A 143346-nucleotide genomic window follows, 5' to 3' on the forward strand; every position below is an offset into this window, starting at 1 on the left:
TTCCATTCACTGCTCATCCCTTCCCCCGAGTATGTTCTGATCACAGCCTCCCCATGTGGCTTCCCCATGGCCTCCAGTCTTGCTATCTCCATCTGCATTGCTAGCTTTCTCTCAGGCTCCTCCCTGTCCCCACGGGAGCTCAAGGATCCAGGAGGTGCCTCTGTCACGAAGCTACAAATTTTTTCTCCTTCTTCCTTGATCCCCACGTGGACCACCATCCCAATTCCTTCCCTGGCCTGGCCATTGGTTCTCTTCCCTCCCTACCTTCTCTAAGTGCCCAATAATGCCCACTGCAAACCCCGGGCACAGCATAGGTGCTTGCTGTGCATCCCTGGGCCCTGTATGGCCACGAAGCACCACAGGCTTGCACAGTTCCTGATGTGCACTGGTCCACTAAGGCTCTCCCATGTGTTACATGCGTAGGGAAACCTCTCCAACAAACCTAAGGCAGGGTCTTGACATTCAGACCCATTTTGGGAAACATTTTGGACTAAAATATATTTAGATATTCCCCCACGTCTTATGCTGTCTGTAATGGAGTCAGACCAAGGTGAGGAGTTGGGGATCAAAGGAGTTTTTGTTTGTTTGTTTTTAAAAAGAATTATTAACTTACCCCTACATTTTCTACCCACCCAGTTTTCTTGGAAGCAAGAGTCTTCATTAGGTTACGCAATCACTAGTCCCCAGATTACCTCACTGAGGTTCCAGCTGTGAGACAAACCCTCTCCCACTTAAGGAAGTGAGGGGTGGTGGCTCTTTCTGTCATTTAAGGGGCCCTGAATATGCTCTGCTTCCAGCTGGATGCCTTGTCCTTGACACCTTGACCTTGGGCACTGGTTGACCATCTAGGCTCCTTCTGGGCCTGGACAACATGCCCCTCCCCAGCCAGATGATCAAGGCTGGTCCAGAGAGCAGGGAAAGGCTGATGGCATGGTATTGCATTTTTTTTTTATCCTTTTTCCCCCCGTTTTGAGACAGGGACTTGTGGCTTTTAACTCCTGAACCTTCTGCTTCAGACTGTCAAACGCTATGACCACAGGTGTGCACAATACCCTGTTTATTTCATGCTAAGGATCAAACCCAGGGCTTCCTGCATGCTAGGGAAGGACTATACCAACTATATCACACCCCCAACCCTGCATATTTTATGTGCATTGGTGTTTTGCCTGCTCATATGTCTGTGTGAGGGTGCTGGGTTCACTGGAACTGGAGATACAGACAGTTGGGAGCTGCCATGTGGGTGCTGGGAATTGAACCTGGGTCCTCTGGAAGAGCAGTCAGTGCTCGTAACCACTGAGCCGTCTCTCCAGCCTCACATTTTATTTTTTAAAAGGTCAGATTCACCAAAAATTTTAACTACTCTACAAAGAACTTTATCCCCAGAAGCCAGTTTTGAACAAGTGGTTCACCTGGGCTCCCTAAAGGCGAGAACATGCTCTACATTGTTGGAGCTGGGGTAGAAACAGGAGCTCTACCATGGGTGCCTTACATCCCATCGGTTGTCAACTATGTCCTCTCTTGTCTAAGGGTCCAGTCCAGTTTTTGGTGTTGAATTGTGTGTTCATCTCCTTCAGTCTGATGCTGATGCTTGTGCAATGGCTCTCAATCTACAGAATCCCCAAACACTGCTGGGCTCACACCATAGGCAGCTCTCTCAGGCGAGCTGTACCCCACTGATGGGTCCACAGCATTCTTTAAGTATTTTGCTTCCGCTGGGCGGTGGTGGCGCACGCCTTTAATCCCAGCACTCGGGAGGCAGAGACAGGTGGATCTCTGTGAGTTCGAGGCCAGCCTGATCTACAAGAGCTAGTTCCAGGACAGGAACCAAAAGCTACGGAGAAACCCTGTCTCGAAAAATCAAAAAAAAAAAAAAAAAAAAAAGTATTTTGCTTCCAAGCGGTGTGACACATTTGGGTTCATTTCCTGCCCCTCGGGTAGAATGCTGCATTCTGCACTTTCGTGCCAAGAGGCCTTGCACCTCCAAGGCCGCTCCAGGGACAGCTGGGAAACAGATGTGTCTGCGTGCTTATGTTAACTACACATCTGGATTTCTCTGAATGTGCTCATGTTCACAGGGGCTTGTTGGGAGCTCTGCTTTTAGCCATATACTGCAGGGTTCAGCAACTTCCTCTTTCTATGTGTTCATAAATCCCTTCTCTGAAAAGAAGCCTAGATCCCACTGTTGTTAGTAGGGTCTGCGTACGTCATCCGTGTCCCCACGGTCTCTGCTCACACAGTTCTCCCTCCCAGTGCTTGGGCTCTCACACTGGCAGTACCTCCCTCCATCCTGCGGAGCTTTGATGTCCTTTGCTGCACATCCAGGGGACACTGCCCCTGCTCCCTCTCTGACACTGCTACTCCAAGGCCCTCTGGTTCCTTTCTCTGCTCTGGTCCCCTCTTTTGCTCTGTCCCTCTTATGACTTCAGGACAGATTTTTGAGGGGAAAAATGTGAGGGAAGGAAGGTCTATCTTGAATTATTTTTTAATGAAAAGAAGTAACAAAATTACAAAATAATCACAAGCATTCTGTACCAGTAAGGCTGCTAGCCTGGTCACTGTCCCTTAGTGGCTGAGTAGTTTGTAGACACTCTTTTTTTTTTTTTAATATTTATTTATTATTTATACAGTATTCTGTCTCATTGTATGCCTGAAGGCCAGAAGAGGGCACCAGACTTCATTACAGATGGTTGTGAGCCACCATGTGGTTGCTGGGAATTGAACTCAGGACTTTTGGAAGAGCAGACAGTGCTCTTAACCACTGAGCCATCTCTCCAGCCCAAAGTTTTTTTTTTTTTTTTTGGTTTTTTTGAGACAGGGTTTCTCTGTGGCTTTTGGTGCCTGTCCCGGAACTAGCTCTTGTAGACCAGGCTGGCCTCGAACTCCCAGAGATCCACCTGCCTCTGCCTCCCGGGTGCTGGGATTAAAGGCGTGTGCCACCACCGCCCTGTAGACACTCTTTACCCCACTGAGCCTCAGTTTCCCCCAAAAAATGGGAAAGGATATTTCTGTGGGTACAGAGACTCATTGAGCCAATGTCAGGCCCAAATAATCACTGGATGATTGAGCAATGACAGCTATTGGCTGTCTATTAGAATCTCCTGAAACGCTGACTTTCCGGGAGGCCAGCCAAGCTGCTGGGTGGTGGTCCTCAGCAGTGTAGCTATGGCTCCCAAGCCTTTCTCCTTTGGCAGGCTTGCATCACTTTTTTTTTCTTTCCTGTTTTGTGTGTCCTCAGCCAAGTTTTCGGAGGGTTTCCAAGACAGAGGTCCTTGTTTCCACAGCCTTAAGACGTGCAGCCCAGGCTGCAGTGACCACTGCTTTCCGACCCAGGCGTTGCAGCCAGAAGCAGCAGTATGGGATTTTGGAGCACCTACCTGCTTTTCTGCCTCTTCTCCATCTTGTCCCAGGTCACTGCAGAGTCACCCACCCCCAAGACCAAGAAAGCCACAAATGTCAAGAAAGGTAAGAAGGGGGCAGCTGCCCCTCCCTACCCTCTAGAGGCAGCCCTTCCTTCATCTTCAGGGGGAGCAGTCACCCTTCCAGACACTCTAGGGGCAGCTGCCCTGCTTTCGTTAACTCCTGTTCCTTCCCTTCATGTCTGATTCTGATGAGTCTTCCTGGGACTTTGGTGAAAGAATCTTGTGGTTAGGGTGTTCTTGCAGCAGAGATGGTTGTCAGAACTGCAAGAGTCCCCGACTCTTAGGATGGAGAAGAATCTTATAGATTTTCTAAACTGACATCTGCTCCCCCTCTAACACCCGATATGTCAAAGAAATCGAACCTCCAGCCTGGAGCTGGTTAGTTCCCATCAGGGAGCACCAGCCTGGGTTTTCTCAACTATGAGCCCAAGAGGGGTAGAATTTGCTCAAAGACTTGCAGCCAACGTTTAATAATGGAAAATGTAGAAAGCCCCCCTGGACAAACCTTTGCTTGGCACACACAGGAGAAATGGAGGACAAGTGGACTCTTTCATCCCAGAGTGAGCTCAGAGCATCTCTGCTGTCCTCTGAAATGCTGAGGGTGAGGTCATCCTGGGAGGGGTGGAGATGAAACTGCAGAGTGTTATGGTAATGGCTGAGGTTGTCACCCCTACAGGACGGGGAGGGTGACAGGAGGAAGAGCTAGAGATGGAGACTCAGGAACGACTAGAGCCCAGTCAAAGGAAAGGGTGTGGAGAATATACAAGCCCTCTGTACCTGGATAGTGAAACACAAAAACCAGCACCTCAGAGCACAAGGCTACAGCAAAGAACATGCAAAACTCGGTTGATAGGGTGCTTGCCTAGCGTCTGCAAGGACAGAACCCAGAGTGGTGGTTCACACTAACCCCAGCACTAGGAAGTGAATGAAGGAGGGTTATAAATTCAAGGTTTCTTCAATTGTATAGCAAATTTGAAGCCAGCCAAAATTACAGAACCCCTGACTCAAAAAACAACAAAACTCCAGGAGTTAGAGTTAACAGCTTCCTGTGTGAGTGTTTGCCTAGAATGTGTGACGTCTGGGTTCCATCTTCAGCACTTCAAACAAACAAACAAACAAACAAACAAACAAGCAAACAAGAACAAACAAAACTGGGGGTGGTGTTGCATGTCTTAAATCTTAGTACTTTGGAGGCAGAGGCAGGTGGATCTCTGAGTCTGAGGCCAGCCTGGTCTACAGAGTGAGTTCCAGGCCAGACAAGAATGCACAGGGAGACCCTGTCTCAAAAACAACCAAAAGCTAAGTTTACAATATAAACAAAATTCAAAACAGAACGGATACTTTATTAACATCACTTTGACAGATCTATCACAAGGCATATGTATATGGAGATGAACCCCACGAACCTGAGCAATTAACATGTCAATAATTATTTGGAAAATTTGAATGGACTGAGCTAAAAGTAAATAAATATCTGTTGACTATGTATAGTCCAGAAAAATTTTTCCAGAAAAATCTACAAAGATTGCAGAGTGCTCCTGGAAGGAAAAGCAGGGAGCAGTCTGGATTGGGAAGATTATTTTTTGGATGGTTCTGATTTCTTCAATCAGATCAATATATAATAACTGTCTACAAAGTGTTCATGTTAAAGCAGGGGACTGACTACCTCACATGGTTCTGTCCTTGAGCACCGCCAACAATGCCGCCAAGGCATGTGGTGTGAGGGATGTAGATCAAAGACAAGCAGGATTTCTGAATATGGAAAATGATTGCTAGTTTCTCAGGTTTTTCCCGGTCTTGTAAATCATGTTGTGGGAAAGAAGAGGATCCGAGTAGGGCTGCTCCTGATTTCAGTAATGACCACACTCAAGCTCTGGCCATAGATGGCTCCCACGAGAGCTCAAACACCCTGGTTCAGTTTCCAACTCATGTTACCCACATGGTGCCCTGTGCTGATGTTTCGTATGATTGCTCACAGTGTCTGTGAACCCAGAGGTTGAGGCAGAGATACGGAGTGACCCTGGCTCCAACTCTGTCTGCTGTGCTCTTGTTCCGCTGGATGTTATTTTCCCCACACTTGATAAGTTGTATCACCAATTTTTGTACATGCAAGTCCATGTCTTTTGTTTGTTTGTTCATTAATTGGTTTGTTTTCAAGACAGGTTTCTCTGTGTAGCCCTGGCTGTCCTGGAGCTCCCTCTGTAGACTCCCTATCCTTTGCCTCAAGCCTAGCAGAGCTTTCCAAGTCCCAGCTCTCAGCTGACACACACGGTGTCCCTCACCTACACCTGCTGGTGCACATGTCAATCACCCACGCGGGCAGTCCCTATCAGGGATGTCATGTACCACGGAGCAGACGGGAAGAGCATGGCTCTATGGCTCAGGCCAGCTGCTCTACCATCCTAGGCAGGTCATTTAAATCTGGCCTTGGTTTCCTTGTGAAATGGTGAGTACCCAGGATGATTCTTGCCCGTGCCTTAGAGCTGGCTATGAGCATGGCTGAGGAGGTGCACAGCAAGCCCAAGTCCTTCTGCAGGAGAGCTCTACCAGAAATGGCTCCTCTGCTCTCCCTCAGCCGCACACAACCCACCCTGTGCTGTGCCATTTCCCCTGAGCTTCCTCAGTCATTCCAGGGTGCTGTTTTCCTCTCACACTGTGTGTGTGATGAGGTGGAGCTGTGCTGGTGAACGTGTGTCCCTGTCACCCTCAGCTCAGACTAGGGCTCTGTCCACATCCTGGGGGAACTGACCTCTGTGATTTTATGGCCCATAAATGGAGCTGGTAAAGCGGCTGTTTCCCCGACCCCTGCTAATGCCACCCTGACAAATGCAGCATAGGGAAGCCTGGAGAGGAACCAGGAACAGGCAAAAAGAGCCCACTGGAGTTCCTTAGGCAGGAGGCAAAGATGGAAGGAAAACCAAGCAGTCTAGGCTGGGAGAAGTAATTTCCCCTTGCCTCTTCGGGGCTGGCAGAAGAGAAGGGAGCCTGGCAGAAGCACCTCAGGTTTTCATGCCCTCATGCCTCTCTGTCCTAGATGTGGTGAGCCCAAAGATGTTTGAGGAGCTCAAGAACAGGCTGGACAGTCTGGCCCAGGAGGTGGCCCTGTTGAAGGAGCAGCAGGCCTTACAGACTGGTAAGTGTGGTATGACTGTGTAGAGGGACACACCCAAGAAGGGGCCAGGCTGGTAATGGGCAGAAGCGGGGAAGAAGGCTCAGTTTCCAGCCAGTGCCAAGCTCAGGAGCCTGTTTTCACATGGTTCCTTGGCGGAGGCTGCCTGACTTACATCCGTACGACCCAGCCAGTCAGGCACAGCTGGGTCTGGTCACAGCTAGAGGGAGTGGAGGGTCAGTGCTGCAGAGGCCAGGAGGTACCTCCCAACAGGAAATGACCACTGCTCAGTGAAAGTGTGAGCTCTGGATCGGGTCCAGGAATTATAGTGCGGCCTAGGCCAGCCACAGGGAAACTGTATTTAGTGGTGTCACTGCCCTGGGGCACATGGCTCCCCTCCCCTGTACCCACCCTTCCTGTGTGTCTGTGCTTTACAGATGGCCTCTGAATCACAGTAACCAGGCCAGCATTTGTCAGTCCCAATGTTAAACTATGTCAGCTGATGGGGGCTGGAGAGATGGCACGGTAATTAAGAATGCTATTGCTTCCGTAGAGGACAGAGTTTGATTCCCAGCACCCCGTCTGGTGTCTCACAACTGCCTGTAACCCCAGTTCCAAAGGATATAATGCTTCTTGTCCTCCATGGGCACTGCACTCTTGTGCATCCCCCCCACACACATAAAAAATAAAAATAAAGCCAGGCATGGTGGCATACACCTTTAATCCAACCACTTGGTAGGCCAGCCTGGTCTACAGAGTGAGTTTCAGGCTAGTCAGGGTCATACAGTGAGACTCTGTCTCAAAGACAAAACAAATAATAATATGATAAATAAAATCTTGGAGCTGGAGAGATGACTCAGTCATTAAGAGACCTAGCTGCTCTTCCAGAGAGCCTGGGTTCAGTCCCTGCACCCACATGGCGACTGTATAATTCCAGCTCCAGGGGATCCAATGCCTTCTTCTGCCCTGAGAGTAACCCCACACAGACATGGTGCACACTCACACAGACATACACATAACATGCACATATAAAAATCTTTAATGAAAATAAGTATTTTTTAAAAAATAAAAGATGGGCTAACTAAGGCAGAGGAAGGCCCACAGTCACCCTACGGGGCACTCCAAAGGCCAGGAGAGCCAGCCTTTGTTTTCAGACTGGCTAACTGCACAGAGCTTTGGGACCAGGCTGGTCCTTCAAGTTGGTTGTCCCTCTCCACCATGGTCTTCATGCAGTGTCTCTACTCTCACTCCCCCTGTGACCTTGCCTCAGACCCGTGGTGTGTAGTGAGCATACTGTGTATGCACTTGCCTTGATCTAGGTGTACGATGTACCCGAGAGTGTGATGGGTGTGCTACAAGTCTATGAATACACACTTCCGTGAGGCTGACTTGTCAAATCCCTCCGAGATGTGGGGATGCTCATCCTGACTACCACTGAGTGGAAGGGCTAAGTGCTGGGGTAGGGGCCAATATGTACTCCTGATGTATGTGACCTCACAAGTGACGCATACCCCATCTGCCTGATGGTTGTTAGAAATCGAGCTACGTCGGGTAGTGGTGGTGCATGCCTTTTATCCCAGTACGTGGGAGGCAGGGATTTTTGTCTCAAAAAACAAATAAACGAGAGAGAGAGAGAGAGAGAGAGAGAGAGAGAGAGAGAGAGAGAGAGAGGAAGAAGGGAGGGAGGGAGGGAGGGAGGGAGGGAGGGAGGGAGGGAGGGAGGAAGGAAGGAAGGAAGGAAGGAAGGAAGGAAGGAAGGAAGGAAGGAAGGAAGGAAGGAAGGAAGTCAAGTTAAACACAAACTGCTACACCAAGCTCACCTCCTAACCTGGGAGACCAGTGTTCCACTAAGCACTAGTTCAGAATGCCATTCGGAAAAGTCTGCCTTCCCTTACTTGGGACCTGGCCTGGGCAGAGGTCCCCTCTGTGGATCCCCTGTGGTAGGTAATGCTTGCTAGCCCTCAGACTGAGGTGGTAAGTACTAAGTATCTGGACTGTGGTCTCCATTTCAAGTAGGCAGATGCCTGGCACTGTGAACTAGCTAGTGGCTTGATCCTAGAGAGGAGCCCGCTGATGGAGCACAGCGTGGGAGGCTCTGGCTAGTTGGGGAAACTGAGGTCGCAGCCTGGGGAGGGTGAGGAAGGAAGCAGACCCAAGAGAAGTTAAGCTCAGAATAAGCCTGAAGCCAGCCTCTGTGGCCCTGGGTAGAGACCAAGTGGCTTTTGCACTCCGTCTCTGGAAGTCAGTGACCCTGGCTAAGGAGCCCTTTGTAGCAGAGGGGTGGTCATTCCCGGACCAGGGCACCAGTTCCTCGTGGACAGTAATCTGGCTTCTTCAGTGCCTGCCACGGCAGGGTCCTGAAGCGGAAGCAAGCAGGTTTCAAGCGATGGATGGGATGGGATGGAGGCTGGGGACAGTCTGGCCTGGGGCGTCCGAAACTCATGACGGCTATTTCTCCTTTCAGTATGCCTAAAGGGCACCAAAGTAAACCTGAAGTGCTTCCTGGCCTTCCCCCAGCCGAAGACCTTCCATGAGGCCAGCGAGGACTGCATCTCCCGTGGGGGCACGCTGGGCACGCCGCAGTCGGGGCTGGAGAACGAGGCTCTGTTCGAGTACGCGCGCCAGAGCGTAGGCAGCGAGGTGGAGATCTGGATGGGCCTCAACGACATGGCCGCGGAAGGCGCCTGGGTGGACATGACCGGCGGCCTCCTGGCCTTCAAGAACTGGGAGACGGAGATCACGGCGCAGCCCGACGGCGGCAAAGCCGAGAACTGCGCCGCCCTGGCCGTAGCGGCCAACGGCAAGTGGTTCGACAAGCGATGCCGCGACCAATTGCCTTACGTCTGCCAGTTCGCCATTGTGTAGCCTGACCCCTGCGCTAAGAGGCGCGGCCTGGGCCGGGGAGGGGTGAGGACCACAAAGAGGCGCGTGCTGCTGGTGGGTGGGGCTTGTGGGTTGCTAAGGGGCGGGGCGTAGGTGGGCGGAGTCGAGCTCCAGAAAACGGGCGTGCGAAGTGGTTCCTGGTGAGAGAAAAGCAGATGCAGGGTTCTGAGAGGGGCGGGAGAGACCTTTCTGTCTTGGGTTCCTCCTTGTCTGTTTTTTTTTTGTTTTGTTTTGTTTTGTTTTGTTTTGCAAATAAAGCTGGTTCAGAATCCCTGAAGTTGGCTGGTCGCCATGTCAGGGTGGGGCGAAGATTCCCGGAGCCTGGCCCCAAACCCAAGAGAGCCTTAGTTACATTTCCAGCCTGCTTTTTTGCGGCGGCCACTCCCCTCTGTTAGAATAGGACACACACTCCAATTCTGGCGGGTATGTTGGGGGCACTATTCTTTCTCTTGTTGGGGATCCATCTGGAGATGCCTGGCATGCAGACATCTGCTGTGAGGTAAGGGATGAATGGTTGCCAAGGCTTCCCAGGGAGATCTGTCTCTATCCTCATCACAGGAGGCTAGTCCAGGAGCCAAACACCACAGTTACTAGCACTGTCTGGGCCGGCCAGCCAACCAGGGGTTCTGTATGGCTCCAGATCAGCACAGAACATCACTGAGCCCACCATAGTTCAGGGACTTTAAATATATAGTCTGGTTTAGTTTTATCCACCCAGGACAATATGTGTTACTGTGTCTTACAATAAGGAAGCGCCAGCATAGGGAAGCTCAGTGGCTCTGGCTGATGAGAGCCTAGTGATTGCGTTTCTCCTGATTGCCTTAGCACAGCCATCCGTGCACTGGAGGGGGCTTTCCCAGCACCTTCTGCTTCTGGACAGGCCCACAGTTCCTCGTCAGCCATCAGTCCCACACTGAGGACAGCGCGATTTGATTGGCTGGAACGGGAGGCCGCTTGCAGTGACTATACTCCACTGCCAGGCTGCCTATCGTTGTCACTCATTGTATGGAATACAGAGTCATGGCAGGGTGGTGAGAGCCATAGCTGTCGGTGTGAGAACATTCAAGGGTGAGGCCTGTACTCAGCATGGTCAGCCATCAGGGCAGCTGACCCCTCATAGTCCTGCTCAGATTTCCCGAGAAGTCGTGGGTCTGGGCAGGCAATAAACATTACCGCCTTCCACCAGAAGATGGCAGTGTGGGAAACAGGATGACTTCCTATTTGTCATCTGCCTGGAATGGTCCTAGGTTTAGAGCGCCTACACACTGCAAACTCCATCCGCCTGTCCTCCCAGCTCTGTGTGCTCTTTAGAAAAAAAAAATCTTATTGTCTTATCCAGGTGGACTTTGAGCTCCAGGGTTCATTCACGAAATCCTCCTGCCTCAAAAGGCCAACTCTTTACCACATCCTGATCTTCCCATGCATAGGGTATAAAAAGTGCTAGGATGGAAATCAGAGGGATGCTTTGAACTAGGGGTTTGTTAATGACAGACTCACTCTGATTCATTTTGCTAGCTTAGTGCTTTTTTGTTTTGTTTGGTTTTGGTTTTTCAAGACAGGGTTTCTCTGTGTAGCCTGGAACTTGCTCTGTAGACCAGGCTGTCCTAGAACTCACAGAGATCTGCCTGCCTCCCGAATGCTGGGATTAAAGGCATGAGCCACTGCCTCCCAGTGAATTCTTTGTGTGTGTATGTGTTCTGATGAAGCTTAAACCCAAATCTTACGCATGCTAAGCAATCATTACTGAACTACATCCCCAGCAAATATGATATTCTCAATCAGATGAAGGGGTAGGGGATTCTTGGTAGGATTTTTGAGGCCTTTTGTTGTTGTATTTGTTTGAGACCTTCTCACAGCGGATCTCTGTGAGTTCAAGGCCAACCTGGTCTATAAGAGCTAGTTCTAGGACAGGTTCCAAAACTACAGAGAAACCCTGTCTCGAAAAAACCAAAGCAAATAAGTGAATAAATAAAAAAAATTCAAAAGGGGGTGACAGTACTTGGTGCTGGCATGTGTTTGTGATTGAGAGTACATAACTGTGTAAAAACACCATTCCATTCAGAGTGTTTAGGGTTATTTCTGATGCCTGAAGTCAGATCCCTCCTCACCCGCTTTTTATGAGCCAGTGACTCACGCAAGAGCATGGTTTGTCAATTAATTAAAGTGGAAATCCTGGCCCCACTCTCTGAACACTCCCCTTCTCCAGTAAAAAGCACTGTTGTTTCAGGCACTGTGAACGCAATCTTCAATGAAGTTGCCACAGCGGAGATCAAGCTAAGGTCTCACCGCTAGCTGGAGATGAACTGCGACAGTTTCTGTTCCCTGTAGAAAGCAGCTGGTGCAAAGAGCTAAGCTGGACTAGAGAGATGCCTCAGTGGTTAAGAGCACTGCCTGTTCTTCCTAAGGTCCTGAGTTCAATTCTCAGCATCCACATTACTGCTCACAACTGTCTACAACTGTAGCCCCATGGGATCTGATGACCTCTTTGGGTGTTCAGATGTAGGTGCAAAAAAGACCACTCATATACATAAATAAATTTTTTTTTTTTTTTTAAAAAAGATGAGCTGGTTAGTAAGAAAGTGATCTTTGGATCATGACAGGTTTAAACAACAGGTCATTAGCAAGGGAAATTTGGGTCAGCTCTAAATGTGAGAGTTTTATTTTTTCTTTCTTTTGTAATTTAAATTAAAATTTATTTTTGGGTTTTTCAAGACAGGGTTTTTTACCCCTGACTGTCCTGTAACTTGCTCTGTAGATCAGGCTGGCCTCGTGTTGGGACCATTTGGAGTCCTGGCCTCCAGCTGCTCTTCCCTGACAGAGATCTTTACTTTCCTTCTGATTTGAGTTACTAAAGGCTGTGTCAAAGTTGTTTACCAGCTCTGCTTCACGAGCACGTTTTGCCTTGACCTTGAGGATCAGAGGATAAGGTTTTCACCTGTTGGTCCATCTGACTGTGTTGGGTATGTAAGCCTCCATGGTGCTATTTGAATAAGGGGCTTCTTACCAGTGATTAGAGGTTCATGTCTCTGTCTCTGTCCTTGTGTGTTTCAATCTCCAGCCCCTTGCCTGAAGCTCATGAACTGTATGGTAGCGCATAGAGCGCAGACAGGTGTTGTGCGCTGCAGCCTTAAACTCACAGAGATCCACCTATCTCTGCCTCCTGAGTACCAGGATTAAAGGTGTGTGCCACCACTGAGGGGCTCTAGAGTTTTCTTTTTCTTCTTTAAGATTTATTTATTGTTATGTATGCAGTGTTCTGCCTGAATGTATCGCTGAAGGCCAGAAGAGGGCACCAAATCTCATTACAGATGCTTGTGAGCCACCATGTGGGTACTGGCAGTCAAACTCAGGACCTCTGGAAGAGCAGCCAGTGCTCTTAACCTCTGGTCCATCTCCCCAGCCCCACTAGAATTTTCTTTTTTTGTTAAAAGATTTATTTATTTATTTATTTATTTATTTATTTATTTATTTATTTATTTATTTATGTGTTCATTCATTCATTCAGTCAGTCAAGTGTCCTGCCTGTAGGCCAGAAGAGGGCACCAGATCTCATTATAGGTGGTTGTGAGCCACCATGTGATTGCTGGGAATTGAACTCAGGACCTCTGGAAGAGCAGTCAGTGCTCTTAACCACTGAGCCATCTCTCCAGCCCCACTAGAATTTTCTTAACGGGGTAAACAATGAACCAGATTTTCAGTTACTCCACAGTAGTTGCCCTGGGTAGGAAAGAACTCTTGACTTAGAGTCCAGCTGGACAACTTTCTCTCCCTAGTGCTGTGGCCTTGGGGGGGACAGCCACAAAACTGTGGTTTGTTTCTTGTGCAGCATTTGCAGTAAAACACTGGCCGCTAGGGTCGCGCTCAAAGGTGGGGCCAGCCAAAGTGAAAAGATTGTCCTCTGGCCTCTACACAGGCACGGAGTGGCCAGAGGGCAGAAAGACCAGGTGGAGATGGCACCACTGGGGCTGTGGAGTGGACCCACATGTGGGATACATCTGAGTGCAGAACCACAACCACAGAATATACCAGACGGGGGGGGGGGGCGGGGAGAGAAGGACATCTTCCCAACACCTGTGTCCACCCGCCCTTGTGATCTACCCCGACCTCACAGGAGATCCAGGCAATGCTGTCTCTGCCTGGGCAGTCTTCTGCATGTCGGATACCATCTGAGGACCAAGTGGACAGAGTTGGAATCCAGGTTTCCTCTGTCCGTGTAAGGTTCTGACGTTCACAGTGTCCCCAGTTCTTTGAGAGCTGATGCTCTTGTGGACTGGGACACAACACACAAGAGTCGGAGGTGGCAGAGGTGGAGGTGCTGGGGGAGACAGGGAAGCAAACAAGGCTTTTTCATCCTGGTCCCCAAAGTGTTTTGCTGTTTAAACATCAAATATATAATTTTTAATATATATATATATATATATATATTTTTTTTTTTTTCCTGGAACTCGTTTTGTAGACCAAGCTGGCCTCAGACTCACAGAGATCTGCCTGCCCCTGCCTCCTGGGTGTGATTAATGGTGTGTGTATCACTGCCTGGCCAACCGTGCTTTTTAAATGTCTCCAGATCATACTTTAAAGGTAGAACGATTTTGTACTGTTAATACCCTAGAATGTTTTCTCAGTAGTTACGAGGAACATTTCTACTGACAGTTGGCAAAACTCAGAAGGTTCTAAGCAAAGCAAGTTCAGGTCACATTCTGAACTCAGCTGACAGGGCGGCAGGACCGACGTGGGCCGTGTGGGCAAAGTATTTTGCTTCGTGTCAGGGCTCAGAGTACAGTCCTTTTGACAAGTGTTCCTGTGACTTTGCAAGGTGTGTGTTGGGGGTGGGGAGTGGGAGCTTGTCATTTAATAGAAAGAGGTTGTGATTCTGCAGGCACCAAGACTTCCCGGTTTTGACAAAACTCAGAAGTTGTTGCTCTTGAGGAAGCCTGACTCCAACTGCCCTGTGTTAGGTCAGGGCTGTCTGAGCTCTGCCACGCTGGACTGGCTCAGCGTGTCTCTCTGTGGGAGCGCATACGCAGAGTTCATACCCAGCAGGTCTGTCTAGAATGTTCCTCACTTTTTCCACTGCCCACTCAAGAAGCCTGTACCACTGGCTTCCTTGCGAGAGGTCCTAGAAATTGAACAGGGAAGAGCTTCCTAGGATAACCAATCAGCACCCGTTGTCTGCTGAGTGGACACTTAGACATGGGTCATCCTATGTGTTGAAGGCTGTCGGCAGACTCCCCGACCTCTGTCCGCCCAAGCCATCGGTTCCCACTCCGGTTGGGACAGCTATATTGTTTGAAAACATGGCCAATGTGTCCCTATGATCCCGAATCTCCCCTAATGAGAGCCACTGAGGTTGAAGGTCTGGCGGCATCACACAGACATACATGCTGGCAAAACACCAATGCAAATAATAAATAAGGTATTATTATAAATAAATAAAGAAACTTGCACCAGGATCAGCAAGATCCGCAGCTTAAGGCACTTGCTGCGGAGCCTGTGATTTGAGGACGATCCCTGGAACACACATAGTGGACAAAGAGAATTGAGACTAAAAGTTTGTCTTCTAATCTTCACATAGGTGCTGCGGTGCATGCTTACAGCCTCACACCTTCACACAAATTAATGATAAATTAAAAAAAATTAAATTGATTAAAAAATAAAAACTTGTACCACTGACTCCAGAAACATAAGTCCTTTTAGATTTCTTTGATGGCACCTAACACCTAGGCTGCCACCTCCAGGGCAGTGGAATATCTTTGGGTTGCTTTGGGGCAGGGATTGCGTACAGAAAGAAGGTTGACGTGGCCCTTCCTGCCAGTGATCCAACTACTTCTGTAGTTGATCAGATCAGGGGTCACCTGATCAGAGCGGTTATCTGAGCCCATCTTAGTCTCCCACTACCCGTACCCCTACACTTCTGTAATCCTAGCACATGGGACGTGGAGGAAGTGGAGGAAAAAGAAGCAGAAGTTCAAGACCATTTGTGAGTATTGCTAAATTCCAGGTCAGCTTGAGCTTTACGAAACCTTGTCTCAGGAAAAGAATTCAGCTAAGAGCCCTCATAACATTTTACAACTGTTCCTGCAACCACAGTCCCTATTCAGTTCCTTCCTCTGGAGTTAAGGTGGCCTCAGTGTTACCGGTAGCAGGACACAGGGCTCAGTGTGAATGGCTGTACTGCCCAATTGTTTTCAGAGATCTCCACCTAGGTGAAGCTGTGGTCTTTACTGACACAGATAAAAGTGTTTCAGGAGGCACTGGTATCAAGCAAAGCTGGGACTTACTAAGCCAACCTTGAGTTTGCTGAGGGAAAACATCGTGGGGTCTACAAAGAAAAGCACATCCAAATTTAGGCCCAGGAGTTGCTGAAGGACTGCCTCAGAAAAGGACAGCCGCACACACCCGAGGTAAGGGGAGGGAGTGGGCTTCTTCAGAGACTGCAGTCTTGAGCTTCTGGATAGCGAAACTGTGCAACACGGACGGGGTATTATTATTTACATGTTGAAGTGGGGAAGAAGTGAGGAATTCTGGGAGGAGGATTTTCCCAGAAGAGGGTTTCCTCAACTTTTCTGTATTACGAGGTTTTCTGGATGCATCCAGGCATCAGATGCAGGATGGGAATAGGTGGTTCAGCCAGACTACTGGTGTGGAGATCGTTATAAAGCAAAGAGCAGTGGTTGTGGCGGTTCCAATAAGAATGGCCCCTAAGAGCCGGGCGGCGGTGGCGCACGCCTTTAATCCCAGCACTCGGGAGGCAGAGGCAGGCGGATCTCTGTGAGTTCGAGGCCAGCCTGGTCTACAACAGCTAGTTCCAGGATAGGAACCAAAAGCTATGGAGAAACCCTGTCTCGAAGAAAAAAAAAATCCAAAAAAAAAAAAAGAATGGCCCCTAAGGGCTCATATATCTGAAAGCTTAGTCACCAGGGAGTGGCACTACTCAGAAGGATTAGGAGGTGTGGCCTTGCTGGAGGCTGTGTGTCACTGAGAGTGGGCTTGGCCCAGTGGCTCTCTCTTCCTGCTGCCTATGTATACAGATGTAGAACTTTCAGCTGTCTCTCCAGTACTGCGTCCACCTGCTAACAATAAACTAAACCTCTGAAACAATAAGCAAGTTCCAGTTAAAGCCTTTCTTTTGTGAGAGCCGCCATGGTCATGGTGGCTCTTCACAGCCATAGAACACTGACTAAGGCTAAGACCGTGGTCTTCTGAGTGAACTACATTGGGATGGTCTTTCTGTAACACGACTCTAACATTGCACAACCTGTTATACCAGGGCTGTAGCCCAGTTGGTAAAGTGTTTGCCAGGCTTTTATGAGGCTCTGGGTTCTCCCCACAGCCCTGCAAAAACAAAACAAACAATGTTGATTGCTTCTTGTTCCTTATCAACCTCATTAACAGCTCAAGGAAAGTAGTTAGTGGAATGTAATCAGCCTTACCTGTGGGTCATTCTTGGCAAGTGCATGAGTAATTGTTACTACCTTGCTGGCAGTTCCCCTTCTGCCCACCCTGCGCCTGTGTGCTTCCTCCACATCATGTTATATGGCAACTTCTCTGTCACTAGCCTATAGCTTGGGGGGCTGCACACCATGGGTATTCAAGAAGAGTGACTGTAAATGACTGGATAGAATCCGATGCCTAGAAGAAAAATGTCCCTTGCTTTATTGCTACTAACAATAAAGCTCTTCAGGCAAACCAAAGCAGCTGCGATGCCGTGTTCAATTATGGCTCAGGCCTTGGCAAGGAGCTGAAGGTAAAGTTTGCTCAGGAAATCCACGCTGGCAGCAATTGTAGCAAAAGTGCAATTTTTCATCTTAAAAATCAATGTCCTTGGCTTGGAGGATGTAAATAAAACTTTTTTTTCTTTAAACACAAAAAAAACAAAGGCTTTATTATCTCAGGGAGACTTTGTTATCGATCGATATCTAGGTTATTTAAAGTAACCTAATTGAATACTAGAAGGGATTGGACTCTAGAGGCATAGGACAGTTTTATCTTCATTATTGGGAATTTCTGTTTGGCCATGTTTGTCAAAGAGGTGGTAATTACACAGTGTTACTGAGTTGCCATTGGAGCAGATGTGAGGAGATTGGGAAGAATCTCCTCTACAGAGCGCGCTTCCCAGCTCTTTCCCCTTCAGCAGGGCCTGAGAGACCATCAGTAAAACGGACAATTTGGTCATGAGATAAATATTTAACATGGCTTTTGACTTTAGATGTTTACTCTTCCTTAAGCACATAAAATTAAGAGTAATGTTAGCTAATAGCAAAATTTGTGTTGTTTATTTTGTTTTATTTATTTATTTATTGGTTTTTCGAAACAGGGTTTCTTTGTAGCTTTGGAGCCTGTCCTGGAACTAGCTCTTGTGGACCAGGCTGACCTTGAACTCAGAGACATCCACCTACCTCTACCTCCTGAATGCTGGAATTAAAAGCATGCACCACCACCGCCCGGCTTTTTTCTTTCTTTAAGATTTTATTTTAAACCATGCATATATGTGTCTGTCTTTGATGGGTTTGAGCATGTGGGTGCAGATGCTTGTGGAGGCCAGGAGAGGGCACCAGATCCCCTGGATTCCCAGGCAGTTGTGAGCCACCCGACCAGGTGCTTCCAAAAACAGCTCTGGTCTTCTGCAAAGCAGCTGGTGCTCTTAACCACAGAGCCATCTCTCCCCACCCTTTGTTTATTAACTGGGGGCTGAACGTAGAACTTGGCGTGTGGAAGGCAAGTGCTTTACCTCTAAGCTATGAGTCATGCTTTTGCTTTGAATTTGTGATCCTCCTGCCTCATTTTACACACAAGTACCTGGGATTACAGACCTGTAGCAACAGGCCTGGCTACTGTTGGTATGCTTTTTGTTGCTTGTTTGTTTGATTTTTTTGTGGGGGAGGGGATATGTTCCAGATTGGCCTGGAATGTTCTATGTAGCCCAAGCTGGTCTTGAACTTTTAATGATCCTTTTGCCTCAGCCTCTCAAGTGCTGTGCACTTACAGATGTGAGCCACCAGAGTTGGTATTTGGTGCTTTTTAATTTTTTGGCCATCTGTGTATTCTCACAGTGAGATGTCTGTTCTTATTTCTTATTTTTTATTTACTTACTTACTTTTGCCAACTTTTGCTATTTATTTTGAGGAATAGGGACCTCCTGTGTAATCCAAGCTGGCCTGGAACTCTCTATGTGTCCTAGGCTGGAATTTACAATCCTCTGTGTTAGATTCAAGAATGCTACCTCTTTTCTACCGAGCTGAGCCCAGCCCTCCTGCTTTTTTGTTTTCCTCTCACGGTGTACTGTGATTCTTGGCTCTCGGTAATCCGGGTTTGTTCCCTAGGGAACTGGATGCCATGCAGGTTTATTTGATTACCATTCCTCAGAGAGATTTTCCCAACTTTTCTCTCACCCCAGCTTCTTCTTTACAGCACTTACATAATACATTGCATTACCTATCAATTTGCTTTTTGTTACTGCTTCTTCCAATTTTCAGCTCTACCAGAAGCCTGAAGCAAGCTTACTGCTCTATCTCCAGGGCCCAGTTAGCACTCGGTAAATAATTCACTGCCTGACAGGATGAAGGGATGAATAACTGTAAGCTAAATGAGAAATTTACTTCTTGGTCAGGAGCTTGTTCTGACTTTGAACGCCCCCTCTTGGGAAGTCAAATTTGTTCAGGAACAAAGGTCATAAATCAAAACCTTAGGATGGCAAAAAAGATAGTGGCCACGAAGAGACTGAAGAAACCAGTGGAGGTGGTGAAATACTGGAAAACTTCTCCCTGGAACATGAGCTTCCTGTGATTTCTGTGGATTAGGGGAAAGAAATAATTTGCTCCTCATCCTTGTGAGTTCTTCCTTTTTTTTTTTAAATGGGGTTTTATATAACCTGACTGTATTTGAACTCCTGCCCTAACTCCCAAATCCTGGAACGACTGTTATGTACAACCTTACCTGGCTTCCCCGTGAGTTCTTCAATATCCACACAGCCACAGCACTTACCCTCAGCAAGGTCTGGATACCTTACAGCTCAGTAAAGTTAAGACAAAATTAGCCATCTTAACAGTTTACCAGTTGTCTTCAAATGAACATCTACTCAGGGGCCCAAGCGAGAAGTTAGTCAGCTGTCATTCTGTTTGCAGCTCTCTGGTGTCTGGAGTGGAAATGAATTCTTACTTTTCTTTCTCCTTTTTTTTTTTTGTGGTTTTTAGAGATGGGGTTTCTCTGCATAGCCCTGGCTGTCCTGGAACTCACTCTGTAGACCAGGCTGGCCTCGAGCTCACAGAGATCCACCTGCCTCTGCCTCCCGAGTCCTGGGATCAAAGACGTGTGTCTCCACATCTGGCCGCGTCATATTTCTTTGACAACTTTATATTTTGCTTTGAACCCAGTAGTATTATGTATAGTAAGCCACACGAGCAAAAGAAATAGAGCAGGTCAGCTCTCAGTTTCATGGCTCTTGTTTCTAAGGCATCTGCTTGGCTCCACAGCTCTCAGAACTGAGGCCTCCAGGAGTTCTGAGTTACTGGGGTTGAGAGACAGGCAGTGCCGAAATGCTTTCTCACGGTACCTTGTAGTGATGTGTGGTGTAGAGGAAGCCTTCACCATCACCAGGGCTGATGTAGCAAGTGGGCAGCTCCCACCAGCCTCCCACCTTCTGGTTGCAAGGATTTGGCCTGTGACCATCCCTCCCTTTCTCCACATTCTAAATTCCTGAGAAAAGCCAAACCTAAATGATTAAGATATTACCTGATAATCTTTTAAAATAACCAATAAAATCCAGTATCTCTGGTATTGTCCTGAAATTTGAAAAAATGAAATGTATGCCCTGGCAATGCTGGAGCATGCACAGGCAGCCTGCACAAGGCAGTTCTGTTGAACCTGTTCATGTTGGGTTTCATGGTCTAAGCTGATGAGGATGACTGACCAGGCCTCTTCCTCAACAGGGCACCAGATCTCATGACAGATGATTGTGAGCCACCATGTGGGTGCTGGGACCTTTGGAAGAGCAGGCGGTTCTAACTGCTGAGCCATCTCTCCAGTACCCTGGTGAGATCCTGCTAACATCAAAATGGATCTAGGTCTGAATCAGCTAACACAAACACTTGGTAATAGGTTGAATGTTTAGAAAAGTACCCCATGGAGTCAAGGTTAATTGAAATGTTCCAGTCAGAGGGTGATAAAGATCCTGGTCATATGGTCTTCCTGCTCATTGTCCCCAGGCTCCTTTCTGTCCCTATAAAAATCCATGTCCCTGACTTCCCTACGATAACCTTATATGGATAATACTCCCCCCACCCCGTTCTTACAGTGCAGACTCTTGAATATACTGGATTTCCTGCCCATCAACACTTGTCTCAGAGGGATTGTGCTGTGGGACAATGGTCTGTATTCTGTCAATTATATTTTAAATAAACCCTGATTGGTCAGTAGCCAGGCAGGAAGTATAAGCAGGACAACTAGACAGGAAGTAGAGGCGGGTCAATGAGAACAGGAGGATTCTGGGAAGAAGGAAGTCCTATTCTGCAGTCCTGACCTGGCCACAGAGCAAGCAAGATGTAACAACTGCCTCACTGAAAAAGGTACTAAGCCACGTGGATAACATAGACAAGAATAATGGGCTAATATAAGTTATAAGAGTTAATAAGCCTGAGAGAATAGACCAATCAGTTTATAACTAATGTAAACCTGTGTGTGATTTCTTTGGACTTAACAACTGTGGGAACCAGGAAGGATAGAAAACTCAGTCAACAGGACTGGCTTTCAAGTGGTAAGCAGATGGACTTGGGTCTGAATACAGTTTTGGGCAACATTCTTTAGATTTCCTTATACTGCATGGAAAGAGATGGGAAGGAGAGTGGGGAGAGAGAAATCTAGCTGTTTTTACTTCCCTGAATTGGCAGGTGATTCTAAGAACTTATTCAATTTGGAGTATATTGGAATTTTATGTGCTCAGGACTGAACATGAGACAAGAATGTTTTCCAATGTGCTTTGCAAACTAAAAGTATCAAACTTATCATACCGTTGTGCAGTTGGTCTGATTGAAAGCAGGGACTAACTTACTCTCAAGCCCATTCTTTTCCCGAAACACGAACTATATGGCTGCCTGCTATTTACAGCCCTTCCTGAACTGACCTGGAGGGTCACACACCTGCAGGGTCTTCTAATGTTTCTGAGCTAATTCTCTTTACCTTCCCTTTTGTTGCTGCTGTCTTTTTACTCTTTTGGGGGGCCCAACACCCAACTCCCAAATAAATCACACATGGAGGCTTATTCTTATGAACGTCCAGTAGCTTGGCTTATTTCTTGCCAACTTTTCTTAAATTATCCTTCTTCTTCCTCTGGGATTTTTTTTTTTCTTCTTTATATCTTATTTTCCTTCTTACTCTGTGACTGGCAGACTCCTTGCCTTCTCCTTCTTGTTCCTCCTTCTCTTCCTCATTTCTCCTTCTATTAATCCTCTCCGCCTTCCAGCCCTGCCCATCCTTGCTCCTGCCTTGCTATTGGCCGATCCGCTCTTTATTAGACCATCAGGTGTTTTAGACAGGCAACGGATCACAGCTTCACAGAGTTAAACAAATGCAGCATAAACAAAAAAAAACACACCTTAAAATAATATTCCCTAACACCCTTTCACCTCAAGGAATGTCCCACTCCATATGTCAATCAAGGCTGTCACTCCTCAGTCAGCCCTCCCCTTCCCAGTCACCACAAGACCAGTCTGCAGGCTCAGTTTCATGGGCATCTGAATTCAGTCCACACACACAGATTGTAGGACACACTGCTGGGAACTCTAGGTTGCCTCTCACCAATAGTAGGTCCTGTAACCCAAATATGAGGCTGGGTTGGGATAACTAAACCTACCTGCCTTAGTCTATCTTGTGGCTTTTAACAGAATGCCTGAGAATGGTTATTTTGTAAAGAAGGGTTATTTGACTTGTGCTTCTAAAGGCTGGGGAGCCCTAGGTGATGGCATTGGCATCTGCTCAGTTTCTGGGGTATGTATATACGTGTAGGTGCACATGCTCATGTATGTATGTGGAGGCCAGAAGATAGTTCAGGTGGCTTTTCTCAGGGGTCCTCTATTTTTTGAGACAAGGTCCTAGGCTTGCGAGTGAGCTACAGTGATCCCCTGTCTCTACCTTCCCAGTGCTTGGATTATAGGCATGTGCCACCATGCCCAGCTTAAAACTCTCTTCTTGATGGGGTTGGAGGATGGTTCAGCATAAGAGCATTGCCTGTTCTTCCAGAGGAACTGAGTTCAATACTCTGGAAACCACATGGTGGCTCCCAACCATCTGTAATGAGATCTGACACCATTTCTGGCCTGCAGGAATACATGCAGACAGAACACTATACATAATAAATAAATCATTAAAAAAAAATCTCTTCTTGGCAAATGCCAACTCTTGGAACTGGGAAGATGGCTCAGTTGGCAAAATTCTTGCTGTGTATTTTAAGGATCTGCGCTTGGATCCCTTGTACCTGAACAGAAGCTGGGCATGGGGTTAGAGAGAGGTCTCAGTGTTAACCCATTTGCTGTTCTTGACGAGGACCCCAGTCCATCTTCCAGCACCCGCATGACAATTGACAGCCACCTATCAGTTACAGGGGATCTGACACCCTCTTCTAACCTCCACGGACACCAGATATGCACACGGTACACATGCATACATTTAGACAAAACACTCATACACATGAAAATCAAAAAGGAAAAGCCAGGCAAGTGACATGTGGCTATAAATCTCGGCACCGTGGTGACCAGAGCATCCCTGAGGCTTACTGCCTGTTGGGGGCATGGACCCCCAGACCCTGAATTTCCTGTAAACAACTTGTTATGCTTGCAGCTGCTCTGAGCAAAACAATTTGTTTTCCTGTGTTTGCAGCTGCTCTGAGCACGAGCCCCTCAGGAGTTCCTGACAGCAGGGGAATGGTTTCTGGTGGGTTTGGCTGGGGTGGCTATCAGTTAAGGATCCCTATATAAGCTGCCTTGGAACACAATAAAGGGGGCATTGTTGAGGAATTCAAGGGTGACCGTGTGTCTGTGTATTTCAATCTCCAGGTCCCTTGCCCGACTCGCAAACTGTCCCATAGTACAGGTGTAGTGTGTAGAGCACAGAGCAGACGTGACATTGCTTTACAACTAGTTTAGTCAAACTGGGAGTTCCAAGTTCCGTGAGAGACCTTGCCTTTGAAAAATAAACTGCACCCCTGCTACAGACCTCAAAATGGATGGCAGAATGTAAGACTTTTTTTTCCCTGCTATGTAGCCCAGGCTAGCCTTAATTCACAATTCTCCCTCAGTCTCCTAGTGTGCGATTACATGTGTGCACTACCACGCCTGGCTGGGACTCATTTTTATTTCAAAGAAAAATATTTGCTTCCCCCAGGGCACAGCATCAAATGAAGAGGGAAGAGATTACGGCACAAAGCCCTACTGCCTGCCCAGTAAATCCTCAGTGAACAATGGGCCGGGAAGCCACTTAGCCCACGTGGAGCCTGCCAAAAGAAACCGCAGCGAACCGGGACCTCCACGGAAGTGGCACAAACAGCAGCCGCATTAAACCACTGGATACACGTTCATTTTGTATATCTTTATTTTAAAAAAAGTATAGGAAACGAATAAGATGTTATCTAAAATGTCTCTACATTAAATAAATTATTTTCATGTATGCACTGCAGAGCTAACCTGTACTGAGTTTACAGCTGAGGGACTCTGGCTTGTCCCCAGGAAGAGCCAACCTTTTCCTTCCATATGTAGCCACAGGACCAGCCGATGGGTGCAAAGGCTGGATCAGCAGAGGAGCCAAGGTGGAAAGGCACTGGGCTGCACACAGTGAGAACCAACACATGAGAGTGAGCTCCCCAATGGGCACTTGAAAGGCAGAAGTCAGTGGAGAACCACCCCCCAGCATGGTGTCTCCAAGTGAAGAAAGGGGCCACAGCTGCCCCTGCCCTTCCTGGAGGGTGGGTAGCACCTTGGGTAGCTGGGTAGGAGTTAGAGGAAAGATGCATGAATAGCACCTGGAACATGATTAAAAAGTGAACCCTCCTTTCCGGAGAGAACTCAAGAGGTCTTGGAGTTCAAACCTTCCAGGAGATCCCCTGAGTGCACTGTCTCAGAGGCGACATGGGCCAGATGATGAGACCCTCTCCAAGGTCCAGGTCCTGAGCATTATGAAGCTCATTTATTTCTCAAAGGCTTGACAGAGATCCTGAACTCTGTAGTGTGCTAAGCTACACTAGCATGGCTTTCTCTCGAGATCAAGGCAGGAGGGACTTTCGCTCTCTCCTAGCTCTGTGATGGGAGCTCTGCTCTTTGCCTTTCAGAATCAGTTTACAGTCAAAGCACATAGCCTCAGAGACGAGGCAACAGGGAAAGATATATCTACATCTATAGATAGGCATATAGATCTATAGATATAGATATATATTTGTTTTTTTTTTTTTTTTTTTTTTTTTTGAGACAGTGTTTCTCTGTGTAGACCAGGCTGTCCTGGAACTCACAGAGATCCGCCCACCTCTGCCTCCTATGTGCTGGGATTAAAGGTGTGCACTACCACTGCCCGGCTTAATTATATATATTTAAAGTATCAAAATTTGTTTAAATGTCGAAGTATTGCTGCAGCCGAGGGAGCCACACACCACGTAGCGCAGCTCATGGAAATTTCTCTTACTCCTAGGAGTAGGGAACAAGGGGGTCATTTCTGCAGGGGGCAGCTGTGCAGTGAAAGAGGACTGGGAAGTCTTTAACAAGTAAGAAATACACACATGCACACTCTTCTGGCTGGGTGGGTCTAGCGGTCTGCAGGAACCACAATGTAGACATCCAAACCAGGTAGCACGAGATCAAGCCACTACACTAGATCAGAGGAGCTTCATTTGGTTTTAAAAGAGGGTCTGACGTGGACCAGCAGGGCCTCCTACTCACCACATACTGGGCAATGACCTTGAAATCTGATCCCCCCTGCACTGACTTCCCTGGTGCTGGGACTACAGGTGTGTGCCATCATACCTTGGTCTATGCAGTGCTGGGGATGGAGCCCAGAGCCTGTGCATGTCAGGCAAGCATTTTGCCAACTGAGCTGTACCCCCAGCTCCACATCCAACTTTTTAAAACATAAAGGACCGCCAAATAAATACTACGACTGTTACTACTACTACTGATAAAAAAGCACACTGTCATTGTCATCCAGAGCACTCCAGTGAGAGCAGACCACAAGTACACCTTCTGGGAATCTGCCAAGTCTCTGCTGCTTAGCATTGAGAATCCAGGGGTCACTGTAGTACTGTCTGGGTGGACCATGTCTCTCTTCTGTCACTGTGGCCAGCCCCAACACAACCTGAGTTCAGGAAACCTGAGCTGTTGCTGGCATCCCCATCAGAAGCCATGATTTTTTGCTCATCACTGGAAGGAGTCCACCAGGAAATCAGGAGTCGGTGGCATCTTGCAAAATCTACTCTTCGGTTGATTGCTCTGCCATCTGACTGCTGTTTAGGACTTCAGTTTTGCATGTCTCAACGCCTGGTGCCACATCTCAGCAAAGTCTTTGGAATGGGGCCCAATTATTCTTCTGTCTCCACTGGCCCCTGGGTGTTGAGTAAGGGGATGTCCGTCTCCCTGACACCCACCTCCCCCTTGCTGGGGTGTGAAAACGTGTACGGTTCACTCTCAGACTCAGGAGGGCTACTTGGGGCTGGCTCATCCGCAGTGAACTTTGCGGTTGGGGTCCTGGAAAATACTGGGGGTGGGGAGGGGGGACAGTCCCCCATGGGGCCCTGGAAGGGCCGGTAGGTGTCCACCTCCGGCTGGATGAAGGATCCACCGGAGTCTTGCAGCAGGTGCCCATACACCATGGTGTCGTCGATGACGGCGTACACATGGGAGTCATTGTCCTTTCGTCTTTTCGGGAACTTTTGAGCCTGGGGCACCTGGGTATTGACATTGCCATTGTAGATACCCACAGCAGGGCCCTTGTTGACCTTCTTCCTGTTTGTAGAGGGCGACAACAGAATGTGTCGGATGAGTGACATCTCGCCCAATCCCTGAAGCCTATCAGCATTTGGAACTGAAACTGTCTTAGGGACTACTCGGAAGCAAATAGCCGTTGTCTCAGGTTTCCAAGGCAGAAATTGAGGAATCATAAATGGAAGAGGTGGTTTAAATGATTTTGTTTGGACTTTGACAGACTATGGGAGAACCAACAACAGAGATACCTTGTAATCCCCCCTTCCTTCCCAGTAATAGGGATACACAAGCCTTTCTAAACCACATCAGCTCAGCATGCCCAGGTCAGCCTTCTAGAACACTCAGTACTAGCCTGTAACTAACGCTGCTGCTTCCCTCGCACAGAGCAAAACTCATTAGCTAATTCCTGTTAATATCCACGACTCAGGGGGAGAGAAGGGTACAAATATCCGATTTTCTGCTAGGGCTGAGGTCAGAACAGCTCATCACTGGCTGAGTGGCTCTGTCCCTGTCCCATCAACAGCAAGCACCAGGGGAAAAAAGTGCAGACAAAAATCCAGGATTTGGGTGTGTGGTGCTCTCTGATGTTCAGATGTGGACAGTTGTTGACATATCTGCCTTGGGCACACAGCTCTGCCTTCAGTGAACAAAGCAGCCAGGACTTAGACAATAGCTGACTCAAGGAGGCGGTCAGCCCAGTTAGCATAATGGGCAGCTCACTAATCCTGGGCTGTGCTTTCCTGAGGTAAGAATCCATCTGGCATTGACCAGCTCCCCGGACTCTCGCATGAGGCCTCCGCAGATGTCCCTTCCCCATGTTCTCACAGTGCCTGGCTTTTCCCTCGACCCATAAATCGTAGAAACGGCTGTTTTGCCCCTGGTTTATCCCCAGTATGTTACATGCATGGGTCCTAGTGCCAAGGATACCCACAGCAAGCACCCACAGCAGGAACAAGTTCAGTATCACTAATTCCCCTTGTCCTTGCAGAACCTGCCCCTGCACGTACGCACGCACACGTGCACATACACACACACACACAACTAAGGGGCACGGGCTTACGAAAGCACATCAGACAGAAGCCTTGTGCAGCTGGAGATGACAGAAAGACTTCCTGTACTGCAAGTGTCAAGTCAATGGGGAAGAGTTTGGAGGAGGCATGATGGCCGGACTCTACCTCTTAACTAAATCCCTCCTCCCCACTAGGCACCTGGGGACTCAGGGTTAAAAGCATGTCTCCTACCTGAGTAGGACATGCTGTGTACCCTAGACCAGAAAGTTTCTTCCTTTCCTATGTAGTAATGTGCATTTCACAGGAAAAGGCTTCTCAGACCAGGAGAAGTCCAGCATTCCTCAACATCTTTAAGACAGTTCCACTGGACATCAGGAAATTTCCCAGAGCCATAGTGAACTTGAAAAAAAAAGTTTAGGGACTGAGTAGATAGTTGGTAAAGTGCCTGCCGTGTAAGCATGAGGACTGAGGTCAGATCCCCAGCATTCGTGTAAAAAAGCTGGTTTTGATGTCATGCATGTAAAATCCCAGTGCTGAGGAGGAGAAGACAGGCAGGCTCACTGCTGAGCCAGCCTGGTGAGGGACGAGTTTGATTCCCAGGACTCACATGGTGGAAGGGAGAGAACTGGTGTGGGATTCCCCTCTGCACGCTGTGAATATGTTTAAGAAGCTGCTTTGGGCCTATGGTAGCACAGACTAGAACAAGGCGGGAATTCCAAGCAGAGATACAGGAGAAAAGAAGGCGGAGTCAAGGAGACGCCATGTGGCTGCTGAAGGAGACAGACAATGGAAGGAACTTTACCAGTAGGCCACAGCCACGTGGCGATACAGCTTAATAGAAATGAGTTAATTTAAGATGTAAGAGTTACTTCATAAGAAGCCTAAGCTATTGAACAGTGTTGTAATTAATATAGTTTCTGTGTAATTATTTTGGGTCTGGGTGGTTGGAAAACAAGCAGCCTCCATCTACTGAGATACTGTCCTCTGACCACCAAACATGGGTTGTGTCACATGCCTGCGAGCAAACATGCGCGCACGCGCGCACACATACACACACATACACAAATAATAAAACATAATAAAAATTATAAAAAAATTTAAAAACTTGATTTTGAAGAATGACACCTGATACTGTCCTCTGGCCTCCGCAATATGTCCAGGACACACACACCTCATACTCACACTGCCAAAACATTGTCTTTCTAGAAGGTTCAAATCATGCTAAAGTAAATGGAGACCTCTTTTTGGATCTTTATCAGACGTAGGAGAGTTGATGACGTCTGATGTCAAAGTAGACTTAATTTAAAAGTCATTTATCTTTTCAGCAATGAAGCTGCTGTCCTGAGGGAAAGGAGATGAGGCAGTTAACCAGGCCCTGCTTCCTCTTAACTCTAGGGCTACCTTTGGCACTGGTCTTGAGTCCCCAGAGAAGCACAAAACAAACAGCTTGTTTAAGAAACTATAGCAGAACAAGCTAGGGCAAAAAGGCTTCTTTTCCCTCCAGGCAGCAGAGGGCAGTGATTCCCACTAAGATCACTCTCCCTACCACCAGCTTAATAAGCAAACATGGGGGACTTGTACTGGAACCAGGATGTTACGTGGGAGCGCACGTGCATGTGCGTGCGTGCGTGCATGTGTTATTCCACCAGGTATGCCTCCCCACCCTCTGAAACCGTAATTCACCCTTGGTAAGAATATTTAACGTTGATCTTTTCAGGGAACTAGGAAGCTTTTTGCTAACATCATTGACATGAACAAAGCTGGGTATGGTGACACATGCCTGCAATCTTATCTTAGTGCTCAAGGAGGTAGAAGAGGGTCAGGAATTCAAGGCCAGCCAGGGATATATAGGACCATGTCCAAATCCATGCATGCATGCATGCATGCATGCATACATACATCCGTCCGTCCGTCCATCCATCCATCTATCCATCTATCAATCCATCCATCCATCCACCCATCCATCCATCCACCCATCCATCCATCCATCTATCTATCCATCATCCATCCAACGCCCGTCCATCCGTCCATCCACCCATCCATCCATCATCATCCATCCATCCATCATCCATCCATCCATCCATCATCCATCCATCCATCCTCCCATCCATCCATCATCCACCCATCCATCTATCCATCATCATCCATCCAGTCTGTGTATATGATCCAAGGAAGCATCAGAGCAGCCAAAGACAGCTAGAGAGTCCACTTACTTCTTTTTCACACAGCAGACGATGAGTACGAGGGCAAACAGCAACAAAGCTCCGCCTCCTACTGCACCAATGATGGCAGCCAAATCTGTGAGCAGAGATGGGAAGGCACAGGAAGAAACAAGAGGGTTAGCATAGGGAAGAGCTTGATAAATCTCCAGCCTCCAGCTTCTTTCCTTCTGAACAGAGAGGCTAGAAACTGAAGGGGACTGGGTCCATTCTGAGCCTGATCTATTTTGGGGGGTTGGGGTTCCAAGACAAGCTTTCTCTGTGTAGCCTTGGCTGTCCTGGGCCTCGGTAGATCAGTCTGGCCTCAAACTCATAGAGATCTGCCTGCTTCTACCTCCCACGCACTGAGATTAAAGGTGTGCACCACCACTGCCTGGACAGAAACACTTTCTTTTTCTTTGAGATAGGGTTTCTCGTACACTTATTCTGTAGAGCAGGCTGGCTTCAAATTCACACAGGTCTGCCTGCCTCTGCCTCCAGAGTGCTAGGATTAAAGGTGCTGAACCTGATCTTTAAGGAAACTGCCAGCTAGTACACTCTCTATGAGAGGAAACCACACAATGTATAAAACGTCTCCGTGGAGGCCACCCATGCTAGTCATGCAGAGTCTCCATGGGTATAAAACTCAAAGGCTCTGCATGCATGTCTGCAGTTTAACTACTCCATCTGAGCTGTTTGGTGCATGCTTATGAACCAGTGTTGTCTGAGCTTCTGACCCATGTTACGAACAAACAAAATAGTTAATGTCTAAGCCAGTGGTTCTCAACTCTCTTAATGTTGAACCTTTTAATACAGCTCTTCATGTTGTGGTGACCCCCAACCATAAAATTATTTCGTTTCTACTTCATAACTGTATTTTACTACTGTTATAAATCATAATGTAAATATCTGATATGCAGGAAATCTGATTATGTGATCCCTGTAGGGGTTGTGACCCACAGGTTGAGAACCACTGGCCTAAGCCAATATAATTTGAAGTAGTTTGGACGTAGCACATGAAACAGATGAGAGTGGGGGGGGGTTGGGGGGAGGTCACCTACTATCCACCTGTTGGCTACTCCTGGCTTCCACCAGGTGTGCTCCCTGGTAACCAGGCTGTCTTACAGAAGCAGCAGCAGAGAGGAGAGCGGGGACTCAAACGTTGAGAATGAAGGACAAAGCCATTTCCTCTGAGCTGTCTTTTCCCATACTGCACAATGGAAGAAGAGCACCGAACTGAGCAGGATCCACAGTAGACAGGGATTTAGGATTCCTGGCTTGCTCACCAAGAAACAAAGGCTGAGAGTCACAGGACACAGAAATAGGTGACACAGAAGGAAGGCAGGAGAGGAAGAAAGCCCAAGGAGTGACCTTGGAGCTGGGAGTTCTTAGTGGCTTTTGGTGAGCTCTTCCTCTCTCTCCGATGTGAGATGTCCTTCTGTATATGTGTTGTGTTTATTGGTTGATGAATAAAGCTGTTTAGGGTAATGGCTTATCAGAGTAAAGCCAGGTGGGAAATAAGAACAGAGAGAGAGAGAGAGAGAGAGAGAGAGAGAGAGAGAGAGAGAGAGAGAGAGAGAGAGAGAGAGAGAGTAGGCTGAGTCAAAGAGACACCATGTAGCCACAGAAGGAGAAAAATGCTCGCTGGAACCTCACTGGTAGGCCACGGCCTTGTGACGATACACAAATGAGATATATGCCTGAGTCATCGGCCAAACAGTGTTGTAATTGATATAGTTTCTGTGTGATTATTCATGTCTGGGTGGCTGGAAAAAAATGAGCGGTCTCTTACTACAGCTCTCTCCCTCTCTCCTTTCCAGGTCCTCATATCTTTATCCTCATTACTGAATCCCTGATTCCTATTCCTTTACTCTACAGATGAAGAACAGAGGAGTGAGAATTCCCACATATCATGGAGTCAAGAGAGAAGAATGGTAGCAAACTGACAAAAAGCATCCAGGTAAGTCAGGAGAATGTGGCAGAAGATGCAATGTGCATGTTCCTTCCATGCTTCCTTTGGCCTCTTGTGCATCTGAGCAGGGCCAGCTATGCAGCAGATAGTCAAGAACCTCAATTGTTTCTGATGATTTTGTCTGGGACTTTTGTGAATAACAGAACATAGCCAAGATCAGCAAAGTCTTGCAATCACCCGGTACTGCCTGCAGATCAATGAGTGATTGAGCCTGAGAAGCCCAGGTCAAAACACACTTGCTCAGTCAATGTGTGAACAATAATAACAAATGCTATATGATAGCTGACTGATAAACCAATACTCAGGACTCAATCTGGTGTTGCTTTTTTGTTTTGACTTGCCTCCAAAACTTGCTCCCTGCGCCTCAAATGCCAATTGCCTTTCCTTCACCATCTCTGGGAGACTCTGAAAAGTCCTTACCCACAGTCCTGGGGGTGAGAGTCACCCAGAAGAGCAGATCTAGCTGCTTGCCATTCATAGGGCTGCAGTTGGAGATGTTAACCCAGAAGCTGTGACGATGGAAACTTGGCTTAGGCAGCACTTCCTCCTCCAGGCTGAAGATCTCCTCTGCCCGGGTCTGCTGCTCCTGGATGATCATGTATGCACGTCCCGACTGGCAGACCACGCCAGAACGCTCTTTGAAGAAGGTCAGACAAGCCACCTGGTTGCTAGGCACACTGATGTTCCAAGACACAGAGGAGAGGGCAGGCAGGCCACGGTCCCAGTTGGGGGTCCTCAGGTAGACCTTGTTTTTGGGGTCTGGGGTCACTGTGAAAATGCCTTCTTCTGCAGGAAAGGGTAGAGATTCGGACAGATGTTGTTAGGAAAAGGGGATAGTATGGGAGATGCTTAACAGTCCACCCTGCGCCATGCAACAGAATTTTCTGCCCTAAGTGGACATGTTCTATGTTGTTCAGTAGGCAGCCATTATCCATGTGCATCTGTTGAACACCTACTGTGTGCCCACTGTGACTGAGTGGCACAGTCAGCATCGGAACCTTCCCCCATGGCTCAGCCACCAGGCCACAGCGCTATCGGGAGGACAGAACCTTTAAGGGGTCAAGTAGAAGTAAGTTAGGTCACTGGTGGTGGCACTTCTTTTGTTTTTCTTTCTTTTTTTTTTTTAAAGATTTATTTATTTATTATATATACAGTATTCTCAGTACTGTGCCTGCAGGCCAGAAGAGGGCACCAGATCTCATTACAGATGGTTGTGAGCCACCATGTGGTTGTTGGGAATTGAACTCAGGACCTCTGGAAGAGCAGGTGGTGCTCTTAAACCACTGAGCCATCTCTCCAGCCCCTTCTTTTGTTTTTCAAGACAGGGTTTCTCTATGTAGCACTGACTGTCCTAGAACTCACTCTGTAGACCAGGTTGGCCTCAAACTCACAGAGTTCTGCCTGTCTCTGCCTCCCAAGAGCTGGGATTAAAGACATGTGCTACCACAACTGGGTTGGTGGTCAAATCAACATAGTAACCAACATAGCATAAAACAAGATGCATTGAATATCTAAGAAGGATGGCTAAAAGGGTCTCGCAATGGGTGAGCAAGGGACCACCTACCTTTGAAATACGGTATGAAGGACACTGTCAGGCCTTGCCTGGAGACCTCTTGTTGGAAGCTGGGGGCATATGTTCGCAGGGTCACAGAGCTGTTTTGCTTCACCTGGATCTTCTCAACAGAGCCTCCTGGACAGAAGGAGCCGAAGTACAGGTCCTGGCCAGGCGTGGTGCTGGCCATGAGGTAGCCGAAGCTGGTATTGCAGGGCCTCTCACGCGTGTTCTGCTGCAGCTTCTGGCTCGGCACCATCATAAGGCTGAGCCTGCCCTTGGGCATCAGCAGCTTCCAGGAGAAGTCGTGTAGCTGCACAGGCAGCTGGAGGATGTCCCTGGGCACCTGCAGGTGGAAGGACTTCCCGTAGCAGTAGTGGTAATCCAGGCAGCCTGGAAGAGAGAACTAGAAGTATCCATCTGCAGGGTGGGGTGGGGAGCCTGGAGTGCGCCCTCCTCGGCATACAGGCTGACCTGAGGCCAGAATCTGGGGGCTGCCTGTCCGCTTTCCTTCCTCCGCGTGACTTTTCATTAGCTTTTCTGTCCATCCCCTCGCCTCCTCTTGTCTACTAACATTGCAGCCGAGCTCCTGTGAGTACTCAGGACAGAAACACTCTCTTCTTGTTTGTATATTTCTTTGGGATGCTACGGCACAAGCCTCTACCCCAATACGTTCCCACACTTCTGTGTCATATTGGAGCTGTACGTGACATCATAGCCAGCTTGTATTACACCCATCACTTCTAGTTGGGTGGCTTTGCACTAATCTAGCTCCTGTGACCCTCAGCTTCTGCATTGTGAATCCTCAGCTTTGTGTCAGAGACCACGGTGTCTCAGCAGGAGGTGACTAAGTTTTCTTTTCTTTTCTTTTCTTTTCTTTTCTTTTCTTTTCTTTTCTTTTTCTTTTTCTTTTCTTTTGAGATAAGGTCTCATTGTGCAGCCCTGGCTGTCCTGAAACTCTCCATGTAGACCAGGCTGACCTCAAACTCAGTTGCCTTTGCCTCCCAAGGGCTGGGATTAAGGGTGTCCACTACTACATCTAGTTTGGGAGTTTGGGTTCTTTTTTTAAGGCAGGATCTCATATAGCTAGGCTGCAGGTAGCAAAAGACGACCTTGAACTTCTGGTCCCGCCTTCACTTCCCAAGTACAGGGGTGTGAGCATGGTTCATGTATTGTTTGGGATAACCCAGGGTTTTGTGACTGCTAGGCTACCACTGTACCAACTGAACTTCATCTCCAATCTTGAGTATGAGTTCTGCTGCCTTACTGGCATTTCATTTGTATTTTAATAAATAAAGCTCGCCTGAGGATCGGAGAATAAAACAGCCACATTGATCAGCCTTACAGACCAAGCAGCAATGACACACACCTTTAATTTCAGTAGCCACATGAGTTTGCCATAGAAATCAGGCAGTAGTGGTGCACACCCTTAATCCCATAACTAGAGAGGACTATAAAACTAGAGGGGACAGCTCTCAATCACAGTCTCTGAGCTTCCTAGAGGCAGGATCACCATTTCAGATGGAAGTAGAGGTAAGAGCCAGTGGCTGACGGTTTTGCTTTTCTGACCTTCACGTTGAATCCCAATTTCTGTTTCTGAGTTTTTATTAATAGTGCATCATGCTGCATTTATTAAAAAGACTCACAAGCCACAGAAGGAGTCAGGCTAAGTCCATTTTGTTTGTTTTGTAACATAGGCTCTCATTTTTCCTAAGCTGGGCTTAAACATGCATAGTCAAGGAGTAGTTGGCTTATGTGGTGTTAGGAATTAAAGTCAGGACCTGATGCATGTTATGCAAGCAGTCTACCAATTCAATTACATCTTCATGTCCCAGGAGGCTAAGTTCCTGACTGAAAAGGAGGCAGGGAGTAGGCCAAGTGGGGACACAGGGATGGGGCAGCTGAGCAAAGGAGAAGAGGACTTCCTCAGGGAGAAGCTGGCACGTTGGGCAGAGACAGGTAGGGACACCAGCCTGCTGCGACTTTCTAAGGGATGGATATCAAACCAGTCCTAATAAGGCCTGTCAACACTTGCCACTTCTCTCTCTTGATCCTGTTCAGCCAGCCTCAGTAGTCATCTCAGACTATACCCTTTACAACCTACCTACTAAGCACCACTAAGATAGGAAAGATGAAGCTGGATGAGGTGGCACACGCCTTTAATTCCAGCACTCATGAGGCAGAGATAGGTATATCTCTATGAGTTCGAGGCCAACCTGGTCTACAAAGTGAGTTCCAGGACAGCCAGGGCTGTTACATTGAAAAAAAAACCCTGTCTTGAACCATCCCGTCCCCCACCAAAAAAAAAAAAAAAAGATAGGAAAGATGGCTCAGTGGGTAAAGGCACACCAAACCAGACAACCTAAATTTAATCCCTGGAACCTACTTGGCAGCAGAAGAAAACTGACTCCCATAAATTGTCCTTCGACCTCCTGCACACACACACACACACACACACACACACACACACACACACTATTTTTTTTTTCTTTTTAAAGAGGGATAGGAAGAGCCTATGCAGTCTAGGCTTCTGGGTAAGAATAATCAGGTTTTTGATAAGGACATACTTAGGGTTTTCTCCGCATTCACCCACAGGCGTGTCAGGTCATCGCACAGGAAGGAGATCTTGTATTTGGAACCGGCTGTCAGGGTGACATTGTTACTACAGGTCCGAGATTCTAGACACACGAAGCACCCAGGAACAAACCTGCGGCCATGTTTGACTTGCCGTGGCTCTATGGTGAGCGACATGGCTCGCTCTTGACTGAGGTCCACCATGTAGGTTTTATCTGAAATCACAGAGATAAGGTATGAGGCGTGGATAGGCAGCTACCATGAAAGGGGGCCAAAGAGACAAGTCACCTGTTGGGATGAGCTTATTCAGATGGATGCATGTGCACGCTCATACACACGCACACACTCATATGTACACACATAGAAACACACACTCATATGCACACACACAGTCACATACACACACACTCATGCACACATGCATGCACACACACAGCCACACACATACTCACGCACATGCACACACAGTCACATACATACACACAGTCACACACACACACACACTCATACACACATAGTCACACACATGCACGAACACATGCAGTGTCACACACGCACACATACACAGTCACACACACACATGCACACATACACACACACACTCTCTCAGCACTCTCTTTGTTGTTCTCTTCCTTGGACAGGATCTAGATTTTGAGCTTGCTCTACGTCTGTTAACCTGTAAGACTCAAGGTTAGCACCACACTCCTCTGAATCTTTTTGTTTGATTAGAGTTAACTAAAACTATGTAATGTTTGGCATGTTTAACACAGGGTTAAAAATGTGTGAGTCCCACGTAAGGGGCTGTCCAGCCAAGAATCACATAGTAACTAGCCCACTGTTATAGCCGATGACTCTGACTGACATTCTGGCTCCCAGTGCAGGGTCAAGACGAGAGGTCTTACAAGGCAACTTTTCAATGTCCTCATTAAAAACAGACTAGCTGGGGCTAGAGAAATGGCTCAGTAGTAAGAATGCTTGCTGTTCTCGCAGAGGTTCAGTTCCCAGCACCCACATCTGGTGGCTCAGAATTGCTGTAAGGGTACCTGGATATTACAGCACACACACACACCCCTTAAAAAACAACAATGAACCAGCCTAGGACCCTGAATGCAGGACTGTGCTTGCTTCTTACTGCGCTAAAGCCACAGTGCCTGCTCAGTGTCTGCCCGTGAGCCTGTCTTCAGGACTAGCAACCCATTTCCTGAAACTCCTGCATCGTTCAGAGTCCATGTGTCCTGGCTGCCATGCGGAACAGGCAGCCACCTCACCTAGGCAACACAGAGGAGGGAGGGTGTGGATTACTCACTGCTCTCATTCTGTGGACGTTGGACCAGGACCTGAAACTGGAGCCGCAGGATCCCTGGGCTCTGGGCATCTTGGTCGCAGCCTTGCAGGGAGAGGTTGAAGTTTCCAGCCATGTTCCCTGGCTGCTTGTCCTCCAGCTTGAACACCTCCGGGTTGGTGGTGGATCCCGGGATGTAGTATTCAACTCGCTCCTCCTTCCTCTCACAGTTAGAGACGTTGAAGTTGAGGAAGGAGACGCTGGCCCTTAGGTGTGCAGGGACAACGAACTGCCAGGTCATGAGCTCATCCTCAGGGAAGCCTCCGGGGTAGTTGGCGGACATCAGGGTTGCTGAACCCTCACCCTCAAACACAGACTCTATGATGCACAGGCCTATGGAGACAGATCCGAAACAGAAAGAAACAATGTACAACAGAAAGACACAATGTACAACAGAAAGAAATAATGTACTTGTCGTCCATGGCTAAGGGCAGGGGTACAGGGTAAACACAGTCCTCAGGACTGGGGCTGCATGTGATATTTACACTGAGGGTGGGGATTAGGAACAAAGACTCATCAGCAGTGTTTGAGCAAATGTTTAATACTGACTGGGTTGTGGAGAAGCCAGTTTGTTCAGTGTGCCCATCTCCTTGGGGGTTAATATAGCCCTAGGGCTTAGTTACAGTTCCCAACAGACCTGAACGTGAAGCTGGCTAGGGTTCTGACATCTCACTACACACACACACACACACACACACACACACCAGACACACATACACTCACTCACTCACACACACACATACGCAATCACACACACTCACACCCATACATACACAATCACACACACTCACACCCCAAACACACACACTCCTCACATACATACACACTTACTTACATAATACTCAATACACACTCACAGTCACATACACACTCACAACACACTCATGCTCACACACACTCACACACATACACAATCACACTCACACACACACACATCATTGAGAGCATTAGGCCATAGCAGAATCACAAGGACGTGATTAGCTTTGAATATTTATTACCTTTGCTTCTAAGATGATTTACTTAGCTAAAGTTTCTATAACCTTATTTTTTGTAATGTTAAGTTGTTGAACTGGCTCTCAGTAGGCAGTACGAGTGAGCAAACGAGCACACAGTGAAGCACTGACACACTTGGAGAAGAGAGAAGTCAGGATGACACACAGAGACGTGCTCCATGAAAGTGGGTCTGTAGGATGAAGCCCATGTCATTTGTGAAACAAACACTGTGTGCAAAGGGGACAAAGCTGGGCAAGGCAGTGTGCACTTGTAATATCAACACTGGGGAAATGGAGGGAGGCAAGGTCAGGAGTTCAAGGCCAGCCTGGGCTACGTAGTGAACTTGTAGTCAGCCTGCACTACCTGAGATTCTTGTCTTAATAAATAACTGCAGGTGGTGGTGGCACACATCTTTAATCCCAGCACTCGGGAGGCAGAGGCAGGTGGATCTCTGAGTTCAAGAGAGCCTGGTCCACAGATCAAGTTCCAGGACAGCCAAAGCTACCCAGAGAAACCCTGTCCCAAATAAATACATAAACAGTTGGCACTGCATCTGGAAAATTCTGGAGCATCCTGTATATGTCCATCTGTTCAGCAGGGACAGGAGGAGCATGCTCACGTTTTATAGATGACCGATTTGCGATACTGAAGCCTGAGATGTTCCTGGGTATGTTCCATGGCAGGTGTAAGGCCATTTTCACACCCTCTTGCATCTTGATCCGGGACACGGTGCCGTTACTGCAGAAGGTGCCAATCCTGACCTCCGTGGCGTCGATGCGACCGCTGATGGAGTGAGTCACCCCGTCTGCACAGCTCTCGCCTGGGCCAATCTGCCTCAGGCGAGGGGCTGAGAACTGCAGCTCCAGGCCGATGCTCTTATGAGCTCTGACGTCCCAGATGAAAGTTCTGTTGAGGGCAGGCAGCTCTGATGTGGATGGCTGAAGACGAACCTCCCCGAAAGGACACGGGCCTGACATGCAGTCTGTAACACAGACACAGAAGCAGTTTTGATTACAGATACAAGGCTACACGCTGTTCCTCCTCAGCTCTTTAGGATTTGTGCCCAGGTGGTTGTACCACCCCTAACTGCTCACTGGTGACATTTTGCTGGTCAGCGTCTCCTATTTTGAATCAGAGAAGCCCTGGCCCCATTGCTCGGTTTCTTCCTGGTTCCCCTTTTGCTACCCTTTGGTTGGGCTGCCTCTGGGGACATCCCCTTGTGGTGGGTACTCTAGACTGTCAACTTTGCAGGATTTGAAATCACCATGGAAACAAATCTCTGGGTATGTCTGTGAAAAAATTTTCTAGATTAGATAAAGGTGGGAAGATCCACCTCGAATGTGGGCAGCACCATCACCTGGGTCCTGAACCGAATAAGAAGTAGAAAGTGAGCCGAGTACCAACCTTCATCTTTCTCTGCTTCTTGACTAGAGATACAATGTGACCAGCCACCCCTGCTCCTGCTGTCAAGTCTTCTCCACCATGACAGACAGGAGCCCTTGGAACTCACCCAAAATAAAGTCTTCCTTCCTTAAGTCGCTTTTGCAGGACAGACGGACACACACACACAAACCCATCTTCGGACGGAAGACACCTAACATTGTTCCCCAGGCATAGTGCCTGGCATCTGGTCAGTTGTCCCCTGCTGGCCTTCTAGAGAGCTACAGGGAGCCTGCACCTTCAGATACCTTCCTTCCTCTATTTAGATATTAGTTTCATGGTTTTGGGGGCACACTGCCAGGCTCCACCTTCTAAACTTCCTTTTCCTTCTACATCTCATTAGCATACTGGGCATATTCAGCACACAGTTCCCCTGACTGGCTAATCCAAGGCTCAGTGAGCTCCCTGCACCGAAGCTCTCCTGACTCCATTAACATAGCAGAGGAGTCATTTAAGGCTAATAACTAATTACATCCTCTGATACATTTCATTTAAGCCTTTTAAAACAACACGATGGTTACTATCAAGGAGAATTTATGAAAGACTGAAATATAGAAAGCAGGCAAAGGCACTTCAGGGTTTCTGTGTTGTACACAGAGGTTATGAAGGTATAATGGCCTTTGCTCTAGTAATAAGAATCTGTGGGTCCTTACTTGTGCTCCCCTTGGGTGTTTGAAAGTGTTGTTGGAGTTAGGGAAAGTGCTTGTAATGTGAGCATGAGGAGCTAAGTTCAAATCCCCAACACCCCATAAAAACCTGGGCATGGCAGTGCAATTCTTGTAACCTCAGTATTGAGAGGCAAAAAACCAAAAACCAAAAAACAAAAAAACAAAAACAAAAAACAAAACAAAAAAAAAAACTCTTTAAAGATTTATTTATTATTTACAGTGTTCTGTACTGTATGATTGCCTGCAGTCCAGAAGATGGTATCAGAGCTTATTATAGAAGGTTGTGAGCCACATGTGGTTGCTGGGAATTGAACTCAGGACCTCAGGAAGAGCAGTCAGTGTTCTTAACCTCTGAGCCATCTCTCCAGTCCCCTGGATCTAAACTTTCAAAAGATTGGTGAGATTGGCCAGGCGGTGGTAGTGCATGCCTTTAATCCCAGCACTCTAGGAGGCAAAGGCAAGCAGATCTCTGTGAGTTTGAGGCCAGCCTGGTCTACAGAGTGAGTTCTAGGACAGCCTTGAAAGCTACACAGAGAAACCCTGCCTCAAAAACTGAAGGATTAAAAAAAAGGAAGAAAAAAAAAAGCTCAGTGAGAGACCATGTTTCAAGGCAACTAGAGCAATGGGTATACTAGAGCAATGGAGAAAGACACCCAGTGTTCTGGCCTCTGCATGTGCATGCGTGGGTCTGTGTGCCTGCACATCAAGGGGCATGTACCTCTTATCCACATACAAAAGCAGGGTGGGGCAATGCACGCCTGCAGTCACAGAGTTGAAAGGCAGAGGTGGGAAGATTCTGGGGTCTTGACGGCCAGCTAACCTAGCTAACTGCTGAGTTCCAGGATTCAGTGAGAGATCCTGTCTCAAAAACAGAGGGAGACAATGGACATCGCTCTCTGGCTTTCGTATGCATGGACATGGACGTGCCTGTACACACACACACACACACCTCTATCAACTCCAAATAGACCTAGGAGAACTCAAGAGCAGTTTAAGATCTCTGAGATCATCCACATCAAACCTCTCATTATTGCGAAGCAGCCCTGGAGTTCAGATGACTCGTATTTGGCCACTTGCAGATGCAGCTGGCCCAGCACTGAAGCTCTGCTGTCTGTGGTCAACCTGCATTCATGTCAAGGCACTGTCCAGCCAAACCAATAAAACGAGATCAGATAAAATGGTGATTAATGTTGCTAAAATTAGACTGTGTGTCGATAAAGATCATAGCTATTTTAGGAGTTCATAGAAACTTCATTGTGTGCACGGAGCAGCTCTTAGCTTCCCACTTGTGTGTGTGTGTGTGTATGTGTGTGTGCTGTTGTGCATATGGAAGTCAGAGGACAACTTATAGGAATTAATTCTCTCATTTACCATGTGGGTTCCAGGGATCAAACTCAGGTCATCAGACTTGGTAGCAAGCGTCTTTACCCACGGAGCCATCCCAGCGTCAGGGTAGCAGCTAGTTCTCTCCACTGTGGATATGAGTCCCTACCAAGGCACAGCTCTGAGACCTGGAGCGCTGGATTTACCCATAGCTTGGTCTACTCAACAGTTTCTGGTTTGATTCTATATCAAGAACTTTGTCAAGAAGCCCAGTCTCTAGGCTCAGCTCTGTTGCTAGACACAACACTGAGAGAGTCGTACATGAATGTGACTGTCCTTTGTCACCAAAAGTCTTAGCCACAGAGATGGAAGTGGTTCAGTGACAGGACTGGCTATAAACCTCCTGCGTTCTGTTCAGTGCAAAAACACTTCCTCTCCAGAGGGGGGCATGCCACTCGGAAGTGAGTCTTAGCTTATTCTTCCCAGCAGAACTCTACCTTCACAAATCTTCGTGGAACTGATCTAGAATGAGTACGAGAATCTCAGACTCCACTAAAGCTTCCAGATGTTTGTTGAGAAAGGAAATGAGGAGCTGGCACACCCCTGAACCCAATCCCAGGACTGTATCTGTTACTTTTAGAACTGATACTTTGTTATCATCACCTTGACAAGTTGTAAGCAAGCATTTTCACTACCCATTGGATGATTCGGGCATCCTAATACTGAATGACTAAATGTACTCAAATGCTCCTTAGCCCTTTTTCAAAATTAAGTTCACGTTATTGGCTTATTTGGTTATAAAGTAGCACATGCTCTTAAAATGGTAACAACAAAAAGGGCAGTAGAGATGACCAGAACAGAAGGCCTAGGGAATCACACTTTTCTCTGTGACCATCTAGTTCTCTGTCTTCCATTCTGCTGCAGTTTGGATGTTTGTGCACTCTCTAAGATCCACAGGTAAAAACCCAGTTCCTAGCATGGCAACACTAAGAGATGGTGCCAATAGGAGGGAATTAAGTCAAGAGGTCAAAGGTTAGGGCCTTTACAAAAAAGCTCAAGTGAAAAGGATACCACTTTCTGTGCCTTTACCTTGGGCTCGCCAGTCCCCAAAACTGTGAGAAAAATACACCTTTGGGCTTTTAAAGACCCAACTTCAGGTACTGTGTTTTACATCAAAAACGTCCTATGGTAAGCCAACCCTTGTGTTTTAGATCTGTCAAGCACATGAACCAGAGTTTCACAGACCTACAGACCTGAGGCTTGTGGGTCTCTCCTGTGCTCTGTGAGACTGTGTGGTCAAGTGATTAAGAGAAAATGATTGAAGTTGGGTGTTGTGGTGCACACCTTTACTCCCAGCACTTGGGAGGCAAAGGCAGGTGGATCTCTGTGAGTTTTAGGCTGGCCTGGTCTACAGAGTTTCAGGACAGCTAAGGGTATGAAAGACCCTGCCTCAAAAAGACAGAAAGAAAGAAAGAAAGAGAGAGAGAGAGAGAGAGAGAGAGAGAGAGAGAGAAGGAGGAGGAGGAGGAGGAGGAGGAGGAGGAGGAGGAGGGAGGGAGGGAGGGAGGGAGGGAGGGAGGAAGGAAGGAAGGAAGGAAGGAAGGAAGGAAGGAAGGAAGAAAGAAAGAAAGAAAGAAAGAAAGAAAGAAAGAAAGAAAGAAAGAAAGCCACAGCCTCTTGCTCCTGGCCTACTCTGCTTCTCATGAGCTAGCTCAGACCAGCTCCACTCTGGTCTGTCCGGGTTCTCTCGAAGACTAATCACGAGCCCATGGGAAGTGCATGAGCCTATGAAAGGCCACATAAGAGTCAGGCTGGAGAGCTGAGACTTTCGAGTGGACCTCTCTCCAGCACCAGAGCTTGGCACAGCCTGTGAAAGAGCAGCAGGGGCAGGGACAAGGCAGCAGCTCGTGAGGGCTAACTCACCGATACTCTTCTCGATCTCCAAGATAAAGTGCTTCTCCGGATTGGTGCAGCTGAAGGTAAAAGACTTTTTATCTCCAGGTTTGACAAGTAACTCAGTCACATACTGTCTAGACACGATCATGTAGCAGGGTTTCACAGATAGGGCTGGGCTCACCAGCCTGATGTGTACTGTAATGCCACTTCCTTGGGGCAGAGCAATCTCCAATGCTTCTGAAGGAAGAAGCAGAAATAAGAGCAAAACATCAGCATGAGGTATAAGGTCTGTAACTTACTGTGGTCCCCCTGGCCTGGGAAGGGAACAGCATGAAGTGACAGAGATGACTTTCCCAATGGCGAAGATCCTGGCCCTGCTGTCTGGGTAGGAATACCACCTCTTGTTTCGGCTGTTAGCTTTTTAAAAAAATTAGTGTATTTTTATTTTCTGTACATTGGTGTTTTGCCTGCACGTACATCTGTGTGAGGCTGTTGGAGCCCCTGGACTTGGACTTTACAGACAGTTGTTAGCTGCCATGTGGGTGCTTGTAGAAGGAGACTGCTGATTCGTTTCTCAGCCGCCCAGACATGAATAATCACACAGAAACTATATTAATTACAACATTGTTTGGCCAATAGCTTAGGCTAACTCTTATATCTTCAATTAACCCATTTCTATTTTCTGTGTATTGCCACAGGCTATGGCTTTCTGGGTAAGGTTCTGGCATCTGTCTCCTTCGGCAGCTACATGGTGTCCCCTTGACTCTGCCTACTTTCTCTTTATATCTCTCTGTTCGTATTTCCTGCCTGGCTTTACTCTGCTAAGCCATTGGCCAAAACAGCTTCTTTATTAACCAATGGTAATAAAACATAATCATAGCCTACAGAGAGGAATCCCACATCAGGCGCTGGGAATTGAACCCAGATCCTCTAGAAGGACAGCCAATGCTCTTAACCTCTGAGCCATCTCTCCAGCCCCTGGGCTGATAACTCTAATAAAAAATAAAAGCCACACTGCTGATCGCCTAGGTAGCGTGTTTTCAGATCCCTACACATGCAGCATTAACAACAAGCAGAGAGGCACTGTCCTGTCTCTTTCCCTTGTGACTGCCATTGCAGCAGGGGCAGGGGCGGCAGCAATGGGGGACAGAGCCCTAGGCAGACACCATCTATCTGCTGGGACACTCGTTTGCAAGGACCTGCTGCAGCTGCTGCAGCTGCTGCTTTCCACAAACGCTTTAAAGGCCAAGAGCATACAATTGTACCACAGGGGACAGTTTGCTAAAATTAGAGGCAAAACATGCTGGCCCAGCCTTATCTCAGCTCCTTAGTAAGCTGAGGCAGGAGGATCAACGTAACCAGCTACTTTATGCTCTTGCTGTCATGCCTTCCCTACATGATGGGCTATATATAGCACTTATTCAATTCCTCTTCCTTCCACAAGATACTTCACACCAGGTGTTTGGTTGTGACAACTGAAAAATAACTAATAGAATCCCATTCACATACAGCAGCCTTCTCTGATCAATTTTGGGCAGCACACCTTCTGCCTCACCCAGCTGGTCCTGGGCTCTAGTCTCCAGTCCGAGGGCACCCTGCCATCTCCCCAAGGTGCCTCCTCTCACTACCAGCAGGAAAGCTCCCACAGGAGGACAGCAAAATTCACCATCTTGTTCAGCCATAGCCTCAGGACTCAGCTGGCACCAGGTACCCACCAGACACAGAGAAAAAACCAGACAAGCCCTCAAATAATTCTATGTATTGGTTTTGCCTTTTCTTGTATTTAATTGCAATATTATGACCACTACCTTACTGGAGTAAGGGCCAAAAAATCTTCCTTGGGGAACCAGGGGTGAACACACACACGAGAGAGAGAGAGAGAGAGAGAGAGAGAGAGAGAGAGAGAGAGAGAGAGAGAGCATGTTTCTGTTTTCTGAGACAGGAATGTGTTTTCTCAAATGCTTTTTCCTGAAATAATGTGACATTTGAACCTTCCAAAACAGACTCAGAATCCAAGGAACTCTTTACGACATCAGATCAAACTGATTCACATTCAGAACTGTGGTGGTCAGTTTTATATCTGAGCTGTGATATCACAGCCCTTGTGTTGTTTTGGTAGTTGTAAAAATGTCTTCTACACTGACTATAAAAGGCTTTCAGTGAATCCTCTCTCTAGGTTTGGTCTGCCTTTCACAATAGCCTCCAACCCTGGGTGGCCAAGTCAAGCTAATTCGACATCAAGGGCAATCAGGTTGTGGTGCTATCAATTTCCTTCTTTCTTCTGTTTTTTTCATCTTTTAGCCAAGGCATAATTGAAAATAGTTATTGCTGTTAATTAGTATCTTTTGTTTACATTTTTAATTTTTTAATTTTTTGTATTTCAAGATGGGGTTTCTCTGTGCAGCCCTGGCTGTCCTGGAACTTGCTCTGTAGACCAGGCTGGCCAGAATGCAGAGATCCACCTGCCTCTGCCTCTGGAGTGCTGAGACTAAAGGCATGGCCACCACAGTCTGGTCATTAGTATTTTTATTATTAGATACAAAGCAGCTAGATCAGCAGTTGTGGAGCTGGTGTATCAGAGAAGGAGGGTACCAAGAGGCCCAAGATACTCTGAAGGATGCAGAAGCTGCTGCGGGTCTTGACTATGATAGTGTTGGCCTGTGTTGTACAGATACCAATATCTATCAGTCTGTCCCCGAGATGTGATGGCATTTTATGTTATAGATTAATACATTAAAAAATGAGTTCAAATGTTATATACCTTAATACATTAAAAATGAGTTCAAATGTTATACCTTGATACATAAAAATAAGTGTTCATAAAAAGTCACAAATACATTTAGAATACACTTTAATGTCTTGTGGAGGTTACTGTCTCTCAGTGTGTGCATAAACATTTCAAATCTCTTTAAACTAGATTCAGAAGACCAAAGCAGAGTTCACCAAAATCTTCCTCTCAGGTAGTTCCTGTTTGCGAGCAAACCAGGACCCTAAGTAATTTTGGTAATTGTCATTCATTCTGTTATTAACAACAGCCAAAGAAAAACACGTGATGTCTTTTAGAAATTCAGGCTTTTTAGAATCTTTAAAATCAGATATTTATTCAACAAGCATTTTCTGGGTTTGTAATATATTCCAAGGACCACACTTGGGCCAAATAATTCACTGACTGTCCAGGCATGGTAGCAGTTATAATCCCAGCGCTTGGGAGACAGAGGCAGGCTGATCTCTGTGAGTTCAAGGCCAGCCTGCTCTACACAGCAAGCTCAGGCCAACCAAGGTTAAACAGTGAGACCTTGCTCTAAAAATTAATTAATTAGTTAATTAACAGGACTATTCAGAGTATCTACCCCCAGGGAGCTAATAGCATAGTTTGTCAATTTTAAAAATAACAACACTCCCAGACCTGGTAAGCCTGACATAAAATCTGTTTATCTGTACTGTTTATATAAACAACCATTTCTCCTGCCCCTGGAAGTTTGTTTGTTTTGTTTTCTAGAACTTTGGGATTCACTTTTAGTTACTTATTTTTCCATGTGAGGAGCTGACTACTCCCATCTAACTAGAGCACAGCAGTGATTCACTAAGCATATTTCTATTATGGGTTTAAACAACTCAGATTTTCACACAAATTCATTATGATCTGACTCCCAATAGATTACCACCCAACTGAGTTCCACTCTCCAGTGATGTGGGATTCCCCTCTGTATGCTGTGAATATCATTGGTTAATAAAGGAATTGCTTTGGGCCTATAGCAGAGCTATAAGTGAACAGAGCTGGAGGGGGGAAACTAAACTGAATGCTGGGAGAAAGGAGGCGGAGTCAGGGAGAAGCCATGTAGCCCTGCCAGAGACAGACGCCAGTTGGAATCTTGCTGGTAAGCCACAGCCATGTGGCGATACACAGATTACTAGAAATGGGTTAAATTACTATGTAAGAGTTAGCCAGTAAGAAGCTAGAGCTAATGGACCAAGCAGTCATTTAATTAACACAGTTTCTGTGTGATTATTTCAGGGCTGAGCAGCCGGGAACGAAACAAGTGACACTCTGGTACATTGTACTGCATGGCAACTGTGTTTTTGTTACAGTTTGAATATGGAACGTTCTCAAAGGTGTATGTGGCTTGGTCCCTGAGGGATACTGTTTTGGAAACTTCAGGAGGTAGGACCTAGCTAGAGGAAGTGAGAATGTCTTGTCCCTGGCCCCTTCCTATGTCCATGTGCTCCTTGTCCACCATGAAGTGAAGAAGCCATCACCACACACATCCTTCTGCTGCTGTGATGGTCTGCCCAAACACACAGGGCCAAGCATGTGATGGTCCACCCAAACACACAGGGCCAAGCATGTGATGGTCCACCCAAACACACAGGGCCAAGCATGTGATGGTCTGCCCAAACACACAGGGCCAAGCATGTGATGGTCCACCCAAACACACAGGGCCAAGCATGTGATGGTCTGCCCAAATACACAGGGTCAAGCATGCGATGGTCCACCCAAATACACAGGGCCAAGCATGTGATGGTCCACCCAAATACACAAGGCCAAGCAGCCATGACCTGACCCTCTGGGACTGAGACAAACTAAATCTCTCTTCCCTTAAATTGTTTTCTCAGGTGTTTTAGCAGTGGGAACGGCAACCAGTTCATTATCCTTCAGTGACCCTAGCAATCCCACTAAGCATCCAAAGGAAATACTGAGTTACAGACTCGTGTTCAGCATAGCCATTCCCCATGCACACTTGCTGCAGGAAGGGGGAGTTTAATCCACAGGCTGATTTCCAGGGTCACAAGCAAGGACTGTCGCGGCTGCCATGTGTATCTGCCCTCCTCACTCTGAATGATGTGTAAGACAACAGGAAGGGCAGAGAGGAAACGAGGAGAAAAGGATTCCACCCAGGGCTCCCTATTCCCACGTCAACGCTCTAGAGGCCATTACTTCACTATAATGAGGGGTCATGGGAACAGTACTGCTTGCATAAAATAAATCAGGAGCTCATTTGGTCACAGATACTTGGAATCTGAGAACACTTTGTTTACATGGCTTTTTCCTTGCACCCACTCAACTATTTATCATACCTTGAAATTGGAAAAACCAACCCTGGGAAGTGAAACCTCAGCCTTTCCCGCCCACTCCTCTGTTGCGCCTGGCACACCAGAGCCCTTGACGGAAGTACCGCAGTTTGGAGGAAAAGGAGGAAAATTTTCTTCTTCTGCGTTTCTTTCATCTCTGTAAGGATTTTATACTTCACTGGTGGAAAGTTCAGGTTTGTGACCCTAGCTAGTCCAGAGAAATACAGAAGACACTCCCAATACTGGTGCAATTTTGAGGTCTTCTGGGCTGAAAGAAATCCAAGTCAACCTTCTTGGGAATAGGTGTGGGCTCTGGGGAAGCTTCTGAGGCCCCAGATCAGCTCCTGAGTCACAGTTCCTTAGCTCCCTGCTGCCCTAGTTCTCCTTATTAGGAGATCTTCACTCAGTCCACCTTGCCTGTGCCTCTCAGGTGGGAATTCCTGATGTTCCTACTCATTGCTCATTATTCACACACCACAGGATACTTCACGATTATTCTCCCCCCCCCCCCCCCCCCCCGCTGTCTTGTTTCATTTCAATTCTCTACGATGGGGATTTAAACGCTAAGGTGCCATTTCCTCCCATATCTGTCAGACAGTTTCTAAGACTGACAGACACACACAATTTAAACACTTTCAGATGTGTCAGAACTCGTTGCCTTCATGCTTGGTGTGGTTTCCTCTGGGGCTTGGCTCACATTCACTTTCTCTCTCCAATCACAATGCACTGGGCAGCGCCCAGCCAGGGACAAGGCTAAGCCTGGGCACCCCCAGGCCTGGAGCTCTGGAGGAATACCCAGAATATCAAGGGAGACAGACATGGCGTGTTACATGTGAATCAGCACGGGTGATCAGTCACGGCTTGTGTGGGAGTCGCCAGTACATGAGAGGGTGATGCGGATGGATGTCGCCCTGGAAACGCCACTCTCTCTAGACAGAAGATCCTACTCTGTGGAGCAACCTCTTCACTCAACGGGTTCACCAGCTAGTGTTTCCTGCTTCCATGCCTCAGGTCCAAGTTTCTTGGTTGAGTACCAGGTATGTGAGTGATGTGCTTCTAGGACTGGGTGTGCGAAACACACCTCAATAGCTGGTAGCTTGCTCAGAGGATGAGAGGCTCACACTAGGAGGGCCCAGGGGGGTGGCACCACAAAGGAACACTCTTTACCACTCTTTACACCTCATCAGTGACTTCTCCTACCTTCATCCCCTGCACCGAGGGATGATTCAGTGTGATCTTAGCTATCAGATCTCATTGGAGTCCGTAAGCTGAGGCTACCAAGAAAGTTCAAAATGCTCTGAAGATACTGGGGGTTAGCCACCAGTTATTGTCGGTGGAGTGCATGGTGCTGGCCATGGAGTTTGGGTTTCACTCGTTGGGACCAGAATGTCTTCCCAGCTGTGTGTTGGGGTGAAGAGATTTAGAATTGGGTTGCTCTACTGTCTGTCTGCTGTGTCTGCTTGGGCAAACTGCTTAGGGATAAAAAGGGAACCGTTTTGAGGTCTGAATGAGTTAGGTATTCATAAAGCACTTAGGAGTGAATCAGTGTTACCATGTTTACAAGGGAGCCTTTCACCGCCAGTGTGGGTGAGGGGTACTAGGGAGTGGTGTCCAGTATAGTCCAGTATAATCCATCACCACAAGTTTGCCTGAGCCCAGAGCCCAGAATCCTGGCTAGTGGGGGCTGCTGGAGGCCAGAATAGCACCTTCGGGCCAAGTGCAAGCCAAGCCTCACATTCTGCCAGCCTTCCTGCTCTCCACTGGCTGTAAAGGCTTTCTCATACCTGTTGACTCACGTGACTCCAGTACCCCTTAGGACTCTGAGACATGACCTCACTTCCCAATTGTGTTGAGCTCTGGAGTCAGTGGACTGGCCTACCTACCCTACTCAAGAACCACAGATGGGATGCCCTCTGCATGCTGCCAAGCTACCCAGCAAAGGGGTGCTGCTGGCATCATTGGGAAGCCAAGAGCTGGGGTTACCACCAACACGACACATTCTAAGAGGACCTGCTCTGCGAGGGAGTGACTGGTCAGTCTCCAGCCTGAGGACTGAGGCTCAGACAAGTCAAGGAAGTCACCCAGGTCTCTTCTCTATGACTAAGAAGAGGCAAGGCCAGGTCAGTGCCAGAAAGGTCAGATACGGGAGCCCAGGGCATGCTGGGAGTACTTGCGGGTCTAATTCTGCACTAGGGATTCCATCACACAGCCAGGAACTTTCTGATGAGAACAGTTTGTTCTCACTAACATGGTAAATCAAGGCAGCATGAAACACTTCTGAGGATAGGAAAATATCCCCAGTCCCCAGTCAATAGTTTCTCTTTCTCTTCTTGTTTTTAAGATGGTGATAAACATTCAGTCCAGCCTCTGATGTGGCCTGGCAGGAAATGCTTCTTCCAAGATCAGAGACCCCCCATCTATCTTGGGTATTTGGACTATGAAGCCACTTTGGGTGGGGTCCAGCCGGACCTGACAAACCATACTAATCACTCTGCCCTGGTCCCTCATCTTATTCCCAGGGGCCGCCTGGGGAGAGCAGGTCAAACCTCTCATTCTCCTTAAAAGTCCAGATGGAATCAAGCACACCGGGTGGAGAAGAAGGGATAACTTAAGTTTTTAAAAAAAATTGATAATAGGATCAGGAACATGGGGACCTCAGGTTAAACGACTACGTCAAGTCATCTCAGCATCCAAGAATCACATTCGACAACCTCGGGGCTTAAGGGACACGATGTGCCTAAAGAGACCCACAGTTCTTCCCTATCTTCTCAGAACACAGACTCACAGCTGTCTCTAAAATAGCCTACTATCTCCATAACCCTCAGAGCAACAATAGGGGATAAAAAGATAAAGTTCTGGAAGTGGTGTTAAGATCCCATTGTGTAAGCCCACTCAATCCAGCTCAGAGAGACAGCTAATGAAGACTGTCAGGGGCTTCTACGTATTCCTGTCTTCATTCCTGAACTCTTAGCAAAGGAAATGATACTCAATGATGTAAATTATCTAACCTTACAAAGCTAATTCATCTCCCAAAGTGGCGACAGGTTTGTGTGGAGTCCTCCGGACCCTTCTGTAGTATTTATTGCCAAGGACACAGGACACATACTATGGTGACTGAATGGTATCCTATGACAAGGACTGAATGAGTCTGCGACAAATGGACACACAGCTCAGACAAGACATCACCAAGACTCCAGATGGAATCAAACCACATCGGGTGGAGAAGAGAGATCAAAGAGGATAGCTGAAGTTAAAAAACCATGTGATAAAAGGACCAGCAACATGGGGACTACAGTTTAAACAACAAGCAGCTCGGTTTCTGACGTAATTCGTGATGACAGGCTTCAATGTTACAGGGCAACTTCAAGACATTGCAACATTCCAAGAAATGTTAGAAAGATTTATTCTGTCACACCTCAAAAGCGTGGGTCATCAAAGTCACCGAAAACCACAACATCAAGCAGACTAAGACAACTTATCAGTTGTTTGATACACAGGGATGGTGTGTCAAACACGTCTGAACTGTGCCGTGCACTGTGAATATGTTGTTCTCATGGTTGATAATAAGAGCTGAATTGGTCCTGTGGTCAGGCAGAACATAGCTGGGTGGGGAAATCAAATGGAGATACAGAGAGGAGAAGGACGTGCCAGGCAGATGCCTGAGGGACAAGATTTATTAGAGCACAGATAAAGCCATGAGACATGTGACAAAACACAGATCAATAGAAAAGGATTAATTTAAAAGTAAGAGCTAGTTAGTAACAAGTCTGAGCTGTTTGGCCAGGCATTTTGTAACTAGTATTAGGCCTCTAAGTAATTATTTAAAAGCAAATGTGGGATGGGGCAGGACAGAGAAACCTCCGTTTACAGAAGAACCCTTTCCCCACCTGCTTAGGTGTTTAGAGGCTTCCGGTTTCATGTTCCCCTTCCTTTTCTCCATATATATATGTGTGTGTATATATACATATATATGTGTGTGCATATATATATATATATATTTGAAACAAAGTCTTGTGATCAACCTAAGCTGACCCTGAACTTGGTCTACTTTATATGTGGCTGGACTTTGGGCCGCCAGACCTAACAGAAGATAAGTCTTTTAAACACTAAAACACTTTAGGACTACCGATGATCAATAACAGAGCTATTCTACAGTTAGTCTCAGGGTCTTACCAGTGGTTTCCTATAGGCCGCAGAGAGCAGAATACCTTGTCTTCCTCTTCTGTTTTATATATGTGCATGTATGTGTGTGTGCTTGTATATGTGTGTGTGTATGAGCAAGTATGTGCGTGTGTAGGTATGTGTATATGAGTACAGGTGTTTGAGGAGTCCAGAAGATATTTGTCCCCTGGAGATAGTTATGGGCAGTTGTAAGCTGCCTGCTGTGGGTGCTGGGAATTGAACTCAGGTCACCTAAAAGAGCAGTACAAGCTTTTAACCGCTGCGCCAACTCTCCACCTGATAACGGTTACTCTTAAACACATATCTTTTACTGTACTCACCACACCGGGCAGAGTCGCAAGGGCCAATACAAAAGGCACAGAAGGGAAGAGATATACTTGAACAGACAGGGCATACTCTATCAGGTAATTTGCAAGCCTGACTTTTTTTCTAAAACACATCAATAGTCCCTAACCACACCCCATCCCCCACCCCCCACCACCAATTTATGTATTTGTGCCCATCTGGATGATGAACTGTGGGAGGCAAGAGGCCAGAGCACACAGAGAACCTCTAGTCTGTAGGCTGAATAGGCCTTGTTACCAAAATGACCTGGGGCTGGGCTAGATCTTTTCAAGACATTCCTAGTAAGATCAAACTCACTGAATTGGCTTAGTGCTACGCCTTATAAAAGCAGATAAAAGCTAAAACCAAAACCAAATGATATTCATCAAGTTGTTCTTTAGAGTAAATTGCTCCAGGTCTGGCCATCCTTTCTCAGTTCCTAGTAATGTAATACTCTATCCTTTATACACAAGCAAATTGTTTTTTGCTTATTAGTTCATGTTTTGAGACAGGGTCTTTGTTGTCCAGGCTGTCCTTGACTCTGGATCCTCCTTTCTGCCTCAAGAGGGCTGGAATTATAGGCATTGCACCACCATATTACTGGGCGCCACAACCAAATTTTATGTATGTATATGTATGCATGCATGTATGTATTTAGGTTTTTCGAGACAGGGTTTCTCTGCATAAACAGTCTTGGAATTTATTTTGTAGATCAGGCTGACCTCAAACCCACAGAGATCTGCCTGCTTCTGCCTCCTGAATGTTACTGGGATTAAAGGCATGCACCACCACTGCCTGGCTTGTTTTGTTTTTTTGAGACAAGGTCTAGCCCTGGCTGACCTGTAACTCGATGGGTAGACTAAGCTGGCTCTGAACTCACAGAGACCCGTCTGCCTCTGCCTCTACCTACATTCTACAAACAAATTCTTTTTTTTTTTTTTTTTTGTTTTTGGTTTTTCGAGACAGGGTTTCTCTGTGGTTTTGGAGCCTGTCCTGGAACTAACTCTTATAGACCAGGCTGGTCTCGAACTCACAGAGATCCGCCTGCCTCTGCCTCCCGAGTGCTGGGATTAAAGGCGTGCGCCACCACCGCCCGGCTAATTCTTTTTTTTTTAAATATTTATTTATTATGGATACAATACTCTGTTTGTATATATGCCTGAAGGTTAGAAGAGGACACCAGACCTGATTACAGATGGTTGTGAGCCACCATGTGGTTGCTGGGAATTGAACTCAGGTCCTTTGGAAGAGCAGGCAATGCTCTTAACCACTGAGCCATCTCTCCAGCCCCTACAAACAAATTCTTGCAGAAAGCAATCTCAGACTTTTTTGAAGATAAGGCTATATACTTCAGAAATTCATTTTAATGTGACAAAGCTACTTACTGCTACTGACCCTCAGTTTTGAATTTTTTTAAATTTAAGAATATTTTAGCTAGATGTGGTGTCTCACACCTGTAATCCCAGCACTTGGAAAATGGAGACAGGAGTTCAAGGCCAGCCTTGGCTATGGTTAAGTTTGATACCAGCCTTGGCTACTTAGCTACATGAGACCCCATCTCAATTTTGTTTTTGTTGTATTAGAGGTGAAACCCTGGTAATAAAAGACCAATCAGTGGTTGCTAAACAGAAACTGTCTATAAAGGGGTCAGGAAGAACTTTGTGGGGGGAGGTTTTCAATATAACACACACTGAGCAGGACCTGGACAAACAAAGCATTGACAATGGCGAATTTTATGGCTTGGTTTCTCAGTAGAGTTAAAACAACAACAACAACAACAACAACAAAAATCTTTTACATTTAGAAAAATAAAACGTAAAGCGTAAGTGGGAGGATCGACCACCAAACATCTCTCATGCTTGTATCTGCTTCTTGTCCCAGAGGCAACCATGGGAGCCGGGCGTGATCTTACTGAGCTCATCTGCAGCTATGATTGCACACCTATCCCCCCTCCGTTTGTTTTTTGCTGCCAGAGGCTGCATGTCACAGCTCTTTTTGGAGCTTTGTTTCCTGCCTGGGCATCGCTCCACAGCATTTACACAGTGGCACCCCATTCTTTCTAAGGCTGCCTAGCACTGCATCGGGTTTAGCACAGCAGAATCTTGCTGTAGAGATTGGCATGGGTATGGATCTTGGTCTATTGATACAAAGTTAAGGCCAATTTTGTTATACTGTGTATATGTATTTCTGATCTTGATTAAGGTATTGTGTTTGTGCAGCTCATTTAAAAATGTAATGTATAATTAAGAAAGATAGGTTAATAGATAATCATCTATAATAGTCAAGCTTGTAGTCATGTTAGTTAGATTTTCTAGATGTACAGAGATGTATTTCAGATGGATAGGGATTCTTCAAACCTTTCAAAGACTACAGAATATGGCATTTAAAATGTTTTAAGAAGTTAGGACTTTTCATGACAGAGACACGTCTGCTCCTGGCAGCACCAATTACCTTAAGAGAAAGATGGACATCGAAGAGGCTCCTTATGGAGTTGGTTAGCCATTTGGGCAAGAAACTGCTCTTGCCTGGACTGCTTGATGAACTGGACATGCAGGACCCATAGAGAAATGACTGCTAAACTTGCCTAAAGGTGAGATGATCCTTTGGGGTTCCTGCTTCATGAAAGAGTCTGTTAGACATTCTATAGGATACAAAAGAAAGTGACTGACAGACTGCCAATATAGGCGAACCTCTCTTTAAAATTTCCTGCTTCATGGAAAAGTCTCCTGGATACTATAGGCCTGTAGGCTGAAGATGGATGCCCCAACAGTACAGAAGAACTTTGGGTGACTGTTCAGGCAGCAAGATGACACCATCAATTCTAGAGTTTGGGAAGTTGCTTACAATGCATTTCCTGTTTACTTAGGTAATATTATATCCTTCTGTAGTCTTTGATGGAGTTGAAGAGTAGATAGTAATAATATAGTTTTCCTTACTTATGATAAGAGATAAAGTAGATATAAATATTGTAACTGTAATTCTTGTTTGATACCTGTTTTGTTATATGTAATTTTACTATGTTAAAGTTAAAAACTAAAAGCTTCCTTTTTTATTTAAACAGAAAGGGGGAGGTGATGTGGGGTTCCCCTCTGTATGCTGTGATTACCATTAATGAATAAAGAAACTGCTTTGGACCTATAGCAGGGCAGAACTCAGCTAGGCAGGGAAAACTAAACTGAATGTTGGGAGAAAGGAGATGGAGTCAGGGAGACTCATGTAACCCCACTGGAGACTGACAGCTGAACTTTAGCCAGTAAGCCACAGCCATGTAGCCATACACAGATTACTAGAAATGGGTTAAATTAATATGTAAGAGTTAGCTAATAAGAAGCTAGAGCTAATGGGCCAAGCAGTGATTTAATTAATACAGTTTCTGTATTGTTATTTTGGTTCTGGGCAGCCAGGACAAACAAGCAGCCCCCTCTTACAGAATCCAACTATTTCCCTTCAAATAATGGACCTGGAGGTTGTTTCTAATCTCCAGGCACTGGGCAAGGATAAGATGCTTACTTAGAGTTGGAAGGTTCCAATGGGACACATTTCCCCAGTTTCCCTGGCTCATTGCAGGAAGGAACTGCAATAGAGCAGAGACCTGAGTCTAGAAGATGTTATTCAAGACTCAGCTAAAGGGGCTGGGGATGTAGATCAGTTGGGAGAGGGCTGACCTAACACTCACGAAGCCAAGCATTCAGTCTCCAGAACTGCACAAAGTACCTGTCTGCCATCTTAGCATCTGGGAGGCAGAGGCAGGAGGACCCAAAATTCAAGGTCATTTTCGGCTACAAAAAGGATTTGAGACCAATTTCAACTAGAAGAGACCCTACCCTGAATAAACAACTTCCTGTTGGTATTCAGTCACCTGTACTGGCCTGTCCTTGGGGTTCTGACAGGATATGTCCTCAGCTATAGCCACTAAGAGCACCTCCTGTGCACACTAAGTTCCCTTTTAAAAGGACCCTGACCACCTCCTCTCTCTCTCTCTCTCTCTCTCTCTCTCTCTCTCTGCCGGTTTCTGTCTCTTCCCCCTCTCCCCTCTGCCTGTTTATCTGTCCCCCCCCATGCTGCTCCTGTCCCCAGAGGCCGGCCTCCCTCCCCTCTCTTCCTCTCCACATGAAATGTGAACTCTGTCTCAGGGCATCTTTCTCTCTCATGCTGCTGGATATTTTTTGTTTGTTTTTGTTTTGTTTTTTAAATCACAACACTTCCACTCCTTGATAGCATAAAGATACCACAAAAATCAAAGCTTGGAACCCAGGTCTTCAGGCATGCTAGGCAAGGGGCTCTGCCTCTGAGTTACATTGCTAGCCCCTGTGCTGACTTCTGCAAGATGGCCCAAGTACTGCTTACTATATAAATCGTGTCGTCTTGTTCTGAGAAGATAAGGGCTTGCTCCTGAAATTTCACCCAAAGGCCGAAGAGTCTGATAAGACTGTCAGCAGTCCAGGCTGGTTCTGGACTAACACCCATCTCTCAGCAGGGAGGGATTAAAGGCCAGGACTCCAAGGGACAGCCAGCTCTGGTTTCTCCCGCAGCTTGCTCAGTCCAGTTTGGGTCTGTAGCACTTGGTCATATGGATGGGGAGCTGCAGTCCCAGGAGACTGAGTGTGCTGACTGAGCCAAACAGAACCTGCCTGGTCAGTTCCCTGGCTAACAGGAAATTCATGTGTGAGTAGACACTAACAGTGTTTACGAATCTGTTCTGAATGTCACGGGAAACAACTTAGAACTTCTAATTGAATAGGTTCACTTCTAGGAATTTCCCCCAGGAGCCCTCCCCTCATTCATGCCCAAAGTGAGTTCCAGGGGGCCTGAGGCCCATGCTGCAGTACTGAATCTCACAAGCTGAACTGATGAGGTCACCATTTGGAGCAATGGAGGGATCTGCTCTAGGTCAGCAGGGCAGTGTGAGTGTTTCACACACACCCTCCCAATGGGACCTTGGCCGGCTTCCAGGTATTGCTATTCCTATGCTGTACCTCAGGTCAGTCTAAGGTTAGGCTGTCTGTCCCGCTGGCCTAGTTGATAAGTACTGGTGTTACGATTTGAACCCCGTTGCTCAGTTACTATGTAGATGAGACCTTCTGTCCCGGAGTGAAGACCCAGAAACCTTACTAGGCTCCAGAAACTCTGGCAGCCACAACGTTCACAAGCCCTCACCCCAAGGTTGTAAAGCAGTAAACATTGCTTGGAGAAGCTCTTCAGTGTCCCTGGGATTGTAGAGAGCTCCATGGAAACAGCTTTCATGAATCATTTCCCATGCTGGGGTGGGCTTCCCAGTGAAGCACCTGCCTGAGTCTTTATGCTCCTCTAAGTAACCCCAATAAACTAATTGGCTCCCTAAGTTAGACTTGAGCGGAATCAATTCTGCTCTCCATGGTCCAGTTGACAGGTCAGTTGCCTCAGGCTGAACCTCCCACGATAGCCTCTGTGGCCAAGAGTCTCCAGCAGGACAGACTTCCAGCATGCACAGAGACTACTACTGAAGAGCAGCTCTCCACTCTGACTGTTAGACCAATTTGCCCAGAGTCAGGATTTTCCCTGCTCCATAGGCCCAAAGTCCAGGGGCCCATCTCCTGGCCTGTGCATGCCATGGTGGCTTGGGGCCAAGTGTGTGTAAGCTATTCTGGAACCTGTTGAGATGGATTAGGGCGTTCATGGCTAGACCTATCCTCTCCTGTTCACAGCCCCCCAAAAGGAGCACATGGTGCCAAGAGTCAGAGGTACTCTCCCAGTCCCAGGGTTTTATGACATGGTAGATGGCTAGGCAGTGGACAGGTCCTTCCTGATGCTTGAAGCGGATGAACACAGAAGCCATATGCCGAAGATGGGAGAAGAGGCCTGGGTCCCCTTATCCCTGCCTAGAGGACAGCCTCCATTTTGCATTTTCTGTGAGCAAGAAAGAAATATTCATGTCTGGTGAAATAGCTCAGAAGGTAAAATGCTGGCCTTGTATGCATGAGGATCTGGGTTTCATTCTCCAGAACTCACATAAAGAAAAAGAAAGAGAAAAATAAAAAAAAGTCAGGCATGGTGGCACATGCTTGTAATCCCAGCATTGGGGAGGCGGAGATGGGTGTAGATTCCTGGGACTTGCTGGCTAGCCAACCTTGCCTACTTGGTGAGTTCCAGGTCAGTAAGAGACCCTGTCTCAAAAAACAAGGTGAATGACTCCTAAGGAATGACACCTGCTGACTCTGACCTCCACACATATGCACAAATATAAACTGGACCTGCAGAAACATACAGACCCCCATTCCCAAAGAAAGAAATACGCGAGCCAGGATGTGTACTTGGCGTTGTGAGCTTTAGCTGAAAGTTAACCGAGCATGGATGGAAATTCTAAGCCACGAGAGCCCCAGGCCTGAGCACAACCTCCCGATACATAATGATATCCTGAAACAGTCCAGAAAGATGAAGGACACACAAAGTGTGGCCATGAAGGACAATAAATCACCCAGGAGGAGCTAGGGAACTGAGAGAGTGAAGACCAGGTTCAAGCGCTCTTTATAGACACTTGTTAGGGGGATAAGAAGAGGCCGGCTCATAGGGGCACCAGTTCATGGTATGACAAAAGAAGCGTATCAGAGAGCAAACAGCCAGGGTTGGGGGAGAAGGACCGTGACGTTATGAATGAGAAACGCCCCTCACAGGCTCATGTATTTAAGCACTTGGTCCACAGCTGAAGGTGCTGTTGGGAGAGTTTATGGAACCTTTAGGAGGTGGAGCCTTGATGGAGGAAGTACCTCACTTGGGGGCAGGATTTGAGGATTTATATCCTGGACCCACTCCCTGTTCTCTGTCCCTCTGGTTCCTAGGTGTGGATGAAAATGTGATCAGTCCGCTTTCTGCTCCTGACATCATGCTTTCCCTGCCTGTTGCCATGCCTATAATGAGGTTGAGCCCTTCCGCCCCGTATCTTGCACTGCGGTCACATCACTTAGTGGGATACGTTATGGAAAATGTGACACTGGTCATTTCGCTGTGGTGCAAACATCACTGAATATACTAACACAAACCTAGAAGTATAGAACCACGGCTAGACCTGGTTCTTGATGAAGTCACGGGACACGACGTCAGGAGTAACTGACAGTTATATATCGTGGTTATAACGTGGAATATCGCTGTGCCGGAAAATAAAACGCTACTCAATTAACAACAGATGTATAATTAGCACACAAGTTCTTGCCTCTTTGTTTACCACTGTATTCATCTTCGAGGTCACCCATGCTATATACTTATACACGGCATGTAAGTTAAATTTACCAAGTTAGCACAAACATGAGTGACAGATACCTGGCACCCTATGTGGACACAGCTGTGATATCACCATGTAATAGGCAACTTGGCTTGAGACAGGGTTCTTAACCCAGTCTCCTGCCTCTACCTTCTGAGTGACAGTAGCAACTTCATCTGCACTGTGATCTCAGCAGGTGGCTACTGTTTACATGGATTGTGAGCGAACCAACCCTGTTTCTAAACAGCTTTAAAATTCTTAAATATTTTAAATAGGTGGTGCACGCCTTTAATCCCAGCACTCGGGAGGCAGAGGCAGGCGGATCTCTGTGAGTTCGAGGCCAGCCTGGTCTACAAGAGCTAGTTCCAGGACAGGAACCAAAGCTATGGAGAAACCCTGTCTCGAAAAATCCAAAAAAGAAAAAAAATTCTTAAATACGAACAACAAAAAAAGGAACAGTCCCTCCTCCCACCCAGACACAACTGAGTACTGCGTCATACATCTCAGGACGCAGATTAGAAAGATCTCTGCAAATTTGAGGCCAGCCTGGGCGACGTAAGAGTTCCAGGCCATCCAGGCAAACATAGTGAGATCCTGTCTCAAAAAAATCCATCACCAATAACACAATACACACAATGCCCATTGGTGGGAGACTAGAAGTCTGTACACCAGGAGAGACGGGGAAGTTGCATATTTCCATCACAGTGGCTCTGTTTCAGGCTAACCCTTCAACCCAGTGTTTCTGAAGCCCCAGTAGCAACATGGAGCACCATGGTTCTTAAAGCGATGGAATAAATTGTACACTGTCTCAAGAAAACCACCGGGAGATGTTCCTGCTTCCAGAACTTTCCTGACATGCTTTGAGACTCAGTGGGATTTAGGAAAGGAGTTTTGCTGGGAAAGGAAAGATGAGGGTGACTCACAAATCAGTCACCTCTGCTTATCATGGCAGTGCACACCTGCAACTGTACTTGGGAGATCATGGCACACACCTTTCATCTCAGCACTCAGGAGGCAGAGGCAGATGGATCTCTGTGAGTCTGAGGCCAGCCTGGTCTAGTGAGTTCTAGGATAGCTAGAGCTACACACAGAGACTTTGTATGAAAAAAACAAGATAAAATTCAATGAAAATAAAAATAAAAAATTCTTAACAAGAGAGGGAGAGAGAGAGAGAGAGAGAGAGAGAGAGAGAGAGAGAGAGAGAGAGAGAGAGAGCACATTCCTAGGACAAATGCAAACATAGTACGAAGTCCTATGTGGGGTTTTTTTGTTGTTGTTTTAAATCAAGGGTAGTTTCTAGGATGCAGACAATACCTCAAAGCTGACCAAAAGTACCGAGATTCACCTCAGCGTCCCTGTAACCCAGCCAGGTTACCTCAGGCAAGTTACTTCAGCTCTCTGTACCTGCCTTCTTGTTTGGGAACACGAAGGCCCACCCGTGCCTCTCTGCCTATACTTTCTCAGGAGAAAAAGAGCCTCATTTTCAATTGTTCAAACACTATGACTTCTATTTCCTCCATCAAAGTTGCTGACCAATGTCTGTTCTGGAAACATACATTTGTAGCTCCAAACAACACTTAAAAAGATGTGCTGAGAGTCTCTGCTTGTGTTCCGTGTACCAGGAACCGAGGAGGTTAGAAGCCGGTAGAGACCCTGGGGTGTTCACAGAGGGAGGTGAAGTGGGTAACCCTATGCCAAGAAACCATCTGTGATAAACTGCATGTATGGCCTGGTAGTCTTCAGTCACTGCTGTATGGACTTCATATTTAATAACGTTAGTTTCTGTTTGTTTGTTTGTTTGGTTGGTTGGTTTTTGGGTTTTGCTTTTTCGAGACAGGGATTTTCTGTAGCTTTGGAGCCTGTCCTGGAACTCACTCTGTAGACCAGGCTGGCCTCGAACTCACAGAGATCCGCCTGCCTCTGCCTTCTGAGTGCTGGGATTAAAGACGTGTGCCACCATTGCTTGGTGATATAGCACTGGTTTTTAAATTACATGTGTAATTAAAAACATTTGTGTTTCACTACACATTTGGAACCTGCTGGGGGTTCTGCGTGACTGAACAACAAGTTAATAACTGCACCCACCATGAAGTAATGATTTAAGGCATCTCGATGATTGACTTTCAGGATAGATATTAAACAGAGATACCAAACACAAAGTACTACAGCAGCTTTCAGAGAAAATCTTTATATGCTTTGGCTGCTGGGAGGAGCGGCAGTAGCCAGTAATTCTAGAAATTACAAACAAGGGATCTGTTTCACAAAGGTGGGGCCTCAGAGCAATGCTGATAATTAAAGCTTACTTAAAAAACCCCAACAAAATACAAACATAAGGCTGTGAAGGGATGGGGTGGAACTGGGCTCCTCTGGTCAGGCTGTCTAGAGGGTTTGTAGTCTCTCAGAAGAAGGTGACGGGCTAATTACAAGGTTGTGGTGAGTGGCTTGAAATAATTTGATTGCGGGATAATTTTTACAGTTTGGAGTAACAATTAAAAGGTGTGAACTTTTCTTAATTAACAAAGCTGAGGGCTTCAGCTACAAGTCCCCCGCCCCCAACAGGGGTCTGGCTACTCTCTACTATCTCACACAGTGAGCTCACCCTTCCTTACCATCCCCATTAGCACTGTTGGGTAGAAAAGAGTTGAGGTTTGTGCCATAAGCGAGTGTGTGTGTGTGTGTGTGTGTGTGTAAGTCAGAGGACAACTTGGGGAGTAGCCTCTTTATTACTATGTGGGTCCTGGGGACTGAACTCAAGTTGTCAGGCTTGATGGCAAATACCTTATTTATTAGCCCACTGAGCCACTTTTCCTGCCCTGTGCTATGTAATTCTTAACAGCTGTCTACTACATAGACCTATCAGAATGAAAACTGTTGTGCGTATGTTCACTCATGTAGCCCAGTAGAACCTGGGACTTGCTATACATGATGACCTCGAACTTCTGACCCTCTTACCTCTGTCTCCCATCTCCCGAGTGCTGGGATTACACTTGTGCAGACCGTGCCTTATTTATGTTGTGCTGAGGTTTAAACCCAGGGCTTTGACCATCCAGCAGGGACAGCAACAATGCACACCTTTGATCCCAGTGCTCAGGGGGCAGAGGCAGGTGGGTCTCTGTGAGCTAATTCTAGGACAGCCAAAGCTACACAAAGCAACCCTGTCTCAAAAAAAACAAACAAAAACCAAACAAAAACAAAACAGGGCTTTCTACAGGCCAGGCAACAGCTACCTTCCCCAGTTCTAAAAAATGATTTAAGTATCACAATTATTCTAGAGTGGAACAAAACATTATCTGTGAGCAAAGGTGACTGTGAGGAAAGCCCGTGAAGAACACGAAATCCTGACCGTCGCCTGTGACTCACCCCGGGACTATTTGTGGGTGTGGGGGAGGGCCCTGGAACTCCACCTCCTACTAACTAGTGACACCTCCAGACAACAGCTAGTGTCCTCATTTGAATTTGTGTCTTCTACAGTTTTGGAAGGAAAATAGCAGCAATCCATGGTGACTGACATGGACTCTGGTATCTGGGAGCTCTTGGGAGCAAGCAGCATGGTGTTTTAAAAGGTTTTCATTCTGATCCAACCAGTGCTCTCCTCCTGGTCAGGAAGGAGCTGGTAGGAGACCGAGTGTGCCTCCTCCGATGCCAAGCTTGCCTTTACCCTTCTCCACGCTTACTCCCACTCTCTGTTGAGAGGTCAGGGATGTGTCACCAGTCACTGTGTCAGCTCCTCAGAGGCCTCCACCAGTTAAGATGGAGCCTGACTTCAGGAAAACCATGCACCGCTGAGTCAACCTGTTATATGACTTCATGGGGCCCTGCTCCTGAGGTCACAGAGGAAGAAAGTGAATTGGGTAAAATTCCTGGTATTTACACAACGCAGGTTCCCCAGACTTTCCGGGAAGGAAGGACTTGAGTGGAGCTTCTGGGAACTAAAGGACAGCCTCCTCGAGTCTGTCAGACGCATGACGTGCAAAGTGGGGACTTTGAAGACCCACATGTATGCTGATGATCGGGCAGACTGGCAGGCTCATCTGACCTCCTAACTGTTGAGTGTCAGAATGTTGCAGATTGAGCTAAAGTGATCTTGGACAATCTTTAGTTCCTCCAACGGCCATTTATCACCACTCACCTATCACCACTCACCGTGGCATATGAACTAACATCTTTCTTACTGTCAGGTAAAAACTCTTTGATTATATTAACTTAGGAGATCATTAACTTCTGTGATCCCAACAGCCGAGAATGTCACTGGACATCTGAGACCAAGCCCAGGGGTTCACCACTTGAAGTAGCCCACCTACTGATGTCCCCACCAATGTATTTAGATGATGCCTTGATTTGTAACTTCCTTTTGTTCTGTGACCATGAAAGTTCATGCAACCTCTTCCAGAATCCGTGTTCCCAGGCTATGTAGGACCATTCCTATGGGTCTAAGAATAGAACTGTCTACTTCCACGTGGTGTAGACAGACAGAAGCCAGTGCAGAGCAGACTGCAGATCTTGTATTTGGTGATGACCAGGCTTACACCACGTTCTTACTGGAGAAGTTTTCAACTATTATCATAGAAAGTCAGAAACATCTCAAGACAATCCATAGTGTCACCTCTCTCCAACAGAGCTGACACACACCACCCCACCCCTCTCTCATGCACACATATCTTCCCTCCCTATTTTTTTTTATTCTAAAACATATTTTTAAGACAAAATTTCATACAGCCCAGGTCTGCCAAGCACTTACTGTGTAGCTGAGGGTGACCTTGAATTCCTGATTCTCCGCCTCCACCTCCAGAATGCTAGGATCACAAGTCTGAGCCACCATGCTCAGTTTATAAAGCACGGGGAATTGAACCGGGGGCCCTGTACATGCTAGCGAAGCGTTCTACATGCTGGACTACACACTCTGCCCCTTTAACTGACTGAAAATTTGGTCCTAAGAAAGCCCAGTAGCTGTCCACATCTGTAATGAATTCTAGCAGTCTGGAGGCAGAGGCATGAAACTCGGTGATTTCAAGGCCAGCTTGGGCTACACAGGGAGACCCTGTCTCAGAAAAACACAAACCAAACTCTAGCAACAACAAAGTAATACCATAATGTGTGTGTGTGTGTGTGTGTGTGTGTGTGATTTCAAATGAGGTCTTAAATTTTTCTATCTGCTATGCAGTAATGTGTCACCTAATGTTGGAAAAAGAAACCAGGAAGTTTCCCTGAGGTTTATGCCCAAGTTCGCCCCACCATTTCAGTTTTATTTTTTAATTTATGCTAATTTATTTACCTGTCAAACACAAAAACCTCCTTGGGCTTTGCGAAAGCTATCAGATCTTAATCGCGGTTTGCACAGCACTTTTTTTTTTTTTTTTTTTTAAACAAAACAACCCTGTACGAGTCTGAGAAGGAGCCTCACACCAAGTTCTTGCTTAAACGAACCTAGTTGTTCGCTGTATTCTTCTCCCAGGGCCCACAGTTCCGGTTCTTTCCTGGAGCAAATCTCCGGATCAGGGCAGTCCCTGCTCCCAACCTACTCGATAATTCACAGGCTCAATGGAACAACTGTCCAGCCTTCCGCCAAGGGAGGGGGCGGGGCACCCGTGGGGCTCCACAGCTGGACGCCCACAGCTGTCCACTCGGCCCATTTGTCCACTTAGAGCTGTCCTTTCGAGTTAATGCGCCTGGACCTCAGGAGAATGGGGCGCGTGGACAGGTAATGAGGTACCCAGTGGCACATCAAACCATGGCCTTCTTGCAATTCTCTGGCCCAGGTAGAGGGTGACCCGAAGAGGAAAGCTCCATGCCCTAATGGGTATCTCTCCAAGAGTCTCAGCAAAGTTCCCAGGGCACAACGTGTCACCTTAAGTGCATCCCCCCTAAGTCCTGCTCCCCGCGCGTATTCGCTTCTGGCCAGCGCAGAGCTCACCCAGGCTCAGGACTCTCCCACGTGCCGCGGCCTGCGCGCAGGGCCAGCGTCCCAGGCCCGTCGCGCCACCAAAGCTCTCCGACCGTGCCACCGGGTGGGATCGCGTGCGCCACGTCCAGGCGCTTTCCTGGCCACAGCTTGCTTACCTGTCCCGTGTAGCAGGTGCATTGCACCCAGCAGCAGGGTGCCCAGCAGTACGACTGAGAACCCGCAGGCCGAGCGGGCCATGGCTCTGGAGGCGCCTCGGCCTCCGCAGAGTGCGACCGAGGCCTGTGTCTGCGCCCAGGCACCGAAACGCAGCTGCGCCCCGCCCTGCCCAGCCGCTCACCTGCACGCAGGACCCCGCCCCACCGGCTCAGCAGGAGCCTGGGTGACCCGGGTTTCCTCTCTGGCCTCCTCCCCTTCCTGCTTCTGCTCGGGTACTACCCTCCCAAGCCCGGTAGCCTTCAGGCAGATTTGTCTCCGCCTCTCAGGCTTCGATTCCTTTCTCAAAGTCCAAAGGACCTTGGTGACAGCCAGCTTCTCCTCCCTTCGCCGCCGTCCGGAGTGCCTGTTTAGAAGGGAGACCTTCCTTTGGTGCTGCGTGCACAGTACTTTTGGGCTGTGAAGATTCAGACCAGAAGTTGGTTAGTCCAACCGGTGTTCCTGGCATCCAGTTCCTTTTCAGATGCAGCTGGGCCACCTATTTCTGGTTTCAGAGGTCCTGTGGGGTCTCATTCGGTCCTCTAGGCCAGTGGTTCTCAACCTTCCTAATAGCTGCAACTCTTTAGTACCGTTCCTCACATCGTGGTGACCCTCAGCCAAAAAATTATTTTTGCTGCTACCTCATAACTAATTTTACTACTGTTAGGAATCATAATGCAGATATCTGTGTTTTTTCGATAGTCTTAGACAACCGCTATGAAAATGTCGTTAGACCCCCCCAAAATGGGTCTAACAATTTGAGAACCATTGCTCTAGGCCATATCACGAAGGATCACAGAGTGATGGCAGATGCTTCGGGCGCTCTTGGCTGGCAGGCCAGGAGTCAGCCCAAAGGACTCCATGGCCCTATGGGTCCACGTGCCCATGGACCAGGGTCACTCAGACCTCTCAAGGAACCTAGGACAGGAACAGAAAAGCCTCAGCATCTGTCCAGGTGTGATCCCCACCTTCTCTTTAGCTCCTGGAGAAGCTGAGCCTGTCATAACTCCCCAGCCTTGGCTGGTGGGCAACAGAAATGAGCAGTTGCTTCTCTGGAGCTGTCCCTCCCTCCCTCCCTTCTCAGTTTCCATCGGACAATAAAGCAGATGCTCTCCAGCCCTGAGCAGCGGAGGCAGAACCCCACCACAGCTCCGCCTGTGTAAACTGGGAAGTGGGGCATTCTCATACTTCGGATTCTAAATTCACTTCCCTCGCTGACAATTCTTGGTTCTCCCTGCTGAACTGAGTACCAGTTTCGTTAATAGAAAGAAACCTTTTTGTTATTGTTTTGTTTTGAGTCAGAGTCTCTCAATGAAGTCCTGGTTGGCTGGGAGCTCACTATGTAGACCAGCCTTAATTTAAATTTAAATAGATCTCAATTTAAATAGATCTGCCAGTCTCTGACTTCTAAGAGCTGGGAATAAAAGCGTGAGCTACCGTGTCCAGAAAGAAAACAAAATCTAGAGGAAAAAGCTAAACTTAAAAAAAAATGTTAATGCTGACCAAACTGTAAAAGCAGATTTTCGTCTTTTCCTCATTCCAGGCAGACTAAACACATCCCTTAGCAATGCATTGTTTACCAGGGAAGGTAACAAGGGGAGGAGGGGAACTATCAACAATGCTACTTGACAAATCGAGCCCAAGGAACAAATTATTTTATTTACAACTCATGTCTCCAGACAATAGCAGCGAGCACAAGCTGAGGAAATCAAGGAGACATTTGTTTGGTGACCAAACTCTACCACTGGCCAACATGTCCTGAGATGACATTTTGATTCTGGGGGTGGGGGGTGGGGGGTGATTACTGACCAGCTAGGAGCCTTGGGAAGAGTCAAGGAAATTAGGCAGCTAAATCTGCTTGCCGCTGAGTGAAATAGCAGGCTTAGCGGTGAGTTTTAAAATCGATCCTGTGGGGCTGGCAAGATGGTTCTGCAGGTCAAGGCACTTGGCACCAAGCCTGATAAGAGTTTGATCCCCAGGCCCACATGATGGAGCCCCCTCCACTGGGAGTTGCCTCAGTCCAGACTCCACCCCTGAGAAAGCCCACCAAACAATGACTCCTCCCCAGAGATGCTCAAGACCACTCCCACAGGGTATTTAAATTGTTCCCCCAGAGAACAAACATATGGTTTTATGGTCTTCCTTTTCCGGCTCCTCTCTGGGAGACTGGAAATTCACCGGGAGCACTGGTATCCATTAAACCTAGGCTTTTTCTAATTTGGTTTGATTTGGTTTGATTCAGATTATAGCATCGGCAGAGGGGCTTATGGGGTACAGAAACTTTTCAAGAACTGATTGTTGTCCTCTGACCTTTTACATGTACTATGACGTATGTGTCACACAAGATAAATAAATAATTTTTAAAAATTTAAAATAGACCCCGTGTCTGGTTGAGACTGAGGCAGGAGGATTCCAGGCTTGAGGCCATCCTAGACTATACATAGAGACTCTGTTTCAAGTAACAACAAAATAAACAAGGGATAGAACAGCATAGACTATTGTTAAGTTTCAAACCCAGGACTAACGACCAGGTGCCTATTTAACATGTCACTGCAGATCTGGCTGCTAGGTTCTCCTGGCTCCCCTCCGCTCTTACCTGTTAGGTTTTACCTGTTACCACAATGGATAGCAGTATGCCCCGCCCACTACCCAGAACTCTCCAGCCCAGGGACTGGGCTGCCCTTCCCCCCAGAGGCTTTTCCCTGTATAAACTAGACATTTTGGATTATCCTCCCCTCTCCTCTCCTCCCATCCTCCTCTCTCACATGGTGGAGCTCAGCCTGGTCATGTCCACTCTGGACTCTCCCTGATGTCCCTGCTTCTACCTCTACTTCCCGTTTTATCTGCAGTAAACTTCTTCCTCCGTGCCTAGAAGCAGTCATGTCCTTTCATTTTTACTTCTCTCTCTTTTTTTTTCACTTAACTATCCCACGGCATTTTGACTTCTCTTGAAGCTCTTTTACAAAGGCTAAAAGAACAGAGATTTTTAAAAACACAGAAGTTTGCATAGATGTGGAGAAGAAAAGACAGCAGCAAAGTTGATCCTGGTGGCTGGAAAGAGAATGATCAGGCTATAAATGCCTTTGGGAGCCAAGAGAAAGCAGAACCCTGCTCTAGCAAGGGGGAGGCTGATAACACTGTGAAATCCTCAAAAGGAAAGAATCCACAGCACCCAGGAAATGGCAGCTCCAATTCCAAAACTGGGGGTGAGGGGGTGTTTCTAGTTGGAGCTGCTAACACAGGGAAGGCTGGGAGAGGGCTGCAGAGCTGTCCTATAGTTAGCTCCAGGAGCCGCTTCCTGCCTTCCTGGCTGAGAAACTACTTCTGGAGACGCAGAATCCTAGAGATCTGTGCTCGGAGCTGCTGGCGTAGCTGAGGGCCTGGGAAGTATTCTAAAGATAGATCCAGAAAATGTATGTATCCAGAATGCCGGGAGTCCATGGCCTGCCAACTGCTCATCCTCCCTGCTAGATGTGAAAAGATCTTCCAGGAATCTGAGCAGGCCAAAGATACCTGTTGATCCCTCAATGGACTGGCCAGCTCCACCATTGAGACTCCTAGCTTGTTGGCCTAGTTACAAGTAAGAGCCCACAGTGCAGCCCTCACTTTTAAGGGAAACTTTGAAAACTCACTTAACTAAACTAGAAAAAGTAACATGGTAGGGGAAAGACTGTACAGGAGAAGACGAAAGCAAAGCCAGACAAAAGTAGTTGCTAACTCAGAGAGATGTAGGTACCCGAGGGGCAGACACAAGTGGATCTCTGAGTTAGAGGCCACCCTGGTCTACAGTGTAAGTTCCAGGACAGCCAGAGCTACACAGAAAAACCCGATCTTGAAAAACAAGAACAAAAAAATTTGGAGAAAATACTCAACAGTAGTAGATGTTTTTAAAAACAAGCAGAGAGACTGAAGGCGTAGCTCGGTGGTAGAGGCCTGCTTAGCACACACAGGACCCCGAGGGAAGAATATTGAGCTGCAACTCATGAACCCAGTAGGTTCCCCGGCAAAGAGGAGATAAAACAAGAGGTTACCGACATCATTCAGTCCCGCCCAGGGAAGAGTGACATAGTCTCCAGACTTGACAGCCTATGGGCTGTCATCACGACACATTGTGGTGAGACTCCAGAAACCTCTGACAAACTGACCCTATAACTTCCGGAGGCAAGAAGTGGGCCTGGTTGAAAAGGACAGTCATGAAGATGGCTTGGATTTACTTGTCAAGAGCAACCCTGGAAGCTGGAAGACGGTACTTTAAAAAAAAAAAAAAAGAAAGAAAGAAACCCGAAGAAGGCTAACTTCTTAAAATTATAGGCCCAGCAAAACTACCAGAAGTGAAAGGACAGAAAAATACTGGGGGATACATTCCATTACAATAAGAAATACATAAGGGCTGGCAAGATGACTCAGTGAGTAAAGGTGCTTGTTGCCAGCTCAGACAATCTGAGTTGACTCTCTAGGACCCATGGTGGGGAGAGAACCAACTCCCGAAAGTCATCCTCTGACCTCCACATATGCCCCATGGTCTACTTGCTCCTGCGCGCGCGCGCACACACACACACACACACACACACACACACGGAATGACTTATTTAAGATTTAGAGAGAACCGAGCAGTGGTGACACACACCTTTAGTCCCAGCACTCAGAAGGCAGAGCCAGGTGAATTTCTCAGTATGAGGCCAGCCTAGTCTATGAGGCTAGTTCTTGGACAGCCAAGGCTACACACAAAGAAACCCTGCCTTGAAAAACCAAGAGAAGAAAAAAGAAATACTTGAAACACAGGCAGGGTGGACACAAGTTTCTAGAAGTTAAAACTGGTAAGACAAACCAGAAAACAAGAACAACAACAAACAGAAAAACCTGACCAGCTTAAGAATATAAGGTTACAAATTTTAAAATCAGGTATAAAAAGTACTTACTTAGAATAAGGAAAGAAATTACGACAAAATACAAACTTGAAAAAAATCTTAAGAAGATCACAAATGTCTCAAAATTCAGAAAAGTAATACAATATCTTTACCATACCTGCTGATATATCATTTTTTAGGTCATTGTGTAAGGTACATCTCATAGGAGGTCATTGATTTGTGGAGGTCACAAAATGTGACCTCACCCGTAAATGTGCCACATCCACGGCTGTCCCACCTGTGTGACAAAATGCCTCTCAGGTGGTGGCCGTCTCAAAATGAGGGGCTCGTGCTTCCCAGAGCTTGGCCCCCGGCAGTTCCCTGGCAGTCTGCTCGAGTTGAGGGGCCTGATCAGCCTCAACGATCTCGTTCACTTTGTTCCTGGCGACGGTTTCTTGCATTGACTCTGCTTCTGTTCTATTTTTCTCTTGACAAAAACTTAATCTGTTCAAGGAACCAGGAAGCATCTCCAACGGCTCCTTGAATACGGAGGAACTGATGCGTCAGTTCCCTCCCTTGATTCAGGCCATTAATGTTATGATTAAAACTCCAGCTCGCTCTCTGGGGGAATTTATAGATACCCTAGAACAGAAAGAGCCCATGATAGGAGATTTGGTAGAATATGGGTAAATTATGAAGGAAAATGTATGGAATGGCATGAGTTACCATTTATGGAGAGGCTAGCCAGAATGAGAAACCCCTGGTACATATTAGATAGGAAAGAAAGGCAGGCTATTCTTGATAACATGAAGTCAGTCATTCAATATTGGAACAAACCCTGGGGGTGGAATCCTGAAGAATGGTTTTTGGGTTACCTTGGTTACCTTGAGGGCAGATATGATTTAGGGCCATGAGGAAGCACAGTTGAAGAATGGTGTTTGGGGCACCTTGGTTACCTTGAGGGCAGATGTGATTTAGGGCCATGAGAAAGCACAGGTAGTTAGCGGCGTGAGACGAATTTCAAAGAAAAGCTCTGCCCACCTGGCCCTGACCACAAGACTTGCTGAGAATAATTAATTGTTTGTAATCATTTTTTTTTTATATTCAAAGTGATTTTATTGCTCGTGTATACAAGGGAATTTATGCCACTAAAGCAGAGGCTGTGGATGACTCATATTTCCAGTTGGGTGGGAGGACCCTCTTGGTCTTATAGTAACGAGCCAGCCGGTGAATTCTGCTCTCTATCAGAATCAGGCGGAATTTAGCATCCTTATCCTTTCTGTTCCTCTCAAGATGCTTTCGGACAGCGACTGCCTTCTTAATCAAATGGTAGAGATCCTCAGGGAGATCAGGGGCAAGGCCTTTGGATTTAAGGATTCTCAAGATTTTATTACCAGTCACAAAACGGACCTGGGCCACACCGTGAGAGTCCCTCAGGATCACACCTATCTGGGAGGGAGTGAGGCCTTTCTTGGCCAGTTTGTAAATCTGTTCCTTCACGTCGTCAGACGTCAGCTTCAGCCACGTGGGGACGCTGCGGCGGTAGGGCAGCGCCGACTGGGACAGGCCCTTCCCGGGAGCGTGCATGCGACCCATGATGGCGGAGGTCTGGCAGCAAAGAGTGTAATCATTTTTCTATGGAAACTTTTATGTCTGCCAACTTCCTTCTGTAATCTTTTAAAAGTGATGCTTGAATTTTAGTAAAGTTGCAGCAGATTCAAATCTCATTAGAGTTGTGTCTGTCTGTCATTCGCCGAATCCTGGGTTCTCCTAAGCCTTCACCCCTGTTCTCCCTCGGTCTTCGATCTCCAAGAGAGTCAGTCCGCGGCATAAATGCACTTGCGTTTCCTACAGCCATTACATTCATGGACCTTGCAAATTTAGGAATTCTTACAAATTCTGTTTCTATGATTCCTATTAAATATAAATATCAAAGCTAGATGGTGCACACCTGTGACCCCAGTGTACAGTAGGGTCAGGAATTTAAGGCCAGACTCAGCTGTATCGTGAGTTTGAAGACAACCTGACTCACATGAGACTCCATCTCATCACCCCAACCCACTATGCGTGAGTCTGTGTGTGTGTGTGTGTCTGTGTGTATAGAGACTAAAATAGTGTGGCATATTCATAATTATCTATGTTGCAATGATCTGGAAATTATCAATTTACTTGTAATAGAAAAACTTTGATAAGGCATAGTGAGAACCGAGTATTATGCTTAGGTTTTTACTGCTTAGTTTTATTCCTTTTTACATTTATTTAATTTGTGTGTGGGATGCCTGTGACAAAGCTTATGCGTGGAAGTCAGAGGATAATTGGTTTCTCTTCCTACCACATGGGTCCTAGGGATTGAGCTCAGGCTGCCAGGTTTGGTGGTAAGAGCCTTTCCCACTGAGTTGCTTTACTGGCTATCTACTTATTTTTCTAGAAGGGTTTCACTATGCAGTCTGGGTTGTCCTGTAGCATGCTATGAAGACCAGACTGACCTCAGACTCACAGATACCTGCCTGCCTCTGCCTCGTGAATACTTCCAACTAACCATGTTTTAATTGGAAATAAAACCCATGGACTGACTGTTTCTGGCTCTGCCCACTTTGAGTTGTATTCATCTTCTGGAACTACCCACAGACTTCTGATGTTGGCCAGGACTGGGCAGGTTCATAAGGGGATGCTGCTGTGGGCTTGTTCTTATGACTCAGCCCAGTGGGTGGATGGAGGGCTCGATGAGGCTATTACCATGACAGTAGGCCAAATGACAATCGAACTATAACGTGGCTGAATTAGGTAAATACGTCTTGCCAAACCTCAGTGAAATGTATCTTCAGGAATTTAACATCCCTTTAGTCAGGTCCTAAAGTTCCTGAAGCCACTCATTCAATGATACTATATTCCATATGGAACTGAGTGATGGTGCAGAGTGGGGGGAGAGGGGAAAAGTGGGGGCAGACAGAGACAGAGGGAGGGTGTGTAGTTAAAATAGGTGCCTTTTCAAGTGTTACAGAGGCATACAGCCAGAGGCCCCCAATCTATGGAAGGTGCTCCCAGGAATGCGTTTCTAGTTTCAAGGAAGCAGAAGCCCCACCCAAGGGAGAGGGGAGGAGTACCTGGGATGATGTGCACCACAGTGGAGTTGAGTTGTAAAACAGGCGGCCAATGCTAAGCGGCCCTCTGAATTCTGTATCTACTCCTCCCAGAGAGTGCCCAGAATACAATCCTACATAGCGGCTGCTGCAGTGATGAGCTCCTTAGATTATATGGTGCTCGGATGAGACAAGCATGCTCACAACCCAGCATCCTGATCCTCTCCGGGCACAGCTGAGCTTCCCAGGGAAGGAGCCAGTATTGAGGATACTGGGCTTTTTCTTTTGGGCCAACAGCCAGCTCCCAAATCATGATACAGAGGCTTAATATTAGTTCTGAATGCTCAGCCTTATCATATGCTTGTTTCTTGCTACCTGTTATAATTTTAATGTGTTTCTCTTTATCTACATTTTGCCTCGGGGCTTTTTACCTTTTCTTTCGGTATATCTTACTTTCCTGCTATCTCTATGCATCTCCCTCATTCTCTCCTCTCTTCTCTCGTTCTTTCCTCATTCCTGGATCTCTCCTCCTATCTATTCTCTCTGCCCAGCAGCCCCACCTATCCCTCGCCTGCCTCGCTATTGACCATTCAGCTCTTTATTAGTCAGGTCCCTTAGGCAGGTAAAGGAAACAGAGGCAACACCTCTTTACATAATTAAACACACATCCTTACATCATTAAACAAATGCAGCATAAACAAACATAACACATCTGTGCATAGTCAATATTCCACAACAATTGAAACTGCTCAGCCTACCCACCTGAATATTAGGTGAGAGCAATACCCCCCCCCTTGTGTGTGTGCGTGTGTGTGTGTGCATGTTTGTGTGCATGTATGGAATCCAGAAGACAACACTGGATGTCATTCCTTAGGTGTTTTTCTTGCCTTGCCTTGATCTTTCTTTCCTTTATTCCTCCTTCCTTCACCCTCCTTCCTTCTTTCTTTCCTTCCCTCTTTCTCCTCCTCCATTAGCTAGGGTCTCTCACTGATCTGGAACTCTTCAGGTGGGTTAGGCTGTATGACAGTGAGCCCTAGGGATCTGCTTGCCTTTGCCTCTTCAGCACTGGTATTGCATGTGGGCACCACCATGCCTGGTTTTTATTTAGTTTTGCCTGGATTCTGGGGGCGGAACGCAAGTCTTTGCGCTTGCAAAGCAAGTGCTTTACTGACTGAGCTATCTTCTTTAAAGCCTTGGGTCTCTTTTTAAAAAAATATATTTATTTTATTTAATTTTATGTGTGCCTGAGTGTATATCTCTGCACCCCTTATATATACGGAGCCTGTTATCAGAAGAGCTGTCATATCCCCTGGAGCTGGAGATATAGATGCCTGTGAGACACCATATGGATGCTGGGAACTGAACCCTGGTCCTTTGCAAGAGTGGGAAGTAATCTTAAGCACTGAGCCACTCCAGTTCCCCCACCCCTACCCCCATCCCCTTGTATCTCCTTAAAAATTTACAGTGTGGTGGTGCACACCTTTAATCCCAGCACTTGGGAGGCAGAGACAGGCAGATGTCTGTGAGTTCAGGTCAGCCTGGTCTACAAAGGGAGTTCTAGGTCAGGCTCCAAAGCTACAGAGAAACCCTGTCTCGAAAAACAAAACAAAACACAAAAACAAACAAACAAACCCCTAAGGTCTTTTGGAATTAAGCCTCATCTTAAAACAAGCACAGGAGATGCTGCTGGTGCTGGGAGAACAGATCCTAGTCATCATATCGGGAACGGATTTGATGGGCATGAGACAGGATGACTCAGCAGCTGCTGACATGAATGTTCCAGTTAGGTTCTTGCACTTAGCTGCATCTGCAACTTCCTGGCTGTGTGAACTCCTTCACCCTATGTCTCAGTTTCTTCATTTATGAACCCATGCTCGGGAGGATACCCTTTGTAGGGTGCTAGACAGATGAATGTAATTAGTGTATGTCCCTTACTTGACTCAGTGCGTGTAGGAAGGCACACGGTGCAGCTGACAGAGGTTACTGTTGCCATGGTAGCTGTCACATATGTGGATACCGAAGCTAGGTGTGTGGCACTCTGAATAAGAGCTCTGCTCCCTGCACTCCTTTGGGGATTTTTTTTTTATTTATTTTTTATTGAAAAAAAAATTTTCCGCCTCCTCCCCGCCTCCCATTTCCCTCCCCCTCCTCCCTCCCCTCTCCTCCTCCCCCCACTCCTCTTCTCCTCCCTCTCCAGTCCCAGGAGCAGTCAGGGTTCCCTGCCCTGTGGAAAGTCCAAGGTCCTCCCCCCTCCATCCAGATCTAGGAAGGTGAACATCCAAACTGTCTAGGCTCCCACAAAGCCAAAACCTGAAGTAGGATCAAAACCCCGTGCCATTGTCCTTGGCCTCTTGTCAGCTCTCATTGTCCGCCATGTCCAGAGAGTCCGGTTTTATCCCATGCTTTTTCAGTCACAGTCCAGCTGGCCTTGGTGAGCTCACCTTTGGGGATTTTTGAAACACTGTAGCTCACACTATTCTGGGATTCACTATGTTTCAAACTCATACATTCCTCCTACCTCAGCCTCCTCCCAAGTCCTGGGCTTACACATGGGTTGGAAAGAGAACCTTGAGGACCAACTTCTTTAAGGTTGCATTCACACCTGGAAGTGTGAACTATCAGACTGGAAGCTGTCTGTCTTCCTCTTATTCTTCTTTGTTCCTAGGCTCAAAACTGTGCTTGGTTATAGTCCTGAACAAACAGAAGATCAGTGAACTAACCTGGGCAAGAATGTGTGGATCGCCCTGTTACCCCACCACTGCCCTCAGGAGCTGTGTGAACTTTGCAACCCTAAAAAAGTGAACATAGCTTCCATTTTTAAAGAGGATAGGGGCTGGGGCTGGAGAGATGGCTCTGTGTTGAGTATTTCCTGTTCCCTCTAGAGGACTGAGTTCCATTCCCAACACCCATACTGGACAGTTTGCAACTACCTATTACTCCAGCTCAAGGGGACCTGATACCCTGGCTTCTTTAGACTTCATGGGCATGTGTACACACACACACACACACACACACACACACCACGCAATCTGGAATTTAGTCAGTAGAGACACTGGATTTGCTCTCTGTATTCCTTTCCCTCCAGGAAAGAAAAGAAGGGTAATAGAGCCCCTGGCATCCACAACAAGGCCGTGGTGGTTCACTCTGCACTCTGACCTGTTGGATTGGTTGGTGGCAATTAGGCCAGTACTTAATCCAGTTGGGAGAAAGAGGAGAGGGCACATCAGTCTGAGTCGGGAAGCTTCTCTGAGTGAAGTGGCTGGGTCTGGTAAGCAGAAGAAGATTCTGTCAGGGAACAAATAGTTTTTCTTCATGTTGCGAGTGGGCAGTGTGGTTTGTGAAGAACAGGTCACAGTTTAGATGAGGGCCCCTTTGTGAGCCTGACACAGAGGGATTTGTGCATCTCAGGATGAGACAGGAGGAGTTCATGGTATTAACTTTGTAGGTAATTTGCCCCCAGGGAAACCATGTGGTACAATTTTAGTCTTAGGATGAGTAAGACAGGGTAAGGAAAATCTTCCCTGAGCCTTGAATGCATTGTCATGGGCTGGGGTCTGAGTAAAGTCATCCATGTGACTCAGGAGCTCAGCAGCAAGCAGGGAGTACCTTCTGTGGTCACTTCAGAGTGACCCAAAGCCCAGAGATGCACACTCCTCCCTGAATTGCACCATTTAAAAGGTCTGTAACAAGCCAGGGTCAGAGCAGGGAGTACAGAACTGGAGGCAGCTCCTCCACGCTTGTGCAACTGGTTCCCTCAGTCACCTGCCCGTGGGGGAGAGGGGACCAGGCCTGTTAGTTCTGGAGACCACAATGCCCGCCCTCGGATATGACCCACAGCCTTGTCAAGCCCCAGCCTGTCAACCTCACTTTTTCCTTTGCGTTTGGAAGGAAGATAGCTTCTGAGTGAGTGTGTGGGACTTCCAGAGATTTTCCTCGGTAGAGAGTATTACAGCCACAGGGCTTGGGTCTCATCCAGGTGTCACCATCCTGATGGACATGGCTCTGGAGAGGGTATGTGGCAAAGCTGGGTCACGTAGAAGATGGCCTTCCGAGGAGAACCCAGGTGTTGGTCCTCCAGTAGTTGTCCAGCGTTCTTTCCTGAAACAGCCTGGTCCTAAATCAGCTGTCACATCTAGCTGGCCGGCACCCCGTGTCCACCCCATTCTCTCCTTCCCTGCTGTCTCTACTGACAGCATTGCACATCCTGGCTTCTAAACCGAGCTCTATTTCAACCTTTCTCCCCAGACTGGCCAAAGACCCTCATTGCCTTAGTTACCTCTGTACGGAGGCTGGTGACAAGGTGACATCAGAGGGAGGAGGGCCATGGGAGAAGACAGAAGAGTGCGGTGGCGAGACTTCCTCCTGGGAACTGTAGGGGTGGGGCTGAGGGCAGTGGGGGTGGACACAAACAAGACTTCCTTCGCCTAGAATGGCCTCCTACCCCGCAGCTGCTTACTGAACCCCCGTCTGTGTCTTAGGATGGCTTGGATGTGCCTCTGTCCTGTCTCGTGTACATGGATTCTCTGTCCATCGGGGTGACAGCATGGTGGTCATCACCCTTATCTTTACAACCTTAACGATGCAGAGCAATGCGATCTTATGCTCCATCTAGGTCTTATCCCCCCACCGGGTCACATTTATTTATTTATTTTTTCTCAACGAAAACCACGAGTAGGTTTATCTCTGTTTTCTACCCTGCTTGTTTTAAAGCTTCCTGGATGTGTGACTTGCAGGCATGCTTGGTTATAATCGTCTATTTTAAACTTCTGGTTTCAGTGAGGAGAGATAGCTGAGCAGAGTTTGTGTGCAGGGATAACAGCTAGACTAGCAGGCGCTAACAGGGGTTCAGCACTTTGTTGTTGTTGTTGTTTATTTGTATTTGGACCTAATCTGACTCAAAGTGTTTTTATTTTGAAAATGAACCATATTTTTTCTTCTGTTTTTCTTTTCAGACAAGCTCTCACTATCAAACCTTGGCTGGTCTGGAACTCAATGTTGATCAAGCTGACTTCAAACTCACAGAGATCTGCCTGCCTCTGCCTCCCAAGTGCTGGAATTGAAGGCGTGACTTCCCCCACCCAACACCCCACATAAAAATTTTTTTTTTTTTTTTGGTTTTTCGAGACAGGGTTTCTCTGTGGCTTTGGAGCCTGTCCTGGAACTGAACTAGCTCTGTAGACCAGGCTGGTCTCGAACTCACAGAGATTCGCCTGCCTCTGCCTCCCGAGTGCTGGGATTAAAGGCGTGCGCCACCATCGCCCGGCCATAAAAATTTTTTTGAGGCAGAATCTCACCTTGAAGTCTCATGCAATCTTGGCTGTCTGGGAGCTCGATCAGGCTGGCCTCAAACTCAGAGAACTTCTGCCTCTGCTTTCTCTGCTGGTACTAAAAGTATGTGCCACTACACAAGGCCTCCTCACAAATCTTATTTCTTAATTCAATATCATAACTAATCTAGAGAAAGTTAGCTTGTCGAAGGGAGCACACAGGGCAAATGTGGACACTGCCACTTAACAGGAGGGACTTGATCACCAGCGGATGTTGAATCTGTGTCCCTTGGATGCTGAGGGATGTCTGACATTGTGGGAAGGAAGCCAGCAGTCAGTCATGGGTGTTTTGTGCACATTTACCAGGGGCAAGGTCTGGCAGGAATAAGTATATAGACACACAAAGTCTTCTCCTCAGATGTCAGTTTGTCTTCTTCGACTGCAGTCTGTAGTTCTGGGAGAGTTGGCTCCTCTGTCCATGGCTTTTGTCATTGTTCACCTTTCCGTTTGAACAGGGAAAACATCCAACTGTCAGTCACAGGTTTTCTATAAAAGTCCTCATTTGAAATGCTTTTGTTTGGGGGAGCACCTGAATAATTTTGGGGTCACACAGTGACTTTCAGTCTGTTGTTCTCCACAGACTTCTGATGGCTAAGAGGTTTTATCTGAACCACAGAGGCCTGTATCAGGATGGGGGCTCCTCAGTCATATCAGATTTAGTATCATTTTTTCCTCCCCCATAAGGTAAATAATCATCTCTTTAGGCCAAGGCAGTTTCTTTATTCATTAACCAATGAAAGCAACACATAAACAGAAGGACCTCCCATACCACCAATAAGAGGCATCTCCTGAATGGTTTTTTCTTGCCTACTTGAGATCTTCATCACAGGTAGAGCTGGATGAGTTGGTAACACGCAGAGGAGACAACGATGGCAGAGACAGCACGCAGCAGAGATTGCATTAGAGGCATCAAGGTTCTGCAGAATTCCAGAAGTGACTGGAGGCAGAAACAGGGAGGCTGCTGAGATAAGGGAGAGCAGCCCAAGAAAGCAAGAGGAGATGGGGAACTATGACCAAGGAATGTGGGAGGTTGTGAGGAGCCAAAGACTGGTGCGGGGAGCTGAGGAAGCCCTAAGTGAATGTGTGTTACTGACATAGGCACAACCATGCCAAGGACCCTAGCCTCAGACCAATCAGAAAATGACAAAGCCTCCTCAGAGACCCCTGTGTAGATAGATGTTGATAGTGTGAGCAAAATAATGTCCATCGTAATTTTCTCTTCCCAGATATGGTCTAACAATGGCTCCCCTACAGGGACTGCTTCTACCTAGATTAGCTAAACCCATATCCTTGATCCAGATATATGCCCTAACCCCTACTACCTGTTTATCTGTATTTAATAACCCCACTCCTTTTTCACTGTATGCAGTTACTCTGCCTTTCTCTTCAGCTGTATATAATAAACAGGCCGAGTTTCCCGCATCCCACTCGAGCCCAGCTGCTTCTATGCATGTGCCTGTCTTGTCTTTGTTCCCTTGCTACCTCTTAAGAGCCGAGAGTCCTGGTACCCAAGAGCCAGGCCCTGTTAACGCTGTGGCTGCTGCTAGGGTCTCCACACCCAGTCTTATGAGAACCATCACGCTGGCCACTGCCTGACACCAACAAGGCCAGCACCTGTCACAAGTCCTGAATAATTAGTGGCTGTGAGACCCGGGGAGAGCACCAGCAACTGTGACCCAGAGCTGAAATCACCTGTGGGTCCTCAAGAAAGCTATTGTCACCCAGACGGAGCAAAAGAATCACAACCCCTGTGACCTGGAAAAAGAATTCAGGCCCCGGAGACTGACTGGTCTGAGGCTGAACTCCTGTCACGTATATGGCCACTGAGCAGGATTTTCTGTCCACTGGTCTCTCGCTCCTTGTTATTCAGAAAGTCAGCTTCGTCTTTCTTCTGAGTGTTCTGGCTAGTATAAAAGTTCTGTCACCGAAAGTGAATCCTGACAGAAAAAGTGACATCCAGAAACTATGAACGTGCCATGTCTAATCCCCCAGAGACTGCATGGCTCTGCTCCAAGGCCTGACCGGGAGCCAGACCCTGCACTCCAGGGGGTGAATTAGGGAGGCTCTACTGCAGAGTCCAGCTCATGCCTTGGGGTCTTGGGTATCCACTGCCAAGCAAACCCAGTCTGAGCAGAGGCTGCTAAGCTGCAGTGGGAAGCCAGGCCATAGCTGTAAAGCCAAAAGAAGGTTCTGAAAGTCAGGCTGCCATCTTAAAAAGTGAGACTTCAAGATGACACCCCAAGATCATTCTGGGTGTTTCAAAGATGGCTGGTTTCCCTGTCTCTTCTGTTTTCTCTTCCTATCCTCTTCTCCCATTCTTCTCCAGCCTTCTTTCCTGTGTCATGTCTGAGCATGTAAGTTCAGCAACCCCTTGGTGGATCTAGACCAAATGGAGTTTGAGGTCAATATCACAGCCACATCTGAGGGCTTGGAAGGCCATGGGGGCAGCTGGCTTTCTTCCTCAGGTTAGACACAGGTCTGCCCCTCTAAGGCAGCAGCCACTGTTAAAAGGCTTACTCTGCAGCTGAAGAGATCAGGCCACACCCCCAGCAGCTCTCTCTGGGGCAGTTAGGAAGCAGTCTGTGCTTAGTTTTTGTTATCTGACTCTTCCGTGATCTTTGCTATCCAGGCTGTATTGAACTAAATCACATGACATGAAACTTGTAGTCTCTGCTCCTCCAGACCCCATAAAGGTCTAATATTGACTTTGTTCCTGGGATTTTATTCTCATGTTTTCTCTGAAGAGGCTCCTCTGGCTTCACCCTTAAAGACTACTGTTCTTTCTTCCTCTCTCTTTTGTTCTCACGCCTAATAAACCTCTAGGTTTTAAAAGTATGTCTCTCCTTCCTTCAAGTCAGATGTGACTTGTGCATGTGTAACATTTTTCATCGAATTTTCTCCCTCCCACCTTGAGGTCCTATTATGGTGTTGAAATCCTTTCTCCTAACAAACCTTATTTTTAAAGAGAAAGTGTCAGCCTTCCTGGATTGAGGGATGCTTCTTTTCTGTGTTACTGTAACACTACCCAGCCTACACCATTTACCCGCTGACCGCAGTGAGCCAAACGAAGTAGGCATGCGATTGCCCACAGTGACTGGCCCTTTGCTGTCTTTCCCAAACCTGAGTTTTCTTTCTCCATCCCTCTTCAGCTCACTGTTCCTTCCTTTATTTTTCTTTTGATTTTTGTGGTTTGGGCTTTCTATTCTATCACTCAGAGGGCAGCACAGGACTTCCTTTAGCCCCCGGGGTATTTTGCTCTGTTTGGTGGTGGTTTTGTTTTCCAGTGTAGGAAGCATGCACTTTTCTTTCCGTGTGCACGCGTGGGAAGCAGCGCCACCTGTTTTGATCCACTCCTGGGGAAGCACCCTGTCTGCTCCTCTGCACACCTCAGATGCCTCAGGAAGAACTTGTGAGTCCAGTGGGGCACCCAGCAGGTAGGGCAGCTACCAGGTGGCAATTTAAGAGAGACTTGTGAGGAGTGCATTGAGAAAGCTGTTTACAGGGTGTGGGCTGGGTGTAAGGAAATAGCCAGGAGGCCTGTTGCACCAGGGCCCATACCATCTGGTTTGAAACTTTTCAATTGAGATCCCTTTTTATCAGGATCCTATTAAACATTAAATCGTTACATACTAATGAGATGGATGTGTTTGTTTATCTCATGGAATACAACCCAAAGGTTACATTAATTTCTTACTTATGTGTTGAGGAATAAAGGCAGGAAAATATGAATTCTCTGTTTTCCAAAATTAAATCATTTTACAAGATAGCCTGCTTATTGCAAAGTGTGCACTTTGGGTATCCATAACCGAGGCGGCAATGAAGTTTTGAGAGTTAATATTGGTGGGTGCCACCAAACATATATGCTTTTTAATTAATTTCTGTCCATTTTATGTTCAGAAATCTTTCGGTGTTGCCAACCCCCGACACTCCCTCCATCCCCAATCACTGTTACTTTACCCTATGTGTGGGTCACAACCTGCAGCTTAAAAAGTTTCGATCTAGGCTGTGTGACTTGCCTATGGCCACACAGTGAAAGTCAGAACTCTTTTTAAGTCCCAACTTCTAGCTACATTCATGGCAAGCCCTTTTTTTTTTTTTTTTTTTTTTGATTTGGACTTTTGAGACAGGGTGTCTCTGTAGCTTTGTACCCCATCCTGGAACTAGCTCTGTAGACCAGGCTGACTTCACACTCACGGAGATCCACCTGCCTCCCGAGTGCTGGGATTAAAGGCGTGTGCCACCACCGCCAGGCCATGACAGGCTTTTTTTAAAGCAAAAGTTTGGAGTCTGTTTAAATAGGATAATGGGAAACTAAGTGATAAAGCATTTACTCAAAGGAAGTTGTGCTCTTCTTGATTCAATATTTATGAAAGGAAAATGCTTTGGCTGATACATGCAAACAAAAGGTGACCTCTAGTTAGAGTATCATCACAATGGCTTTAAGTCACACATGTACTAAAGCTAACAGACAAAAATTTCCCAGTACCCAAAGAAAAACTGAATGGAAATAGCATGTGTATGCTGCTGACCACCTTTGAATGGCTGAAATGTGGGTATTTTTTACTTCTTATAACATCCCTAAAATTTAATGCTTTCCTAACAATAACAGCATTTTCCCCAACAAACAATGACAATTCACAGTTTGAAAAAAAAAATCACTGTGAGGGCTAGAAAGATGACTCAGTAGTTAAGAGGATGCTTTTCCAGAGGATCTGTGTTCAATTCAACCACATGGCAGCTCACAGTTGTCTGTAACTCCATTCCCCAGGGATCAGACACCCTCATATAGACATACATGCAGGCAAAACTCCAATGTACATAAGATTAAAATAAATAGAACATTTTTTTTAAAGACACTATGTCGCTATGAGCTCTTTCTTCACATTCAGGCCCATTATTTCTCTTAGGAATCTGCCCCAAGAAAGTCATTCTATTCTCAGAAAAAAATCCACAGGCAGGAAGATATTTCCTGCAGGGAAAAATGAAACCACTTCTGTGTTTAACAGTACAGTGATTCAACAGTCAAGAGATGTAGCTCAACTTGTCTGATGCAGGAAGCCCTGGTTCCCTTTCTGATGCCATTTAAACTGGGCATGGTGAATGCACCTGCAATCCCAGCACTTAAGAGGTGGAGACAGGAGGTTCAGAAGTTCAGGGTTACCCTTTGCTACATAGTAAGTTTGTAGACCAACATGGGGCACGTGTCTCAATAAGAGTAAACAAAAAGTTTTTCCAATAAGTCAGTGTTACCTTGTAGTCATTCAGAAAGACAGCTTCCACAAAATGTGATAAATGGAAAACTCACTTTCCACAGCTGGCTATATAGCACGATTAAAACTGGGTTTCAAACCTGTGATAGAAGCGGGCGGTGGTGGCATGCTCCTTTAATCCTAGCGCTTGGGAGGCAGAGGCAGGTGGATCTCTGTGAGTCTGAGGCCAGCCTGGTCCACATTGTGAGTTCCAGGACAGCCAGAATTGTTATACAGAGAAACCTTGTCTCGAAAAACCAAAAAATAACAAACAAACAAATAAAAACCTTGCAGGGGGTGATGAACATAATAATTATCATTGTCAGGATGGTATTGTAAGTTTTTTCTTGATTTTTAAAACAGCACAGGCTCAGTGTAATTCTTACATGTCTGGTTCTGTTTTGCTTCATTTTGTTTCGAAAGAGTATTATTTTGTAGCCCATACTTGCCTCTAACTCCTGATCCTCATGCCTCAGCCTCCCTAGAACTGGGATGACAGTATTCCATATTTATTTAGTTTTTAGGTTCTTAAGACAATGCATTGATGCTGGCTGGCCTGGTGCTCATCATATAGCTCAAGCCGTTCAGGTGAACTCGTAGCAATCCTTCTGCCTTGGTCTTGCGCTCATGATTGCTTTTTGAGGAAGTTGTTTCTAAGTCACGGTGGAGCAGGGAAGGTCGATGTTGGCAGCGAACAAGAAGGAAAGTTTGTGTTATTTCCTGTTTTCCTTGCTATGGCAGAAAACCTGACACACAGCTTAAGAAAGGAAGTGGTTACTTAGGCACCAGTTTGAGGGTGTGTGTCACTGTGACAGAAAAAGCATGGGGAAGGAGCTGAGGCAGCGGGTCACATTGTGTCTATGGTCAGGAAGCAGAGATGAAGAGTGGTGTTCGGCTTTCTTTCCCCTTCTCTTCAGTGTAAGACCTCAACCTGTGGTGTGGTACTGCCCACATTTAAGGTGAATTTTCCCATTTCAACCAAGCTCATCAGTATGATGCCTCTTAGAGATGCCCAGAGACCAAACCTGATCCAGATCATTTCTCATGGACCTATTCAAGCCTTGTTTCCTAGGTGAGTTTAGATCCTGTCAAATTGTTAGCATTAAGTATCAACTTGTGCTGGACTCAGGGTAGCTGTGATTACTATGGGGTAAAACTATCATAGACTGACCTGGTTGGTTCAGTACGGATGGATAAACAGGCAGGTAGGTAGATAAATAATAAGAAGATAGATAGGTAGTAGATAGATAAATGGTAGATGATAGATAGATGATGGATGGATTAGTAGGTATGTAAATAAAAGCACACATAGATACATAGATGAATGGACAGGTAGAAAAGGAAGTAGATAAATTATAGATGATGTATTATGCATATCTAGGCTAGTAGATGGGTAGATACGTAGATGATAAATCACTACCCATTATTCTCAGGCCATTTGCTAAGTGCTTGACACATTATTTAATTTGATCCTCACCATAACCTCCTGAGGAGTCTATGGCTCCGTTTTACATATAAGAGCACCAGGGAAAGTTGATTAACTTGACCGTGTTCACAAACTTGTTCAGTAGCAGAGTTGGGGCTGTCTTGGGGGCTGCAGACCCCTGGCACCTTGACTTTGCCTGCCTCAGACCCTTTGCCTCCTGGAGTGAACTGAGCAAAACAACTTGTTTACCTGTGCCTGCAGCTGCTCTGAGCACGAGACCCTGATGGCAGGGGCGTGGGTTCTGATGAGTCTGCAGCTGAGAGATCCCGAGAGCTGGGGCGTGGCCAGAGCCCTATAGAAGCTGCCCCATCACAGTAAAGTTGGCATTCTTGCATCAAGGATGACCAGTGTCCCTGTCTGTCTATGTGCACGTGTTTTTAAGTCTCCAGCCTAGTTTCTGGCTTGTGTACAGCCATAGTGCAGGCGTTACTGGGTTGGACCCAGGACCCAGGGCTTGAGATCCTGGCTCCCGGCTGGCAGCACCTGTTGCGCTGCCGGCCACGTATGCAATGGTTTAGGGACTATTACACAACGAAGGAAGGAGAGGGCATGGAAGGTCATTAGAACAGCCCCAGCAAAGAGGATAGTAGTGCAGACAGCTACTGCGTCCAGGGTGGGAGGGCAGTCTGAGGGAGGTCAGGGCGCGTGGCGGCGCCTGTTAGAAGTGTATGAATTGGAACCTGTGTGGTTTCCTTTGGATGTGGCTGCGCCTCTAGGGCTGAAAGCAGTTCCGGTCTCCTCTACCAACTCTGTCGGTCACTTCTAATCAGGTGTGACCAACTGCCCTGTCTGGGGCTGCCTCTCGTTTGGAATGAATGGGGTCACAGTTGTAATGGGAAACGTATGTCTGTGTTTCCGGGTTAAAGGTGGAAGCAAGAAGACACTCCTAGCTAACAGAGTAGCCAGGGTCTGTTCTGTCCAACCTGTGGCTTGGAAGCAAACCCAGCTCCATCGCCATCTCCATCTTTTGCAGTAGCACTTGGCTATTTTCTCAATTCCGATAGTGTGCCCATGTTTCCCACGTATGGACTGCGACGAGAACACTCGCATAGTTGGAAGCTCTGCTCACTGTTGTCTTCTCGGCTTCTCTGGGCATCTTAGTTCCTGTTTCTCGGGGATGCTTCAACACCTGTGGTAGCAGTCTCTCAGACTCTTACATCTGGGGGAAGGGAGTTTGGCAGCTGTGTGGTTCGAAGGCATATAGTCCCTTACATTCCTCTGGAGGCTTCTTTAGACTAGACCCATATCGCCTTTGCTGAGAGTCTCCTTACACTCAACTCAGCAGATCTCCAGATTTTCACAGTGTCTGTGAGGTGAAGAAGTTGTCAGAGATGTTTCTTCTGATGCCGGAACACAGGTGTCCTGTGGCAGCTATTGTGGGCATCTGCCATTTCTAGAGTGACCTTGTCGGGATTGGTGTGAGTGGGCCCCTCACAGGCTCACCTGGCAGGGCCCAAACCCTGCTCTTAATCCACTCTTAGACCTTGGAGAGGGCAGGGGCTCCTTGGGTTCCAGGACTCACCTGTTACTGGAGTGTTTAGGGTCAAAGTCTGGAGTCTTGTAGTCCCAATAAGCCAGGCTCAGCCATTTGTCACCAACATGCTAATTAAAGAGACAAGTAAGTAATAGTGAGAAACAGAGATTTACAGTGTGGCCACATGGGGAGGAGGAGAGAATTAGAAGCTAGTGAACACACTCTTCCCCCAAACCAAGTCCATCTTCATAGTCCTAACATGAAGTCGGTTTAAATAGAGGGCCAGATACCATATATAGCTAAACAGTTCTGGTTAAGATGTGGTCCCTACTCATCACTGTCTGACCAGTTGTCAAAACTATATGAAATCTCTTCCTGAGAGGAAGTTCCTCCTTCCTCTAGCATGAGATTCCTGGGGGCAATTTTAATTCCTAGGGGTGCATTATCTCATTAGCCTGATAGTGTAAGTGTTTTTAACACATCTTTTGGTTCTTTACAATCTGGTGGTTTTCCTGAGCTTCCTGGTTGGCTCTGTCTGTTCTTGAAGTCAAAACTGCCACACAGCAGACAGGAGAAGCCACAAACAATCAGTAGTATGTCTCAAACTGTGCATGTCCATCTGAGGCTCATTTTTATTTGAGTATCTGGGCTGCACATTTGTTGAATCTAGTGACCCTGGATGGGTCAGAGTCACACTTTAGGGCCTTGCTCACTCTCTGCTCGGTCTGCCAACACCCATGCATTTTTCCTGATCATGTCTGTTCTCTCCCTGGCATGCTGGTTTTTGGGGAGTTGGTCTAACATGAGGAGGAGTCAGAAGCAGGGTGTGGGCATGCCTGACTTGCAAATACTGAGTGTCCTGGAGCTGGCAAGGTCCTGGAAGTGGCCTCTTTGGCTGCTGGAACTCACATCAGGAAGGGAAGGAGAAGACATTATCTGTGGGCTCTAACTAGGAATGTCCCCTCCCCTCCCAAGTGTGGGGACAATCTGAACCAGTTCTCTCTTTCCAGGGCATGCAGCGGTCCATGGGGTCACAAAGGAAAGCCAGCCCCTGATCCCTCCTTCCAGAGACCCAGGTTCTGAGGGTGGCCGGTGAAGACACTGCTCCAAGTGTTTGCCTGAGGAATCATTCACCAGGCCAGAGAGCTCTTTTACTTTCTGTGCTTCTGTTGGGAGCAGGAGAGTGGTGGGCTTGGCAGCAGAGAGGCTAAGCAACCCTTGAAGGAGTGGGCCCAGTGGATGGGGCAGAGGGAAACACAGACGTGAGGGACAGACAGATTCCTGGGACGGGTTCCAACTGAAAGCAGGGAGGTAGGTGTGTCAGCTGGAGGGAAAGCACAAACTCAGGCGTGTTTCAGCTTCTCTTCAGGTGGAGGGCTGCCACAAGGGGCTTAGCGGGAAGCCTGTGTGAACAGGCTAGAGGGACAGGCCCTGGGTGTTGTGCTCACGTCCCTGGCCAGACTCCCAGTGCACAGAGAAGATTCTAGCTGTGGTATTGTCCAGAGAATCTGGGATGACCTGGATGAGTGTTCCAGACCCTGTGGCTGTCATTTGCCGCCAGCTTCCATCTGCCACCAGGAAATGAAGATCAGGACTTGAAACTATTGTTTCAAGGGGGTGTGGGTGGGGTCCCATCTAAGGGCACTTTGGGAAACTAAGTCACAGATGCAAGAGTACTTTAAAAGCTATTGTTTCAGAATGTGCTAAAATTAAATACTCCACAGTGTGAACGTTTCCAGACACAGCCCCATCCCTGGAAGGCAGATATAAATTTCTGTCCTTTTCTTTCTTCTTTTTTTTTTTTAACACAGTGACCCGCCATGGGTAGGTCTCTGCTGAACACAGAGGTCTGTAATTACTGCCAAGCCCTGATTACTTCAGCTCACAAATTGGCCCATGTCCACAGAAGCACCTAAGTCTTGTTCTTCTTTATAGGGAAGAAATAAATGGGAGCGTGAAGAGGTTTGGCCATTATAGCAGGAGAGAGGACCCCCAGGCAAGCTCTCACCCGGGTTGAGGCCCATCAGGTTTTGTTAAGAATAGCAGCAGAAAAAAATGACCTGCATTGCCAAGTCTGTGTTGGAGAACTTAGTGAGCCAGTGAAAGAATTCAGTTTAGATAAGAGTTGAGAAAAGAGCAGCCCTGGCAATAATAGAAGAATACAACAATGTGGGCTCTCTGTTAGTATTCAGGCATCTGTGCTGGCCTGGTCTTGAGGTCCTGACAGGATGCATCTTCAGCTGCGGCCACTAAGAGCACCTCCTGTGCACCCTGGCTACCTTATTTTTAAAAGGTAGACCTTGCCGGGTGGTGGTGGTGCACGCCTTTAATCCCAGCACTCGGAGGCAGAAGCAGGTGGATCTCTGTGAGTTCAGGACCAGCCTGGGCTACAAGAGCTAGTTCTGGGGCAGGCTCCAAAGCTACAGGAGACCCCCCCAAAAATAAACCAACCCCCCCAAAAGTGGGCCTTGCCCATCTCCCATCTCTTTCTTTTTTTATTCTCTTACTCCCTCCTCTCCTCTCCTCTCCCCTCCCCTCCCCTCCAGTTCCCTCCTCTTTTCTCTCCTCCTCTCCTCTCTTCTCCCCTCCTCTCCCCTCCCCTTCCTTCCTCTCCTCTCCACCTCTCTCCTCTCCCCTCCCCTTTCCTCCCCTCCCCTTCCTCTCCCCTCATCTTCCCTCCCCTCCCTTTTCCTCCCCTCCCCTTCTCTTCTGCCACTCCTAACACCAAAGGCTGGTTTCCCCTCGTTTACCACTGACTTTCCCCCAGTAAAACCCCTCCCACAAGAGCTTTGGCTCATGGTGTCTTTCTCTCTTCCGCCGCTTCTTAAAAAAATTACAACACCCTTCATTGTGGAGTTATCCTCATTGGGTTAGGGTAAAATGCTGCCCATGTGTTTCCAGAACAATTCTCTCCAGCTTGTGCCTGTATCTGCTCACCGTGGCTAACTGACTGGCCAGGACATTCTGCTGTTTGGGTAGAAGAGTCAGTTTTTGTTTCTGTTTTTGTTTGGGGGGACATGCTTCCTGGATCTGGCTTATCCTGGGGACACATTCCCTTTCTAATGGCTCAGTCCTGGTCTTTTCAAATGAGTCTCAACAACCTTTTGTCTTAATGATGTAGATGCATCCCTGTGACTGTAGAGAAATATGATATCAACCAGGATAGGAAAGAGTGTGGGCTCATGGCTGCTCCATGGCCTACAGAGGGCAGGGGGAGCGGGGCGTGTGGTAGATTTGTTACTGTGACCAGATACCTGACAAAGCAGTGCAGTAGGGCCTCCGAAGAGGGTCATCAGGTAAAATGCTTGCTGCCAAACCTGACAGCGCCTCAATTTGATTCCAGGATCTGTATGGGAGAAAGAATTGATTCCAGCAGATTGTCTCTGACCTCATAGGCGTGCCTGTGTAACCCCTGTGAACCATCCCCAAATAAAATGAATAAACATAATTAAATAATTTAAAAAATAAAAGCAATATAAAGAAGGAAGGCTTTATTCTGGCTCCCAGTTTGACGGTACCATCCTCATGTCGGGAAAGGCAGCAAGAGTCGGCAGCAGCCGGTCGGTCACATTGCACCCTTGTCCAGAAGGATGGAAGGAAAGGAGAAAGTGAGCCGAGCCCTGGAATTTCTCTCTGTCTCCTCCCTGACACCAAACTTCTGCTTATTTTTGGTCATCTTGGTCTTCCTTGGTCACAAGTGTGATGGTTTTATTATGGGAGTCTTGTCTGGAGACCTGGTTTTGGAGATCTTAGCTAGAAAAACAAAACAAAATGCCATTCTCCACGGCAGAATGGGAACCAGAGGAAAATCTGTCAAGGGCAGACAAGCAGGAGGCTGCAAACATCTGTCCTCCCATTGCAGCTCAGACTGTGTGCTTTGTGCTTCTCTGTAGGAAAACATTCTTCTCTTTCGTTCCTTTGTCTATGCCTTTAGTCTTTCTGAGTTCCTATTTTTATTACTTTTAAAATTAAATTAGCATACAAAGTGATAGGTTTTATTATGACATTTATATCTATCTATCTATCTATCTATCTATCTATCTATCTATCTATCTAGTTTATAATGTTTTGTTGTTTTTTAAAGACTTACCTGTGCTTGAGTATGTATGTGTATACACGGTGTATGTGAAGGGATGCCTTAGCCCATGTGTGAAGGTCCTCACCTTCCACCTTGTTTAAGACAGGATCTTTCTGTTCTTTGCTATTACCTGGTACACTCTGAGCCAGGCTGTGAGCTACCGGAGGATTCATCTGTCCCCATTTCCCATCTCAGCACTGGAGTGTTGCGATTACACACATACACACACACACACACACACGCACGCACATACATGTACATTCCTGGGTCTGGGGTCACCTTTTACATGCATTCCAATGATCTAAACTAAGGTTGTCGGGCCTTGGGGACAAGTACTTCTACCAGCTGAACAGTCACACATAATGTGCTCTTATCCGCCATCTTTCTTGTCCTCCTCTTACTAGGCCCCTTATTATTATATTAAATAAATTTCATTACCCTTTCCTTTTTCCCAGTATCTTTTCTTCCTAAGATCTGTTCATACTTTTTCACGGTCCCTTTTTAATTTTATGGCAGACACACCTAAATCCTTCATATGAGAGAAAATGCAGGCTTTGTTTTTCTGAGCCTGGCTTATTCCACTTAATGCTAACAAATAATGGTCCATATCACAGGTGCTCCTGGTATCTGTGAACCCTATCTTGTGGCTCGTGGTGGGGGGACCCTCCCAGGATTCAGTGTCTGCTAGGGGGAGGGGTCTTTTCAGGCTACCTCCTGATTCAGCTACTCCCAAGGCGTACAGAACCGCACGGTTAGATCTTGAGTTCATAGGAACTGTTCCAGCGCTCGGTGCGCGTGGTGAGAAGTGTGATGAGCAAAGTCTGCTTTGCCAGTCAGCCAACCTTCTCTCTTTCACTGTCAGTCCCGTGCTGTGCACACACCTGGCAAGACCTACCTCTCTTTCTAAGTCTCCTTCCTTACCTACGGAGGTTCAGAGAAGTCTATCTTGTGAGTGAAAATCAAACATCTGCTTATTTCTAACCTGAATTACCTTCTCTGTACACGCTTGTGCAAGCTGGGTGTTGGGGTGCACGCCTGTAAAGCCAGCACTTAGGAGGCACAGGTAGGAAGATCAAGAGTCCATGGCCTGCCGTGGCGTCATTTCAAATTCATGGCCAGCCTGAACTACTGGAGACCCTATCTCAAAAACAACAGCAAAACCCAAATGAAACAAGCTCGTGCCTCAACTCCAAAGAGACAGCATGTAATTCACCATCCAAGTGTCTTGAGAAGTAAAGGAGAGGTGGCAAAGACAGACACTGGGAAACCAGGAACATACTGGGACATGTGCCCAGTGTGTCCGCAGGCTGGTCCTTTGTATTTTACAGCAGTATTGTTTTAACGGTTTCTCAAGACATAGTTTCTCTGTGTGGCCTTGTCTGTCCTGGATCTCGCTCTGTAGACCAGGCTGGCCTCAGACTCACAGAGATCCGCCTGCCTCTGCCTCCTGAGTGCTGGGATTAAAGGCGTGTGCCACCACACCGGCCCTCACAACAGCATTTTATTTCCCATTTGCTCGGCATTCCTCTGCCGGAGAGGACGGTCAGATCTGATCGCTGAACTCTGGCCCTGAACATCGGATCTGCAACCTTCAAGAACAGAGCCACCACTTTGAATCTGATCCCTTTCCAGTTTTTTAAAAGATTTGAGTGTGCTTATGTAGGTGCCCAGGGAAGCCAGAAGAGGGTATCAGATCCCTTGGGGTCACAGGCTTTTGTGAACTGCTTGATGTGAGCGCTGACCCAATGGTAAAATGTCACACACTCCTAACTGCTGAGCCATTTTCTGGCTTTCTTTTTATTTAAAAACTTAGGATCCTCCATGTCTATGATACATGCTAAGTTTCATAATCCTATCAGTAATTATAGTGCTATCTTTGGGGTCCCCAAAGAAGTGAAAAAGGACAGGGAGAAGAGGGAGAGCTCTTACTCTTACTCCAGCTCCCAGCTGGGCAGTGGAGCAGGGTAGAGAGAGAACAAAGCAGGGCTTTGCTGACAAGCACCGTCTGCCATAGTCAGAATTACTGATCTGGGTGTTGTGGAGGCCAGGGAGAAGAGCAAGGGCAGAGGCATAATGTACTCCGGTGTCCTGAAAGGGAAGCAAGGGATATGGGGCCAGGCAGGCACTGAGATGGGAAAGGACTGATGTTGGTGAGGGTGTTTTAATGAGAAAGCTCCTGGCAGGTGGTGGCTGGGGTCAGCCATCACAGTGGCTCTGTGTCCTTCCCACTCTGATTTCCTTTGCCTCCAACTCTAACACCAAGGATGTCCTTTCTTGTCCTAGATGTTTAAAAACTATCTCTATGCTTTCCCATGTCTGATTTTCACAGGGTCTCAGCAAATAATTTCCTTGTCCTCAGGATCCTGTTTGGACGCTAGAATCCAGCAACGGCTGGAGTTTTCAGCTCCGGTTCTGCTCTGTGTGGCTGCAGGAACATTCCACACAGCCATAGCTCTCCCTTCAGACTCTCAGTGCCTTGATGGAAGTGCCCTTTGCTCTTTGCTGGTTTCGGGGCCACGGTGTAAAGACATTCCAGTCAGCAGGATATAATTTTAAATGCAATTTTAAAAGCAACAAGGCTTGCAAATTGCTTTGACTTCTTATTTGTTCCCATAATGGGGACATTGTCAGCCCAAGTGCAGTGAAATTTACAATGGCATGTCATAGTGCCCACCAGGGAAGATTCCTATCTCTGAAAAGTTTTTGTTGCCAAATAGTTTTGTACTCTATTTCTTTCCTCCTCCTCTTCCTCCTCCTCCTTCTCTGTCTCTCTGTCTCTGTCTCTCTGTCTCTGTCTCTCTGTCTCTGTCTCTGTCTCTCTCTCTCTCTCTCACACACACACACACAAGATTTATTATATATATTGTGTTCTGCCTGCATAGAGGGCACCAGATCTCATTACAGATGGTTGTGAGCCCCCCACGTGGTTGCTGAGAATTGAACTCAGGACTCTGGAGAGCTGCCGAGGAGCTATCCCTTCAGCCCCTTTTCCCCTTTTCTTGAGATAAGGTCTTTTATAGTCCAGGCTGGCCCCAAGCTGAGGATGACCTTGAACTTCCCATCCTCCTGCCTCTGGAGGGAATTTGCGTTGCTGTGTAAAATTTTCCTCTGGAGTTGAAATATTCCATCCTTTCTTCAGGGAAGCTCTTTAAGCTGGGAGATAAACAACTCAAAATAACTTCAGGAAGTCCTTGAAACTGGCAAGATCCACTAGGCCCCTCTCCTGGAATGAAGCTATGAAGGCTCTTGAGAACAGACCAGTTTCCTGCGAGAAGCAGATACCATCTGAGCTTCCTGGAAGAGGGGTAAGATTGGTGTCCCTTGGAAAGAACATTCTCCATGCTGTTGAGCTTCCTTTCGCTGTGCCCTGTGCTCCAGGCTCCCAGTTTTTGTGAGCTGTCACCGTGCTGGGGTGGGTTTTGGTGATACAGCAGCCTTTGATTCATTTCTGCTGCTGTATGTAACCCCTCTCTCATATGCTCATTGGTACACCATGTTGGACTTGGTTTTATCCTTGCTCTGGTCTGTCCTGGGCTCCCTTCCTATAAGTAGATATGGGCCTTCCTGGGAAGTTTTGTCACCCAGTAGCCACTGCTCCCTGTTTATCAGAACTCGGGGCTTCTTGCATGTAAATCAAACACTTTAAGGCCAGCTGAGCTACAAACCTAGCCTCACCTCCATTTCATTAATCTTTTTTTTTCTTTTCCAAGACACGGTCTCACTATGTAGCCCAGGCTGGCCTTAAATTCAATACCTTCCCACCTCAGCTTCTTAAATTCTAGTATTAGAGACATGTACCACCAAGCCCAGCTGTTTATTTGTTTTTACTTTTGTTTCTTCTTGACAGAGTCATACTTTGTAGCTGAGCCTCTCTGGGACTCACCCTGTAGCCAAGGATGATCTTAGACTTGTGAGGCTCTTTTCTCCACCTCCTGAGTGCTGGGGTTACAGTCAGAGACCACCATCATCAGATTGAAACATAGTTTAAAAAGCCCCTTTCTTAATTCTTAGCTCCTCAGAGACACACCATGGATACAAGGCTGCTGACTGAATGATTATGGTTAGATGTGTTTTGGGGCCAGGCAGTGTTGGCACACACCTTTAATCCCAAGGCAGAGGCAGGTAGATCTCTGTGAGTTTAAGGTCAGCCATGTCTACAGAGCGAGTTCCAGGACAGGCTTCAAAACTACGCTGAGAAATCCTGTCTCGAAATAGCAAAAAACAAAAAACAAAAGGCTAAGTCTGTGGAAGAACAAGGGGTGGGGGATGAGCTGGGGAAATGGTGCCCTATTGGTGTTTAGAAAACAGAACAGCAACCGCCCTTCTGAAACGTGGAGAAATCTTTCTTTCAGCTTTCCTTGGAGAGGTCCTGTTTTTCACTGGGCCTTCCAGCTCCTCATTCCCCCAATTCTTCTACCTGCTTGAATCCCACCCTTCCCCGAGCCAAACCCCTCCATCTGGTGTCATCTTGTGATGCCTGTTTAATATGCAGACAAAAACCTCCAGCATTCCTGCAGGGTGCTCCTTTCCTATAAAAAGGCACGGAACTAAGCTAACCATCTCCTGGGCAAAGAGGGCACAGAGATCCATCAAACCCGACAAAGCAGAGTGGCTGATTAAAACATCTCAGTTCTTTGAGTATCAAACACTCCGCGAGATCCTTTATTACACTGGAGTGGGCGGACAGGGAGGGCCGGGAGGTATAAGGCTGGGAGGGAAGCCGGAATATAACCGGAAGATAAATAGACAGGATTTTCCCAGCCTGCAGGCACCTAAGGACACTCCCGCGTGGCCAGGCAGTGAGTCAGCACCCGTCATCACACTGCTCAGTTTGGGGTAATTGTGGGTAACAGTCACAGAATCGAAGCTTTTCTAATTTAATTTTACCTTTTTATCAACAGAAGAGACTACTCTGGAGAAGGTTCTACAAGAAAGGAACAAGGTGGGGGGGGTCGGAGGCAGGGCAGCAGGATGTGACCATTAGGAAGCAGGAGGCTCCTGCGGGATGGGGTGCTCTGGGCAGGAGGGACCTACCCCTGTGTCTGCCTCCTTCCCAAACCAGGGCACTACATCCCCGTAAGCACCTTGTCTCCTGTTGGTAGCTGTCTTTTTATATGGTATCAGGCACACTGGCATCTTCGTAGAAACCAAGCAGCTAAAGCTTAGATCCTAGTATGAATTCTGACCTGTGACTATACGGCAGTGTGGCTTTGGGCAGACTGCTTACCTTCCTGAGCCTTGCTTACTCACCAGGGCTGTGCACCAGGACTGTGCACCGGGGCTGTGCACTGGGGCTATCACACCCACCTCTGTGTTGAGCGAGGAGGAGGCTGAGCATTGCTGTCAGACATCCCTGGGCTTTGTCACGCCTTTCTCTTTCTGTTCCCAGATTTCTCCCTGAGCACTTTTTTTTTTCTTTTTGGAATAAGTCTGAAGTTATTTATTTTATTTTTTTGTGTGTATGATCACAAAAAGAAGCTTTTCTGAGATGGGTGTGGTGGTGCATGACCCTTGGATGGTCGAGGGAAGAGGAGGAGGAGCAGAAATTCAGAGTCATCCTTGGCTACATAGCAAGTTACGGGCTAGCCTGGTCTACCTGACACCCCAGACTCAGGCAACAAGAGGAGCAAAACGTTTACCGCACAATTGTGTTTAGGATTAAGCGTAGATCACACTGGCCAGTAACGGTCACTCTCCAGAGGGTTTGGCCAGAACTGTTCCTTCTGTTTCCATAGCTTCCCTCTCCCATCTAAGCCTTTCAAGCCATTTTTTTTTCTCAGAGGCCTTCTTCAGGCAGTTTGGAAACCACCCACGACTCCCAAATAGTAGAAATAAGCAACAAGATGCTACTGTTTGTGTGGGGGGTGGGGGGGTGTGCAGCTCATGGACACCCTGACTCAGTTCTGGGATCCTGCATCCTAGATACCCCAGCTGGCTGCTTGTTATCACAGGTGTAGAAAAGGGGTTGTTTGGAGGTGGGAATTGCTCCAAAGTCTAGACCCACACAACACAAAACAGCCTTGTAAGGCAAGTTATCAAGTGACAAGTTCAGCCCTTGCTTCTAAACCCAGATCCCTGATCACCTAGCCCTCACCCTGTTAGTCCAGCAGCTGCTCCACAAACACGTGTGTGGTCGCTGGGTGAAACCTGGTAGCCTCAGGAGCAACTTCTGCGCAGAACTTACCTGGGAGTGTTGGTTTGTGTTACGGGGTTGGTGATGCATTTCTGGGAACTCTCAGAAGGACCAGGCGCAGACACAGGCATTTTCCAGGAAAGTGAGTTTCAGGGATGGGCCTAGTTTTTTATGTTTTTCCTGTGCTGGTCTAGACTTTGTTGATCCACATTTCAGGAGCAGTTTAGAGAATTTTGGGGAGCCCGTCTCACTCAGGATGCTCTGGTGGTCTGAACACCCTTGCAGGATGAGACACCAGTGGAAAGGGGCAGGAAGGTCACAGAAACTCACAGGGCTTACAGACCCAGGGAAGATCCCCTAGGTCCCCCAAGCATCTCCTGTCCCAAGAACCATCTCCGTGAGAAGAGCGAAGGCTTCCTAAGCCATTGTCAAGCGGGGAGTAGCAGAACTCTCTAGGACTTCCTCTGCAGCCTCAAATGACATGGCATCTCTGCACTCATCCCTGCCCATTCTTCAGATGCAAGACGTGGTCCAGAACAACCTTTTCCAAGTGCCCATTGGCCCTTACAGTGAAGGGTGCAGGGGCCCAATTCCCAGAAGTGCACATCCTAACTCAGTTGTCTTCTTTTGGAGGAGCTTGTGGGGTGCACTGCTGAATCACATTCCACACTGCTTTTCATGAATGCATCTGCTTACCAGTGTGGGGTCAGGTACTAGGTACTAGGATTTTAAAACTTGCTAATTTGGCAAAAACAAATCTGTGCTTCTTGTTAAATTTATATTTATATCTATTTAATAAAACAACAGGATACACTTTCAATATCATCTGACAAACATTTCTTTCTCTACAGTTCATCCTTTTTCTTCTTTGTGGTCTTTGTGCCAAAAAGCCAGGACAAGAAGCAAAGGTAAGCCTCTGTCAGGGAGGTAGTGTTAATCAAAGATGTTGCTTGTTTTGTGTTTTGAAGTCAACTTAAAATTTTTTAGCAAAAGCTGGGCAGTGGTGGCTCACACCTTTAATCCCAGCACTTGGGAGGCAGAGGCAGATGGATCTCTGTGAGTTCGAGGCTATCCTGGTCTACAGATGAGATTCAGGACAACTAGGGCTGTGACACAGAGAAATCCTGTCTCAAAAAACAAACAAAAACAAACAAACAAAATACCTAACAGAAAGACAACAGTCTCAAGGGTCAGACTTTCCAAAGAGAGCTTATACTTAAAACCCCAAGGCTGGGGCTTTTGCATATCAAAAATCAAAGCTCGGAGAAATTGAATCACCACTAATGAATCACTGCAGAAAGGGGAAATAGAAGATGTGACAGAAGTTTCTACCCCACAGGAAGGAGAGCAGATTCTGAGATTGGAAATGGGAAAGAGGAGGCAGGTCAGGGATGCATGTAACAGCTGTGTTTTCCTGTCTGTCCATCAAAATCAACATCCCAGGGGCGAGGGAAGAGAGACACACCCAAGAAGCCCAGGCTGGTAGCCCTCTTCCCCCGGGGTCTTCAACTCTTTCAGAGATGTTTGGGTCACATTGTGTCTGCTGTGCCCAGTGCCGTAAGAAGCATGGTAGAGCTGACGCAACACCGCTGGTTAGTAATGTACAGGGTTGCGTGCGATATTGCATGAGATATGGAGAAATATCTGGATGCTACTGGAGACCCCACCACCTGCAGGGTGCTGGCTGGTGAGCTCACCAGGATATGACCACGGCAGCTGCAAGATAGTGTTCAGATGGCTTTCCCACGCCAGCCGTGAGGACCTGTGGCCTCAGTGAGAGCCTGACACTGCTACCCACGGCCAAGACACTCTTCCCTGCGTCAGGCTGCCATCTTGGGATGAAGAAGAGTAACGACCAGGTCAACATTTTGTTGACTGCCATGGAAACGGAGCTCATGAGGCGTTTGAACCTACCAACAGCCACGTTGGTTCATCTGAGAAAGCTTGACCCTCATGGGTACCCATGATCGCTGTAATAACTTACAACATAACATGATTTAATTTTAGGAAATGTAGGGTGGAGGGAATACCATGAAGGAGAGCGTAAAATGATCGTGTGTGACATCTGGCCAGCCATAACTACTATTAATATTCTTGTTAACTTGGTGTAGTGGCCCACGCCTTTAATCCCAGCATGACAGACGCAGAGGCAAGCAGATCTCTGTGAGTTTGAGGCCATCCTGATCTACATAGAGAGTTCCAGGACAGCCAGGGCTATACAAACAAAAATTCTTGTTTTATTTCCCTCTAGTCTTTTTTTACTATTTCTTCTCTCTTCCTTTCTGATGTTATAATTTTACATCATAGATCTTGTTTGATGACAAGATTATTTAATATTTAAAGCACTTTGTGGAGAGGATTAGCCACCCACCACTTCATGTTACTTCATCTTTTAATAACCAACAATTGTAAATACAACAGTACTCACGGCCAATAAATGGAAAATATAAGAAGCTGGCAGATCTCCTTCGCTTGTTTACACACTGAATGTGATCATTAGACCTCCCTAAACAATTACTAATCTCTAATACATTTTCCTGTGCTCCCTAAATATCTCATGTTCCTTAAATGTCTGAGAATCCCGACGCTATAATAGTGGTTTCCAAACTGAGCAGTCCCTAGGCAGAAACACCGGCAAATGTCCCCAGAGTAGGTCCAGGTCTCCATCCTCTTGTTCTTAGTCAGGACTTCATTTCTCTCTGAGGCTGAGCCAGAGGACTTTGCTGACTGTGGCTACTGAGGTGAGCAATGACCCAGGAACTGTTTGGATGAGCGTTTGCTGTTCAGTTATGATCTGATGGTGTTTTTAAAGTCCTTGTCTTTTGCCCCAAGTGACACTTGTTCTGGATACTCTTCACTTTGTGTGCAGTTGGCTAGATTCACACTTTGCTAGTCGAAGGAGACACTGCTCTGATTTAGGGAGAGGGAAAATCTCTTTCCTTGTCTTTTCTCCTTTTTCTACCCACCCCCCACATACACACACTGCCCTTTTCTATGTCTCTGTTACTTTTTTTTTTTCTTTGAGACAAGGTCGCAGCTGGCCTTGCACTCCTGTGTTAACTGAAACTGGCTTTGAACTCCTGATTCTCCAGTATCTACCACCCAGGGACTGGGATAACAGATCTGCACCACACACCTAAATTTTCCTTTCTGTAGTTCATGCTGGGAAGGGAACTCAGGGCCTCGGACACATTAGGCAACTTCCACCATCCCTGACACACATCCTCAGCCCTGCAGTTTTCTGATGACTGTTTTGACCTGTCATGCTGACACATTTCTCTTTAAAGCATTTCATGGGCATTCTGTGAGTCATTTTCCTCGGGGCTATTATTTATGAATTTTAGTAGCAGAACCAGATATTGTGTGTTAAGAAGCATCATATCACACTTCCAAGGAGGGGGAAATGGGCCGGAGTTGGGAAGTCGAAAGATCAGTGTGATGTGCCCAAAGGACCGTGACTTTTGTGAATTTCCTCACCCCTCACCTGGCGCCAGCTTTCCCCAGCATGTTCCATCTGTTACATTTGGCCTTTGTCAGGAGGGCTTCCAGTCTTCCCTCTGCCAACTGTTTGTTTGTTTGTTTGTTTGTTTGTTTGTTTTAAATCCAAGGATCATACAGCTCCCATACACCCTGCTCTCTGTCATACTCTATGGCCTCAACTCCCGTGTGGTCCCAGGAGTCCTCTTGTGAGCTGATGGATGTTTGTTGTTTCTGTACTCTATGCTGACAAGGAAGGATGTCCCTGTCTAAGAAGGACCATAAAGCTCTCTCTCTAGTTTGCTATGGGCTGTAGAGGAGGCCTTGCAGGAATTTACTGGAACCTCTGTACATCACAAGGAATTTAGTGTGAAACTGCTGTAATCTAGGAAATACAAATGCAATGCCATCATTTTATTTTATTTTATTTTATTTTTTGGTTTTTCGAGACAGGGTTTCTCTGTGGCTTTGGAGCCTGTCCTGGAACTAGCTCTGTAGACCAGGCTGGTCTCGAACTCACAGAGATCCGCCTGCCTCTGCCTCCCGAGTGCTGGGATTAAAGGCGTGTGCCATCATTTTAATAGCTGTCTGATACCGGAAAGGACGCCCTAAGAACTACTTCACTATCGAGTGTGTGGGGTTTTGTCTACTTTATTTTCTATCAGTGACCTCAGCACCCACTCTTTCTCTCCTGTAGATAGATTATCCAAAGACACTCCTCTCCAAATCAGCAGAAACTCCAGAGTTAAACTGTGCTATAGATAAAATGGATTTTTAGAGAATATTCTGACCACAACTGCCTAATAGCCAGTTTCTCTAAGCAGCGCACATGATCTTTCTGTAAAATAGAGCACATTCTAATAAAGCAAGTCTTAAAACTATTGAAATAGTTCCCTATGCCTTCTAGAACACTTCTAACTTGTTCTTTGCCAGGTCACACATGTTTATAATGTGTTTTGATCGTGTTTGCCCCCCATCCCCTCTCTCATTTCCCCCTACTGCTGGTCCCCGTCTCCTTACGCATCTGCCTCCTATTTCATGCCAATTTTTGTTTTTTAGTTTGTTTTATTTTATCAGATCATAATGGAATAAAAAATACAAGTCAACAATGAGAAAACTACAGAAACTATATAAGTACATGTTGCTTGAACACAATGAAGGAGGAGATTTGAGAATGCCTATACTTGAAAGAAAATGAAGACACAGCCTATTGGAACCTTGGGATCCACCAAAAGCAGTTCTAAGAGGGAAGATTATAACTATGAGCACATATTAAAGAATCTCAAAATACTCTAATAAATAGCTTAGTGATGCATCTCATGGCCTTAGACAAAACACCAAATAAGTGGATAGAAAGAAGTAATAAAGATAAAAGCATGAATGAAGAATATGGAGACTTAAAGAACAATACCCAAAGTCAGTCAACAAAGAGTTGGTTCTTTGAAAAGATCAACAAGAGTGAAAAGTCCGGGGGCTGGAGAGATGGCTCAGAGGTTAAGAGCATTGCCTGCTCTTCCAAAGGTCCTGAGTTCAATTCCCAGCAACCACATGGTGGCTCACAACCATCTGTAATGGGGTCTGGTGCCTTCTCTGGCCTGCAGGCATACACACAGACAGAATATTGTATACATAATAAATAAATAAATATTTTTTAAAAAAAGAGTGAAAAGTCCTTACTCAAACTGACCAAAAAAAGAATTCCTAAAGAAATAAAATTATAGATGAAAAGGGGGACATTAAAACAGATATCACTGAAATTTGAAGGATCATTAGGAAATACTTTGAAAATATATATGTCAAAACACTAGAAAACATGAATGAAATGGATAAATTCCTAGGTATGTGCGGAGGGTTTTGCATGCTCTGTTACAGGCGGTCCAGTTCTTAAGGGTCTCCTGCTGGGAAGTGACCAGAGAACCCTCCTTGCAGGCCTGTCTTCTTGAATATCTGGGGCCTCACTAGAGACTTGCACAGGGGCTCTTGCACCTATGTCATTGGGTCGCCAGGGCAACCACTCTGCCTGTGGGTCATGAGCCTGGGCAGGAGTGGGTGCTTGAGTTCCAGTGAGGGATTGAATGTAGCTGTGATGTTCAGCTTGCTGCCCTGAGCGGCAGTGGCAGTCAAGCTTCGGAGTAGCAAGCCGTGAAAAGGCAGGTGAGCATAGTGTCAACAGCACAGACGGCTGGTGTCCCCTCTACCCCTGGAACTGGAGAACCGCACACAGCATAAGGCCCACACTTTGGCTGGCTCTTCCAAGCAGTGTCATGAACCAAGCAAGAGAGCCATTTGCTCCAGAGTAGATTTGGGGTGAGAGCAGCCTGACCCTCTTGGAAGGGCGCCACCTGGTGGTAGAACCTGGTAGATTTTGCGGGTTGTCCCCTCTCAGTGGGCGTGGAAGTTAGTTACTTCTGCTTCTGAGGTTCCAGCAAAGCCACTACCAAGAGCGTGACATTTCCTATCTTTCCTAAGGCTGGGCTGCCAAATGTCAGAGTTCCACCGCTGCTTTCTGGGGTTCTCTAGTCTTAATTAAATTGCTAAAGGTCTCTAAGCTTTTATTTCTACGCCCTTGTACGAGGAATAAATGAGTTTCTGCATGGTGTGAGTTTGGGGTCCTGAAAGAAGATTCTCGGAAATTCAGATGAAAGAATGGATCCCAGGGGAAACCCTCTTAGGAAGAGAGGTGGGAGATGGGAGCAGGGGAGAGAACACAGGGAGGGTAACTCAGCAACGGTGTTGTCCCAGGCCTTGGGTGCTCAGTCCCTTTTACAGCCACCTTAAGACTGGGTGTTCATCAAACCCAACAGGGTTACTGGGAAACAAAACTCAGTCCTCTAGAAAGCCATCTCTCTAGCCCTTCTACTTAGCTTTTAAAGATAGTCTCACAATTTGGTGACATTAATTACTTTAACGATGCCACAAAACCATCACCACTCTGTTCTCCAGAGCCTTCCCATTCCACAGGCAGAAGCTCTACACTTCTTGGTAGCAGGTCACCTTACAGCATGGTCGTGAACTTCACCCGGAGTCCACGTTCCTGAAAGAGTACGGAGAAGTGTAGGCACCAGCCCAAGATGGATGGAACCCTCCTTTTGTGGGGCAGACTGAAGGAGTGCTTTGCCCTTGACTCACGAATGGCAAGGCAGGTGCAGAGCAGGTGTTCCGGTGCCCGTCTCATCTCATTACCAGGATGCTGGTGGCTTTGGCAAACTCCCCAAAACTGTGGCGCTCCGTTTATCAGGCCACTATTGGAGAGCCAGGTTTCTACTGGAGGCAAATGACCGGGCCTTCTGACGTCACTGGGGACAGCTGGTATAGCAGGGTCAGCTGAATCTCAGTAGGACAAGAGCAAGCTCACCACCTGAGGCTGACAATCGGATGGATGGGGGATGACGCGTCAACAGAGTACCGTGGAGCATTGCTTCTCATGCTCCCAGCCAGTCCTGATGGGAACAGCACGCAAGAGTCACATGAGGCCACGGGGAGTGCTGTGAGCACCCTGTCCATCTAGGTGCCTGTCATCGAGGCTGCCAGCTGCCCTCAGGTGCCCCCTTCTCTGGGGAGGACCCTGCAGTGGCGAAGGTGTGATCACAGAGAATACAAAAGGCCAACCTTTTGTATTTGCAATGCAATGTGCCACGATCCATGCTCAGGCTGGATCCACAGTAGCTGAGAGGCAGCTCCGACTCACACGGCTGCAGGGTCCTGTTTCCTTCACCCCCCTTCTGCTGACTGAAGCTAAGCAAGGGTCCATTACAGATGACTTTTGGATTGTGGTGAATACCTTGGACCCATCATGGTAATATTTGGTAATCCGCAAGTCTGGCCTGAACCCACCCCCACTGTAGGAGAGCTTCTGAGTGTCTTGCCTGTAGCCTCCACTCCAACAGCTGGGTCTCAGGACTACAGCTTTTACCCAGCCGGAAGGAGCAGAGGCAGGACTTTGGATGCAATGTCCCTCTTGTGTATTGTGTCTTAGAATTCATTTTCATACCCATGGCAATCAGATAAACTCAGACAATACAAGCTTTTCTGTGGTTATTGCTTAAGGAGATGAATCACACCATTCATTCTCTAGAGTTGTGTTCTGTTCCTTATCGGCCTCATGTAGCATGAATAATAAAACCTAGAGACAGATACTGGGGTTCAACCTGAAGATCAGAAAAGCAAAGCAGTCAGCCATTGGCTCTTACCTCAGACTGAAATGGCGATCCTGCCTCCTTGAAGCCTCAGACTGAGACTGTGTCTGAGAGCTGTCTCCTCCCTTTTTATATTCCTCTCTAGGGCTGGGATTAAAGGCGTGCACCACCACTGCCTGGCTTCCTTGGCTAACTAGTGTGGCTACTGGGTTTAAAGGTGTGTGCCACCATTGTCTGGTCTATATGGCTGACCAGCATGGATGTTTTACTCTCTGATCTTCAAGCAAGCTTTTTTTTTTTTTATTAAAATACAAATGATATATCACTATAGCCTCATCTGAAAGCTCACAGAGCAAGTGTCTGGCAGGAGGAGGGGGAGCCACTCGACTTGATGTGACTGGCAATGAAACATGAAGGGTGTGAAAGATGTTCATTCTCTCCCCTCCATTTCCTCTGGGTCTTCAGCTTTCCATAGGTTTCAGCGCTTAGTGAGGCTGATGCCCGACCTTCACGGCAGATGCAAAACATTTAAAAGTGTGTTTGATCATGCATGCTTGTAATTTCAGCTCTGATGGAGCAGTTCTAGGTTAGCCTGGGCGCTAGAGCGAATTCCAGGCCAGCCTGAGTTACTTGAGAGAATGTCTGGGCTGAATGTAAAATGCCTGGCCCCACTCACTTACCTGGGTTTGTTTGAATGCTTAGACCCCAGTCAGAGGTGCTGTTTGGTGGGAGTTATGGTGCCTTTAGGAGGTGGGACCTGACAGATAGAAGTAGGCCCTGGAATTATGAAAATATAGCCCAGTTATGGCTCCCTTCCATATCTGCATCCTGCCTGATACAGCATGAGCAGCCACCACAGAACTGGTGGCCATGACTTTCCCTACCACTAATGGATTGAAATTCCCTGAAGTTGTGAGATAAAATAAATATGATTGTAAGTCACTTCTGCCAGGTATTTTCCTCAGAGCGGTAAGGGAAATAACTAATGGAGGCCTTGATTTTAAAAAAAATCTTTTTTTTTTTTTTTTTTTTTTGAAACAGGGTTTCTCTGTGTAGCCCTGGTAGCCCTGGAACTTGCTATGTAGAGCAGGTTGCCATCAAACTCGGATCCACCTGCTTCTCCCTCCCAAGTTCTGGGATTAAAGGTGTGTGCCATCACTGCCTGGCCAGAATATATCTTTATGCAGCACTCATCACAAAAATTCCTCTGCTACCTTCGCACACAAAAAGCTACTTTCCACAGACGGAAGTCTGCCCCCCCAGACAGAAGGCTGCCCCCACAGGCAGAAGGCTGCCCCCATAGACAGAAGGCTGACCCCCCAGATGGAAGGTTGCCCCCCACAGATGAAAGGCTCTGCTCCAGAGACAGAAGGCTGCCCCCCACAGACGGAAGGCTACCCCCACAGACAGAAGGCTGCTCCCACAGACGGAAGGCTGCCCCCACAGACAGAAGGCTACCTCCCCACAGACAGAAGGCTACCCCACACAGACGGAAGGAAGGCTGCCCTCCACAGACAGAAGGCTGCCCTCCACAGACAGAAGGCTGCCCCCCACAGACGGAAGGCTACCCCCACAGACAGAAGGCTGCTCCCACAGACAGAAGGCTGCCCTCCACAGACAGAAGGCTGCCCTCCACAGACAGAAGGCTGCCCCCCCCCCAGACAGAAGGCTACCTTCCACAGACGGAAGTCTACCCTCCACAGACTGAAGGAAGGCTGCCCTCCACAGACAGAAGGCTGCCCCCCACAGACAGAAGGCTACCTTCCACAGATGGAAGGCTACCCCCACAGACGGAAGGCTACCTCCCCACAGACGGAAGGCTACCCCCCACAGATGAAAGGAAGGCTGCCCCCCACAGACGGAAGGCTACCTTCCACAGACGGAAGGCTGTCCCCCACAGACGAAAGGCTGTCCCCCACAGATGGAAGGCTGCCCCCCACAGATGGAAGGCTGCCCCCCACAGACGGAAGACTGTTCTCCGTAGACTGAAGGAAATGCCAGAACTACTGACGGGAGAAGCGGGCACCCCTCAGGAAAGACCCATCTGAAGACCAGAGCCCTAGAGAGAACAGAGTGGAGGCAGCAGAGGATCCAGCAGTGAGAGTCAGGACAGGACAGAATAGGCTCCACTAGGCATCCATGCAGAGTCTAGCTAAAGTTTACTAGTTCTGTAGACCTGGAGGGGTCTGGGCTGTTAGCATCTGTCACCACCTCCGTTTTCTTGTCCCTGTACCCCTCAGAATCTCAAAACAGACCCCCCCACCTCAGGTTGCTTCTTGTCAAGTGTTGGTCACAGCCACGAGAGAAGTAACCAAGAATGCCTGATTACGACATGGGTAGATGAGGCCTGCGTGTCATAAGCCAAGTGCTAGCTGAGGCTGGATTTTAGAAGCAGGCTGAAGACAGAGCTCACATGCAGGAGGCTTCTCAGGGAGGCCCTTGAGAAGGGCCTGTGGAAGGGAAGGAGTGGAAGTTGTTTCTAGGTAGTCTCCATGGAAATGCTGTGGGGGCAGTCAGTCTCGAGGATCCGTGACCAAGAGAGCCTGGGGCTGGTCACTCATTGGAGGGGTTCCCGAAGTAGGCAGAGTAGCATGGAGCCTGATAGCTGTCTTCATCTGGAGAGACCAGTGCTGCCAACTGGGGCCTGCATGGCTCTGCTGGTAAATAAAGAGAACTATGTAGTGGCCTCTGGACACAGCAGTGGTTTATCCTGGGGACCTAACTATATTGCTGGCCACCCAAGCTGCCCCCAGGAGACTGGAAAGCTTCGTGTGCATATGTCCATAGGCCACAGTGTGCTGTTACCTCCTTTCCTGTCTGGGAGCTACAGAAACATCCCACTGGAAGGAGAACCCATGCTAAATTTGTCAAGACCTGACGCCTCTACTCGGTGGGTGATTCTACTCAAAACACAGAGGGGCTTGCAGGCTCTGTCCTCTTTGTCTAGAACTGCCTTGTCCATCAATTCTCTCTCTCTCTCTCTCTCTCTCTCTCTCTCTCTCTCTTCCACTAACAGTTCTCCATTCTTTCTCATTTTAGATTTATATTTGATAGTGAATGAGTATTTGGGCTGCATAGATGTCAACACACGATGGGCATGCCTGGTGCCTGCAGTCAGAACCCCTGGAACTGGAGTTTGAGGGTTGTGAGCTGTCATACGGGTACTGGGTACTGAGCCTGGGTCCTTTCACTGGTGAGCCGTTTCTCTAACCCCAGATGTTAATTTTTAGGCGTGTGTGTTTGTGTGTGTGTGTGTGCTGGTCTGGTTAAGAACTTGGCCTGGGCTATAGGCTGCCCATGGGTCCCTGGCCACCGATTTGTCACTTCTGTCACTGTCCTGTGGCTGGCACGCAGGCTTCCTTGCTCCCCTGGGAACACACGGAGCGCACTCTTGCTTCGAGACGCCTATCCCAAGTTGTTTGCTCTGTGTTCCTGAAATCTGTCTTGGTTGCCTCCTTGCTTCCTTTCCGTCTCTGCCCCATGGAATTATAAGTCCTACGATGTTAGAACTGATAGAGAGGAGTAGTCATTGCTGTTCTCTGCTAGTTACCAGATCCTGGGAAGGAGGGAAGTTCCCAACCTACCTGGCTGTGTGATATTTAAAGATTCTCAGGAGACAGGAGGATCCCCCTCTACCCTCAGGGCCTGGCTTCTGCTAGAGACATTCCTGTACCTCAGGGAGTCAGAGGGGCAGCTGAAGCCATGAGGCTATGACGAGCCTCTCTGATTTCTAAGAAGAAAGCATCTTACTCAATTGATAGAGATCTCAAGAGGGCAGAGATGTCATGCAAATGAAGATTCCCTTCTGCAAGCACACAGCACATCACAGATTTGATGTACACTTGGAATTTTAGGGCTTCAATTTACTGGATTCCTGCTTCTGAGGCCTTAAGTGGGCCCGTATCCAGGTGATGCTGGTATTGTTGGCCCAGGTACCACATGTTGAGAGCTATATATAGCTCCTGAACAAATTCAGTACCTCAAAAGCAGCGATGAAATGGAATAAGAGAAAGCATTTTTTTTTTGCTTGTTTGTTTTGTTTTGCACAGGGTCTCATCATGTAACCCAGGTTAGCCTTCAACTGTGTCAGCCTCCCAAGTGATGGGATTACAGGTGTGAGATAGCCCATCTGTCTTAAAAACTTCTTAAATTTACTTTTATATCAAGCTGCTTAAGGACTTTGGCTCTGCTGAAAATGCAAAGAATCTGAAACTACCACAGAAACGAGGAGAGAAGAAACAAACCCTTGTGTGACAACTGGTCAACCCCAGAGAGTTTAACACGAGTCTCTAAACATCTCAGGAGCTGATACTAGCATGCCATCTGCTTAAGTTAAGCTATCAAAATGCAATCTGCACATCTTACAGCCGGCCATTTCCAAGGCTAGGAAGATGGTTTAGTGGAGGGCCTGGTACTCAGGCACCTCAGTTCAGAGCCCCAGCGTCCGTATGAAAAGCTGGACTTAGTGTTGCATACATGCAGTCTCAGTACTGGGGAAGATGGAGACAGGAGGATCCCAGGGATTTGCTAGCCAGTCAGTCTAGATCAGTCTGCCAGTTTCCTGTTCAGTGAGAGACCAGCATTAAAAAAATAAGTGGAGAGTGACTGGAAAAGACATTTGGCATTGACTTCCCCACACAATGCGCGCGCGCGCGCGCGCGCACACACACACACACACACACACACACTGCGTATACACCACACCCACTGAGGAGGTTCTGTGAAAGAGACTTGGCTCACAGAACTCCTGATTTTCCTGGAGCACCAAGTAAAAACAAACTATGCTAAGCGCCGTGAGCCTCTGCGACCTAGGAAGGGTGTGTGTCCGTTTCGGGGGTCCAGAGAGCGGAGAGGAAATTCCCATTGGAACCATTCTGAAAGTGATTTCACCTGTCCCAGGCAGGGAGACAGATGGCGCCTCTTCTTTCTGGGAATTTCTTCGTGTTTCGTTTGCACCTTGGGGCCCTTTACAAAAAGCGAATAAAGGAAGCATACACATTTCTGGAGGAAAATGTCTGTATTAAAAGCCAGAAAATCACATTAATACAAGAAGAAACGCCCACCAGGCCATGTCACTGAATAGATCGACTTGGAAAAGATTCATAAAGTTCCTTTTTTAAAGCAATAACAATAAATCCGTGTCAAATCCTTCCCTCGCCCTCCCCCCACCCTTTTTTAAAATAAATAAGAAAACAAACCAAGAAGCTTCAAGTACAACTATGTTCAGATACAAAGAGCTCCTGTTACTACAGCGATAGCAGTTGAATCTTTTTGTTTTGTATTTTTTTTTACTAAAACTTTCATTTAAAACAGTTATTAAATATATAAAACAAACACACAGGTTCAGGTCACTTTCTGCCATGAATAAAGGGTACGTGGGTGCTGGGAGGGGGTAACGCAGGGGAAAGAGCCCATTTTCCTTGTGTCCTCGAGCCACGCTTGGCTCCCACCCTTCAGTCTGACAGCTTGCCCCTGCTTTTCCGAACCAGAAGCGCAGCACAAACCTCGTTTTACCACCTCGGTTGGGGCCTCTCCGCGGTCCCCTCCCAGGAAAAGGACGGACATTAAGGACAGCATGAAGCGCACCTGCCACGTCTCCCGCGTGGAAGGCGCGTGTGAGCGCGGACACAGCGCGGACGCAGGGCAGCGGGGGTCACTTGGGGGCTACCCCCGAGGTGACGGCCGCGGCGGCGGCGGCTGCAGCAGCAGCGGCGGCGGCGGCAGCGGTGGTGGTCCCTGCCGGTACGGCGGCGGGAGCGGCCGCGGGGGCGCCGGCGGTGGTCCGGCGCTGCTCCATGCCGTTGGGCAGGAAGCCGGCAATGATGGGCACCGGCCAGATGAGGGCGGCCACGCTCCACACCACGATGACCAGGGTCATGAAGCAGGCCACCAGCGTCGACTCGATGGGCTTGCGGTTCAGCCGCCAGCCTGGTTCGCCCTGCAGCTCCTCCAGGCTGAAGTCCAGGCAGCAGAAGTGACGAGGCTCACCCTGCAGCCACAGCGGCCCGGGTTCAGCCGCGGGGTAGGCAGGCAGCGCTGTGGGAGCCCCGGCTGGGGCCCGCAGGCGGCCACGCACCCAGCCGCAGCCCACGCACAAGCGCAGGTCCTGCTGCGCGCCGCCGGCCGCCAGCCCCAGATGCTCGATGAGCAGCGGTGGCCCGACACGGTGGAAGGCGGCGGCGAAGAAGGCGCGGCCGTGCGCGTTGGTAGAGAAGAGCAGCAGGTCGCACTGCAAGCCCCGCGGGCGGCCCCAGCGCACGAGCAGCGAGCTCAGCATCTGCCGTTGCACGCTGATGTTGCAGGGCGCCGCCGGAGCCTCCTCTGGGCCCGCGCGCTCGGGGGGCGCGGGTGCCGCCGAGGCCAGCAGGCGCGGGGCGGCAGGCTCGCCGGTGAAGGATGCGTTGGTCGAGGCGTTCGGGGGCGTCCCGGAAAGGCCGGGCGCACCCGTGGCCCCGCCGTGCGCCGGCGGCAGCGGGCAGGCGGCGGCCAGCAGCGCGGCGAGCAGGGGCAGCATGGCCTGTGGCGGGCGCCTACGCGCGCGGGGCGGGCGGCGGCTGCATGGCGCGCGGGCGACTGTCCGGCGAGGGAACCGCGGGGCCTGGAGGGCCGAGGCGGGTCGCTGCCAGCGTGCTGGGGGCGACACCGACTCACGGGCCACGGGGGCCTCCGCAGACTCGGCCCGTCGAGGTTCCGCCGCCCCCCGGGGCAGGAGCAGTTGGACGGCTGGGTGGCTCTGCGGGACCGTGGCGAACCGGGAGAGGATTCCCCTGCTCGGCTCCGCCTTCCGCGCTCCCCGCCCCCGGCTCGCCGGGTGCCGAGACTTGGGGAGGGCGGGGCTCCACGCGCAGGGGCGGGAACTGGAGACCTGCGGAACGAAGCGGGGCGTGGGGGCGGAGCGAGGGGAGCCCCGGGGGCGGGAAGCAGAGAAGGCGCCCGGGAGCCCAAGACAGTCGCTTTGTCATGCCGAGGAGAGCCTATGAGGACTCCCTTTAGGGCTCATCAGTACCCCGTTACTGCAAAGGAGAAACAGATGAGAATATCCCTAGGCAACCTCAGGAGCTCTGCGCCACTACCTCCCTGTACCTTTCTGCAGACTTCTGAAAGACTCAGATCTGGATTCTCGCTGGCTTTATTGTGTCTCCTGTGTTTGGTATTCTTACAGAAAGAGAACTCTTAAGAATTCCAAGAACTCCGAGGAGTCGTGGTGTTGGGTGGGACTATGGGAATGTAAATCCCAGAGGTTGGGTGCTTGAGGCTCCCCACTGAGAGTCCCACTCATAGGTGGCACATCTTGCAGGACACTGCAGTCTAGTGAGTGTGTAGACACCACAGTTTGTGTGTTAAGAGTCCGTGAGTGTCAGAGTTGTCTGGGATGTATATTGAGGGGAGGGAGCTGTCAAGAGTAATCCATCAAGATACAATTTATATTAAAAGGCCCAACTGAGTTCTGGGTGTGATGATGCAAGTCTGTAATCCCAGTACTTGGGAAGTGGAGGTGGGAGGATCTGGACTCCAACGTCCTTGGAGAGGCCAGCCTGGGCTACGTGAGAACCTCTCAAACAAGCCAAATCCCAGTATTGAGGTAGTGAGGAGAATTATGAGTTGGAGGACAGCCTGGGCTACACAGTGCTCGGTCGGTGGAGTGCTTGCCTATTATCCTTGCATACTTGAAGTCCTGGGTTCAATCCCCAGCGCTGCCTAAACAAAACAGAACAAACTCTACTTTCCTTGGGCCTCACACTTGGAGACTAATGTCAACTGACTCCCTAATGGTCTGAAGCCAACTGTGTTTCGTGAATCCAAGAGAGGCCCTCCCACTAAACCAGCTAAGCTTCCCCAAGGGTCTGCAAAGGCAAGGATAATAGCCATTGCTGGGAACTGTTGTGGGGTTATTGTTGTTGTTGTTGTTTTTCCCCCAAGACAGGGTTTCTCTGTAGTTTTTGGAGCCTGTCCTGGAACTTGCTCTCTTGACCAGGCTGGCCTCGAACTCACAGTGATCGGTCTCCGCCTCCCGAGTGCTGGGATTGAAGGCATGAGCCACCACCATCCGACTTGTATGGTTTGATCTCTTGGCTGGTCCAGGTGAAACAAGAGAGTTTGAGACCCTCTCCCTAAGTTTATAAATTCTCGCCTCTGCAGACAAGACCACACCCTAGGATTCGTAATCTCCAAAAGCCATTGGCTAAAGGGATCAAAGTCCCACAACAGGGTACAGGATGCTGAATTTCTCAAGATTGTTTCTTTGTCTTTTTTTTTTTTTTCCTGACAGGGTCTCACTATGTAGCTCTGGAGCCCTGGTTGTCCTAGAACTCACTACGTAGACTAGGCTGACCTCAAACTCATAGAGATCTGCCTGCCTTTGACTCCTGGGTGCTGGGATTAAAGGTGTGCACTACCACACCCCGCTTCTAAATTATTTTCTAGCAAAGAGTAAGATTGGAATAACACACACACACGAGAGAGAGAGAGAGAGAGAGAGAGAGAGAGAGAGAGAGAGAGAGAGAGAGAATTCTCTGCCGGTCTCAGTTCCCTGTGTAACAGTGTAGTGCTGGCACCCATTCTGCAAGGGACTGTGGTAATGAGTGCTTGCAAGCCAACGTTTGTCCTGCTTTCTCAGTGCTGCCTTGTTGGTTATATAGCTCCTGTCTGTCCAGCTCAATATGACTGGAGTATCCCTTGGTCTCTGTAGGAAAGGTTGACCTCCCTTAAGGGCAGGATTTACCTCCATTTTTCATTTTTTTTTTACACTTTGTGTTACCAGATGAGAATGTGCAGTTTCACGTTCTTATTAAAAATGACTTCTCCTTTTAGTCTTGCATGTCAGGAACAAAATATACTGCCTGTTGTGGTGGAACTGTTTAACTATGAGCCTTGTGGCTGACGTGTGTCTCAAAACAGGGGTATTAGGTGGTCTCTGAGGCTGAAACAGGCCTAGTCATCAAGAAGTGAGCCAGGCCTTCATCCATGGCGGCAGGTGTCCGCTGGGAATCTCCACTCTGGTCCCACTCCTCCCATTCCAAACCCTGCCCTCAAAACCCACCAAGCCGTGACTCCTCCCCTGTAGCTGCTCAAGATCATGCCAACAGAGTACTTAATGCTCCGATCCCTAGAGCCTCCAGTTGATTTCTCCCCCACCATCTCCCCAAGCTCACCCAGGAGTGCTTTGCTCATTAAACCTGGACTTTTAATTCTGCCTGCTCTGACTTACTACATTGGCGGAGAAACACACAGGATTCAAAAATACTTGTCGGTGACATTTTCTGGGACTTCAGCATGCTGAGTTCCTAAGGCTCCCTACTGTGGCACTCTGACACCCCCTAGACTTGAGACTTGCCAATAAAGTTAAACCTTGTATTGGGGTGGAGTCAGAAACTAGCTGACCCCAATTGGCCACAGAGAAGCCAGCAATTTGGACAGAGAAGATGCACAGGGAGGAAGGGGCAGGGACTTGAGCTTGGCACCTCCTTTTGGTTCTGGGATGAGGGGAGAGATGCATCTCTTGCAATGTCTCTGGCCAAAAAGCAAGGTCAGCTGGTTGCTACTCAACCCGGTACATCCTGAGCGGGCAGCAGGGCGATGACTGCGGAGCTGCAGACAATAATTAAAATATCAGTGGATTCCTGTGCAGCTGCTAAGCTGACAGAAAAGTCTCAGCTCCCTTACTGGATCTGTTCAACAGGGAGGAGCAGCTCGGAAGGAGAAAAGACAGCTCTGTTTGTAGATGGGTGTGATGGTACACACCTGTGAAAGTACTCAGATATTTGAGGTAGGATCAGGAGTTCAAAGCCAGCTTGACATAGTTCAAGTCTAGCCTGGACTACCCAAGACCCTGTCCCAAAAACCAATCAACCAATCACAAGCAAAGAAACAAATGAAATCGAGCCAAGCAATCATGGTCATTCATTCCTTCATCCAGACCACATTCCCAGAATCTGCCAGAGACTGCTACCCTGCCCCACCAGAAATGTGATTTCCACTCAGATGATCATGACTTCCAGTTCTAACTCGACAAAAAAGATAGCAATCTTTTTGAACAACTGGGATCTGAGAACAGGAGATAAGTTGCTTTCTGTCTTATCTGCTAGCACAGGGCGGAGGCTCCGTTAATACTTGTTGCCTGACAATTTTGCCTGTAAAACAGCTCTGATTAACTACTATTTGTGTAGCATTCTTGAGGGTCATTTGACTTACATATGACACCCATCTTCACAACAGCACCACGGTGTGATATTGTGTCAGCAGGAGAAAGCAGGTTTTGCCTTTGTTTCCCCAGTGCTGGATTTACAGGTGAGTGCCACCATGCGGGGCTCACTCTCTATAGCTGTCACCACTGTGTGTCTCTTCAGTTCATTAGGGACCTGGGACACAAGCAGGAGTATAGACTGCGCAGAGCCCAGTCACTGCAGAGACCTGTCTACTGGGTAAGACTTGACCTGGGCTGTCCATGGGTCCCTGGTCTTTTTGTCACTTCTGTCACTTTCCTCTTGCTGGCATGCGGGCTCCTTGCTCTCCTGGGAACACACAGGGTGCACTCTAGCTTCAGCCTTTACCCGAGTCCTTTCCTCATTTTTCTGAAATCTGTCTTGGTTGCCACTCACTTCCTTTCCATCTCTGCCCCACTGTTGGTTCTTCAGAGATCTTTCCTGGCCTTCTGCTGCAGCAGGTACCGATCTCCAATCACCATTCCCATTTCCACACCACCCCCACCCCCTCATGTGAGCTGTTCCACAGCATGCTTTCCGGGTTTGCTTCAGGTCTCTCATTTGAAAGCCCCTTCTCCCAAGCAGGACTTTGCTTCGTTCAACAGAACTGGGCACGGTACACTGTAGGGGTTGAATGAGTGAGCACAGCTAGGGAGATAAAGTGGATAAAGCCATGAGGCCCTGAATTCAGGTCCCTAGCACCCATATAAAAGCAGGCACAAAGGTGTACCACATACGTAACCTCAGCACTGGGTGTATCCTGGGTTCTTGCTGGGTATCCAGTCTAACTGTATCAGTGTGCGCCATGTTCAGTAAGAGACCCCATTCTGAAATATAAGGGGAGTGGCAGAGGAATGTGAGACCTAATGTTAGTTTCCGTCATACAAGGCACACTCACCCACATAGATGTATTAACCTCCATACACATGTGAACCAGAAAAAACAAACCCGAAGGAGTGAGTGAATTCAATGGCCTGGATCAAGCCAGAGACAGAATATGGGCAACAGTTTAGGGGGTGGAGAGGGTTGGAACAGCCTAGATGTTCTTTATCACACTGAAGGGATAAAAGTTAAATGAGACCAGGTGAAGGGGGAGGGGAAACTGTGGTCAGGATGTAATATATGAGAGAGAGAGAGAGGGAGAGAGAGAGAGAGAGAGAGAGAGAGAGAGAGAGAGAGAGAGAGAGAAACGAACAAAAAAGCTAAAGAGATATCAGGTGGTCGCGGCACTCGCCTTTAATCTCAGCACTGAGGAAGGCAGAGGCAGGAGGGTCTCTGTGACTTTGAGGCTAGCCTAGTCTACAGAGTGAGTTCCAGGACGGCCAGAGAAACCCTGTCTCAAAAAACAGACAAACAATGCTAATGAGACCCTGTCCATCACCTCGAATCCTGGAGGAGGTGGGTGCTTTGTCAATGAAACAGGGATGGGCAACTCTTTACGGAACATATTGTTACAAAACAACCGAAAATACTTAAAAAAAAAAAAAGCAGTTACTAAAAATAAGCCACAGTTTTCTATGTCCCTCTCTGGTATTAGCTACTTTTTTTCTCCTACCGACTATTGAAACAATAGCTTTGGAAAAGTGATCTGGGTTATCTGAGTTCCACCTCCGGGAGCTGCAGGTGCAGCCACGCCTCAGCTCTCGCTCATTCTGGGTGGCACTGGCATATGATTGGCAGATGTCAGCTGAGAAACATGAAGGAATCATGAAAGATCCAAAAACCGACAACACAGAGAAAAATCGGATGAGCAGTGAAGGGTGTAGAAGCTAGGGTCTACGCTACGTCAAAGCCCATTCATTACAGAAGTGTGGTCTTAGCACTGGATGTACGTTTGGGGAAAGGCTTAAGAAGAGGGGAAAAAGACTGGGAATGTGGCTTAGTGGTAGAGCACTGATCGCACATGAATGGGGACCTGGGTTCAAATCCCATGACTAGAAAAGGAAATTACAAAAATCATGTTTTTCTTAGCCAGGCGTGGTGGCATACACCTTTAATCCCAGCACTCGGGAGGCAGAAACAGATGGATCTTTGAGTTTGAGGGCAGCCTGGTCTACAGAGTGAGTTCCAGGACAGCCAGAGCTACTCAGAAAAACTCTGCCTCAAAGAGGAAGAAGAAGAAGAAGGAGAAGAAGGGGGAAAAGATGGCTCTGACCATGGGTTCAGCACCAGCAGGCCATTGAAACAGGCCTGGGAATCCCTGTGATTTGATGGACTAAACTATGGCAGTGTCTTGTCCTGGCTTCTGTTTAGCCTAGTGATCCCGTGGGGCCTCAGCCAGATCTCCAAGGGTTTGTGGGCACATTTGTCCTTCCGACTACTGTGGTCTCTGGGGACACTGGCCTCTGAAGAATTCTGGCAGCAATTACAGCCTGCACAGTTCATTTGGCAATTAATCATGGGTTCCTGGGGGCAAAGCTACTGTTGTCAGTTTAAGTGGTTCCTTAGATTTATTTCTGTCTTGGCATATTCCGTGGCCGTGTGCAGATATTCTACCCCCGTGATGGTCAGGACCACTGCTTGTATTTTTTTTTTTTCATGCTGGGCATCTAGTAAGATTCTAGCAAGAACTTTCTGCAGCTCCTGCTGAACCGGAGGGGTAGAGAGTGCCTCAGAGAGAGCCAGAAGGAACACGGTGTTGAGTGGAGCTTATGGGAAGGAACTTAAAGAGGTGAGGAATACATGCCCTGGGCTGACCATGGCGGTGTTGCCTATGCCAGCTAAGATCTGTCCTCTAACCAACACTGTGTGTCTATTACTGGATTAAGAACTTGAAGTATAAGCCGGGCGATGGTGCGCACGCCTTTAATCCCAGCACTTGGGAGGCAGGCGGATCTCTGGGAGTTCGAGGCCAGCCTGGTCTACAAGAGCTAGTTTCGGGACGGGCACCAAAGCTACAGAGAAACCCTGTCTCGAAACCCACACCCCCCCCCAAAAAAAAGAACTTGAAGTATGTCCTTATCATGTTTCATGAAGAAGAGATCAAAAATGAAGTAAATTGAGGCTGAAAGGACAGTGTCCCTTAGCGATAGGACCACTATGCAAAAGTTGTCTTGACATTGTTCTCAAATGCAGTCCCGCCATGTGGCCCTCACCAGCACCAACAACCTGTGGAGTAGAGTTATTCCCCCATTTTCTTGGACAGGGCCACGGACAGCTAGCTCTTCAGCTTTCCAGCTCTCTTCTGTGTACTCCGTCTCCATTCATGAATTCCACCCACACTGAAATCCTTAAGGATGGTTTCACAGTCTGAGCATCATGATAAAGTTCTGGGTTATGATTTTACAGTTAACGGATTGGCCTCCTGAACTCAGAGACCCAAACTCTGTCCTCACTGTTTCCAGGACCACTGCAGTGTTTTGGGTAAGTTCCCCTCAAAGTCCTGTGTGCTAGAGGCTTATATTTTCCAGGTGAGATGGTGGGATCTCTGAGGTGGTGCCTAGGAGAGGCCCTTAAGTCACTGGGGATTTGTCTTTGAAAGGACTTATGGGATTCTGGCTCCTTCTTCTTCCTAGGGATGAGATGTGGGGATTTTTTCTGGTACAGGCTTCTAGCATATGCCTGTTTAATCTTGATTGTCTACTTGATTGTATCTGGAATCAACTGAGACCTGTTTTTAGGTGAGTCTTTAAGGCTATCCAGGGAAGATTACCTCCCCAACAGTGAACACAACCGACATATAGTCTGTTGGGGGATAGTGATGCTTCCCACCCGACCACCTTTGCTACCTGCTGGTGAATGCATTACCCCTGCTGCCACTGCCATCAGAGCTCAGCTCTTTTGTCATTCCAACATGGATTAAAGGCCAGCAGCTCGCTTAGTATCTTCCAGGCTTACACTGACAGATTAGTGCTGACAGGGTGGGAGGGCGGGGGAGTCATCAGGACCACTTGGCTCCCAAAGAGACAATACAGAGAATTATTATTAAGTATAAGTACTGCACCGATAGTTTAGGCTTGTTACTGACCAGTTCTTACAACTTAAATTAACCTATAATCCTTATCTATGCTCTAGCACATAGTGGTACCTTTTTCCAGTGCAGCATGTTCATGCCCTATTTCCTTTGCATCTGACTGGCAACTGTCTTTCTTCTTCCCAGTGTTTCCCCAGTCTGTCTTTTCCACTTAACCTCCTCCTGTCTAGGTATCGACCAGTTGGCTCTTTATTAAAACAACGAGAGCTATACATTTGCTGAAGTACCCAGTCTCATGGGTTGGGCAGCCCCTGGGTTCTCAGCCTCTTCAGTATGCATACAGCCACCATTGGTCTACGTAGCACCTATGGTATGAGCCTATCTAATAAACCCCTTTTGTAAACACACACACACAAAGCTGTGAACCAAATTAAACAATACTGATGTGGGATGTGTTGCTTTTATTGGTTGATGAATAAAGCTATTTGGGCCAATGGCTTAGCAGAGTTAAGCCAGGCAGGAAATCTGAACACACACACACACACACACACACACACACACACACACACACCTGTTTAATCTCATATATATGAGATAGAGAGAGAGAAAGTAGGTGGAGTCAAGGAGATGCCATGTAGCTGCCAAAGGAGAAAAATGCTCAGAACCTTTACCAGTAAGCCACAGCCTCATGGCAATACACAGATTGATAGAAATGGGGTTAACTTAAGATGTAAGAGTTAGTTAATAAGAAGCCTGAGCTAATAGGCCAGACAGTGTTGTAATTAATATAGTTTCTGTGTAGTTATTTGGTTCTGGGCTTTCAGGAAACGAATGAGCAGTCTCTGTTTACAAAATGGCACCAACGTGGGCCAGCTACATCCACATAAAACCTGAGAGAGCTTGGAAAGGAATTCTAGACACAAAAGAACAGAGTTAAGCACAGTTTCTTGATAGCAGCAATTTTTCAAATAGGCTCTGTTTGTTGGCAGCAAGCAGAGGTGGAGTCCTTTAAGAGACGTCTTCCTGACTCAACATTAGTACCAAAAACTGTGTGACTTCTTTAAGAGTCAGCTTCCTGGTTCATTCTTATCCTGCTATGGAGCATTTAAATGGGGTCTGTGAGCAGCGTGTTACAAAATGATTAATGGCGACATAGACCCTCTGTGACCCTGGAGCCGGGCTGTAGAACAGGCTCACAGGGGCAGTGAACATCTCTCCACCATATTGGTTGGGATGGAACAAAGAGGCAGAGCTGCGAAGTTGATTCTAGCCATGCCTGCTTAGCATTTAGAAAAAAAAAAGGCATTCCTCATCAGAGAATGATTGCAGATACACAATAAAGACATATTCAGACAAAATAAGCCTCCAAACAGGTCACAGGGTATTTAAAAATGTGTGTAGGCTTGGGAAAAGGGAGGAAAAAGAGTATAGATAGTTATAGAAAGAAGTAAATAGTTTTAAAAAAATAAAACAAAGTCTTTAAAGAGTAAAAGTAATATAAAAGAGTACAGACAGACATAGATTAAAGGAGTAAAAATAATTTTAAAAAGCCATGTAAATATGGAATATACACACGCAGTCTGGATTATGCATATTACTGTGTTTTCTCGGAATTTTTTGACTGCAGAGAGATATTTGATTCTGAGGGCCGCTAAGCTAAACCAACATAAAGGTATCTTGACTTCAAAATTTGGATCTAAGAATATGTTGCTTTGGAAAAGAGGTTCTGCTTTTGTTTCCACAGAAGATGAGAACCTGTGGATTCCTTCCAGGCTAATGGGATTTGATGGAACAAGCCCCCCTAAAGGTCTCCATGAACCCCTAAAAATACTTTGCTCAACAGAAAGCAGGAATCAGTTTGGAGAAAACTATGCTCAAATTCCCAAAATGATTGTTTATAAATGCTTGTTTTCATTTAAAGGGGGATATGATATAGAGATAAATACTTTGCATTGGTATGGCTCTTAGTCTATTGATACATATTTAAGTTTGATTTTGTCATACTGTGTATATGTATTTCTGTTCTTGTTTAAGGTATTGTACATGTAATGTATAGCTAAGAAATACAGATTGATAGACAGTTATCTATAATACTCAAACTGTAGTCATGTTAGTTAGGTTTTCTAGATGTACAAATATATTTCAGATGGATAGATATTCTCCAAATCTTTCAAAGACTTACAGAATATGGCATTTAAAAGGTTTTAAGAACTTAGATCTTTCTTGACAGTGAGACATGTCTGCTTCTGTCAGCAACAATTACTTCAAGAGGATGATGGGCATCGAAGAGGCTCCTTATGGAGTTTGCTAGCCATTTGGGCAAAAAATTGCTCTTGCCTGGACTGCTTGATGTTATGCTGTATGAACTGGACATTCAAGACCCACAGAAAAATGACTGCTGAACTTTCCAAAAGATGGGATGATCCTTCAGGGCTCCTGCTTCCCAGAAGAAACTGTCAAACATTCTCAGGACACAGAAGAGAGCTGCTGATAAACTTTGCCATTACAAGGCAGAACAGATCTTCAAATTCCTGTTTCATGGAAAAGTCTGCTGGATACTATGGGCCTGTAGGCTGAAGATGGATGCTCCAACATTACAGAAGGACTTTGGCTATTCAGGTAGCAAGATGTCTCTGTCAGTTCTAGAGTTTTTGACGTTGCTTACAATGCACTTTTTGTTTACTTAGATAATATTATATCCTTCTGGGGTTTTTGAAGAGTTAAAGACAGAGTTTTCCTTAGTTATGATAAAAGATAAATCAGATATAAAACTTTAGACTCACAAAGATAGGACAGATAATATTTTTTTAATTTACCAAATGTAAATGGATTAAATATTGTAACTATAATTTTTGCTTAATAACTGTCTTGTATATGTAATTTTACTACGCTAAAGTTAAAACCTTCCTTTTTATTTAGACAGAAAAAGGGAGATGATGTGAAATGTCCTTCTGTATATGTATTGCTTTTATTGGTTGATGAATAAAGCTGTTTGGGCCAAAGGCTTAGCAGAGTAAAGCCAGGTGGGAAATCCAACAGGTATACATACATACATATATATATATATATATATATATATATATATAGAGAGAGAGAGAGAGAGAGAGAGAGAGAGAGAGTAGGTGGAGTCAAAGAGATGCTATGTAAATGCCAAAGGAGAAAGATGCTCAGAACCTTTACTGGTAAGCCACATTCTTTTTTTTTTTTTTTTTTTTATTTATTATGTATACAATATTCTGTCTGTGTGTATGCCTACAGGCCAGAAGAGGGCACCAGACCTCATTACAGATGGTTGTGAACCACCATGTGGTTGCTGGGAATTGAACTCAGGACCTTTGGAAGAGCAGTCAGTGCTCTTAACCGCTGAGCCATCTCTCCAGCCCCCTAAGCCACATTCTTGTGGCAATACACAGATTGATAGAAATGGATTAATTTAAGATGTAAAAGTTAGTTAATAAGAAGCCTGCGCTAATAGGCCAAACAGTGTTGTAATTAACATAGTTTCTGTGTGATTATTTGGGTCTGGGTGGCCAGGAAATGAACGAGCAGTCTCTGTTTACACAAGGCCTCTTTATAAGTTAATTATCTCATTTTTCGACAGTGATGTAAAGCTGATAGACACAGTTACCAGGGTGCTTGGGACACAGTTGCTGCTTGGTCAATGTTTGTCAGCATCCAGGACTCAGCAGGGACTGCTTAGCTTGCCACCAAACCAGCTTGGAGCTCCTTACATACCTAAAAGCTTTCCCATGAGCCTCTGGTGGGCTTTAAATGATGAGTTTAATGTTACTTAGAGGTACTGAAGAGAAAGAAAAGACTGGAGTCATATTGTGAACCACACCTCAGGGACAGCGGGGTATTTCTGGGAGACATTTGCTGATGAACACTATTTTTTAAGAGTTAATGTCTGTCAGATGAGTCAGATAGAATCTGTTTTTAAAGACAATTTTGTGATTAGTAATATGCATTTCTCTCAGTTTTGTGTGCTGCCTGAAACAAATCATGTTTTGTGGCTCTTGCATCCGCCTCAGAGTGAACTTAAATGCCATTTCGCACCGCTGTCTGTGAATTTGGAGGGTTTCAATTTGGCACACCTGGGAGATGGAATGGCTGTCAAAGACAAAGCAACGGAATGTTCCCCTCTGCATCCAGCAAGCGTCATAAGCATCTACTTCATGCTGCGTCTAAACGGCACACATCCCCCTCAAATGAAGTAATTGGAATTCCATTTATAGGGGTGGAGAGGAGATGGGTGGGGGGGAGCCAGGAACATTGTAGCACAGTTTTTACGGCCTCACAGGCCTTCTGAACTCAGCCTGCATTCCGTATTCAGTGACAGTCACGTGATTTCAGGCAAACGTGCTATTGCTGGGGCATGCTCATTTTTGCGGGTTCCTGCATGGCTTGTTCTTTGTGTTGAGGTCATTTCTCAGTGTCCCCAGTCTCTTTCTCTGTTATAATCCCCAGATTTGGATGATTTGAAAGAATTGTGACTATTGGCATGACCTTTGACACCTGGCAAACTTGACATGTGACGTATTTTGCCTTTCTGTGTCTCAGTTTTCTTCTAAAATGGGCTTGACGGCTGCTCTATGGTAAGAATTGAATGCAATATATCTTGCAGCACCATCAGTTCAGAGGCCAGGGTGTTTGGTGAGTGTGGCTAACCCCTTTGCTTCCAAAAAGTACTCTTTCATGGGACACAGCCCTGGATGCAGCTCACTGTCTTTCCTCATGCTGCTATACTTTCTCTTGAAGAAAACTGTCATAGCCGAGCTGAGTGTGGTGGTGTGCGACTGTACCTGAGTATTGGGGAAGCTTGAGGCAGAGGCTACAAGTTCAAGGCTAGCCGGGCTGCTCACCCAGACCATTACTGCACATGGATAATGGAGAGGGAAGGCTCCTGGCTTATACGAAGATCCGTGTGGAGCCATCTCTGCCGGCCAAGCAAACCTGGATTCAGCAGTCATGAGACTGGAAGGGATACCACAAGTCCCGTTGTCTGAACTCCATGTTTTACATATGTGGAAACTGAGGCCCAGGGTAGAGTACTGGCCTTGCTGAAGACAGCATCTGGTTGAGCCTGGTCTCCTGCCCGGATGGATGCCAGCCACGGGCCTCTTTAAACCTAGTTATGTTCTGTGCTTTCACAGCTGCACCTAAAAAATGCGTCCTTGTTGCAAGGTGAAAGCAAAGAGCTTTTCTAATTCATTTAGGAGAGAATAGGAGAGCGACAGGCTTGGTAACTGCCAGGGTTACTCTTCCGACTTGATTTTCAAGGTGAAGGATAGATTGCGTGGGCTAAAAGCATGCTAAGTGAGCTTCCCTCCTGATGCAATTAAGCCTTGTTCCTTCCTGTGCCGAGAAGCTGGATTTACACCCGGAGTCACAGCCGTGAGAATGTCACTCAGACTGGACAGATTTCAGCTCCAGGTTCCAAAAAAGTTTGCAGAAATGGGCAAGGCCTCAAAACGTCTTGTCCAAGTGGGGAGCATCACCATGCTGGACAGTGGAGACACTACCAAGAAAGAGCTTCTACCTACAGACTATGAAGGATTCTAGATGACCCGTGTATCAGTTATTCCTCAAAGCCATGAAAAAAAAAAGGATCCTAAAGCTATAACTGTTGTGACGAGGGTAGCTTCAAGAGTATAAAGAAACAGGCAGGTATGAACATGGGTCTGTTGTGACTTTATCAGCTCTTAGTCCCTTCTGCACTTTTCCTCGGGCAAAAGTACTCTTCTTTCTTAAGTACATTCTGCTCACCCGTCCACATGGTTCTGTCAGGGTGACCCATGAGAGTACCTCCACCTTGATTCAGTGGCGGGCATGTGAACCAATTATGGTGCCTTAGTTATGTCGTCTTAGAGATTTGCCTTGAGGACAAGCCTAGCTCCACAAGCCAACCTATCAGAAGCGAGAAGTCTTGACATAGCTCTGCCCGCCCTTCCCTTTCCCTCCACAGAGAACCAGGGTGCAGCAGGAGGAAAGAAGACCAACAGCCAACAACCGTAGCTGAGAGATGGAGAAAAACCCAACATCAACATTTGGAACTTTAGTTCTAGTGCATCTGAGACTTGGGCACCCTAGCTGTGGCTAGACTGTGGGCTTTCGAATTTAGTTTCATTAGTCTTAGATGCCTTAGAAGTAAACACGAAGGTGACAGAAAGTGGGCAGCAGTGAGGTGTTTGTGGCTTCTTCTGTCTTATATTGTGACCACTCAGTGACCATGTCACAGGCCAAGAAACAAATCACTAAGAAGGAATATGAGTTACTGAAGTAAATTTGCCCTCTGATCAGAATGCTAGGGATGGAAGAGCTCATCTTCAGCCCTATTCATAATTTTTGCCAAATAACCCATGTAACTCACTGAAACTTCCTCCTTTTGCCCCCTAAAAATGATTTTATCTTTTGTTTTTAATTTTATGTATGTGTGTGTCTCTCTCTGTGTATGTGTACCACATGTGTGTTTGTAGGGACCTGAAGAGGAGGTCAGATCCCCTGGGGTTAGACTTATAGGTGTTTGTGAGCCGCCTGACATGTATGACGGGAACTGAACCAGGTCCCCTGGAAGAGCAGCAAACTCAGCTCTGAGCATCTCTCTAGTTCTCCTTCTACCCTTCAGGTGACCCTCTGCCTCCTGCAATAGAACTGGTTTCTACTGGAATCTGTGCCCTATGATGACAGACCCTGAAACAAACCAAATGTTCACAAATAAGGGAAGAAGAATGCAGGTGTGTTGGCATGTTCCTGATACAGAGTGGTGTATGGCCATTACAAGGGCATTGCCGGTGTTTGGCTTGACACCACGGAGGAACCACTATGTGTCTGCATGAATAGCATAGAGCATAGAACGGCAGAACATAGGTGATCAGATAGTCTTTATTGACAGATGTCGCCTTCCTAAGACAGGTCACATTGGAGGAGGCCATACTGCAGGAATTCCATTGAAAATTAATGATCTAATCCACTGGGTTGTCCATGTGCCCTCTGGTGACTGTAGTGGGTGTCACTCTCTTGTCTTCTTGAATGTTTCCCAGCCTATCTTCATTCTCCTCCCACTTCATTTGCTTTAGGAATCTCTTTTTCCATCACTCCTATTCTCAGCGACATCCTGAGCAGCAATTCTGTTTTCAGTCATATCCTTCTTCCCAGTGTATCCTGGGCCTTTGTGGCCAGAGCCATCAAAGTAACCAGATGCTTCCTCCATACTAGGGTGTGAGTTCTGGGCTTTGAGGCTACAATGTATCCTTTGCGAAGTTCCCGTCTCCACTGAGATACTTCTTAGACCCATAGATGCTGCCACATTCCCGCTTGTAACAGTTCTCAGATGACTCTCCGGGATGCTGGTGCTCATAGTCTGGGGACCCCACTTTGAGAACCACTGGACTGAAACATTTCTTCTCGACACAAATATAAAGAGAGGATTATTTGGGAGGGGCCCAAGGGCAATGTCGTTCGCTGTGTGAAAAAGAGGACCATTGTTTTTCTATAATATTGGTGGGAATATAAGGATCATTAATGTAGTGTTGCCAGAGGCTAGTCAGATGGATTTCAGAATTTCATAGAGGTACTTTCTATCATCAGGGTCTCTTAGTGGCAGAACCATCGTCTGGCAGGGCTATTTCTCAGGCCAGAGGGGTTGCCACTGAGCCCTGAAAGGCAGGCCAGGGCCGGGCTTGGCTTTCCCCCTTTCTCTTCTGTGTGTCTCATCCAGGTGTCTGGGGATCCTCTTGGCTGACAGTTAGCTGAGCACTTCACACTTCGTTGAGGAGTCACCACAATAATTACCGGATCATTAACTGGGGATTTTGAAAAGACACTTCAGAGCATCTCTCCCACAATTGCTAAGACAGGTGTGAAAGTCTGTCTGGGCGAGAATGTCCAGTCTAAAGGAACTTGAGGATAGAAGGGGAGGTGTTGATTAAACTAGGCCCAGCAGCAGCAGATGAGGGTGACCTTCTCATTAGGGTATGCAAACAGCCTATGCATTGGAGAGGAGGCTCAGAAGCTTAACAGGAAGCATAAAATATGCATACATTACTTTCATCTGATCTAATTAGGCCTTCCAGTCCCTGGCGCATACCTGCTTTTGGCAAGAATAAACCAAATTCAGAGTTCATTTAGTGAAAGTTAATGAGGCAATATAACTGCTAATCAGGTGCCCTCTTGGCTGGCAATGGGGTGGGGCAGACTTTTTTTGATAAAAATCTCACAGCAAGGACAGTAACATCGACTATGTTATAAAGGGGCTGACTGCTAAATTGCAGCCACAGAAGACTTACTCCAGTGAAGTTGTATGTTAGCTGCTGTGTTCTGCCTTTGTTTGTCAGGCTTTTGGGTCACCACGACCTGAGAAAAGCAACTTAAAGGAAGAAAGGTTTATTTTGGCTCACGGTTTGAGAGGTGCCAGTCTATCACGTCAGGAAGAGCAAGGTGGAGCAGAGCAGTTCACGTGACAGAGGTCAGGAAGCGGATAGGAGAACATGGAAAAGGACCAGGGCTAAATATAAATATAATATATAAATATCTGAGGAGACAGCACCAATGGCCTCCTTCCCCTAGGGGGCAGACCTACTACTCCTTCCCACCTTTTGATAAAGGCGTCATATCATGGATGCATCAAGGAACTAATCAATTGTTTAGGCTGGAAGATTTAATCAGGAGCCAGTCACTTTCCAAAAGACTGGCTGGCAACCAAGTCTCCGACATTATGAGGCTACAGGGGAATGGGGGCGATTTCTTACTGTGGCCTTTCCTGACTCCTATACCTCGTTCAGGGCTTTATTTCTGTGACATTGTCTGGAGAGTCACCTGTCCAAGGAGCAGTTTCAGGAAGCAGAGTGTGTAGGAGTCGAACCCAGGCCCATTTGACGAGTTCCTTCCCCCATCTTAAACCATAGTTCAAGGCTCTGGGCTTCAAGGGGAGAAATATTTCCTTGCATTGCACAGACAGTTCCAGAAAGTGTGTGGGCTGAGGTCAGGGAGGCCGGTTTTGATTTACTGTCAAGATCTGGTATGTGCACACCCCAAAGCAGGGCCACCTGGGCCTGCTCAGCGAAGGGTGTGGGTTCCGCCAGTTCTGCTGCCCATGGTTCCTGAAAGGGCAATTTAGCAAACAATGTAGAGAAGCTGCTTGTGGCAATAAATTACCATGTTTAAAGGGATTATTTTTATCCTTCTCTGTGTTCTGGGGCCCTGAACAATTCAGCAAACAAAGGTAGGTTCAGTAGGTGCCTGTGTGGGGGCCAGGAAGGCGCACACGCATAGCATTGTCTTTAATAAAATGCATTGAACATAGGATGCATTGCTACCCTTTGGCTCCCACTGGCATGCTGTGGAAACCGGCGTAACTTGGACCTCTCTTCTTCTCATCCAGTGCAGAGGGATACACAGTCTACAGAGTGTCTTGGATAAAACAAGGTAGAAGCATTTGCTTTCTGTTTGAGTTTGCTTTCTGTTGCTATAACAAAGTATCCAAGACTAGGCCTTTGACTTATGATTCTGAAAAAGCTGGGAAGTCTAAGAACACAGCTGAGGTATTGATGAGGACTTGTTCTATACCATAGAGCATCAGAGGGCGTTACTTGAGACCAGGAAACATGCCAGCTCAGGTTTATTTGCCGAAATCTCAGTGGAGACCTCCAATTGCCGCGCACCGCGCCCCCGTGTCTGTGCTCTGTGCGTTGGCACCCAGTTACTGAGCTTCGGGCAAGGGGCTGGAGGTTAAAATACACAGACACACACAGACAGAGAGACAGTGACACGGGTCATCCTTGAATTCCCCAAGAATGCCCCCTTTATTGTGTTCAGGGGCAGATTATATAGAGAGAGCCATACCCCAGCCAAACCCACCAGAAACCACTCTCCTGCCATCAGGAACTCCTGAAGGTCTTGTGCTCAGAGCAGCTATAGGCACTCAGATCAGGGAATTACAAGAAATTCAGGATCTGGGGTCTCACTGTCCCAACATTTATTTTCTTATAAAGCCACTAAAACCATCTGAGAGGCCCCACTCTCATATCTAATACTTTTTTGATTTGTGGGAAGCTTTTTTTCTTTCTTTTTTTTTTTTTCTTTTGGTGTACTTGACATAGCTAGAGTAATCTGAGTAGAGGAATTTCTTCTATCAAACTGGTCCTCAGGCAACCCTGTGGAACATTTTCTTGATGAATGGTTGATGTGGGAAGGCTCAGCCCATTGTGAGAGGAACCACCCCTAAGTATATGGTCCTGGGTTGTATACAACAAAGGAACAAACAAACAAACTCAGGCTGAGCAGGCGGCCAGTAGGCAGCACTCCTCCACGGCCTCCAGGTTTCTGCCATGCTTGAGTTCTTGCTTTTAGTGATGCTTAGAGAAGCACAAAACCTCAGAAGCCTTCCAGCCCAGCTCTGGTATTTTGAGGTCGTCTGGTGGCTCCTCCCTTCTACTTCTGTGCACTGCTGTTCTGTTACTGGCCTTGGGTCTGTGAGAAGCTTTGTTTTGGAACAGGGTTTCATGTAGCCCAGGTTGGCCTCAAAGTCAGTATGTAGGATTTCAAAGTAGAATAACTGTGAACTTATGATCTTCCTGTCTCTACCTCCTGAGTTATGGGATTACAGGTGTGTACTACCCTGCTCAATTTTATAGTGATGAAACCCTGGGCTTCATGCATGTTAGGCAGGTGCTCTGCAGATTGAGCTAGATCTCCAGTTCTGTTTGTTCTTTGAACTCATTCTCAGAATGATCTATATAGCAGACATTTAGCAAATTCTTTGGGATGCTCAGGAGGAGGGAAGAAAGAAGGGGCATGCCTTGGTTCGGACTGGAGAGGGCCATGGGATTGAGCTGTACACTGGCCTCTGGTCACTGACTCAGATGAAATATGATCATATTTAAAGCAATAATTAATCACTACTATTACAATGCAGATGCTGAGTTGTCCCAAGGCGTCCAGAAATCCCTTCACCACTTGGGGCTAAGGTTATGGGTGTCTCATTCATCCCAGAACGTTCAGCCAGGAGTAAACAAGCAAAAATGAACAAACCATCCTGCCTTCAATTCAGCAGCAGAATGTTCCGGGCAAGCTGTCTGCCTCACAGTGGGTCAGAAGTGCTTAGAGAGCCATGTTTTGAGTCCGGTTGGGTTGTTCTGAAAATGAAGAGACGCTCCAGTTTTAGTCAGACTCGTGACTTCTGGGAGAGACACGCAGGGATCTTGACACGGACAACACTGCTCTCTTGGAGAACGCCCTCCATACTCTGCGCCTTTTGACGGCAGCCCCGTTTGTGCTGAGTGAGGTGGGACTCCAATGGCCACAACAGAGTGATGAAGCCAGGAACTGCAGGATTGCAGCTTCTCACTAGGAACATCAATGAGGGTCTAAGATGGTAATCAATCCCTGCGTGTTTTCTGAGCTAACAATGTGTAAGCCAAGCTGGGCAGTGGTGGTGCACACCTTTTATCCCGGCACTCAGGAGGCAGAGAGAGGTGGATCTTTGTAAGTTCAAGGCCAGCCTGGTCTACAGAGCAAGCTCCAGGTTAGGCTTCAAAGATACAGAGAAACCCTGTCTCATAAACCAAAACCAAACCAAAACAAAACAAAAAAATAAAACAAAAAGATGCGTAAATCAAATATTCAGATGGCCTGATGCCACAGTCCCATGATTCAGGGGTACCACCTCTCTCTAAGGCAATTTCTCACAGTGCTGTGGACCAAGAATTGGGAGAATAGTTTTTCAGATGTGCTAGCTCAGTGTCTCTCATAAATGCCACAATGAAGGGGTCAGCCAGGACTGAGGACACTTGAGGTCTGATCATAGGTACGCATCTGAATTGAGCATTAGGTCAAGTCCATGCCCATTCACATGGATGATTCTATGATAATGCTGGAGTCCTGCTACAGATATGAATACTTTGCATTGGTATGGATCTTGGTTTATTGATACAAATTTAAGATTGATTGTGATATATATATATCTGCTCTTGATTAAGGTATTGTGTTTGTGCAGCTCATTTAGAAATGTAACATATAATTAAGAAATACAGGTTAATAGATACTCATCTATAATAGTCATGTTAGTTAGGTTTCCTAGATATATATTTCAGTTAGATAATCTTTAAACCTTTCAAGGACCAACGGAATATGACATTTAAAATGTTTTAAGAACTTAAGACTTTTCATGACAATGAGACTCATCTGATTCTGGCAGCACCAATTACTTCAAGAGGAAGATGGGCATCAAAGAGGCTCCTTGTGGAGTTTGTTAGCCATTTGGGCAAGAAATTGCTCTTGCCTGGACTTTTTGATGTTATGGTATATGAAATAGACATGCTGGACCCACAGAAAAGTGACTGCTAACGTTGCCTAAAGATGGGATGATCCTTCAGGGTTACTGCTTCACAGAAGAAACTGCCAAACATTCTGCCGGACACAGAAGAAAGCAACTGATGGACTTTGTCATTACAGGGCAGAACAGATCTTCAAATTTCCTGCTTCATGGAAAAATCTGCCAGATACTATAGGCCTGTAGCCTGAATGTGTGTGCCCCAACTTTGGGTGACTGTCCAGGCAGTGAGATGTCTCTGTCAATTCTAGAGTTTTGGAAGTTGCTTACAATGCACTTCCTGTTTACTTAGATAATATTATATCCTTCTGAAATCTTTGATGGAGTTGAAGAATAGTTATAGTTTTCCTTAGTTATGATAAAAGATAAAGTAGATATAAATATTGTGACTATAACTCTTGTTTGATAACTGTTTTGTTGTATGCAATTTTACTATGTTAAAGTTAAAACCTTTCTATTTGAACAGAAAAGGGAAAACAGTGTGGGAAGTCCTTCTGTATATGTGTTGCTTTCACTGGTTAATAAGTAAATTTGTTTTGGTCAGTGGCTTAGCTGAATAGAGCAAGGTGGGAATTCCAAGCAGATAGAGGAGGAAAGAAGGCAGAGTCAGGGAGAAACCATGTAGCTGCTGCAGGAGACAGGTGCCTTTGCTGAGGCCTGCCAAAACTTAGCTGGTAGGCCATGACCTCGTGGTGATGCACAGATTAATGGAGATGGGTTAGTTTAGGATATAAGAGCTAGCTAGAACTACGCTTAAGTTATTGGCCAAACAGTATTGCAAATAATATAGTTTCTGTGTGATTGTTTCAGGTCTGAGCAGCCAGGAACAAACGAGCAGCCTCCACCAAGAGAGTCCCCACACACTTGGTATTGGTCCCCCGCCCCCACCTCGCACAGTGAAGAATCTAGAAACCAAGGAACTTCTAACGCATAGGCTCAGAAATCATTCCCTTCTGCATCTGCTCTATTCTATCAACCACATGGGGCAAACCAGGCTCAGAATCAGAGGTGATTACAGGCGTGGATAGAAGAGCTAAGACTCCCTGAGGGCCCACTAGCAAGTGTGGCTACCATAACTCATCACATTTCACACATTCTACGATTCATCAGGATTTGATATCTACCAACTCCCAATATCCAGACCAATGCAGAAACCTGGCCTTGCATCACTTTCTCCCGCCCTTCTTTATTTCTACCTGCTGTGGTCCCAGTCTGGACTCCTTAATGCAGTCTGCATTTTTCTTATCAAATTCTTCCCTCCATACATGTGCTTCCCAATCTAGTGTTCTCCTCTTATCTTTTTGCCTGTTTCCTGCTCTTCTCAGAAGGGTCTGCATAGATATTGGAGTCTTTCTCTAGGCTCTTTCAAAGCTCCCATAGGTTCCTGCATTTCTGCCTTCAAAGAGCCAACAAGATCAACTAAACAAAATTCATCATATTTTTCTTATTGGCCTGTCCATTCAGGGAACTCCATCAAGACTGAGCTGATCTCCATGTTCAGCATGTGGCCTTGGTCTCAGTGTTTGCAGTTGGATGCAGCAACAAGCAAAGCAGGCATCACTATTCCTCCCTTATGCCTTTTAAAAGTTTGTTTATTTTAATTTTATGTGTATTAATATTTGTCTGCATGAACATACACACACTGTATGTATTTCTGGTGCCCGACAAGGCCAGAAGAGGAATGGATCCCCTGGAGCTTGAATTAGTGATGGCTATGAGCTACCTTACAGATGCTCAGAGTTGAACTTGGTTCTTCAAGAGCTCTTAACGACTGAGAAGACTCTCTACCCCCAACCCCTTACTATTTCATTTTACAGAGATGGAGAACAGTGAGGCTCACCCAGGGTCAAAGTCATTTCACATTATAGCCAAGCTTCCCACCCCACTGCCTTGTGTATCTTGTAGACATGTCACCAGGCAAATTTGCTCCAACCTCCTCCCACACACACGGCTTTGGCCTATGCTCTGAGTGCTGCATTCTCTGTCTTACCAGAATGGACATGTCAGGCTTCTGAATCAGTGAGAAAAAGCTTTTGGTTAAATTCTCTAAGTTCAGTTGTCTGTGAACCTCCAGGCAAGGCAGAATACTGTTAATGTTTTTCAGTGAGACACAGTCAGATACCCAAGTTCTAGTCACATCATTTAGATTGCTCCATGACTCAGATATTGATCTTAATTAAGAAGTGATGTCTATGCAGAACTGGAGGTGGCAGGAGGCTATGGCAACATCAGGGCTCTGTGAGGAGGAATAATGATGGCAATCTTGTTTGTCCAAACTGCCAGCATTTTTCTGTGCCACTAGAGTCGTGGCTAAGTTTTCTTTTTCTTTTGCAATTGGTAAAATGTATCAGCAAGTCCTTAGCTGTAGTGATATTTCATTTGTAGTTTAATAAATAAAGCTTGCCTGAAGATCAGAGAGTAAAACAGCCATACTGGTCAGCCTTACAGACCAGAAAGTGGTGGCACAAACTTTTAATTCCAACACTAGAGAGGAACATAAGACAGGAGGAGAGAGGTCTCAGGCTGAGTCTCATTCTGAAGATTCATGGATGCAGGATTGTCATTTCGGTCTGAGGTAGAGGTAAGAGCCAGTGGCCAGCTGCTTTGCTTTTCTGATCTTTAGGTTGAACCCAATATCTGTCTTTGGGTTTTTATTATTCATGCTGCACTTAGCTCGGGTTAAAAAACTCAATCCTCAGAGCCAGACAACAGGCTCACCCTGTCTCTTTAGCAGCTGCTTTTAACGAGTGTTGAATCAATATCGTTGAATCCACAGGTTTCCCAGAGCAGACACAGCCAGATGCCCGGTTCTGAAGCAGGGGGAGAGCTGGGAGGTGATACAGAGATGGACCAGACTGCACTGGGCTGTGAGGCAGTAACCAAGCAACCAGCACACTCACTCTGAAAGGCAGAACAACAAACAGACAAGACACAGTGGCCACCAAGGCTGAGCATGAAAGACATGGACACAGGGAGCTCCAAAGGTCTGGGAACACTGTTCCATGCTCTTAGGAAAACTAAAATCAGAACGATGGCAGAGCAACTGTGGGCTGGAGCCCAGCATGGCACAGGCATCTTGGGAAATGGGGGTTTCTTATGAAATCAAACACACCCACTTTCCCACCTATGTTCCAGTAGTTCCATCCTCAGATGGTCAGGCAGGAGAAATGAAAAGGCATACCCACAAGATGGCTTGTGCTCTAATGCTTATAGGCGACTTTATCCCCAATAAACTCAAAGACAGACCAAGTGCTCACTAATAGAAAAAATGATAAATTTTCCGTATAATGAGAAACTTTCAGCTAATTATACTGAAGCTATAGTATTGGCAACCCTGTGAATGACACTCACAGGTAAGAAGAGCCTCTATTCACTTGCATGCAATTAGGAACAATCAGTTAAGGGGTGGTGACAGGGATTCAAATGTGGCTGAGGATGGGGCAGGTGACTCGGAGGAACTATGATGCTAAAATTTTTCTATAGTATATTTTAGGTTAGACCTTCACTTGAAAAATAATAAGCAATGGAGATGGGTGTGGTGGTTTGTATTTATAATCTCCTCACCAAGAAGGCTGGGACAGGAAGATAATGAGTTCATGACCAGCCTGGGATATGTAGCAAGATTCTATCTTAATGCAGCAATAATAATAGCAATAATAACAGCCACTGGCAAATGAATCTAGATACAGTATAGTAGATACAAAGTCACACACTGGTACTACTTCTGCTCCCAAAGCAGACATCATGACTTAATTTCCTCATTCTGTGCCTTTGAGCTTCAACAGGACTTAAAAATATATACATGCCTTATTATTAACACTGCATGGCAATGTGACAGGATCTAGACTCACCTAGAAGACAAACCTCTAGCCATGTCTGTGAGGAAGTTTAGGTTAGGTTACTTGAGGTAGAAAAGCCCATTCTGAATGTGGGTGGCACCATCCCGTGGAATGGGCATCCTGTATTGAATAAACCTAGAAAATGAGCTAAGCCTGGCTGCAGGTACAATATGCCCTCACATTCCTGCCGTCAGGTCAGGCATCAAGAGCGGTGTCTCTCTCAATCTGTTTTCTAGTTTGGTGAGGTCTGGTAGCAGTCAAGCAATCCATTAAAAATAAAACACATTAGAGGAAAGTTTCAAAGTAATTAAAAATCTTGCCACAAAACATGCTTTGAATGTATTTCCTACTCGTCAGAGGTATAATTTAATGTACAAGTGCAGGCCTTGGTTTTGGCTTTCACTGTCTTGAGTATTTCTCTATGTTACTTAATGGTTTTTGTATTTCTTCTTCTTCTTCTTCTTCTTCTTCTTCTTCTTCTTCTTCTTCTTCTTCTTCTTCTTCTTCTTCTTCTTCTTTCTTCTTCTTCTTCTTCCTCTTCCTCTTCCTCTTCCTCTTCCTCTTCTTCTTCTTCTTCTTCTTCTTCTTTTCTTCTTTCCTCCTCCTCCTCCTCCTCCTCCTCCTCCTCCTCCTCCTCCTCCTCCTCCTCCTCCTCCTCATTTTTTTCCAGTGGCATAGCCCCCCAAGGAGCCTACACTGTCACTTGGCTCTCACGGTTTCTATCAGCCCTCCATACTTTTATTTACTCGTCTGAGGGAAAGTTTGGGTTCTGTTCTATAGCTAACTTCCACTGAGTGCCTGCCCTACATGGATGTATATTTTATTTACTCATTACAACCTTTCTACAGGATTACAGGTTACTATTAGATGTTTTCTAGGTAGAGAAAGTGAGGTGTGGGGGCCATTAGGGAGCTCATTCAAGGTTACACAGCAAGTAAGTGTCAGATGAAACAATCTGGATATCCTTCCAGAGTAATAAGGAAGAAGGCCCACGTGTTATGACATTCTAGAGGGAACCTCAGAAGCCAGCCACAGTGGCAGCTGGCCGTGATGGCTTCTCATTGCCAGCCAGAGTAGCCAGGCTGGCCAGGACAAAGCCCACCTGCCACGCCTAGCAGGCCTGCCTCAGCATGCCCAGGAGTAGAGCAACCAAGCCAGAGCCAGTGTGTTTGTTAGAGGAAACATCCCACTGCTGACTCACTCAGTGGCTGTGGTGAGGGGGAAGTGTCATTGCACAGCCAGCCTGACAGACTAGGCTTCCACCCACAGGGATGGATCAGCGAGAATGTCCTGTCATCAGGGTCTTCTGGCCTTGACTCCTCTGCTTCTACCTTAGAGGTAACGGTTCGGGTGTTCTCTCACGTATTATAGATAGAGATGAGCTGTATTTATGTAAGTTATATCTAAATAAAATTGATTTTAAAAACCAAACAAGACTACAGGTGGTATTCTAGCTACTACCTAATCTGCTGCCCCTTTGCAGTGTACTCAATAAACAATAAACAAAAACAAACAAATAAATAGAATCACAACAGACAGTCCTGGGTTCTTGCTTCTTCAAGGCCTGGCTACTCTTAAAAAAATTTTTTTATTTTTAAGTTTTTTATTTGTGTGGATGTTTTGCCTGCATGTATGTCTGTGCACCATAGGTGTGCAATGCCCACAAAGGTTAGAAGAGGGCATTGGATTTCCTGGCACTGGAGCTATAGATGGTAAAGAGATAGATTCTTTGTGGGTGCTGGGAATCAATCCAGATCCTCTGAAAGAAGATTTGAGATACTGAGTCATTTCTCTAGGGCTTCTGGGGAGAGCGAACAAGGTTGTCTTCTGCATCCAAGCATTTGTGAAACCTTTGACCCGTTTAAAAACTCCACTTTCGCCGGGCGATGGTGGTGCACACCTTTAATCCCAGCACTCGGGAGGCAGAGGCAGGCGGATCTCTGTGAGTTTGAGACCAGCCTGGTCTACAAGAGCTAGTTCCAGGACAGGCTCCAAAGCTACAGAGAAACCCTGTCTCGAAAAACCAAAAAAAAAAAACAACAACAACAACAACAAAAAAAAACAACAAAAAAAACCTCCACTTTCTTTTTGCTGAAGCCTGGTTAGTGGATTATGCCCCTTGTCTCTGAAATATTGGTCAACAAAGTGGAGTTTTATGACATTTAACCCTGGAGAGAAGTGTCTAGCGATGGTCACAAGTCATCTCTTGGGTTTGTGTAAATTATTTAATAAGTGAACTCGCGTCTCCCAAGTGATCTCCAAACTCTTCCCAGCTGTTGGAATCATCATGTCTGATGTCCACAGAGTGGATGGAGGAAGCGCCCAGTTGTTACTCTTGGGAACCTGCCTTCTCCGTCTCACATCTTCACTAAAGTTGTAAGACTCTCAGTGAAGGGAGTTCAGCCCCATCTACCGGGACAAGAGTGGACATGACCTAGCCCATAAAAGTGCCCTGCCCCTCCCATACTTAAGCTGGGTCACTTTCCCCTCCATTCCAGAATTCTAAGGGTATCTAGGATTGAGAACCTGCCTTTCCTTTGGGATTGGTTGGGCTGGAGCTGTTTAAAAACCTGGATCACCCAGTCATTAAAACTCCGTATCTGCTCCTAGACTTCAGGGTTGTGCAAGCCAATTCCTTTCTCTCCATTCTAAAAAACAAGAGTCTCTCCCTATCATGTGTCAACAACAACAACAACAACAAAGTGGAAATCAGACAATGTATATATCCACAGAGGTTTCAAAACCACAGTTGCTGGCAGAGGAGGCAGCTCAGTGAGGAAAGTGCTTACCGCATGGCACCAGGATCTGAGTCCAGACCCCCCCCCCACCTATAAACCAGGCATGAGGTAGGTACGTGTAACCCCAGTGCTGGGAAGGTGGAGAGTGTGGCTCCCTGGAGTTTGTTGGCCAGCCAATCCAGCTGTATCCGCAAGCCCCAGGTTCAGTGAAGAAACTCAGTCTCAAAAAACAAGGTGGATGTGACTAAGGAAGACGCCTGAAGTTGGCCCTTGGCCTCCACATCACACACACACACATGCATGTACGCATGTGTGTGTGTGCACACACACACAAATAAACAAATAAATAAAAATGAAAGAAAGGAAGGAAGGAAAGAAGGAAGGGAGGAAGAAAAAAAGTGGAAAGAAAGCCTACATTTAGCCCCATTACACTATAAGGTCAATCGACTTAGTTTTTAAACTGTTTTTCCAGTCTAACTGGGTCCCTATCCAGTCCTGTGCACACCGCCCTCCCTTTTTCTATCTAACACTTTATTTAACAGGTCCTGGTTAATGAGCATGCCATTTAATTCTGTTATAAACAATTTGCATAATAGTTTTAGTGATTGCACTTGATCAAGACAAAACTGAACTGCTGGACAGACCAAACGCCCTCTGCTGCTGCCCTCTTCTGGGCTCACTTTTATCCCACAGGGCCAGCCCCTTTTAGGAGCTCCCAATGTCCCATCTTCTGACTGTTTTCTATGGAGTTAGATGCTTATTTTGTACAACTCTTTTCATTCTTTAAAAACAACGGTCTTGGTCTGGAGAGATGGTTCAGTGGTTAAGAGCACTGACTGCTCTTCCAGAGGACCTGGGTTCAATTCAGCACACTCATGGAAGCTCATAAGCATGGTTCCAGAGGATCCAATATCCTCACACAGACATAAAACACCAATGCATGTAAAATCAAAATAAATAAATTATTAAAACAAAACAAAACTCAAAAAAAAAAAAACCCACAACTGTCTTGCTAGGCAATGGTGGCAAACTCCTTTAATCCCAGCACTCAGGAGGCAAAGAAAGGAGAATACTATGAGTTTGATACTCTGGTTTACAGAGTGAGTTCCAGGACAGTCAAAGTTACACAAAGAAACCATGTCTTGAAATATCAAATTAAATCAAAGCAATAACAACGAAACAACAGTTTTCTATGTAAAATCAGTAGGATTACTGCACAGCTACAGAGCAAGGAAATATCACATTATTTGTTTGCCCTAAATTATAGCCATTTTAGTTTTATGCCATATTTGGTATTATAGTGAATTTTTGATTCTGGTCATATTGGAACCTCCATGTCTTACTAAATTCCCTGCGCAGGCTTTGGGGCCTTGCCTTCCAGCCCACAGGGGTCCTCTCCCCTGTTTCCCTGTGTACAGATATTGGACACTGGCAAAGGGGCATTGCTCTGCCGTGGCCTGCAGCAGGGCAGCGGTGGGCGGGTCACTGAGATGACCCCACTGTGATGTTCTCTGTGGTAAATGGTGTAGGAGGCTCAGGTAGCCTTGAGGCTCCTTTCCAGTACTCAGGTGGCAGGAATTTGCCCTGGGGACACAGATTGTAAATGAGGTCTACCCGGGCCAGAGCTCCTCTTCCTTCTCACCCTTTGCCTGTCTCATCTCCCTGCCTGACTTGAGTCTGTGTCTTCAACCATTCCTTTTCACTGTTCCCTTCAGGCCTCCAGCCCTGTCCTTTATGGGTTTTGATTAGGAGCAAACCACACCTCTCAGCTACTTAAGCTCCTTGAATGATAGGAAGAAAACCGGAAGGGAAAAAGAGGTTGAGCTAGCCTTGGTCTTGCAAACCCAGTTATTTAAACATGGTTTAGATGCTTGCCCCAGGACTGCACCTGTCTTGTATTAGCTGGTTCCAACATGGAACCTTCTCCAGGGTTCCCATGGCAATCGCTATTTTTACCTGTAGTATTTATGACTATTGTTCTCTCTGTCTCTTTTTCAAAATCCTTTTTTAATTCTTTTACTTTTCTAGAGAATAGAAAAATGGATCTATTAATGTGCAATTCTCATCACTAAGAAATGATCATTGTCAGTGTTGATTGCTTACCTCACATAGACATCAATAGTAAACTCTTAACTGGTGGAGCACACAGTGCAAGAGGGAAAACAACTGAGTAAGGTAAGGTCAAAAAGTACTGAAGCTCACAGACAGTGCCACGGAGATTCTGAGGGAAGCTGCATTAGTTCTAGATGGGGTCTAGGGCAGCATGCGGGGAAGAGAGGATTTCTAGATGAGTAGGTGTTTGATATTTTGTCAAAAGGAGGTGAAAGTGGTGGTTTAGAGGGGTAGGGCAGGGGAAAAATCCCAGGGTGTTTCTTCTTCCACCCCAGACTCTTGCTCTGGGATACTCTGCTTTCCTTAGACCTCTTTTTACTGAGGATATATTGGTGATAAATTTTAGCAACATTTATACTTTTGAAAAATTTTGTTTAATTCACTCAGAAATATGGCTTTGCTTGGCTGACAGTGGGATGGCCCCCTGTATACTGTGAATATGTTTTATTACCATTGGTTATAAAGAAGCTGATTTGGCCAATAGTCAGGCAGAATAGGGTCAGGCAGAAAATCCAAGCAAAGATGATACAGGGAGAAAAAAGGCAGAGTCAGGGAGACTTGAGCAACCGCTGGAGAAGCAAGATGTGAAATAACAAGCCACGAGCCTCGTGGTAAAATGTAGAATAATAGAAATGGGTTAATTTAAGTTGTAAGAGCTAGTTAATAATAAGCTTGAGCTAACAGGGCAAACAGTTTGTAATTAATATTAAGTCTCAGAGGGATTATTTGGGAACTGGTGGGCAGGAGAGAAACCTCCAGTTATAGACAGTTATTCCTGCCACCACTCTGAGGACAACCGCTAGATCTAACATTGTTCCTTTACAGAGAGTCTGTGTCTTCTTTAAAGATTCCTTACAGGCACGCCCAACTGTGGGTGACGGCTGTACCCCAGGATATCTGTGAGTGTGGCCCAGTATAAAGCCATACGTTTTCTCCTAATACTGTGAGTTGTTGGTCTTGAAACTTTCCTTTTATAGTTCTGTGGTACTTTACAGGTGGCAATATCTGTAGTAATGTCTGAAGGTCACTCCAGCTCCCAGATCTCTGTCTTCAGTGTTGGCTGTTTTACTGTCTCGAACCACCTTAAGAGACTTTTTTTTTTTAGAACTTTCTGAAAATGAAGATTCAAAATCCTCATCTATCATTTCTTCTTTTGAATACTTTCCCCCCCTATCTTAGTACCAGTTTTCAGAACCAAGATTAATCAACACTAGACCTTTTTACTCTATGCTGAACCAAAGTTCCTACGTTTTTGTCTCTTTGAGCTGCATTCGGGGTTATTTCTTCAGATCTGTATCTGAATTCACTAATTCTAGCTTCAACTGTGTCTACTGGCTTTCCAATTCTTTTATAAATATTTTAATTTCTCTTCATTTCTAGAAGGTTTTTCAACTCTTCTAAAACTATGTTCCCATTGATTTGACCATCGTGAGTGTGCGGCTATATTCTGTGACAAGTTTCCTGTATTAATTGAGATTCTGTGTCGGCCACTCCTCCAGTAACTAGAAAAACACAAAATGAACTGGGTATGGCAATGTACGCCTTTGATCCCAGTGCTCAGGAGCATCAGAGCCACAAGTACAAAGCCAGATTCTCCACACAGTGGGCCCTTATTTAAAAATACAAATCTACAAAAATCTTTTATTATTTTCAGGTCCTGGAGAGTACACAGTGTGCCTGGAGCCCCCAGGCCATAGACAGTTTGGACAGTGCAGAATGAGAAAGAGAGAGAGAGAGAGAGAGAGAGAGAGAGAGAGAGAGAGAGAGAGATCACATGTGAGAGATGATGATGATGAGGGGCAGGGAGATTTGTGGGCTACACTTCTCCTGGTGTTATCCAAACAGGTTTCCCATGAAATGTTTAGTTGATGTGTTGAGAGCAGGCAGGCATGAATTTCCAGAGGTCACAGCTACTAAAACAAAGTCCCTGTGGTGTATCTGCATAATCTACTTGGATTGCAAGAGTCACTGGAGGCAAACAGGCTACAAACACTGAGCTATCCACAGGAGGGGTCGCCCAAGAGCAGTTACATAAGTAGATATCATCGAGTATTTGGAAGGAGGGCCCAGTGTGCGCACACACACACACACACCATGACAAGCTCTACACACATATCCTCTCTTAATTTTCAATGAGATGTCTTAGTCTTCATCTTGAGTTCAAAGCCCTTTTGCTTTTCTTGAAGTTGGAATAATTGAGTTATCTCTCCTTTTCTTTGATTTTTTTCTTTCGTTTTGTTTGCTTTTTTTTGTTGTTGTTGTTGTTATTTTGAGACAGGATTTCTCTGTGTAACAATCCTTACTGTCCTGGAATCTACTTTGTAGACCAGGTTTGCCTCAAACTCACAGAGATACATCTCCCTCTGCCTCCCGAGTCCTGGAATTAAAGACATGGGTCATCACGCCCTGCAAGGACAAATTTTCAGAACTTGTCTGCTGGTGGCCTGCCCTCCGTTCGTGCTTTAGCACAGCTGACACTGAGGTAGTACATAGTTCTTTCTTTTCTTTAGGATAAATATTTTTTTCACACAAGTAGCTTCCTGTATCCTAGGTTTTTCTGGCATCATTTATCCCCCAATACCTTTTGTTTCTATGGTTCATTTATTGATGTTTTTTGGCAGGGAGGTGATTATTTACTCCAACAAATCCAATTTGGAAATATACAATATATGAGGAGTTGTCACACCTCCTACAG

General features: G+C 46.9%; 4 protein-coding genes across 4 annotated transcripts; 1 reads left to right on the forward strand and 3 right to left on the reverse strand.

Moving 5' to 3' along the window:
- Positions 1-3260: 3260 nt before the first annotated feature.
- Clec3b (C-type lectin domain family 3 member B) lies at positions 3261-9608 on the forward strand. The gene is made up of 3 exons (XM_057768477.1): positions 3261-3462; positions 6454-6552; positions 8993-9608. The coding sequence occupies exons 1-3, from the start codon at positions 3354-3356 to the stop codon at positions 9391-9393; spliced, it is 609 nt and encodes a 202-aa protein (XP_057624460.1). The 5' UTR covers positions 3261-3353; the 3' UTR covers positions 9394-9608.
- Positions 9609-24828: 15220 nt separating this feature from the next.
- Cdcp1 (CUB domain containing protein 1) lies at positions 24829-66354 on the reverse strand. The gene is made up of 9 exons (XM_057767605.1): positions 66196-66354; positions 43356-43565; positions 38621-38983; positions 36973-37341; positions 35660-35881; positions 33105-33485; positions 31961-32326; positions 29584-29668; positions 24829-26381 (listed from the first exon to the last, which is right to left on the reverse strand). The coding sequence occupies exons 1-9, from the start codon at positions 66275-66277 to the stop codon at positions 25958-25960; spliced, it is 2502 nt and encodes an 833-aa protein (XP_057623588.1). The 5' UTR covers positions 66278-66354; the 3' UTR covers positions 24829-25957.
- A 5828-nt stretch (positions 66355-72182) lies between these two features.
- LOC130873340 (40S ribosomal protein S13) lies at positions 72183-72695 on the reverse strand. The gene has a single exon (XM_057768131.1). It carries the CDS (start codon positions 72673-72675, stop codon positions 72220-72222), a length of 456 nt encoding a protein of 151 aa, XP_057624114.1. The 5' UTR covers positions 72676-72695; the 3' UTR covers positions 72183-72219.
- A 37836-nt stretch (positions 72696-110531) lies between these two features.
- Positions 110532-112284, reverse strand: Tmem158 (transmembrane protein 158). Its single transcript, XM_057767960.1, has one exon. It carries the CDS (start codon positions 112031-112033, stop codon positions 111173-111175), a length of 861 nt encoding a protein of 286 aa, XP_057623943.1. The 5' UTR covers positions 112034-112284; the 3' UTR covers positions 110532-111172.
- Between the last annotated feature and the right edge of the window lie 31062 nt (positions 112285-143346).

This window comes from Chionomys nivalis, chromosome 4 (assembly GCF_950005125.1).
Source record: "Chionomys nivalis chromosome 4, mChiNiv1.1, whole genome shotgun sequence".
Lineage (NCBI taxonomy): Eukaryota > Metazoa > Chordata > Mammalia > Rodentia > Cricetidae > Chionomys > Chionomys nivalis.

Excerpts from the sequence above, each read along its gene's own strand:
- Clec3b (XM_057768477.1), top strand. The coding sequence starts at position 3,354 with ATGGGATTTTGGAGCACCTACCTGCTTTTCTGCCTCTTCTCCATCTTG. Across the intron at positions 3,463-6,453 it reads AGCCACAAATGTCAAGAAAG|ATGTGGTGAGCCCAAAGATG; the intron begins GTAAGAAGGGGG and ends TCTCTGTCCTAG. Across the intron at positions 6,553-8,992 it reads GCAGCAGGCCTTACAGACTG|TATGCCTAAAGGGCACCAAA; the intron begins GTAAGTGTGGTA and ends TTCTCCTTTCAG.
- Cdcp1 (XM_057767605.1), bottom strand. The coding sequence starts at position 66,277 with ATGGCCCGCTCGGCCTGCGGGTTCTCAGTCGTACTGCTGGGCACCCTG. Across the intron at positions 33,486-35,659 it reads GAATGCGGAGAAAACCCTAA|GCTGCCTGGATTACCACTAC; the intron begins GTATGTCCTTAT and ends TCTCTCTTCCAG. Across the intron at positions 32,327-33,104 it reads CTTCATACCGTATTTCAAAG|AAGAAGGCATTTTCACAGTG; the intron begins GTAGGTGGTCCC and ends CCTTTCCTGCAG.
- LOC130873340 (XM_057768131.1), bottom strand. The coding sequence starts at position 72,675 with ATGGGTCGCATGCACGCTCCCGGGAAGGGCCTGTCCCAGTCGGCGCTG.
- Tmem158 (XM_057767960.1), bottom strand. The coding sequence starts at position 112,033 with ATGCTGCCCCTGCTCGCCGCGCTGCTGGCCGCCGCCTGCCCGCTGCCG.